The 142,639-nt window shown below is 40.2% G+C and overlaps 8 protein-coding genes across 18 annotated transcripts in view; 3 read left to right on the top strand and 5 right to left on the bottom strand.

Moving 5' to 3' along the window:
* Positions 1-3,924, top strand: part of LOC120737891 — a 6,421-nt gene extending 2,497 nt beyond the window's left edge. The window contains exons 8-17 of the mRNA XM_040038802.1: positions 263-385; positions 933-1,039; positions 1,201-1,259; positions 1,393-1,547; positions 2,542-2,670; positions 2,766-2,808; positions 2,901-2,938; positions 3,113-3,200; positions 3,383-3,662; positions 3,765-3,924. Coding sequence (XP_039894736.1) covers positions 263-385; positions 933-1,039; positions 1,201-1,259; positions 1,393-1,547; positions 2,542-2,670; positions 2,766-2,808; positions 2,901-2,938; positions 3,113-3,200; positions 3,383-3,662; positions 3,765-3,884 — 1,142 coding nt within the window. The 3' untranslated portion in view covers positions 3,885-3,924. The remainder of the gene's footprint in view (positions 1-262; positions 386-932; positions 1,040-1,200; positions 1,260-1,392; positions 1,548-2,541; positions 2,671-2,765; positions 2,809-2,900; positions 2,939-3,112; positions 3,201-3,382; positions 3,663-3,764) is intronic.
* A 28,602-nt stretch (positions 3,925-32,526) lies between these two features.
* LOC120738161 (low-density lipoprotein receptor-related protein 2-like) lies at positions 32,527-59,827 on the top strand. Its single transcript, XM_040039276.1, has 48 exons — positions 32,527-32,775; positions 33,025-33,168; positions 33,744-33,853; positions 34,194-34,371; positions 34,458-34,671; positions 35,468-35,704; positions 35,824-36,015; positions 36,126-36,598; positions 36,999-37,446; positions 37,538-37,703; positions 37,828-37,986; positions 38,080-38,369; positions 38,502-39,074; positions 39,374-39,499; positions 39,598-39,717; positions 39,913-40,044; positions 40,186-40,387; positions 40,491-40,786; positions 41,776-42,292; positions 42,617-42,772; positions 42,949-43,119; positions 43,253-43,476; positions 43,566-43,743; positions 43,834-44,030; positions 44,260-44,505; positions 44,961-45,089; positions 45,939-46,058; positions 46,203-46,319; positions 46,441-46,557; positions 47,966-48,103; positions 48,354-48,476; positions 50,910-51,038; positions 52,673-52,804; positions 52,912-53,037; positions 53,501-53,644; positions 53,888-54,053; positions 54,211-54,339; positions 54,872-55,092; positions 55,184-55,366; positions 55,714-55,833; positions 57,063-57,150; positions 57,310-57,374; positions 57,499-57,661; positions 58,311-58,374; positions 58,500-58,631; positions 58,952-59,041; positions 59,225-59,281; positions 59,418-59,827. Exons 1-48 carry the CDS (start codon positions 32,626-32,628, stop codon positions 59,760-59,762), a joined length of 8,997 nt encoding a protein of 2,998 aa, XP_039895210.1. The 5' UTR covers positions 32,527-32,625; the 3' UTR covers positions 59,763-59,827.
* A 2,692-nt stretch (positions 59,828-62,519) lies between these two features.
* LOC120737977 (MAGUK p55 subfamily member 3-like) lies at positions 62,520-89,368 on the top strand. 5 transcript variants are annotated; one of them, XM_040038949.1, is made up of 20 exons: positions 62,520-62,754; positions 76,635-76,796; positions 77,091-77,209; positions 78,077-78,154; positions 78,250-78,330; positions 78,773-78,910; positions 80,363-80,444; positions 80,869-80,954; positions 81,074-81,148; positions 81,881-82,077; positions 82,176-82,240; positions 82,724-82,741; positions 83,027-83,068; positions 84,828-84,893; positions 85,116-85,274; positions 86,303-86,383; positions 87,147-87,240; positions 87,370-87,478; positions 88,050-88,169; positions 88,689-89,368. In XM_040038949.1, exons 2-20 carry the CDS (start codon positions 76,760-76,762, stop codon positions 88,866-88,868), a joined length of 1,827 nt encoding a protein of 608 aa, XP_039894883.1. In that variant the 5' UTR covers positions 62,520-62,754; positions 76,635-76,759; the 3' UTR covers positions 88,869-89,368. The 5 variants fall into 5 exon arrangements, with proteins under 5 accessions (XP_039894883.1, XP_039894882.1, XP_039894887.1 ...); XM_040038948.1 differs by having other exon boundaries at positions 84,822-84,893; XM_040038953.1 differs by lacking the exon at positions 76,635-76,796 and having other exon boundaries at positions 84,822-84,893.
* On the bottom strand, positions 89,369-93,928 carry psmc5 (proteasome 26S subunit, ATPase 5). 4 transcript variants are annotated; one of them, XM_040038955.1, is made up of 12 exons: positions 93,831-93,928; positions 91,933-92,007; positions 91,770-91,839; positions 91,582-91,679; positions 91,439-91,495; positions 91,051-91,281; positions 90,691-90,817; positions 90,421-90,611; positions 89,982-90,080; positions 89,786-89,896; positions 89,615-89,701; positions 89,369-89,537 (listed from the first exon to the last, which is right to left on the bottom strand). In XM_040038955.1, the coding sequence occupies exons 1-12, from the start codon at positions 93,852-93,854 to the stop codon at positions 89,484-89,486; spliced, it is 1,224 nt and encodes a 407-aa protein (XP_039894889.1). In that variant the 5' UTR covers positions 93,855-93,928; the 3' UTR covers positions 89,369-89,483. The 4 variants fall into 4 exon arrangements, with proteins under 4 accessions (XP_039894889.1, XP_039894890.1, XP_039894891.1 ...); XM_040038956.1 differs by having other exon boundaries at positions 91,933-92,004; positions 93,831-93,876; XM_040038957.1 differs by lacking the exon at positions 93,831-93,928 and adding an exon at positions 93,599-93,732.
* Positions 93,929-95,306: 1,378 nt separating this feature from the next.
* On the bottom strand, positions 95,307-105,634 carry smarcd2 (SWI/SNF related, matrix associated, actin dependent regulator of chromatin, subfamily d, member 2). Its single transcript, XM_040038954.1, has 13 exons — positions 105,036-105,634; positions 102,478-102,677; positions 100,242-100,284; positions 100,035-100,157; positions 99,317-99,436; positions 98,546-98,641; positions 98,023-98,124; positions 97,763-97,924; positions 97,443-97,540; positions 97,092-97,227; positions 96,867-96,989; positions 96,217-96,318; positions 95,307-96,012 (listed from the first exon to the last, which is right to left on the bottom strand). Exons 1-13 carry the CDS (start codon positions 105,186-105,188, stop codon positions 95,959-95,961), a joined length of 1,512 nt encoding a protein of 503 aa, XP_039894888.1. The 5' UTR covers positions 105,189-105,634; the 3' UTR covers positions 95,307-95,958.
* A 2,166-nt stretch (positions 105,635-107,800) lies between these two features.
* atxn7l3b (ataxin 7 like 3b) lies at positions 107,801-115,954 on the bottom strand. 4 transcript variants are annotated; one of them, XR_005696904.1, is made up of 10 exons: positions 115,825-115,954; positions 115,154-115,202; positions 114,945-115,068; positions 114,676-114,808; positions 114,369-114,540; positions 112,687-112,787; positions 112,561-112,583; positions 112,387-112,432; positions 110,286-110,440; positions 107,801-108,725 (listed from the first exon to the last, which is right to left on the bottom strand). XR_005696904.1 is itself a non-coding variant. In XM_040039222.1 (9 exons), exons 3-9 carry the CDS (start codon positions 114,993-114,995, stop codon positions 108,646-108,648), a joined length of 606 nt encoding a protein of 201 aa, XP_039895156.1. In that variant the 5' UTR covers positions 114,996-115,068; positions 115,154-115,202; positions 115,825-115,953; the 3' UTR covers positions 107,801-108,645. The 4 variants fall into 4 exon arrangements, 1 of the variants encoding a protein (XP_039895156.1); XR_005696905.1 differs by lacking the exon at positions 115,825-115,954 and adding an exon at positions 115,350-115,787; XR_005696906.1 differs by lacking the exon at positions 115,825-115,954 and adding an exon at positions 115,378-115,787.
* A 1,023-nt stretch (positions 115,955-116,977) lies between these two features.
* On the bottom strand, positions 116,978-124,218 carry LOC120738119 (nucleolar transcription factor 1-like). Its single transcript, XM_040039180.1, has 15 exons — positions 123,982-124,218; positions 123,694-123,869; positions 123,434-123,511; positions 121,101-121,256; positions 120,944-121,008; positions 120,727-120,834; positions 120,091-120,229; positions 119,922-119,963; positions 119,764-119,832; positions 119,099-119,154; positions 118,807-118,996; positions 118,680-118,727; positions 118,531-118,602; positions 118,179-118,247; positions 116,978-118,082 (listed from the first exon to the last, which is right to left on the bottom strand). The coding sequence occupies exons 1-15, from the start codon at positions 124,013-124,015 to the stop codon at positions 118,032-118,034; spliced, it is 1,353 nt and encodes a 450-aa protein (XP_039895114.1). The 5' UTR covers positions 124,016-124,218; the 3' UTR covers positions 116,978-118,031.
* A 507-nt stretch (positions 124,219-124,725) lies between these two features.
* On the bottom strand, positions 124,726-138,524 carry slc4a1b (solute carrier family 4 member 1b (Diego blood group)). Its single transcript, XM_040039179.1, is given in 19 exon segments — positions 124,726-125,441; positions 125,534-125,707; positions 126,084-126,253; positions 126,375-126,616; positions 126,714-126,757; positions 126,759-126,881; positions 127,399-127,488; positions 127,624-127,872; positions 128,222-128,416; positions 128,546-128,694; positions 128,782-128,985; positions 129,130-129,334; positions 129,977-130,161; positions 130,957-130,999; positions 131,126-131,195; positions 132,021-132,156; positions 132,580-132,751; positions 136,476-136,522; positions 138,414-138,524. Coding segments are annotated over 17 exon segments (2,517 nt in total). The 5' UTR covers positions 132,737-132,751; positions 136,476-136,522; positions 138,414-138,524; the 3' UTR covers positions 124,726-125,360.
* Between the last annotated feature and the right edge of the window lie 4,115 nt (positions 138,525-142,639).

The raw sequence follows: 142,639 nt of genomic DNA, 5'->3' as shown, positions 1-142,639 counted from the left end.
CAGATGGGCTGATGGTGTTATATGGCAGCTTCACTTCTGTCACTCTGCCCCAGGGTAGCTGGGGTTACAACTGTATCTTGCCTCCACCAGTGTGTGAATGAATAGTGGAATAGTAAAGCGCTTTGAGGGTCTGTAAAAGCACTATATAAATGCAATCCCCATTATTAATAATGTTATTTCTAAGTCTCTGTGTGTGTGTGTGTGTGTGTGTGTGTGTGTGTGTGTGTGTGTACTCGCACTTGTTTTGTTTCTCACTTTGAAGATCCCTGCAACACAAATCCCTGTGGCACTGGAAGCACCTGTGAGGTCCGTTATAACGACACATATGTATGCTTGTGCCTCGCTGGTGATTCCTACAACAATGTTTCAAAGAGTTGTGAACGCTGTAAGTATTTGTTTGTGTGCCGCTATGAAGATTTTACTTTTTTTAACAGTGACATGAATGAAGATTATATAGCAGTATAAAACACTACGTGGGCTGGAGGAAGATTAGTAGATCACTGAAGGACAGGTCATTCAAAACAATATGTACCTCTTGAACTAGCTATCTCCCAATCAGTTTAGTCGGACATAAACAGTAAGTGAGTAATGTTGACTGTTAGCCTGGCTTAGCCAACTTAATGCAATCTGTGAAATACATTTTAATGTTAACATTTTAGATTTGGTTTACTTTATCCATGCAAAAATAAAGTGTAAGAATGACAAATTGGATTTTGTTTTTTTGTTTTTTTTCTGGGGTTTATGTCTGGGACTAACCCAGCTAGCCTCCTGTCTTAACCTTAGTTAAGTACCTGCTAGTTGTAGCTTGATATTTAACAGACAGACACTGTATGAGACTAGCATCAATCTCCCTCCTTTCAGCAAGAAAATGAGAGATATAAAATATCATTTTATTAGATTTTCGCTTTCTTCTGATATTTTCTTGTTTTCAGCCAAAGTCTTCCCTGGAAATCTTCAAGTGAAAAAACCATTTAAAGATGAAATGACAGACACCACATCAAAGGAATTTATAGAAACTGCTAATGAAATCATTGCTGAGGTAAGTAATTAGGTAGTATTCTCTATCAATAAATGTGTCTTTATGGACATTTTTTGAAAATGCACTTGACATTACAAGTTATACTAAAAACAATTTCATCAGTTATTTAATCAATCTTAATAGTCATACTGAGCAAAACATATTTTCTTTTGAAAACACAGCTGGATGAAGTTTATAACGAGAAGGACGGTTACTCCAGATCTATAGTGCTGAAACTCCTGTAAGTCTCAGACTGACAACAGCTTTTACTATAAAATCTTTCAGCCTGTTTCACATCAATGTACATTAACATGTTATTATACTGCACAAATAAATGATGCAATCATCACTAAATGTGATTTCTGTCTTTACAGTCCAAGAACCACTCGTGTGTCAAGGGCAAGCTCAGAGGTCATTGCATCAGTACAGATCATCTTCGAGGCCAGTTCTGAAATCACAGATGATCAAGTTGTACAAACATTATTAACAGAGTGTACGGACTGTAGCGTGATTGAGAAGACATTTGAGAGTAAGTTTGTTACCTGTACTCTAGCACTGTCACGGTTCTGGGTCATTTTGACCCAGCTTTTTCTGTTTCTTATATTTTGGTGTTTTTCTAGATTATGTTCATTATATTTATGTTCTGATTCTTGAGTTGTGCTGGTCTGATTGTGTATTATGGGTTATATTTTCTGTCAAGTCCGTGTCTTAGTAAAGTATTTCTTGTTTCCTGTTTTACTTTGAAGGATCATGTTCATGTCTGATGTCAGTGTGCTCAGTTTTACTTCTCCCCTGTCTCGTTAGCCTAATTTCTCCCAGCTGTGTCCCCCTCCTGTTTCCCATTCCCTGATTACTCCCCTGTGTATACAAGCCCTGTGTTTGCCTTTGCTCTCTCGCGTGTTGTACCCTCAACATGCTGTGTGTTTGTCATGGTCAGTCCTCTAGCGCCTCTGTTGTGAGTCTTGGTTTTGTTTTGCTTTTTTGAGTTTTACTTTATGAGGAAGTTTTGCCAGCAATAAAGCTGCATTTTGAGTTCCAGTCCCGTTTTGAGAGTCCTGCATTTTGGGTCCTTTCTCCTGCCTGCCTGCCACACAGCACAGCCATGACAAGCACATTGTTTTATGTCGATATGTATCTAGAATAAAACTCACAGTAGGAATAGATTTGTTTTTAGAAAGAATATAATTGACAAGATGTGTTTCAGTATCTTTTGTACTAAATCTACACTTCTGTCGAAATGAAACTATTTCCACCATCTGTCAAAGATAATTTAGTTGTAATAAAAATATAATGGATGTCACAATCAGGGCAGCTGCTGCCATTGCATGTATTGTAATCTTTATTTATAATTCAGTGATTTATGATGTTCTGATGATCATGATATTTTGAAGATGAAGTCATGCTGTTAATTTCAGTCCAGGGTTCATTTCATGGCATATTAGTGATTCATTTATTTTACTGTTGTACATGTTACGAAACATGTCCTTGAGTACTGAGGCTTTTTTTCTCTCCGTCATTTAAAGTTACAAACCTGTGTGATGACACTCCCTGTGATGAACACTCCACAAACTGCAAATCAGGCGATGGAGCTTTCAGCTGTATTTGTAACCAAGGCTACATGCAAACAGACTACAGTAACAGAATGTGCATTGGTAAGACAATTTCCTGAGCAAAGTAAGTGGCGTGTGTGTCTGTGTGTGTTTTATGTAAGCAAACGACAAACTGTCTCAATTTTTCTTTTTTACAGCTTGTCCCCTTGGGGAAAAATTGAAGGATAATGAGTGCGTGCCGTAAGTACTCCTTCCCCTCCTGTTTGTCCTCTGTTGATGTAAGGTTGCTTTTAAATAGAAATCCTAGAATCAACCTTCTTCTTGTCTTGCAGATGCTCATTTGGTTATTCTGGTTTTAACTGCTCAGAAAGTGAGTATACTGCATGTTTTTAAAGTGAAAGCAGAAGCATGGTTACTTAATGACAGCTATTTAAAGAAAAAACTCACAAGATAAAATATAACACATGATACAATAGGTAGAAAGGTTATTCAAAAGCTGGAAAATGCGATAAAAGTTTATGTCCTCTTCATTGTGTTTTATTAGAATGGCAGCTCATTCTGGTAATTGTGGGCTCTGTGCTTGGAGGACTGCTGCTCATAGCCCTCATCCTTCTACCAGTAGTAGCTACCCAGTAAGTTTCTTACCAATAACAATAACATCTTTCATTTGCCCCCATAAATGTGAGAAAGTGTTTTTCCTCATTTTGATTTAGGCTTTATTTTAGATGCAAATGCAATTAAAATCAAGAGAATTTGTTCATGTCTGACAGACACAATAGTGAATTCTAATATTATTTTACTGCTGTGATTTCAGAAAATTAAACATGAGCTTCAAGAAGAACAAAAGTGCAGAAATGGAAAAACCCTACACTAACCTGAGTTCTGCCGCACAACCAATGGCTAGCAACAAGTTTGGCCACAGCCAGGGAGTCTCATTTAACAGGTCAGGCAATGGCAATTCAGGTTTTCAGAATGGTGGGGTGCCTGTGTTCCCACGAGCTACCACCATCACCAACATCTGGGACAACAGGACCAACCTGGAGATGAAACCAAGCAATGGCCAACAAAACTTTAGACATATGAACAGTGGTTCGGTGAGTATGTCTCTGTGTGTATAGAGAACAAATACCCTCATCAGGCTTTTTGGTTTCTTAGTGTTTGGCATTAAATTCACTGTCTCTTTTTTTCCTCTGTATCGGTTATATGATGAATCATACGATCAGGCTCAATCTCAGAACAACTCTTGTGCCCAGAATAAACCTACAATGAACCCGTATACTCAGAACCAAGGCCACAGCGTACTACACACACGATGATGGAAGACGCTACTAGTAGTACAAAATCAGAAAGGCTCACTGTACAATGACAGGTTTATGTTTTTAAATGTATTTTATAATTACTGTATGTAATGAACCTTATTGAATCTTATGTACAGTGGGGCAAAAAAGTATTTAGTCAGCCACCGATTGTGCAAGTTCCCCCACCTAAAATGATGACAGAGGTCAGTAATTTGCACCAGAGGTACACTTCAACTGTGAGAGACAGAATGTGAAAAAAAAATCCATGAATCCACATGGTAGGATTTGTAAAGAATTTATTCGTAAATCAGGGTGGAAAATAAGTATTTGGTCAATAACAAAAATACAACTCAATACTTTGTAACATAACCTTTGTTGGCAATAACAGAGGTCAAACGTTTACTAAAGGTCTTTACCAGGTTTGCACACACAGTAGCTGGTATTTTGGCCCATTCCTCCATGCAGATCTTCTCGAGAGCAGTGATGTTTTGGGGCTGTCGCCGAGCAACACGGACTTTCAACTCCCGCCACAGATTTTCTATGGGGTTGAGGTCTGGAGACTGGCTAGGCCACTCCAGGACTTTCAAATGCTTCTTACGGAGCCACTCCTTTGTTGCCCGGGCGGTGTGTTTTGGATCATTGTCATGTTGGAAGACCCAGCCTCGTTTCATCTTCAAAGTTCTCACTGATGGAAGGAGGTTTTGGCTCAAAATCTCACGATACATGGCCCCATTCATTCTGTCCTTAACATGGATCAGTCGTCCTGTCCCCTTGGCAGAAAAACAGCCCCATAGCATGATGTTTCCACCCCCATGCTTCACAGTAGGTATGGTGTTCTTGGGATGCAACTCAGTATTCTTCTTCCTCCAAACACGACGAGTTGAGTTTATACCGAAGAGTTCTACTCTGGTTTCATCTGACCACATGACTTTCTCCCAATCCTCTGCTGTATCATCCATGTGCTCTCTGGCAAACTTCAGACGGGCCTGGACATGCACTGGCTTCAGCAGCGGAACACGTCTGGCACTGCGGGATTTGATTCCCTGCCGTTGTAGTGTGTTACTGATGGTGACCTTTGTTACTTTGGTCCCAGCTCTCTGCAGGTCATTCACCAGGTCCCCCCGTGTGGTTCTGGGATCTTTGCTCACCGTTCTCATGATCATTTTGACCCCACGGGATGAGATCTTGCGTGGAGCCCCAGATCGAGGGAGATTATCAGTGGTCTTGTATGTCTTCCATTTTCTGATGATTGCTCCCACAGTTGATTTTTTCACACCAAGCTGCTTGCCTATTGTAGATTCACTCTTCCCAGTCTGGTGCAGGTCTACCATACTTTTCCTGGTGTCCTTCGAAAGCTCTTTGGTCTTGGCCATGGCGGAGTTTGGAGTCTGACTGTTTGAGGCTGTGGACAGGTGTCTTTTATACAGATGATGAGTTCAAACAGGTGCCATTCATACAGGTAACGATTGGGGGACAGAAAAGCTTCTTATAGAAGACGTTACAGGTCTGTGAGAGCCAGAGATTTTCCTTGTTTGAGGTGACCAAATACTTATTTTCCACCCTAATTTACGAATAAATTCTTTACAAATCCTACCATGTGAATTCATGGATTTTCTTTTCACATTCTGTCTCTCACAGTTGAAGTGTACCTCTGGTGCAAATTACTGACCTCTGTCATCATTTTAAGTGTGGGAACTTGCACAATCGGTGGCTGACTAAATACTTTTTTGCCCCACTGTATCTGACTACAGTACAAACAGTCATAAACCAGTCATGTCTGATCGGGACTACTTTATATCAAGTTGGTGGCATGATTTTGAGGATTAGTCTCATTTTTTTTTTTATCTCTTTTGGTTCATTGAAGTATGAATTACTGAAGAGTTGTCTATTCAAACTGAATGAGAAACCTGGACATTCATGTCCAAATATAATGCGATAATGAGGAGCTGCTTAATATTGTTGTGTTATCCGATTAATGCTTCCTTCATGTATGAATTCACAATTTCTTTTTTGCATGTAAAAATTTTTTGTAATGAACTGAAATTTGATGTTTAATTCAGTTTTTGTGAATGACACGAGTTTCTTCTAATAAAATTATAAGAACCTGTTGCACATGTGTGTGCGTGTGTGTCAAAGATGTAGCCTTTTTGTCAAATCTGGTCACTTCCAATTACAACAAGGATATCGGTATCCAGTAAGGGTCAATCCTAGGAAGAGCAAAGATACTGCGAAGGGCCCTCAAGCTCTGAGCCTAAAGAATAGACTGTCCACAGTGTGAAAGGGGAATTTATTTAAATATTAAATTAAATATTTCTTTAAATATTTAATATTTATTAAAATTACATGCATACATGTACATTTCATACATACATACATATATATGCATATATATATATGTATGTGTATGTATATATATATATTATTAACAATAATATAAAATTATGCACAAAAGGAATTACTAATGTAAAAAAAGTGGTTTCCTTTATATATGTTTATATATAAATATATTTTATGCCCTCTTGAGACAAAGCACGTACAAACACCAAAAAACATTTCTAGCGTTAACTGAACTTCCAAAACAGAGCTACCTAGATCACTTAAATTACACAATTGAAAGCATATGTGTATTGTTTGTGTATTTATACACAAGCACTCATATATATTCAAATAATTTAAAAAAAAAAAAAAGTTCATTTACCTGTTACTACCACACATCAAATACGGTCGTTGGTACTTCCTGGCTTGTGTGCCACTAGGTAACAAAAGCTCAAACTGCGCCTAGCATCCTGGAGCACCATAAATATACTTTATTTATTCACTCCACATAAAATTGAATAAATAAATCATATAATTCAAAAACCATTTATTCACATTTCAACTTTTAACTATTAAAATTTTCAGCATTTTCCTTTTAAACAATTTTAAAGTGAAACAACACAAAACACTGCAAACCACAACACAATTAAATATAAATTACACAACCCGTTCTCACTCCCAAAGCGTAACATGTTACGCTAGGTGACAAATCGTCACCATATTACGTTTTCGGCTACCCACCACGTTCCTAAATGACAACCTCGGAAAAAAGAGGACATATGAGAACCCTGTGGACTGAATCTACACATGTTCGCTCTTTTTCTTCAAATCGCTTAGAAACACGCTATTTAACATCATTAAAGTCCTGGTTAAGGTCAGGAATAAGGTTATGGTCAGGGCTAGGGATAAGGTTAGGTTTAGGGCTGGAATACAGGGCTGGAACGTCTATTACCGCGGGAGCGTCATTGCACTGGAGTCCAGCCATAACCCGCCGCGTACCATAAGAACGCCGAAGGTCTCCTTTCGCGTTCCTCAGGTACGCCGCGGGACGTGACAAAACGTCGACATGTTACGCCTCGGGAGTGAGAACGCTCTGAAATTACAATATGAAAACAAAAAGAACATGCATATTCTCTGTCATATGGGAGACAGATATGTCATATGCCTGCATAAATAAAATTCTGAATCCTTTATCAACTGAAAATAGTTGTGGATGATCACTATACCTTTCTAATGTGACGTTGTTGTCCCGGCTCTCTTTCTCTCTCTCTCCCTCCCACTCTGTTTCTGTGCTACTGCGAGTGTAACTACCGCCCCTCCCCCCTCTTTCAGGTCCCCTCTTTAGGTCAAAGGGGCAGATCCAGCCAAAGCCCTTCATTCTTCAATGGAGGGAAGGCTAATCAACGCCGTAGCAAACAACCCGGAGCTGTACGACACCAGCTGCTTTCTGTACCGAGACAGGAATATAAAGGACCGAGCTTGGAGGAAGATATGTGAAGAGATCGGGCAACCTGGAAAGTTCATTCATTTCTCTTTTTACATTTTTGACTGACCGTAATAAATAAATCTGTAATAAACTCTCTTTTCCAAAGATGAGTGATTTCTCGATCAGATAGATTTATTTTTTTTATTATTTTGTTGTTTCAGCAACATTAAATTTAAAAACTGTACTTTTGAGTTAAAATATATATTTATAATTTTAATGAATGAAAAATTAAAAAGGCATGAACATTTTTTTGTATCGAAAAAATATCGAACCGTGACACCAAAGTATTGAACCGAACCGAACCGTGAATTTTATGTATCGTTGCACCCCTAGTGGTTATGTGGTGGTTATATCTTTTACTAGAGCAATGTTATTCTCTCAGTGTAATGGAACATTTTGTATTCCTTTACTTTGTACAGTTTTACAAAAAAGAAAGAGAGAGAGACTTTATTTTCATCATTAAATCCTGCCAAACACAACAAGCAGCCTGTTTCTTGGAGGATGAGGTGCTGTGAATAAAGAATGTTAAGCTAGCTGTATAGCTGAAATTACGTTGCCTGCAACAAACTTTAGTGAGAACAGCATATAGAGTAATTAACCATTTAGCTTTGACACCACACCCGTGCAGTCAATTGGCTTCCTAACAACATTCAATCAGCATAAAAAGACTCCAAGGAACAGGGCACTTGAACACATGAGAGGAACTACTATTACTCACTAGCGGTTATTGATAGGGCCACATGGGTGGTTGCCCAGGGCGACATCGTGGTGGGGGTGGCATCACAGGCATCTCCAAAAAACAAGTTGCTGGTACTCATACTGCCCCGACATCAGCGAGCGTTTTGGAGATGGCATAGGCACCGGTCGGTTTTCTGCCGCCCATTTGCTGGGAGTAAGGGCGCCCTCCATTTGCGAGGTGCGCCTGCTGCTTGTGGCACAGGGAGGAGAGGGTGGGGTGGCAGGGGATTCGCTGGCTGGAACAACATCTAATAACCAACTCGCAAAATAAAACAAAATAAAAACAAACAAACAAACACCAAAACAGCAGACATTATGATACAGATTTTTATGATACACGTGTTTTTTTCAAAATTCGATAAAGAGAGCACGAGAGCCCTCGGTACACCTGCTTGCTGCTGTGCTGAAGTCAAAGTAAACTTTATTGTCACCTCTGCTATGTACAGGCGAGGCCCAAGTTACAGCAGTGCAAGTAAACAAACAATAAATATAAGAAGAGTAAGAAAATAAATATATACTTTAGGACTAGGGGTAAAGGGATCAATAACAATTTAAAATTTATAATTTACAGCAGAGATGTGCAGTAACGCATTAACTTGTAATGTGTTAGTGTAATCCGATTACTTTTTTCAAGTAATGAGTAAAGTAAGGGATTACTATTGCAAAAACGGTAATCAGATTACCGTTACTTTCCCGCAGGAACGCTGCGTTACTGCGTTACTAAAACCGTGATTTTAGTAGAATGTCTCATGACAGTGACGTAAGCGAGTGCGACGTTCGTGACAACAGCTGTGTGCAGATCAACAATGGATAATATATCGAGTGCGGGAGAGAGTATGAGCGTGCAGCATTTAAAGCGTGGAAGTACTGACCTTACTTTGAGTTTGATTCCATAAAAAGTGATAAAAACATTAGTGTCCATTGTGCGTGGGAAGAAAACTTTTTTTTACAGTGAAAAAAAAACCCCTAAACTTCCAAGCAAGCACCGAGTGCGCTACCACGTAATGGGAAACTCACAGAGAAACTCGTGGATTCTTCCACTGACCGCTGCTGCACACCTGCACCAGGGTAAACCTCCGCCTACCGCAGTCCTGCTTTACAGATGATAATAGAGCAACAGGACTGCTAGTTTTTGATTTTATTTATTTTCTACTGTGTTTTACTTGCATCTATTTGAAAGAGTGAGTGTAAACAAAAAAAATCATTTTATGTGCTGGAATGTGCAGAAAATAGGTTTAAATATTAAACAAATTTCTTCCAGTCAGAGAATGTTGCATATAATTTAATTTTTGCTTGATGCATGAAGTTAAAAGATTAAAACTAATAAAACAAGTTTTAAAAAGAGACTTTTTCATTTGTTTACATTTTGTATGATGGATTATGCAGAAAAAGTAGAACTGGGCTGAAAGATCTATCGCTTTATCACCTATTCAGGTTGTAAATCGTGTTTTTAAAAAGTAACTAAGTAATTAATTACTTTTGAAAATAAGTAATCAGTAAAGTAATGGGATTACTTTTGGGGGGAAGTAATCAGTAATTAGTTACTGATTACTTTTTTCAAGTAACTTGACCAACACTGATTTACAGTTTGATGATTTAAAGTCTCACACACAACCTGTCGACAGGGGAGGGGGCCAGCTACTTCCAAATACAGCACATTTCATTCATAATGTTGTAAATCCAAGCCCATTATGTAGTCATGATTTGAATCCTGGGTTGTGTGAAATCCCAGAAATAAACCCTAGACAAAGCATATCTGTGAACTAAGGTGTAGGTCTATTAGGTTATGTTGTGGTGATCCTCGGGTTGGGGGATGGGTGTTCTGGAGTGCAAAATTAAAACCAATGGAAGATGGACAAGAAAAGTTCAAAGCCATCAGGTGCTCATTTTAGGAAAAAAAAAAGGAGGAGAATCAAGCAAAAGATACATTGGATAAAGTGTCATTGGATAATGGCAGGTCATGTATCCTGAAACAATCAGAATCATATTTAGAATACTTTATTAATCCCTAAGGAAATTATGTGGGTTACATTTGGTCCAAGAAGAAATTCTAAAAATAGTATCAGTAACAGACTAAACTCCAAACAATACATCATGTTACAGCTTTTACACATTTAGGAAATAGCACTAATACACACAGCTCACTCAATTATAAATATCAAGGATTAACAGAGGTGATTATAAATAAATATCAAGAAAATTGACAAGAATATTCCAGAGTAGAAAAGAGCGTGTAAAAAGGGTGTAACTATTGCAGTGTTTACAGTGTGTTAGATGGAGGAGTTGTACAGGTAGATGGCCATGGTCAGGAATTGTTAACTGTGTTGTTCAGTTAACAACTGAACAACACAACCAAGTAAAGACGTACTCTAAGAGATTGTTGTCAGCTGTGGGTCAGAAAGGGTAGATTATTGACTATTAATCGCCATGGGGCTAATAATTTTGGATGTCTCATTATTGCCCTTTCTTGTTTCAACTCGGTGTCTCAATAAAATATGCTAATTAAACTTAGTGGACATTGTTTTTTTGGAAACAGATACACTATACAAAACAAAGACTTGTTGTTAATGGTTATTTTCACACTGAATTCAGGAGTGTTGTCTAATTTCATAAGGGGGGGCTAATAATTTTGCCCTCAACTGTATATACATATATATATATATATATATATATATATATATATATATATATTAGGGGTGCAACGATACACAAAATTCACGGTTCGGTTCGGTTCGATACTTTGGTGTCACGGTTCGATATTTTTTCGATACAAAAAAAATGTTCATGCATTTTTAATTTGTCATTTATTAAAATTATAAATATATATTTTAACTCAAAAGTACAGTTTTTAAATTTAACCCTAACCCTTGTGCGTGTTTTTTATTTTGACAGCGAATGCGCACCTGCGGACCACTTATGTGCAGCCCTGGTTATTTAGCTCATCATATTGCAGCCACAGAAATTCTTTTGTCCATGAAACCATAAAGCTGCACTTTCTTTTTGCCTTATAGTCTGATTTGTCATAACTTCTCCGTTTTGTGGTAAGCTTTTCTTTGGCTGTCACTTCTTCACCCTGACCTGTCTTATTTGGCTCAGCAGAACTGAAATGCTTTTACACGCTCACTCACATAAGCTCAGCGATTCTCTGCGCGATCAACCTCTCACATGTTTAAGCTTGCTGCGGGAGATTTCACTTGTCATGTTTGCATAGTAAGCTAACGATTAATAAGACGATGTCAGAGGAATTGGTGCACAAATTATCATCACTCACAGATCAGTGCTGCCGCTCTCTATACACAGTTCGCACGATTGCAAAGTGAAAGCAAAAAAACAAGCGCAAATTCAAACGCGACTTCAATATGTCACATATTGACAGTGGCTCACCGATGCCAATGACATAATTACCCAGCTACATTTCTGAAAGAATGCAAAAGCATTGACATATATTTTTCCTACAATAGCCCGACGGGCAGGGCAGAGATAGATTTTGGTAGCCCGACTGAAAAAATCGCTAGCTCCGGGACGTCGGGCTAGCGATATTGCAAGCCCTGTATCTGATTGAGGAATCACTCATCTTTGGAAAAGAGAGTTTATTACAGAGAAATGGCTCTTTCCAAAATAAAAGCTATACTATCCGCTTCTTCTGGGCTATATTCTCAGCAGCATAAGGAGAATCATGTGCTAACAGCTGTCTAAATGACTCGGCTAAAGTTAGTAGCATGCTTGTTGTTTTTGTCTTTGCACTAGGATGATGTCGGTGTAAATGTGCAGTCATATTCGTTGTGTTCCCACTAGTGCTTTCAGGTTAATCTCGTTGAAATGACCTTAACGCCACAACACGGCAAATCTCCGTTAACGAGCTACCGCCGATCGCTCCGTGCATGGGGCTAGACGGCAAACACGTTAACGAGCTAACTGCGCTAACACACTAGTTCACACCAATGTAATTGAGCATTGCATGGCACATCCAACATACTGTTTTACTTTAGTCCATGACTCGCTTACCTTCAGGGTCATACGTCACATGAAAACCAAAATAATTCCAAACGCCAGATCTGAATGTTGCAAGTAGAGCTTAACTTCTGTCTCGCTAGCTTGCCCTGCGCTCTTCCTTCTGACTATGCTGTCTGTGTTGAGCGCTCAGTGGATCTGCGCTCGACAGTGCAGCCTAGGCGGAGTAGTCGAACACAGATTCACTGAGCGCTCAACACAGACAGCATCGTCAGAAGGAAAATTGATAAAATAAATTACAAATGTTGTATTGTTCGATACATATACGTACCGAACCGAAAGCACTGTATCGAACGGTTCAATATCGATACGAATATCGTTGCACCCCTAATATATATATATATATATATATATATATATATATATATATATATATATATATATATATAGGGAGAGAGAGAGAGAGAGAGAGAGAGAGAGAGAGAGAGAGAGAGAGAGAAATTTATGGTTTTTAGCGGTAATATTTTTTTATTGCTTTTATCGTTAACTCTGTTTCCCTGGGTCTTTTCCCGCATGTTATGAATAAATCTTCTTTTATTTTGGTACATGTACAGATTTAATTTTGTTGTATTTATACGCGACACCTTAAAATATTGGGGGTTCACTGGTATAAATATAAAGGTGTTTTGTTTTTTTTCAGTGATTTGGCTGAAAAGACACATCTGAATCCTTTTATAGGATGGATGCTTTAGGAAGAGTTTAATTATTTTAAGTCATATTTATCTAATTTACATACAGATAAAGCATAAGGGCACACACAATATTCCCACACAATTCATCATCAATCTGTGACAATTCTATTTGTAATTTGTGTTTGTTTTAACCACTGGAGGGCACCAGAGTTTTACTGACAAACATTTTTGAAGCATCCGTGCTACTCATGAAGTAAAGAAGTGTCATGCTTTGTGCATCCACGGGATGTCAGCTTTCCTTTCCAGGCATGTCGTCTGTAGATGATAATAATAACAAGAAGAAGCACTTGTTTCTTATATCCTGTAAACACTGGGGTGGTTAGGATTATCCATGTTAATTCTCTCAACCAGCTCCAAGCAGACCAAAGCAAAGTACACACCACTAACCTTACCTGACTGATAAAAATTCTCCATAATTTTTGCTGCACATACTAAGGAATCTCTGCTTCTTGTATTCCGGTCCACAACCCCCGGGCAAAAGTTTGCAAAAGTATTCGGCCCCCTTGAACTTTTCCACCTTTTGTCACATAACAGCCACAAACATGAACCAATTTAATTGGAATTCCACGTGAAAGACCAATACAAAGTGGTGTACACGTGGGAAGTGGAACGAAAATCATACATGATTCCAAACATTTTTTTTACAAATAAATAACTGAAAAGTGGGGTGTGCGTAATTATTCAGCCCCCTGAGTCAATACTTTGTAGAACCACCTTTTGCTGCAATTACAGCTGCCAGTCTTTTAGGCTATGTCTCTACCAGCTTTGCACATCTAGAGACTGAAATCCTTGCCCATTCTTCTTTGTAAAACAGCTCCAGCTCAGTCAGATTAGATGGACAGCATCTGTGAACAGCAGTTTTCAGATCTTGCCACAGATTCTCGATTGGATTTAGATCTGAGCTTTGACTGGGCCATTCTAACACATGGATGTGTTTTGTTTTAAACCATTCCATTGTTGCCCTGGCTTTATGTTTAGGGTCTTTGTGAACCTCCGCCCCAGTCTCGAGTCTTTTGCAGACTCCAAGAGGTTTTCTTCCAAGATTGCCCTGTATTTGGCTCCATCCATCTTCCCATCAACTCTGACCAGCTTCCCTGTCCCTGCTGAAGAGAAGCACCCCCAGAGCATGATGCTGCCACCACCATATTTGACAGTGGGGATGGTGTGTTCAGAGTGATGTGCAGTGTTATTTTTCCGCCACAGCGTTTTGCATTTTGGCCAAAAAGTTCCATTTTGGTCTCATCTGACCAGAGCACCTTCTTCCACATGTTTGCTGTGTCCCCCACATGGCTTGTGGCAAACTGCAAACGGGACTTCTTATGGTTTTCTATTAACAATGGCTTTCTTCTTGCCACTCTTCCATAAAGGCCAACTTTGTGCAGTGCACGACTAATAGTTGTCCTATGGACAGATTCCCCCACCTGAGCTGTAGATCTCTGCAGCTCGTCCAGAGTCACCATGGGCCTCTTGGCTGCATTTCTGATCAGCGCTCTCCTTGTTCGGCCTGTGAGTTTAGGTGGTGCCACAGTTGTGCCATACTCCTTCCATTTCTGAATGATCACTTGAACAGTGCTCCGTGGGATGTTCAAGGCTTGGGAAATCTTTTTGTAGCCTAAGCCTGCGTTAAATTTCTCAATAACTTTATCCGTGACCTGTCTGGTGTGTTCTTTGGACTTCATGGTGTTGTTGCTCCCAATATTCTCTTAGACAACCTCTGAGGCCGTCACAGAGCAGCTGTATTTGTACTGACATTAGATTGCACACAGGTGCACTCTATTTAATCATTAGCACTCATCAGGCAATGTCTATGGGCAACTGACTGCACTCAGACCAAAGGGGGCTGAATAATTACGCACAGCCCACTTTATAGTTATGTATTTGTAGAAAATGTTTCGAATCATGTATGATTTTCATTCCACTTCTCACGTGAACACCACTTTGTATTGGTCTTTCACGTGGAATTCCAACAAAACTGATTCATGTTTGCGGCTGTAATGTGACAAAATGTGGGAAAGTTCAAGGGGGCCGAATACTTTTGCAAGCCAGTGGCTACTAAGGAATCTCTGCTTCCTGTGGAAATTGAGCCTGTTCCCTGTCTTGGTATTCGAGTTCAGTCTGTTGTTGGTGTGGAAGCTCAGATACTTATATTTCTCTACCACATCAACATCTTCATCCAGCATGTACATGGGTCATGTCACCACTCTCTTCCTTCTGAAGATGATGTTTTTCACACTCAGAGGCTTTGGATGCCTCCCAGACCACTCCACAAAATCATCCACTAGTGATGTGGACTCCTCCTCCTGCCCATCACTAATACATCCAACCACTGTAGAATCAGAATTAGAGTATTTCTGCAGCTGTACTAAAAGTTAACAAAAACACTGTAATATAATTTATAACAGCAACGTACAACAACAGAAAAACAGTAGCTTTATGCACAGCAGATGTACCAATTGGAAAACCACATGATTTCCTCATTTGTCTTGAAATAATTCAGAACCTGATATTTCGAGCGCTGGTAAATTCAGTTGATTGGACATGATTTGGAAAGGTCCTGCATATGTACATATGGCATTGACAATGCAGATCAGAGCACAAACCAAGCAATTAGGTCCAAAGAAATGTCTGCAGACATCTGAGACAGAATTGTATTGAGGCACAGATTTGGGGAAGGGTACAGAAAAAACAAATTGCAGCACTGAAGGTCCCAATGAGCAGAGTTGCCTCCATCATGTGTAAATGGAAGTAGTTTGGAACCCCCAGGACTTTTCCTAGAGCTGGCTGCCCGGGCAATCTGAACATTCGGGGTAGAAGGGCATTAGTCAAGGATATGCCCAAGAACCACTGGGTTCTTGCTCCTATTTGTGTAACATTATAAACATTTGTGTTTATTTGTGTAACATTATATTTGTGTAACATTATAAAACCAAACAAGGTAAAGCAAGTCCTGAGAAGTCTGCTGAATGTGAAGAACAAAATCTGGGCAATCAGCACCCATGCCCTGCCGGTGTTCAGATACCCTGCTGGGATAATCAGCTGGTCAAAGAAGGCGATAGAAGCCACTGATATCAAGACAAGGAAGCTCCTTACCATGCACGGAGGGTTTCACCCTAAGAGTGTACATCAAGCAGAAGTGAAGCAGGTTGAGGACTAGAGTGTCAGAACTATGATCTATGAGTACATCATGAAGATCCCCACAACTGATGATGTGCTTAGTGAATACCTCCGTCAGCAGACCCGAGAAAAAACAGGAGCAAGAAGAGGAACCGTTATAGAAAGGTGTGTGTGTGTGTGTGTGTGTGTGTGTGTGTGTGGACAGAGAAAGAGTTAATTATAATTCCAAAATACTAAATTATGTCAATTTCTGTTATTTTTTCTTTTTAGGGGTAGGCTTCAATCTTAAATGTGGGATTGACATAATTTTAACAATTTCAGAGAGAAGCTTTTCTCACAGACCTCTCACTCATGCAGTATTTTTCACTAGGCTTAGTTTCATTTATTCTGGAAGAACATTGATCATTATATATTTCTCCTGCAAGGAGACATCCATTTGTGCTATAAAGCAATTGAGCAGAGTTGCTTTGACAAGGTCATACACTGTAGTAATAAAGTGCAATAAAGAAGTTGGCAGAAACTGTCAGAAAATGTGATGATGTTTCAGTGATGTGGCACCATTTGACACTAAGGCAGCATCTTTGACTTATTGTTGTTTGTGTGTGCTGGAAGGGAGGGGATTTAGGGACATGAAAGACCTGTGTGAAAAATTGTTAGCTTGTTTTGATTGTGCAAAAATTGCTGACAATATTTAATAGTGTATATTGTGCAAAAAATACAACTGTCAAAATGCAACAGCATTAACTATGATTAATACTGTTGTATGCTGTGTGATGTTGTATCTTGCATGATTAAATCTCATGCAAATCACAATTTTTTTATATACACTTAGACACTTTACTAATTAGATCTTGGTAGTACTAAGCTAAACCCCCCTTTTCCGTCATTCTTTGTGGCATACACTACTGGTCAAAAGTTTTAGAACACCCCAATTTTTCCAGCTATTCTTTCCAATTCAAGTTGTTCAAGTCCAGTGAATAGCTGGAAATGGTACAAAGGTAAGTGGTGAACTGCCAGAGGTAAGGTAAGGTTTCCCAAAACTGAAGAAACATGTACAAATCAGAATTTGTTATGTGAAGGCTGTATGCAGGCAGGAAAAGGACCTAAAGTGCAGACAGTCTGAGACAAAAGGTGAACTTAAATACAGCTTTAAGGCTGAACTCCAAAAAGTAACAAAACTGAGACTCTAAGGTAAACTTATGCAGACAGAGAAACACAGGGCTTAAATACACAGAGGGAACAATCAGGATTCCCTGATTGTTCCCTCTGTGTATTTAAGCCCTGTGTTTCAAAAGGGTAACAAGAGGGAAACACAGCTGGGGCAAATCAGGCCTAACGAGACAAAGGAAGCAAAACCAGACGCATTTACATGAGACATGGACTTTCAAAGTAAAACAGGAAACCTAACACAGAGACACGAACTTGACAAAGGGATACAGCTGACAGGGGAGACAGAGCAACTAGAGAACACAGAGACATAAACCATAAGATAGAACTCTAACAAAGAAACCAAAGACTAGAAAGGATAAATAATATAATAAACTCAAAACCCTGGGTCAACGACCCAGGCATCCTAACAGAATTATACAAAAAGGCCCTTTTCAGGGAACAGAAACCTATGAGTGCCACACATTAATAATCGATGCTTTAACTTAGTTAACCTTTTTTTTTTTTAATAATCTTACACAAATATGACAAGTTACTTTTTCTTGCTGACATAGACAACATTCCAACAATTAAAAGTTAATCTTAGATGAAGTTTATGTAAAATAGCTGGCCATAAAAAGCTGTATAACTCCATCTCAGATCACTCCTTCCTTGATTGGTCTGAGCCATACATCTACTATCTGAAGTCATTCTCTTTTGGGTTTGGGAGAGTGAGGGCACAGATTTAACATGAGCATACATACTTTGTCAAACTAACGGCAGACCTGAGGAAGACAAGATCACTCCAAAAGAAAATAGAGCTTTAAATTATGGACCTTAAAGGTCTTCATCTTCTAATTCTTTTGCTGCTGTTCCAGGGATTTAAACTTGTTCAAGGTAGGTGTGCACTCTTCATTTCAAGAAAGCATACTTTTAGGTAAGTAATACACTAGTAGTACAATAAAAAGGGGAAAACTGTGTCATACCAGTGATTTTTTTCACCAAAATGTGTAATTTCTGTAAGTGATTTGAGTTCTAAAATCTGAAAAAAGTTAATACTTTTAACCACTACCTAAAATAAATGCTATAATTTAATGTAAAAATCTCAGTTAACTGAACTTAAACAAAAAGTAAATTTTTAAAAATCTGAAAACATGTTGTGTACTTACAAAACTAAAATAATATTTTTTAAAAAACAAGAAACTACTGTATGTTTTTGGTTTTAATTTTTAGCAGTTTGGTTTAATCCAGTCTAATAACTTCAGTTCCTATTTATTTATAAATCACCAAATCACAACAACAGTTCCCTCAAGGTGCTTTATATCATGAGCTTAAGACCACATATTAATACAAAGAGGGAAAAAAAAAGAAAAGATGTGGCAAAATCATATCACCCTCTCATGAGCAAGAGGTTTGGTGTTGGTGGAAAAGAAAAACTCTCTTTTAACAGGAAGAAACCTCTGGGAGAACCAGGCTCAGGGAAGGATGGCCATCTACTGCAACCTGTTGGTGTGAGGGGAGAAAGAGAGCCACAGATTAATAATAACTAATAGTTAAATGCAGAGAGGTGTGTAAACACACAGTGAGTGAGAAAGGTGACTGAAGAAGAAACACACAATGCATCATGGGAAGCCCCGAGCAGCCTACACCTATTGCAGCACAACTAAGGGAGAATCACCTTATCCAGCTTTAACTATATGCTTTATCAAACAGGAAAGTTTTAACCGTAATCTTGAAAGTAGAGAGGGTGTCTGTCTGTCAAATCCAAACAGGAAGCTGGTTCCACAGAAGAGGGGCCTGAAAACTGAAGGCTCCGCTTCCCATTCTGCTTTTAAATACTCTGGGAACAACAAGTAAGCCTTCAGTCTAAGAGCGAAGTGATCCAGGGTGATCTAATAAATTTTAACATTTTTAAACAACAACAGAGCAAACCCATTCTTAACTAAAACCAAACTGCAATCAAAACTAAATGATTAACCACAAATTTCATTTAAAAAAACGAAGCAGAATTAAAATAGCTAGCTTTTCTACTAAGTACACGAATTCAGTTAACGTTGTGCTAAATTAAAGTTTGATAATGAGTTTAAAATGATGGTCTCATAATCTCCTGGGTCATAAGTTGGACTGCTGAGGTGTTAATTAGTCATGTTTAAAACGCCGACTCACATGTTTAAAGTTCAGAAGCTGCACACGGAGGAAGTAGCTCTCATAAACATAGTAACTCATTTGTGAAGAAAACTATAAAACATGTTCATCTTACTTAAGAAACGTGGACTTCAAGCAATTAAATATCAGCTAGCTGCCTGATTTCCACCTATTTTTTATATGTATATTTTGTAAACGATTTCTAACCAAATCTGTGCATGTGAAGCACACATGCTGGCCATTAAAAAAAGAAAGAAAGGTATTTTATCTCTCTACAGGAAGTTGTGGAAGTGATCAGTTTCAGTGCAACAATGGACAATGCATCAACATAGGCTGGAGGTGTGACGGAACGAAAGACTGCACAGATGATTCAGATGAGCTGAACTGTCGTAAGCATCGCAAACAATCACAGAAAAAAATCCCTTTAAGAAGTCAGACATATGTTGGTACATGTGCTCTTGCTAATGTAACAAAAATAAAACAAAGAGAAGAAACGTGAAGCCAAGCATAAACTGTATGACTTACATTTCTTTTGTATCCTAAACAACTGTTTTGCTCCTTTTGTTGCAGCACCTCCGTCGTGCACCTCACAGGAATTTAAATGTGTGACAAGCGGTGAATGCATCCCATCGGGATTTGTCTGCGATGGGGAGGAGGACTGCATCGACGGCTCAGATGAGCAAAGAACCTGCGGTATGCAGAATGAATGCTTGAACGTGGCGTCAAAGAACAGAGAAATGAACAAACACTTTTGTTTGTCCTGAAAACTGTCATAATCACAAGACAAAAAAAATGTGTACTTATAATGAAGTAATGAAGACTTAAACTAGGTGGCCTCTAAAGGTATTGTTCGTAATTTCAAAAGGAACAGAAACTATACAAAATTTTAAAAAAAGTTGATTCTTTAAATGATCTGTAAAAGAAGCTATCTGACCTCACTAAGCATTTCAAGTATCTAATGTTAAAACTTAGGTCTTCCAATATTCATGAATTTAAAGTTAACACTGTGCTTTATTCATTACACAAACCCGTTATAACAGACAATCTACATTATGAACCATTTCTTTTGTAAAGTCTGTGTTTGGCTTTCAGTGTGGCAAAGACTTATTGAACCAAGAAGTAATTCTATAATCACATTACGCTCCTTGTTAGAAGTCTAATTCTCCCACAAAGTGGATTTTTGAAACAAGCCTAGCTTCATATTTTTGGTTCAGGTGGACGGACCTGCAGCCCAAACCAGTTCACCTGTCGGGAGGGCCAGTGTATCCCCAGCAAGTACAGATGTGACCACGTAAAGGACTGCGTGGACAACTCTGATGAGAATAACTGCAGTAAGAGTTTTAGATCTAGATGTAACTGGCCATGGTTACTTTACTAGATGATAGTATTCTAATTGTAATGGAGGAACTACTTGTTGTTTGCAGACTATCCACAATGCACTGAGAAAACCTGTGCCAACGGGGCCTGTTACAACAACTCACAGCACTGCAATGGACGAGAAGACTGCAGAGACGGCTCTGATGAATTCAACTGTAGTGAGTAGATAACGCTTCTACTCTTCTTGTTTTCAACTCCACCAAAGTAGGAAAAAAAAATGTTATTTATCTCAAAATTTCAAGTTATGTCTGAGCAAGTCAGACTTTCAACATACCGAACTCAAGATTTCCACCTACTATGTCAATCCAAACTTTGCGATATGTAACTTGAACTTTTGAGATTGACAACTTAAAATTCTGAGTTAGTGAGTCAGAATTTTAAGATACCAATCTGAAATTTGAACTCACCAACAGGAGAAAAACATTTTTCAGTTGTGGAAACTAGCTTCCATTGTCTTGTCTGCACCTTTAAAATTCAACACTTTTCTTACCTATCTTACCTTTACATGCCTTAAAGTGCCGAGCACAGCTAAGTCAAAATGTTGAGTTACATTTCTCAAAAGTTTGACTCAGTAAATATCTCAAAACTTCAGGTTAATTGTGAGCAAGTCAAACTTTTGTCATACTTGTCATACATTTTTGCCGTCCATGAGGCCCAACATCAGGTTGGTATCTCAAGTATCTTGAAATTCTGAGATACCAACCTGATGTTGGGCCTCATGGACGGCAAAAAAAATTCTTCAGTAGCAGAAATAGGCTTCTGTAGTCTCTTCTGCGTCTAATTTAACAAACATTCTAATAAATTTATGTATATTTATACTTTTTCTATTAATTATATTTTTAAAATATGCTATTACCTAAATTTTATTAGTGTTCTCCTGTTGTATAAACATAGCAAAAAGCCATTTCCAGACACCATATTTGTTTGGCCTCTAATGGTAGGTCCTGCATGGGGTGTTAAGATGATGCATGAAATGATGTTGTGCAGCAACATTGCAGAATGTTTTCATCCCAGTTGCTTAAAGAACATATTCACAAAATGGTTGCCGTGTTTTAAAGCAACTAAAAGTTTTTAAAGTTCATTTTTATTATTTTCATATTATATATTTTGATAGTTATGCTTAACTCCTAATTAGCCAGTTTTATTCTGCATAATGGCTATGAAGTATTTTAATTTTATTTGGTTTACAGGTAATGATAGCCCAGCTATGCATTATTATAGTTTAGCAGTCTATGGTTCCAGAGAGCAGTAAAGTCTCAACCTTTGTACCTCTGGATCTTTATCAGTCTGGACTCCTCGTGATTTTGATGAACCTAAATTGAGATGTGTTCACTTGTTACTTTAGTTTTTGTGAGTCATAACTCATTTTAATAATTAACATATTGCTGGACCTCCTGTAAATCCAGTCTCTGTTTTATTTTCAGCAACTCAGCATTGCCCCATCCACCAGTTCCAATGTGCAAATGGCTTCTGTATCCCGATGTCATTTGTGTGTGACCACTGGGATGACTGTGGGGATGACAGTGATGAGCAAAACTGTGGTAAGGGTGAATGAGACCGAACACACATGCTAGCTAATTATGAGCCTCTTTTACATTTTAAATTGTGTTCAATAAGCACAGGCTGCCATTTAACTTACTGGTTGTCTAGATTACCAGAGCTGCAGTGGCAACCAGTTCACTTGCGCCAGTGGCCGTTGCATTCCTCAGCAGTGGGTGTGTGACAAGTTCAACGACTGTGGGGACTACAGTGATGAGAGAGGATGTGGTGAGAAAACTTGACTGATTTACTAATATGTGACATTGTTTATGACTTTCAATAAAATAATTTTTAAAAAGTTCATGAAAATGTCAAGATTAGTTTAACTATTAGACGTATTAGAAGGTTCATTGAGTTTTGAAATCACTCTTCAAGAGTTAAAGCTCAAATTATACCATCATAACAAATCAAAAAAGATTTTTTCCTCACAACAACATGAAAGAATGTTTGCATATTTTTAACATAATTATACGTCTTTCAATGTTTTTCAGATAGTAACTCCCGAGACTGTTACCCCGGTGAGTGGGGATGCCCAGGCTCGACCATGTGCATACCAGTGGGAAACGTGTGTGATGACAAGCCTGACTGTCCTGGAGGCACAGATGAGACCAACACCACTGCACAGCAAACCTGCGGTAAGCCTGACGTGTACAAGTCCCGCACTAAGAATTCTACCATTTATGATAATATCATGTCACACCTGCCTTTAGTCTAAAAAAAAACAACAACAACAAATGAGATGAATCTGAAGGAATTGAAGTGATCGAGATCTTGCCGAGTGTAGAATGTCTCACGTTTTCAGAACCGCAATTTGATAAATCTGGGTGTAAGGGCTTTGGCTATAATGTCGAGTAATCACAAATGTTTACCAGATGTCAGCTGCTCAGATACTATAATCATAACTTTTGCATTCCTTATCACTGCTTTAACACACACTTGGTTTAATATTAACTTTTTGCAGGTCATTTTCAGGCCTATAAAGCTTATTACGATACCAATAACGTCCTGGAATCCAAGCTTCTTAGAATAGGATTAATTTTACACTTTTACTGTTGTTTACATTTGTCCATGATGTTCATTTGTGTGATGTTGACTCACAGGCCTGGAAAGGTGCTCAGCCTTGAGCTGTGAGTTCTACTGCCACCCATCTCCTCAGGGTGGTGCATGCTACTGCCCTGATGGCTTCATTGTAGCCAATGACAGTCGCTCGTGTGTAGGTGAGTTCTTTTATATGTATTTTTTCCCTAAAAACATCGTCTCTATGTGTGGCAGTGTTAAAAATTGAATCAGACATCGACAGCACACACAGTTTTAGCAACTTGTGTTTTGCGTCCTGGAAAAAGCACAGAGCTTTGAGGAAGCATAAACTGTGTAATTTCAGTGTGTTCTAGCTGCAAATCATTTGTGTAGACTCTTACTATAATGTCCCTCACATTATACATCCAAAACATGGCTGTTTGTTCTATTGCCCAGACTATAATGACTGTCAGATCTGGGGCATCTGTGACCAGCTGTGTGAGGATCGTCCTGGCACACACCACTGCAGCTGTGCTGATGGATACGTCTTGGAGCAAGGTCATGTTTGCAGAGCAAATGTGTCAGGTACAGAGAGTGCACACATGTCATGGTACCTGTGTTTAATTTTGCTGTTTAAAAGATGAGACTGAAATCATTAAATTAAAAAGACATTATTGTTTACAGTCCAGCTGAGTGACAACGATCTTCAAATATCATTCTTTTCCTCATATTTTGTTTGCAATTACATCAATGGTTACATTTTCTAGTGTCTGTTATTTGTGTTTTTCAGCTGGGCTGCCACAGCTAATTTTCACCAATGGGGGTGATGTGATGATAGCTGATCTGCACGGGCGCATTGTCAGGATTCTGGTGCCATCCCAGGGAAAAGGTTTAGCAGTGGCAGTCGCCTACAGCTGGCACAATGACAAAGTCTTCTGGAGTGATACTTATACCAAAAAAGTCAGTTTGAATTTAATGTCTGATGAAGTTCTTGATTATGTTTTATTGTTATTTTTTATACAACAAACATTAATCCAAAACTTTGAAATTCTTTTGCCAGGTTTATTCCGCCAACTATTACGGAGGCGACATTAAGGCAATTCTGAATAATTCGGTTCACAGCGTCCAGAATATTGCAGTTGATTGGATCAACCTCAAACTTTATGTACTGGAGGCCAGGGTGGAGCGCATTGATGTGTGTGACTTTGATGGAGGAAATCGAGTGACGCTGGTGGCTGAAAACCTGCGGACTCCTCATGGCCTCGCCCTGGACCCAACAGTAGGGTGAGTTTAAATAAATGACGTGGTTTTATAATCACAAAAAGATTGAAATATGACTTTAGGTTTGGGCATTAGTTTTTGAATTACTGGCAATTTTTTCATCTACAAATTCAGTGTCAGGAAAAAAGTTTGATAAACATCATAATTTTGTGAGTTAAAGATAATTTGAGTGTAAAAGATTGGATGTCCAAGAGTCTTTGAGTTCACCTGAGTTTTGCTCATATAACTCATATAACATCCTTTTACATTTTCTTTTGGTTTGTAGCTACATGTTCTTCACAGACATGGGTGGTAACAATGTGCAGTCTAAGCTCGAACGTGCCTTCATGGATGGCAGCAATCGTTTCGAGCTGGTAAAGAGCGGGCTCGGCACGCCAACAGGAATTACCCTTGATATCATCACCCAGAGGGTCTACTGGTCTGACAGCCACTTTGACACAGTGGAGACTGTCACATACAGCGGTTTGGACAGGTAAAGGTTACATTAGAAATAAATTGTTGACATCCTTCAGTTGTATCCTCCTTGATGTTCTTTCTAAGGCGTACTTGTTTCACATAGAAAATTAGTCCTCAACGGTGGAACACAGTCGCCACATCCTTTTGGAATTGCTTTATTTGAAAACCACGTATTCTTCACTGACTGGAGCAAGATGGGTGTGATCAGATCAAATCGCTTCAATGGCAGCAACCCAACCCTCCTCTATCGTGCCGCGAACCGGCCAGGCCATATTGTCGTCTCCCACCCTCTCATGCAGCCTCTGGGTAAGGAGATTCAGTCACATTCAGTCTGAAGAAAACAACTTTAAAATGTCTGCTTTCCCTTGAATATAATGTAACAAGATGCCTCTTAATTTATGGTAAAAAATACAATATTAAAAATGTATTTCTCCAGATATCGTGAACTGCTTACTCGACTAAAAAAAATATACCAACTGTGTTGTGAACAAATTTTTATCTTATCACAAAAAGAAAATTCTTTGTTATCTATAAGAGCTACATACTACACTGAGTGATGTCATAAAATGATGACATCTGTCTTGTAATGCAGTGAAGAACCCTTGTGGGAGAAACAATGGTGGCTGTGAGCAAATTTGTGTCTTAAGTCACCGCACTGACAATGATGGTTTGGGCTTCCGCTGTAAGTGTCGCCATGGCTATGACCTCCATTCGGACCTTCGGTCCTGCTTCAGTAAGTTTATCTAATTTGTAAAACGACCTTACCCTTCTCTTATACACGTGTTTATATACGTGTTTCTGTTCTGGGTTAAAAAAATAGTTAATGAAATGTATAATAATGTGCTGACAATTTAAAAAATTGCAATCCTTTCTGGTAAGCTAGATCTGGGAATTTTAAGGGTTTTTTTAATATATCATTTAAACAGCAAGTTTATATGATAATAAGCCCTGGCACTAATTTTTTGTGCAGAGGTGAAGGACTACTTGCTGGTGGCCTCCTCACTGGCGGTGCGGGGAATCCCACTGAATCTGTCCACGCAGGAGGACATCACTCTGCCCCTCACAGGCCTCGGGGCGTCTTTTTCTGGCTCTGCAATGGAGTTTGACGGCAATGAGGGGACTGTTTTCTACAACGACAGGTCCAAAGGCCTCATCTATAAGTCGAACCTCAATGGCAGTGGTGAGTTTTTGACTTGGGTAAAAAAAAAAAAAAGTGGCACTTAGGGTGCTGAGTTTTATAACCTAACCTTGATATAGTTACAGTGTTTAATCAAAGCGATCTCACCTATTATATTTATCCAATCTCAGTTCAGCAGATTTTGACAGGCTACAGAGTGGGGATAGTTGATGCCATGGCATATGACTGGACCTCAAAAGTTTTGTTTTGGACCACAAGCACCTACAGCTCAGTGGTAGCCTTCAGAGTCACGGACAAGTCCAGACGAGACATTGTGACGGGATTAGGGAACCCAAAGGGAATTGCAGTGCATCCTAGTGCTGGGTGAGTTATCAGATTTATCACAAATAACTCCTGAAAGATACTTTGCCTGAGCAGGTTTTAGTTTGTAGAGACAGGAAGGAAATTAAACACAATAAATGGTAATGAATATTTTTTATTCAGATTTTTCTGATCATAGAAAAATGCTGTCTATTCAAACCACTTTTACTATACTCACTACTCTACACTACTACTTCCTAAACCACAGCCATCACATGGGCCTCCACCCTTTATATTCAGGATAACAATTATCATTATTCACTGTAGTCTACTGCATTACTTCACCAAACATTTCCCCACAGCTACTTGTTCTGGTCTGACTGGTATCGTCCAGCAGTAATAATGAGAGGCTTCACTGATGGCAGCAATGCTGTCCCTCTTGTCAACACAACACTGGGATGGCCATTTGGGCTTGCTGTTGACTATATGTAAGTAGAGTGGTCAACTATGTCAGTTATGAGAATTCCTGCTTGGCTCCATTTAAGGAATAATAAACAGTATATTGTATGACTCAGCTACACTTATTCTTTGTGGATTTCTCTTTGACAGGAATGACAGGCTGTACTGGGTCGATACCCTTCTTGATCAGATTGGCCACATTGATATTGAAGGAAGTGACAGGCAGACATTTACCAACATCGGCCAGATCACTCAGCCCTACTCTTTGACAGTTTATACAGGTTAATTCAACTGTACACTCATTCAGAATACTGCACAAAACACAAACACACCATACTCACCATAAGCAAGCTCTTAAGGAAACCAAGGTTAGCCTTATTATTGTTATTTGATTACCTTCTGGCTTCTACAGTATGCATCTATTCGATATTCCCCAATTCCAAAAATGGAATTGGTAAATGGACTGGAACTTACATAGCACTTTTCTACTCAATTTAGTATTCAAAGTACTTTCTACTGCAAATCTCACTTACCCAAACAAATACACAATCAAGCAGTGCTTTTATCTATGCCCAAGTGCACATGCATTTACACTCCAATGGATGCATCGGGACAAATCAGGTTTCAGTTTCTTGCTCAAGAATACTTTGACACATAGCTGGAGGATACAGGGACTGATTGATCCACCGACCTTGTGATTGGTAGCTGACCCACTCTACCAGCTTGTAACAACCACTAAATCACATTTATAACATTTAATGTATTTTAGTTACATATGCAACTGCTTGTAACGCAGCAATATCTATCTTGTAGACTACCTGTATGTGTCTGATACAAGGACCAGTGCTATATTCGAGATGAGGAAGAGGGACGGTGGTGGGAACATTATGGTCAGACAAGGAATCACCGGCATCATGAATATCAAGGCCTATACAGCTGACCTCCACAGCAGTAAGTTTATCCAAAGAAAGACACTGGATTCTGGAAAGTGCTTAGAGGTGCATTTTAGTGCTGTAGGACCAGGACTTTGGAGTTTTGAGTGGCGGTAGGAAGTAAATGATCTCCTGGGTCAAGACAACACATGAGCAGTGATAAAGCAATCGAGGACCCTACTGACTTCTTCTCTGTGATCTTTCTGACAGCCTTCAATAGCCGATGTAACATGCTGCCAAATGGACACTGCAGCCACTTCTGTTTTCCAACTCCCAACTTTGGTCGAGTGTGTGGCTGTCCATATGGTATGAAACTTCAGTCAAATCAGAGGGACTGCATCAAGGACGATTCCGTTCCTCCACCTGACAACATCTGCGGGGACTACTCTTTCGAGTGTGACGAAGGACGTTGCCGACCTAACTCTGACCGCTGTGATGGGATTGTTGACTGCATAGATCAGACTGATGAGGCCAACTGCACAGATTCAGGTGAATGAAAAAGAAAAACGCACATGCTTAGGAGTTAGTGTAAGAAGATATTTTTAAGTAATCCAACTGATCGCCTCATTTATCTTTATCAGGAGCGACCTGCTCTCCGTACGCCTTCACCTGCAACAACAAGCATTGCATCTATGCCAGTTGGCGCTGTGATGGCATGGACGACTGCGGAGACGGCTCAGATGAGATTAACTGTCCCACTCATGTCCCTACCAGCTGTTCATCCGGCTACTTCACCTGCAACAACAACAGATGCATCTCTGCAAAATGGGTGTGCGACGGTGAAAATGACTGTGGGGATGGCTCTGATGAGCACAACTGCAGTAAGCACAGATTCCACAAGTCTTCTTGAATTGCTGCACATACAGCTATTATGTTATTACATATTAACATACATGTTTAAAAATAAATAAATAAATGAGCTCTGTTTGTGATTATCAGATTCAACCATCACCACATGCCCTCCAAACTACTTCTTGTGTCCCGATCATCGCTGCATCAGTAGCTTCTATGTTTGTGATGGAGACCAAGACTGCTTGGATGGCTCTGATGAGAAAGATTGTGGTACGTATCTGGAAAATCATCCATGTTTTAGTAATTTTTTTTAGATCTTTGGAGCAACATCGTATATTTAATGCAACTAGTTTGATGGCAGCAAAAAGCTGCAAGCCACTGATTGTAGTTGGCATATTGCACATATGTTTGTTGTTGTGCCATAAAAGTTTACTCGTCTTTTCTTTGTTTTCTGTTTCCTTTGTGCTTTAAGAGTTTTCCTGTTCCTCCTTTGAGTTTGCCTGTGCCAGTGGGGACCAGTGTGTCTATTCAAGTTATCGGTGTGATGGAGTGTTTGACTGCAGGGATCATTCTGATGAACAAGGCTGCCGTATGTTACCTGCACAGAATAATGTTTTGTATAATTATAGATTGGGAATTCCACTCTCTGCTCAAATTTATCAGAGAAAGTCAATGAAGTTTTAGTTATTTATTTATTTATTTTCTTTGACAACTCCAGCCACCCGAGGTCCAGGCCTCTGCCACGATGATGAGTTTCAGTGCCAGAGCGACGGTTTCTGCGTACCAGATGAGTGGGAGTGTGATGGTCACTCAGATTGCGAGGATGGGTCTGATGAACACAACTCCTGCCCACCTGTCACCTGTAGATCCAACTACTTCCAATGCGCCAACAAGATATGCATTCCAATGAGTTGGTTGTGTGATGGCGAAAATGACTGCCGGGACATGAGTGATGAACTGAACTGCCCCACCCCTCCGTTTACTTGCCCCTCCGGACAGTGGCTGTGTCCGATCAGTGAGGTGTGCATCGACCAGGACAAGGTGTGTGACGGCCAAAGGGACTGTCCCAATGGAGCAGATGAGTCACCTATCTGCAGTGAGTTAAATGCATTGTGTATAACATTTAAATCTCTAAATGGACATAAAAAGAAAAGAAATTAAGGATAGCTAAAATGCTTTATATTACTTAAAAACTGGTATAAGTAAGACAAAAAGACAAATGTACTAGAATTTAAGACACAAATGCATTATATTACTAATACATTATATTACTAACTCCTGTAGATGAAGATGACTGTTCACTCAGCAACGGGGGCTGCAGCGATGGTTGTATTCAAGGCCCATTTGGGGCTGAATGCACCTGTCCACCAGGATATCAGCTCCTCAATGACTCAAAGACCTGCGATGACATCAACGAGTGTCTGGTTCCTGGTTTCTGCAGCCAGCAGTGCTACAATGAAAGAGGAAGCTTCAGGTGCCACTGTTCTGATGGTTACCTCCTAGAGCCAGATGGACGGACCTGCAAAGCTACGAGTAAGCAACAAGCAACACAATACAGGAACTGTGTAACTTGTATAAAGATACTACAGGTCTTTCAGTGACCAACAAGCTCTTTTTCCATCTTTAGACCCAAGTGCAGCTGTGCTTTTGCTTGCCAAACGTAGCCAGATCATTGCCAACCGAGTCAACATAAGACCACCCCTGATGAGTCCAGTGATCACCGGTTTAAGCATTGTGACTGTAGACTTTGACAGTGTCACTTCCAAAATCTACTGGGCTGATACCAAAGAGAAAAAGATATGGAGTGCCTACCAGAACGGCACTGGCAAACAAGCGGTAAGGCTAACAACAGAGTTTCTTGCTTTATAATCTGAACATTTAAATGAACGGTTTAATTTTGTGAGTGCTCAATATGTCCCTGTTGTTTTAGGTGTTCTCGTCTGGTCTGATGGTAACAGAGAGTATTGCTGTCGACTGGGTTGGTCGGAATCTGTATTGGACAGACTCTGTCATGGAGAACATTGAGGTTTCCACTCTGGATGGTCGTTATCGCAAGGTCCTCATGAGTAAAAATATTACCAACCCCCGTGGATTGGTTTTGGACCCCCGTAACCAGTAAGTACACTCAAGTTACATGGATGTTATGCTAGTATTACATTATTTAATTTAATAGTTAAGCAAAAGGCCCTTTATAAATACATTTTCACCCTTTTTTACCATACTCAAGAAGTACATCATTGACCTCTCTGTCTTTCTCATTCATGCCAGTACCAACCTGATGTTCTGGTCAGACTGGGGCCAGAACCCCAGGATTGAGCAGGCCAGCATGGATGGAACCATGAGAAAAGTCATCGTCAGCACTAAGATCTACTGGCCCAATGGCTTGGCCCTGGACTACACCACACAAAGAGTCTACTTTGCAGACGCCTATCTCAGATATATTGACTACTGTGACTATAATGGAAACAACCGATATCAGGTTATGGCAAGCGATGTGGTAAGTTTAGTTTTTCCTGTTTTTCATTATAAGGAGGAAATATTTACTACTTGTTTAAAGTTTATACCCTTTTAATCATTTTTCAACACTGTTTAGAGAACTGAGACAATTTGGTGTCACTCCTTACCACATGCATTAAAGCCAGGGGTGTTATCATGTCTGTTATTGGAGGTTACTGGCATACACCATTCAAATACAATGAGTGTTACGTTTAAAATATAATCATTGTTCACAAAAAGTTTTTATCCTTTGTGTGTCTAACACCAGGTTCTCCAGCACCCATATGGTATGACCATCTTTGAAGACACCATATACTGGTCAGAACATTATACCAGCAAGGTGATGAGTACCAACAAGTTCCATGGTGGCAACATCACTACTCACATGAACAATGTCTACCAGCCCATGGGCATTGTGATGGCTCATCCCATCAAACAACCCACAGGTAGTTTTCAAATAAAAAACAAATCTTACTTGGATACTTGTAGCTTTAAGAAGTGTATTAAAATGTGTTGATGTCTATAATAACTGAGTACATGAGTTTCACACACACACTACAGTGATGCTCTACTGTAATAGTTAAACAAAGTTTAACTCTTCACAGAGAATGTTCTTTTTTCCTTTCTATTGTGAACCCACTATAAAAGTATAAATTTATATTGTAAATAGTGAATAAACAACAACTTTCTGTCATGTAAATGTTTATGTATTACTTGGTTACTTTGGGGTAGTATGAATGGACATGGAGGAGGTCCTTATCAGTTCTGGTCCCCTGGGGCACAATTTTGATACCCTAAAGAAAATAGGTGGATCAAATCATGCCAGCAAAATGCTCCCAGAGGCACCAGATCCCTTCACTGTGAGCGTGGAAGGCTCAGCTTGTTCCTTTCATTTGTCATCTGTTTGTTCACTAAATTCTTCTTTTAATGATACCAGTGTGATAGTTTAATGAATCCGATTTCAAGGCTGAAAGTGACTCTGTGCTTTTGTGTTTAGCCATCAACCCATGCAGCGAACACCTGTGCACTCAGCTGTGCCTGCTGTCAACACTGAGACCCAGGTACTACACCTGCCACTGCCAATCAGGTTGGAAGCTGGATGCTGACAAGCGCACCTGTGTTAAAGGTAATTTTGGTTTTACACCTTTCTCTGACTCACTGTTCGCAGAATTTAACAGTGCTGAATACAAATCAGTGTCAGTAATGAGTTTTCTGCTCGTGGTTAATGTTCATTTTGTAAATGTTTTGCTAAAAAAAAATCTCTCCTACAACTGTGCATCTCTTTGTTCTTCTCCATTCATTTCTAGATGAGACTCCCTTCTTAATGGTGGTTAGGGATACTGTGATTTTTGGCATTCCCCTGGATCCCACAGACCCTTCCAACAATGCAATGACCCCAGTGTCTGGCATCAGCCAGGGGCGGGACATTGACTTTGATGATCAGGAGCAGTTTGTCTATTGGGTGCAGAGCACTGTGAGTGGAGGTCTTAAACTGAAGAGGCGGAAAGAGTTTTATAACATGCAATAGATTTGAGTGTGAAACATGCATAGATTCTAAGATGTCTTATTACAATCAATTCATTATATTAGGAAGGAAATTGTATTTCATTTTAAATTTGAATAAGTTTAAAACAGAAGAAAAATGAGATCAGTGCACATCAATAGTACCTGCAGATTCTGAATAATTCTTTTAAATTAATTGACTCTTTTGTTCTCATGCTAGGATTCGATTTGGAGAGTGAAAACCGACGGAACAAACAAAACTCAGTTTGCTCCAGCTGCTTTCATGGGCTCACCGGCCGGTCTGGCTTTTGACTGGATAGGCCGAATAATGTATTACACCAATCCCACTGCCAAAACCATTGAAGTAAGCATTATAGTGAGACACAGAATTATCAATTACTGATAAGATGCTGTCATGCCTAGGCTCACTTGTACCTGCAAACAAGTAAACAACACTTGAATTAGAAGAGATCAGAAAACACCGTGGCAAAAAAGATTAAATACAGATGTCGTCATGATGTTGTGTTTAATTACCAAAAATACCCCAAATCAAATATACTCATTTCCTTTTTTTTCCTTTTTTGTTGGATATTATTGTGGTATATTACTATTTTATTTTATTTTTATTTTTATTATTTATTAAATTGATATATTTTCAAACTTTTGTTACTTGAAGAAGTTTAGTTTAGCAAATTATTACAACAACCTACAATTAAAAATGCTATGCATGGTTAACTCAGAGGTTTTGTATCTTTTTGATTGCAAATTCAATTTTTTATAAAGTGACTGCTGAACATTTGCTCAGTGCTAAAATTAACCTTTATTGTTTTAACCTGCAGGTTATGATTTGCCTTTTGTTCTTTTGCATTTATTATTTATTGGGGGATTTTTTTTTTTTTTTTTTTAGTAGACGTAAATAAAATACAATGTCGCACTTAGGTTATCCGTGTTGATGGAAGTGAGCATTACAGGAAGATCCTTATCACCTCTAACGGAAAACCAGAGGGCGTAGGAGAGCCCATTGGAATTGTGCTGGATCCAGCCCGAGGGTAAATCACATGTTCATAAAAATTAATAAATACATATAATTACCTTGATCAGCGCTATTTAGTTTGTATATATTATATGTAGATAGTACACAGCACCCTCATTACCATTAAGAAGACAATAGTTGGCTGGTGAATATGTTGGCAACATATTCCCCTCACTTTTAAAATCTAAGAAATCTCTGTTTTTTGGACTTTAACATCCTGTTACCTATCAGCATTAGTGTGGCACCAGCAGCAAATCTTGCGTTTAGGTGTGACGTTTGACTGAATGGGAGGAGAAGTTGGCGGTATGACTCGCTGAGATCACATCACTTGTCATGTTTAACCTTTCCATCCACAGAAAGTTATTTTGGTCAGACAAGGGGTCGGACAGTGGAGTTCCTCCAAAGGTCGCCAGCGCTGACATGGATGGCAGCAACCTTGTGAACCTCTACACAGGCAGCATGGCTAACATAGGGTTCATCACTGCTGACATCTCCACCATGAAACTGTACTGGGGCGTGGCTGGCACAGGGGTGGTGAGTACAAGTTACCTGTTTAATATGTAGACTTTAACTAGAAATGTGATCACTTTAATATTTTCAGTTCGTTCTTATTTTCCCAGATTGAGCGTGGCACTATGGACGGGGCAAGCCGTGTGACAGTGGTCAGCAGTCTGTCCCATCCATGGGGGCTGACTATTTACCAAAATTACCTCTACTACACTGACCTGGACTATGAGGTCATTGAGAGGGTGGAGAAGGACACTGGCGCCAATATGGTGGTGATGAGGAGCGGCATGTCTGGCCTCCATGGTCTCAAAGTGCATGCAAGAGACAGTATGTGAATCAAGTGTCTTTCAAATAACTACAGAAGTGCCCGTTCTTTGGGTTTTTGGTGTTCTCATGCAGACTGGTTAGATTATATAACAATTAATACCAGCCAGTGACTGAGGGAATGATATTTAGGGCTAATTTTATTTCGTTTTCTGAATCTAGCTTTTTGTGTTTTGCTCATAACATTTTCTTGTTTTTCACAAAAAGTAAATGATCTTTCATTTTGGGAGATTTCACTTGTGTGTGCATAGTAGAATATACAATACTGTCTATGTTTGTGGTTTTTTTTATTGAACATATCTGTACGTAGTACTATATTTTGGCCTTTTTTCTATTCTCTTACTCATTTTTTTTCACTTTTCACTTTTTCTAATATATCTCTAATTCACTTTTTGTTCCTGTTCTTTGTGCTGCTGGAACAAGTGAATTTCCCCACTGTGTAAATCAAGTCTACATCTATGTCTTTGTCTATGTTAAGATGCATTTAAGTCTAGGACTCCTGACAAAAAAGGGTGCGTCACCTCTGTGTTTGAGATAGATCGCAGAATACGAAGAAGACAAGTATGTGAGGATATTGGGAAGCAGGTTTAATTAAAAGAAAAAAAAGTCCATACTTAGTTTATATGATCAAAGATTTTCTCTTGCTGAAAGTCACAGATTCGGCACAACACAAAAATTACTTGTATAATATCAGTCAAACCCTTTTCATGTCAGGAGATCTGGTATAAATTCTTATTCTCCAGTCAAATATGAGCATCCAGTAACGCTGGCCTTCGCCACCCTGTCTTTTCCACCTCAGACTCAGCAGGAACCACTAATGCCTGCAGCTCCAACAACGGCGGCTGTCCGCACCTCTGTTTGCCCAAACCCGACAATAAGAAGACCTGTGCCTGCACTACGGGGTTTCACCCATCTCCAGATGGCTCCAGCTGCCAAGAGTATGAATCTTTCGCCGTTGTCTCCACTCGCTCATATATCCGTGGCTTCCACGTAAACAGCTCTGACCACTCTGAAGCTATGGTGCCTGTTGGCGGATGTATGTTGGCTTCTTATTGTCTTGAAATATGAAGTTCAAACCTGTTTTCATATTATATAGCATAGATTATAATCATCAACTTTCCGTTAACCCAAGTTCCTCTCTGATATTTTTCTCAGCATCATATGTCATTCATGATAAGGTCGATGCCCACATTAAATCTGGCTATGTGTACTGGACTGAGAACAGCACCTACTCCACATACAAGGGTATTTTCAAAGCCAGAACTGATGGAGGGCATTACACCAGAGTTCTCCCTTCAGGAGTTGGCGTAAGAGGCATTCAGGGTCTGGCTGTTGACTGGATTGCAAGTATGTGGCAACATCCACCAACAATTTTATCCATCCACCTCCACTAGCATTAATGTAAAATGTAAAGAATCTACAAAAATAATGTAGAATTTCTCTATTTACTTTTTCAGATAACTTGTATTTCACCAATGCTCATAAAACTGAAACCTACCTGGAGGTGATGGCCATCAACACGACCTTCCGAATGATTCTCATTAAGTCCTCTGAGGATCAGCCCCGGGATGTGGCTGTCAGCCCTAAACTTCGCTACCTCTTTTGGACTGATGCTGGTCAGACACCGAAGATTGAGCGGGCCTTGCTGGATGGCACAAACCGCACAGTGTTGGCATCAGAGAGCTTAGCGTCACCTCGTGGCCTAACAGTTGATTACAGTAATAACTTCCTCTACTGGACAGATGATGTTCTTGATATGATCTCACGCATGGCCATAGACGGCACAGAGAGGCAGATTATCCGGTATGGGAGCCGGTATCCATCTCCAATGGGACTAGCTATATTAGGAAACTACATGCTGTGGGTGGATAAAAGGCTTGGAAAGCTCTTCCAAGCCAGTAAGGACCCAGCCAATACCGACCAGCCAGAGGTGAACATTGAATTTGCCTAATTTAGCACACAGTTGTAGTTTTAGCTGTCATTCTCTCCAGTGATAGCTTACAATAATATAAAGTACAGGTAAACAGAAAATCCTCTTTTAAGAATCTGGAAATTAAATACATCTGATGTCAGTTTTTGGTTTACTTGCTTAATAGTTAAGCTATAATATAATATAATATAATAGTGCTCGTCAAATTTAGCTTGGGTACATAAGAACCGTTTTTCTGTCTGTAGTATTGTAAGAGAGAGTTTGAGCTAACAGCGAGCAAAAAATTGGTATACTTTTTGTGATAGCAGTTGGAATTAGTTGTGGGCATTTAACAATCATTCTTCACTTGTGCTATGCCTATGCTATCTGACAAAGAAATAACAACTTTTGGTGTTACCAGGTAATCCGAGACAATCTCGATGAGCTGATGGACGTCACCATCTTTGACGCACATGTCCAGCCTACATCTGCCAATCTGGTAGGATTTAACCCATGCCACGAAGACAACGGACGCTGCCAGCAGCTCTGCTTTGCCATTCCAGACAAGCAAGGACCTAAATGCGCTTGTGCCCACGGGACACTTCTTGGTAATGGAGTATCATGTGGTTATGAACCGGATGAGTTCTTAGTTTTCTCCACAAGCTACACGCTAAATAGCCAGAGGTTAGACCCAACGGATCATAGTCTACCCTATCCAACTGTGACCTTGGGCAATGGCGTAATGGGCCTGGATTATGACTTCCGAGAGAAACGAATTTTCTTCACGCAGTATGTCGGGATAGGTCGGAGCAGGATTGGCTACATCACCACAACATCTGTCACCAGCCCCCCTGTCACTATCATCTCAAGTGAGTTAAGCATTATCACTCTTCACATTCATCATTTCATTTTTCTCATTTGTGACTTTATTTAATTTCAAATCCTCTAAATGCTGCTTAGATTTGGACAATCCAGAGGGTTTGGCATTTGACTGGATAAACAAGCGTCTTTACTTCACCGACTACTTTAAATGTAATGTCCAGTCGATCGGAGTAGATGGAGGTAACCGGTCAATCATAGCCCCTGCAAACTGGCCCAAAGGCATCGTTGTTGATCCATGCTATGGGTAAAAGCAAACTAATATTCTCAAATGTCCAAAGATTGAAGATGACTTTCAGATATTAAACATGCTATGAAGTATAGCTTTGAGCTCCCTCTTATTACTCTGTCTGATGCTTCTCACTTTCCAGTTACTTATATTGGACTGACTGGGGATCTCCAGCTAAGATTGAGAGGGCAACACTGGGTGGAAGCTTCCGGACTGTCATCATCAGCACGGGTCTGACATCACCCACCGGACTGTCTATAGACTATGAGGAGAGGATGCTCTACTGGGTCGATGTTTCACAGTATGTCTAGTTATTCTCATATAAATTAAAAATTAGGAGAGAGACAGATTATGCAGCAGATTTTCTTTTCTTTTTTTAAATTTCTTTCTACAGAGACAAGATTGAGCGGTCGACCCTGACTGGTGAGAATCGAGAAGTGATCATGCAAGGGCTCAGCTATCCATTTGGTATGACTGTCTACAAGCAGGATATCTTCTGGACCGACTGGACTGAAAGAGGTGTCTTCAGGGCTAGTAAGAATGATGGCTCTGGCTTTACAGTGCTAGCCCAGAATCTGGAGTACCTACCAAAAGACATTCACGTTCATGCTGAATCAAAGCAGGAGATTTGCTCCAGCTTCTGTCAGCAGTTCAACGGTGGCTGCAGTCATGTCTGTGTTTCTGGTAAGAGCAGGCTTTTTGATGCACAAAAAGGCACCAAATCCCACCTTAAGTTGTGTAATAGACAACAGGAAAAAGACAGCAAATATACAAGGAATCTTACCTCAGGTATCTGTGTTACCTGTGGCTTTTCAGGTCCCGTCGGCCCTGAGTGCCAGTGTCCTCATGAGGGGAACTGGTATCTGGCAAACAATGGCAAAGACTGTATACAAGACACGGGGAAACGCTGTCAGGCAGATCAGTTTACCTGTCTCAATGGTAACTGTATCTTAGCACGCTGGAAGTGTGATGGCTACAATGACTGCCACGATAACAGTGATGAGCTCGAGAGAGTTTGTGGTGAGAAATCCGGACATTTTTTTTTTCAAAATGTCTTCTTTAAACAGACAAACTTAGCCAGCCAAGAAGCAAACAGCTATACCAACATCTGCAAAAGCCTTCATGTTTCTTTTAACCCTTCCCCAGCCTTCCACACCTGCTCAGCCACAGACTTCACCTGCGACAATGGGCGCTGCGTCCCACTCAGCTACACCTGTGACTACACAAATGACTGTGGTGACAACAGTGATGAACAGGGCTGCCCCTTCCCCACATGTAACCCTGCTACCGAGTTCACCTGCGCTAACGGACGCTGCATCAGCGCCAGCTTTGTCTGTGATGGCTACAACGACTGTCGGGACAACGCTACCTCTGACGAAATCAACTGCCGTGAGTAATGACGAGACTAATTGTTGGGCTTAATATTTGATTATGTTAGACAATGAGATGGTTACTGCAAACACAGAAAAAAATAAAAAAAGATGAGATTGAAGTCACTGTTTTCTCCATCCGTTCCTCCCCAGAAACTAAAGTTGGACAATTTCAAGTCAAATACTGTACTCACACCTAAAATGATTCTATATTGCTAAATAATAATGTTATAAATAATGTTACGTATGTAGTGTCAAAGGGCTGCCAGTGGCCTTGGGTGAATGATCCCATCTGGTGTCTTTCCAACATCTCTCCAGCTGATCGTACATGTCCCAATGGCCAGATCAAGTGTGACAACACCAACATCTGCATCTACCCTGGAAACCTATGTGACGGCTTTAACAACTGTGGAGACAACAGTGATGAGAATCCTCTCTTCTGTGGTGAGCTGAGTCAAAGAATGTATAAAGCTTCAGCTAATTTGAACTGCACATCAATAAAGATGTAAATCTATGCAAACTTGCGCTTATGTGTGTTACAGCGGGGCGTACATGTGCTCCCGATCAGTTCCGTTGTGATGTAGGAAAGTGTATCCCTCAGACTTGGGTATGTGACTCCATCAAAGACTGCACTGATGGGACAGATGAACCTCCCTCTTGTGGTGAGTGCTCAACATTAGTGCAGCTAACTTAAATTCAAAGACTTTTATACTTTAGGTTTGATGTGAGTTTCCATAGTGACTCGTGTTTTGCATAAGGAAGACACACTTGTATGAAGCAAGCCAGCCCTTTTTTTCTCTTTCAGTTCACACTTCCCATCGTCATTAAAATGTGATTCTGTGTTTTCTACTGTGCAGAAGATATAATCAGAACATGCAGTCCAAACCATTTCACTTGTACCAATGGAAACTGTGTCCCTGAGTCACTGGTGTGCGATGGCAACAATGACTGCTGGGATAACAGTGACGAGGCTCCTGAGCTGGAGTGTGGTGAGACACCAGTTAGATATGTCGTCATTATTTGTACAGCGTTAGGCTGCTCAATATTTTGATTCATTTATATAATCTCAGGTTAGCATTCTCATACACTTTCATCAATTTTGCTTTTTAATATCATATTGTCACCTGGAGGCCAACGAACCTGTAGTTCTGACCAGTTCACCTGTCCGACCTGGTACCCGGGCCATCCACGCTGTGTGCCTTTAAGCTTTGTGTGTGATGGGGAGAAAGACTGTGCCAATGCAGCTGATGAGCTCCAGAACTGTCCCAACCGGACCTGCCACATGAATGAGTTTGCCTGCGCCAACGGGCTTTGCATCCTCATCCCCTTCCAGTAAGTGTGGCACATGTGTGATTGAATAAAAGTAGAGATGTGTTTACTGGTCTCAAGACAAATTCTATTGTCAGGCAAGTAATTAATCACTACTCTTCTGTAGCTGTGATCGCGTGAATGACTGCGGAGACGGCAGCGATGAGTTGCGCTGTACATATGATACCTGCAGCAGCAACCAGTTCACCTGCAGTAACGGAGCCTGCATCTACTCTTTCTACATCTGCGACGGGCAGAACGACTGTTTGGATGGTTCGGACGAGGCGGACAGCTTGTGCCTCACGCCTCAGCCCACCTGCTCTCCTCAACAGTACATGTGCAAGTCGGGAGAGTGCATTGATTCCAATAAGGTGTGCAACGGACAGAAGGACTGTCAGGACGACAGTGATGAAAAAGGCTGCGGTAAGAGGCAAACAAATATGGAAAACTGTGGGACATTTTTGATAGAATTTATGAACTGTATTTCCTTGTCATACAGCATCTAAAAGAAACTTTGGTTGCACAAATCTTCACATGGTTAAAGTATATATAATGAAAAAAGATAAGGTGTCACAAAAAGTATATTTGTCAATCAGACCAAGCCTATGTGCTTTCATATTTTATGAAAATGTTTGCTTTTATAAATATATGTATATTTATACAGGTTTCTTTGTGCTACATATTATAAATACTGATGATTTATTCTGAAAAGATGGAGTATGTAATGAGACGTATTTGTCTGTGTCTGTTTGTTTGTTAGCAGTCCAACATCCACAGTTTTCAAGATACACATTTGCAGATTTTGTGACAGTAGACACAAAAAACAGCTCAGGATGATTTAATTTTGGTGAAAATCAGAGGTCACGTCAAATATGAATATCTGTGAAAATGTTTTATGGATTGTCCTTAAACTTGACAATAATATAGAGGGCCTTGGGGGACGTGAGTACCTGGGTTGGCTAAGCAGGCCAATCTTGACCTTCAATGTTTGCACCAAAAGTCAATTTAAATTTAATCGAATTTTTTTTACAGTTTATAGAAACCAAAGATTTCAGTCAATCACCTCCAATCACCTCCAATCATGTGGGCAAAGATAATAAAATACACAATTTTAGTACTTAAAAGTCATGAGTCAAAGGTCAGGGTGACACAAATGAGGAAAAAGGCTCATTTGAGATTCCATTGGTTAATCTCCACATTTTAAAGCAATATATTGTCAGTGGAAAACATAAGCACTGTCATTGTTTGAGCTCTTTTAAAACATTCTTGTCGAGTTTTAGTATAGCTCTTGCCCTTCATGGAGAGTTGTGCTCTTTGAGTGCTCTTGTTACCTGTATTTTTGCTGCAGGTCTTAAAACCTCATCCATATTCTGTCTTTGCTCAGCTTCTCACTTTTTCTTTATTCTCTTTAGGAATTAATGAGTGTCTCAACCCAGCAGTCCACAAGTGCGCCCAAATCTGCACTGACACCCTCACCGGTTATTACTGTTCCTGCAACCCAGGCTACCAGCTCATGCCAGATGGCAAAGCCTGCGAGGACCTCGACGAGTGTGTCAGCACACCCGCCGTCTGCAGCCAGATCTGCGAGAACAGTTTTGGCTCATACCACTGCAAATGCGCCTCAGGGTACATCCGCGAACCGGATGGACGTACCTGCCGTCAGAACAGCGGCATCAACCCATACCTCTTGTATACCAATCGCTACTACATCCGCAATTTGACCACTGACGGGTTACAGTTGAGCATAGTCCTGCAGGGCCTGACAAATGTGGTGGCATTAGAATTTGATCACTATGAGAAGAGGCTGTACTGGCTGGATGTAGGGGCAGGAAAGATTGAGAGGATGCGCTTCGATGGGAGCGACAGGGAGACGCTGGTGAGCAACGATATAGGAGGAGCTGAAGGCCTGGCGCTGGACTGGGTTGGCAGGTTTGTAAAACAGGAGAAACCTAATAGATAATAATCTGTTACATATAAGTATTTAGGTTATTAAGTAACAAGAAGTGATTCGCACAATTGGAAAACAATTGTTTGCACGTGTACTCCTATTTTATTTTTTATAACTAGCAAATCGCTCTCAGAGCACAAAATACATCCTGAGTAAACACACACACGCACACTTCCATATACAAAATAAAGAAAAAGAGAATATGAATGGGGTAATTTTTATTAACTTTGCATCTATGTGTTTCACAAACAACATCTTTTTAATTTATATATTTATTTAATTTTTCTCCTTCCTGTCTCCTGCAGGAAGTTGTACTGGGTGGACAGGTATTACAGCTCAGTTCATGTGATGGAGCTGGATGGGCGCTACCAGAAGAAACTGCTGTCGGGACACTTTACAGATAGAAATCACACCTACGTTATCACCAGACCTCGTGCTGTGGCTGTTAACCCTAAATATGGGTATTCACACACACACACACACAGACACACACACACACATACAGAGAAAATCTATGATTGACTCTAAAACCAAACGTGTGCAGTTGTTTCTGCCTCCCGGTTTTTAGTTGTTCCCATTCCTTTGCTTCGACTTTTCCTCATCCCTCATTCCTTCATTCCTGCCCTCTTTTGCCCAGATGGCTGTACTGGACCGACTGGGGTGACGCAGCATATATCGGCAGAGCTGGCATGGATGGAACAAATATCAGTGCAATTATCACAACCAAGCTGGAGTGGCCTAATGCTCTAACTATAGACTACACCAACAACAAGATCTTCTTTGCTGATTCCCACCTTAACTTTTTGGAGTGAGTTCATGAAGTATCCCACAGAACGTTTATTCTGTGTTGCACTGAATTATCTAAACATTGATTTCTCTTTATGTTTCTACATGTGAATTAATCACATTGTGTATAAACCTCCCTATTCTGTGCATTTTAGCTTTGCAGACATGGACGGCCAGAATCGGCACCGGGCCATCGCTGGCTCGCTTCCCCATGTATTTGCTGTTTCTCTATTTGAGGACTGGGTCTACTGGACAGACTGGAACACGCATACTGTGGAAAAAGCTCATAAGTACACTGGCGAGGAGCGTACAGTTATGGGCAACAACACCCATCGCCCCTATGACATTCACGTCTACCATCCCTACAGGCAGCCTCGAAGTAAGTATATGACAGCTGTGTGCTATTATATTCCCGGCATCACAATGGACGGCAGAAGATAATTTATATTTAATCGTCTTATTCCCCAGGTGAGAACCCTTGCTCGTCCCATGACCTGACCTGCAGTCATCTGTGTCTGATCGCGCCTGGAGGGCAGCGAGCTACCTGCGAGTGTCCCGATCACTTCATTGGTGTGGCTGTTGGATTTAAGATCCAGTGTGTTGCTGACTGCTCCAGCACCCAGTTCCGCTGTGGGGACAATGAGAAGTTAGTGTGACAGAAAGTCATGATACTTTACTGTACTGCTTATTAACCATCATTAGGGGTAAAGCTTTTTGTACGTTTTCTTGTTCTTAGGTGCGTTCCGATATGGTGGAAGTGTGATGGTCAGTCGGACTGTGGTGATGGCTCAGATGAACCTCAGACCTGCCCACCTCGCTACTGTTCAGCTGGCCTGTTCCAGTGTCAAGATGGCAACTGCACCTACCCTGGCTTCCTCTGCGACGGCCACCAAAACTGCCCTGATGGCTCAGATGAGGATGCTGCTCTCTGCAGTATGAAAGTTTCCTGAATCCTGAATACGAACTCTAAATAACTCAATCAAATAAAAATTGAACAGAAAAAATTACTTTACGTTTACCAGATTCAAGTTTTTAACTATGATTCTCTTAGGCCTTTATTTTTTCCTTTTTCTCTTTTTTTTTCTTTCTTTCTTTCTGCTGAAAATGAAAGCCTGTTTTCAGGAAGAGGGTTCAATGTTAAACCTGTTTCCTGTCCTCACAGGCGATCACCGCTGCGCTGGAAACCAGTTCCAGTGTAAAAACAAAAGGTGCATTCCTGTGTCCTGGCACTGCGATGGAATAGTTGACTGTACAGATGGCAGCGATGAGGATGCGGAGACTTGCTCCCAGAAGACCTGCAAACCGGGAGAGTTCACGTGTGCAAACGGCCGCTGCGTGCCGTCAATGTATGTGTGCGATGCCCAGGACGACTGTGGTGATGGATCTGATGAGCCGTATGAAGTCTGCAGTGAGTGCTACTGTCACGCGAATTAAATATGTGCCAACCATGATTTCCTTTTCTTTTCCCCATGTCTGTCTGTGATGAGCACAAAAGGAGCAGCTTAATTGATAATAGCCGTGCACTTTGCAGAACCGCACGACCGTTTAATCAAGCATCGACTTATCTGTTTCAGAGATATACAATCGATTCAGACACAGCGCAGGTGTAACCTGGGTGAATTAATGAAGCTGCACGTAGTGTTGATTTTTCTAAATTTAAGTTGCACAGTCAATCCCTCCTCCCCCTCCTCCCCCTCTTCCTTCTGCTTCTAATTACTGTCTGTCTGGCTCTGTCTCAACTCATCCTCCCTCATTATTTCTCACCCTCTTGTCACCTTGCAGACTTTATTTTCGATCTTACTACTAATCTCACCACTTTCCTTCCATCCTTTGCCTGATGTCTCTGTCGCCTTGTCTCCACAGTGGGTCCAGACTACAAGTGCGATGAGGATACAGAGTTCTCCTGCAAGACAAACTACCGCTGTATTCCTCAGTGGGCCCGCTGCGACGGCTCAAACGACTGCATCGACAACAGCGACGAGGAAGGCTGCGGTCAGTGCTCATGTGTCAGCAGACGTGTCGGGGCTGTCAGACCAGCTGCATACTGCACATGTGTCAAAATCTTAAATTAGTTCCTAAAGATCTGATGATATTGTGGTGTACTTTAAAAGTTCAAGCTCTGCAATGCTTGTAGTTTCTAATCCAGAAAAAGAAATCTGAATACCTTTACAGATCATTTGCACCGCTCAATCATTAAATAACATATTTATTCGTTTCAGCCTTGGCTGTAGACGACTTTAAAGCTCCGGTTCCAAAGATTAAATAATAATGGGTGCAATGCAGAACAGTAAAAACAAATAGCAAAGATGCATCATCCTATATAGATAGAAATTACACTGTAAGAAGGTGGTCACACACAATTAGTATTTATTAGTGAAAATGTATCAAGCTGTGTTAAAAAGGCTAAAAACTCATGAAGTTAAAGCTACAGTGTATAAGATATCACCACCAGATGTCAGTAGAATGCAGACTGCAGTCTACTGACAATGTCAGGAATAAATAAGCGTCCTTTTATTTATATTTCCATGTCTTAGAGCCCTGACAGCAATGACATCTTGGCCACTATTTGCAAGATTGTGGGGCTTCCACAAACTGGCTTCTATGTATTTTTAATGGATTAATTCTAAGTTTATGAAAATGCATCAATCTGTTGGAAGCTGTAATAACACACTGATCAATTTATATTTATGAGTACAACCTTCTTTTATTCTATTAAGTAACCTAAAAATTGACACACTTTACCTTTTAAGTCTTTGGTTTCAGCAGGTTAAAAATCTTATTTCCCAAAATGTTCTCATGACCACATGTTCAAACACCTTTTGTGCTGCTGCTTTATAACAGAGGAAGTGACCTGTGACCCTCTGGGAGATTTCCGTTGTGACAATCACCGCTGCATTCCCATCCGCTGGCAGTGCGATGGCTCCAATGACTGTGGCGACAGCTCAGACGAGAGAAACTGCCGTAAGTTTTTCAGTGCAATCTGTTTCAAAAATGTCTTCTTATTAAAAATGTTTCTTCTGACTGCTTTTTACTCATGTAGTTTGAAGCCTTATATCACAGCGGCCACACATCTCATATTGAACACGTGTGTGTGTGTGTCTCTAGAGCCAAGGCCTTGCTCTGAAAGTGAGTTTCGATGTGACAACGAGCAGTGCATTCCTGGAAGCTGGACGTGTAACCATGTCAACGACTGTGGGGACAACTCGGACGAGCGAGACTGCGGTGAGCAGACGCCTCCTCCTCCTGCTAACTCCTCGGCCTCCTTAAAATTACATCCAGCCGTAAACAAAACACACACGGGCGCAAACACACACATCAACATAACATCTTGGCTCTCTTCCAGAGTTGCAGACATGTCGTCCAGGTTTTTTCCAATGTGACTCGGGTCACTGTATCCCCGCTATTCTGCAGTGCGACAACCGACCCGACTGTCTGGATCTGTCAGATGAGACCAGCTGTCGTAAGTTTACAGCGTGAAAATTAATGGCACTCTGGGCCCCCGCAGTTTTATTTATTTATTTTTTCTGTTTATATGTGTGTGAGGTAATTATTCAGGCTTTATGGCTTCAAAAGAATGAAAATGTGGCACAACAGTCTAACAGCAGACAGGGATATACAGTTTTTGCTTAAAGCTTAAATGAGGTGAGAAACACAATAAGATGGTTTAAAACTGCATATTAGTTAACCCCAGTAATTAAACCACAGAGTAGCTATACAAGATTTATCCTTTTTTCACATTTGAACACACATTGAATAATTTGGTGTGGTTGAACTTTGCACCTGTAGGGCTCTGGTCATCCAGGAAGTGAGATCAAACCATCAACTGCAGTCATTTCCCTGCATTCTTTCCTTTTCTCTCCAGTCATTTTGTTAACTATTATCCAATAAAGCCATAACATGCTTCCAAATTGATTGTAGACTGAAAACCAGTCTTTGTTATGTGCGTCCTGTAAATGCCAAATTTCCCAGATATTAAGATTAAATCCAGAATACCTTTTGATAAATTGTAACTGTTATTTGAATATATGAAAGCTGGACAATTATACAAGCACTCCATCCATTAATCCGTTAAGGTATTCTTTCAGCTAACAGTTTAAAGTCAGAGATATGTCTGTTGATATGTTCCTCCAAGGTAATGTAACCAGGGTGGCTTCATTTGCTGTTGATGAAAGCTGCAAGCCATCCGTGTCTTCACTTTCCACACTTGGATTTATTCCTGTTTGCCCAAAGCGCCTCTGAAATGGTAACAGTGGGAATTCAGAGTAATTGCTGTATCCTTGTCTCTGTAAAATATGTAACCATACACTGAAAGAAAAAAAAAAGTCCCCTCAGCTCTTCTCGCATCCAGCAATCTCAGATTGTCTGTGATGATTGAAGAAAACTCTCTGCCGCTTGGACCCATCTGTTTTTGCCTCATCACTTGGTTCCCCTATGCTTTCTCTGCATATCGTCCTTTGATTTCTGGGAACATGTCAGTTTTTGTTCTTCTGGTTGCCATGCTGTAGCAGCAGCAGCAGCAGCAGGGCTGTGGAAGGAAAGTGGTAATAACATATTTGTAGAAAATAGAAAAATCTACCAACCAGCATGTCCAAAGACGGCACAAATCAGAGAAAAGTTACCAGCGATAATTCAAATAACTGTGGCATTAAAAAGAAAGTTAAAAGAAGTGGACCAACTTTGAAAAGAGGCACCTTTAAGAGAAACCGTGACCAGAATGGTGTGCAGTGATGGTTGGTTTTATTTCTCCACTGATATATCTCTTTAAGAAAGACAGTTTAAAACATGACCTTGGTAAAGACAGGGAAAAAAATCAACTGATTTTAGTAACAATGTGCAAACTATCTCCCTTATTTTCCCGATCTTTCCAGCTACTCGATACCCTGGAGGACGTTACTGCCCTGAGCACCAGTTCCAGTGTGCGAACCACATCTGTGTGAACCGAGGCTGGGTGTGTGATGGCATTGATGACTGTGGGGACAGATCTGATGAGCAACTCAACTTATGCTGTGAGAAGCTTGTTATTAATTTTTATGTATATCTAGATAGATAGATAGATAGATAGATAGATAGATAGATAGATAGATAGGGGTGTGTGTGTGTGTGTGTGTATATATATATATATATATATATATATATATATATATATATATATATATATATATATATATATATATATATATATACATATATACATATATATATAGACACACAGACATAGACATTGGGCTCAAGTCGCATTTGCTTGTGTTTAACCAGTGAACATCACCTGTGAGATGCCGTCCCGGTTCCGCTGTGACAACGGCTACTGTGTCTATGCTGGAGTGCTGTGTAATAAGAAGGACGACTGTGGAGATGGCAGTGATGAGAAAGAAGACCTCTGTATGACTCCCACTCACACATTCCTGCAATCTGCATATTTTAGCATGACTAAAAATATACATTTAAATGCACAAATCTGATCAGTTATTGGACGTAATTGGACGTAGAGTAATGGAATAGGACAGCTGAACATTTGGCAATATAGAGGGATAAACATTGATGTTTTGTAGTTGCCCTCTGCATAAACTATGTTTAGTGTACTGTGTAAATATATGGTGCCGTGAAAAAGTATATGTCCCCTTCTCAGTTTTGTGTTTTTGCATATTTTTCACATTTACATCTTACAGACAATCAAATTCATTTTAACGTTAGACCAACCAGAGGAAATACAGAATGCACTTTATACTACCCTGTCCTTTGTCCTATCTTCCTCCCCAACCCCAGCTGATTATGGCAGATGGTCGCCTCTTCCTGAGCCTGGTTCAGCTGGAGGTTTCTTCTTGTTAAAAGGGAGTTTTTCCGTCCCACTGTACCACAGTGCTTGCTCATAGGGTCACATGATTGTTGGGGTTTTCTCTGTTTTCTTTGTGTTATTTTAGGGTCTTTAGCTTGCAATATGAAGTATCTTCAGACAACTATTATTGTGATTTGGCACGATATAAATAAAACTGAATTGAACTGAAACTCAAGAGTACTGGGGTTATGTAAACACTCCAGCATAAAGAACAAACAACAACAAAAGAAGAACGTTTTGGAGTGACCCAGTCAAAGTCCAGACTTAAATCTAAAGAAGCAACTTGAAAAACATATTGCCGCTTATCAGAATTTATCTCTCACTGCCAAGGGAATAATCACTTATTAGGTTTAAAAGAAGGGACAGAGGGTCATTTTTTCCCTTAACCATCATTTGAAAATAGCATTTTGTATTTATTGTGTAGTGTTAACATTTTTTTGTGATCTGAAACATGTAAGTGTGACAAATATGCAAAAAAACCAACAAAATAAATCAGAAAGGGGGGAAATACTATGTGTGTGTGTGTGTGTGTGTGAATATATATATATTTATTCACACACACACACACACACATACATATATATATATATATATATATATATATATATATATATATATATACTGAAAGACAGCACAGAGGCACTAATCATGGCAGCACAAGAACAAGCTCTGAGTACAAGATCCATAGAGGCTGGGGTCTATCACACCAGGCAAGACCCCAGGTGCAGGCTGTGTAAAGATGCCCCAGAGACAATCCAGCACATAACAGCAGGGTGCAAGATACTAGCAGGCAAGGCATACATGGAACGCCATAACCAAGTGGCCGGCATAGTGTACAGGAACATCTGTGCCGAGTATAACCTGGAAGTCCCGAGGTCAAAATGGGAGATGCCCCCAAGGGTGGTGGAGAATGACCGAGCTAAGATCCTGTGGGACTTCCAGATACAGACGAACAAAATGGTGGTGGCTAACCAACCGGACATAGTGGTGGTAGACAAACAGAAGAAGACGGCGTAGTGATCGATTAGCGGTTCCGAATGACAGCAATATCAGGAAGAAGGAACACGAGAAGCTGGAGAAATACCAAGGGCTCAGAGAAGAGCTCGAGAGGATGTGGAGGGTGAAGGTAACAGTGGTCCCCGTGGTAATCGGAGCACTAGGTGCGGTGACTCCCAAGCTAGGCGAGTGGCTCCAGCAGATCCCGGGAATAACATCGGAGATCTCTGTCCAGAAGAGCGCAGTCCTGGGAACAGCTAAGATACTGCGCAGGACCCTCAAGCTCCCAGGCCTCTGGTAGAGGACCCGAGCTTGAAGGATAAACCGCCCGCAGGGGCGTGCTGGGTGGTTTTTTTTTTTTTATATATATATATTATTTTTTCCTTTTTGTATGTGAACATAATCAGATTGCATATTAGTTTCAGCAAATGCACCTCTTATCATCAGTTACTGGGATTGTCAAGCATTAGTCCAAACAACAATGCTAATCCTGAACTTTCCTCTTTAAAGCCAGTCAAATGGGAAATCCCAAAATGACATCAGTGCCTGCACAGGACACAAAGCTGAAACATAACAAGGATAAGGAAAAAGTCTGTTGTATGGAATTGTTACACAATCAGCTTAAACATCAATCAGAGCAAATTATTTTGAGAGGAGATTAAATAGTTTGGTTCAGAGCAGAGGTGGACATTGGCTTGCTCATCTAAATCCACTTGTTTGTTGGCAGGAGACAGTAAAGATGTGCAATTCTGTGATACACAAGCATGAGTGAAAGGCGTATATGTGCATCACGAAAGCATGTTTACGCTTTAATCTAGTGGGAGGAGTTGTGTTTGAAAATTTAGAAGTAAAGAGCTTCTAGAAAAAGCTCTGAATTTAATCTTAGATAAGTGGAGGTGACGCTTTCAGAGGTGGGCTGTATACCCACTCAACCATTTCTGAATACTTGTGCTGATGATTCATCTCGACTGTGTCCTTCACAGGCCGCGAGCCCACACTGGCCCCCTGCACACTGGAGGAGTTTAAATGCACCAACGGACACTGCGTGCCCCTGCAATACGTGTGTGACCACAATGACAACTGTGGAGACCGCACAGACGAAATGGGCTGCAGTAAGTGCCACAACAAAAGACTTATTCAGCTTCCTGGCAGGAGGACAGCATCGTCTTTTCACTTTAACTCAATGGCTGGAATTAAATGTTCCTGGGAAAAAACAGCATGAATCCTTTAGGACGAGTGATGATGGTGTTTTCACGGAGCTTTAATAAAAGATTTACGGTGTTTTGGTTCAGGCAGAAAAACGAATCCAAGCATTATATTGACCAAAACAAAAACAAATGTATTGTGCAATCAGTAGGAAATATGGCATGGATCTATGTATAATATTACATAATTGAGATTATGTGCTCTTCTACAGAAAGAGGAGATATATTCTCATAATCAGAGGGAATTATAGGATAACAGTATTATAACTGTTGTCAAATTAATGAGATTTTTGCACAGCACAAATATAGATAATTACTTCAATATTCTAATGAAGTTTGCCACCCAGGACATAATAAAAATCATCTGGTCTTTACTGGGTCCTAAAATAACTTAAACATAACCAGACATGAACATCAACATGACATGGTGTCATTATTTATTTAGCAAAGGTTAAGCCAAAGAAGCAGTAAGAACTAAAGGCCATCATTTAACAGCTTTTAGACCCACTTTTATCAGCAATAAGTAATCATTTTCTGTATGAGTTTATTAGTCTTTCACGCCACTGTGGAATTTTGTCCCACTCTTCGTTACAACATTGCTTCCCTTCATTGAGGTTTGTGGGCATTTGTTGATGCACAGCTATCTTAAGGTCCCACCACAGGATGTCAAACTGGCTGGACTTTGGAGTCTTTTCTTTTTCAGCCATTCTGTTGTAGATTTGCTTCATATCATTGTCCTGTTACATAACCCAATTTCAGCCACGCTTTATCTGTCAGACAGAGGAGTTTGTGGCTCAATGACTGCAACATGCCCAGGTTGTGTGGCTGCAAAATGAGCCCAGATCATGACCTCTCCACCACTGTGTTTAACAGCTGATATGCTGTGTTTGTTTTTGCACCAAATGTGACACTGTCCATGGAAAAACATCTCGTATGTCAAAAGGACATTGTTCCTGAAATCTTGTAGTTTATTCAGTTGTAACTTTGCAAACTTGCAATGTTCTTTTTGTAGAGGAGACTGTTTTTCGGGCACTTCCATAGAAGACATACTTGTTCAGTCTGTTTCTAATTGTGCTGTCATGAACTTTAACATTTAACGTGTTAACTGAGGCCTGGAAAGTCTGAGAGGAACCTCTTGGGTTCTTTTGTAGTTTCTCTGAGCACTGCAAAGTCTGACCTTGGGGTGAATTTCCTGGGATGTCACCCTCTTAAAACACTGGCAACTGTTTTGAATCTTACTTACTGTAGGATGATGACTTCAGATTATTTGGAGTGGGCTCTTTTAGTGCTTTTTTTAGATTGACGGGCAGCAGCAGTTCCTACTCTGAGCTGATGTCTTTCTTCCTAGCAGTGCTCCCAGCCAGTAAACTGTAAAAACATTTGCTTCTATCGAGGTGCTTACACATATGTTCAGTGATGGTGAATACATTTAACCAGATTACTGGGTTATATCTGAATTAATCTGCCTGTGTAAACTAAGCCTATAAGTAGCTCTTGCGTGTGGCTCAAAAGCTGTTTTTTGCATGTTGTCTGTCCTCCAGATTTTGGCCTCGATCGCAACTGTGACGAGAATCTGTGCCAGCATGAGTGCACGAACCTTAATGGCACAGGCTTCATCTGCTCCTGCAGGCCCGGATACACAGTGGACCCAGACAGCACCTACACCTGCCTGGGTACACACACTCATACATACATGTTTATGATAAATATACATGTCTAGTTAAATATCTGTTGGGTAAAACCCACACTCCTTCTGATCCTGGCTGGTGATTTTTTTCAGACATCAATGAGTGCGAGGTGTACAGCACCTGTCCTCAGGTCTGTAAGAACACCAAAGGCAGCTACGACTGTGAGTGTGCCCCCGGCTACAGGAAAGTGGGCAATGGCAAAATGTGCGAGGCTGTGGGTAAGAAACCGCTGGGTTTTCTATGGAGCTGAGAAGACTTCACAGCTACTGAAATATATTTTTGGCCTCATTACAGTCTTCTTTCTCATCTAAGTGTGAAAAACAGATTCATCAATGATTTAATGGTGGGTCTAGTTAGCAGGCATGCCTTTTCTCTTGCTAGATTTGAAACAGCAAGAATGCTGTTGTAAGTAATAACTGTTGTTTCTATTGCTGTTAAAAACTACCTACATCAGTTATACATTTCATATATTTTACAATGTATATTTTATAAAAAGACAAGTAGATGCAGGCCATACTGATCATTTTATTGGTGGAGAGACTCTTAGAAACTCTTAAAGACCTCAGAGACCAGCCTGTGCACCTTAATGAAATGTCTTTAAACAATAAGAATGCACTTTTGATTGTTTTTTATATTTTTCAGTGACAAAAACATGTAAACATGTATGTGTGTGTCCAACAGGAGCAGCTCCCATGCTGCTTCTACCGGAGAACATTCGTATCCGGAGGTTCAACCTGCAGACAGAGGGCTACCATGACTTCATCGAAGAACAGGAGCACATCATGGCTCTGGACTACGACTGGGACCACAACAACACAGGATTCAGTAAGATATCCATTGATTAACATCAGTGCTGTGTGATACTATCGATCTGATACCAAGTAAATAAAGTGCCAGTATTGATGATATCAATACTTTTGACCTATAAAGACAACTTGTGTAGGTATTCAGGTCAGTATTGGCATTGGTATCGATAGTTTGACCAATAATTAAGACTACCTACTATAAAAACCACATAGTACACCTAGGTGCACACAAATTACACCAACAACAAATGTGTTTTGTCAGGTATGGTGTATTTCACTGTTGCTGGTAAAGACGCTATGCCAGGCGCCATAAAGAGAGCATACATACCATCAGTGGACGATGGCAGTAATAACATCGGTGCTGCTGTTGATCTCGGCGTCAAATACATCACCAGCCCAGACGGCATCGCTGTGGATTGGGTCGCCAGGTGAGTTTACCTGATTACAGTAGTTCAGTGCTCTAATGCCTTAATCCTAATCCTAATTTATTAAAATATATTTTATTTACATTAAAGTTTTAGGGGGTTTGCCCATAAAGCACCAGAATGTTTTTCAGCTCTCTGATAATTTTGTTCCTTTTTTAAGAAACCTTTACTGGGCAGACTCCACGCTGCAGAGGTTAGAAGTGGCCTTCTTGGATGGACGCTACAGGAAGCACCTTGTCAAGACTGATCTGGGTCACCCATCTGCTGTGGCTGTGAACCCACGACTGGGGTAAGATTGCACCTGTGTTTAGATTTTCTAAACACAGGCACAGTCTGTTAATTTATATATCAAGCACAAAAACATAAGAGAGGAGCTCCCAGAAACACACATGAGTCAGTGCATATACAACAGGGTCACATAAAATCACAGAGTTCTCACCTCTTACACGCTAAATAATGACAGTATCTTTTATGCCAGAACCCAGTTTGCACTGGCCCATATTAGATGTTATTAGCGATTCAATGATATACCTTCAAGAGCAACATATGAAGACTGTACAAATATGAAACATCACAGGACTTCTGTGTTTGCCAAGATGACTGTGATCTTGTATTTGTGGACATAAGCGGAGATATCAGCTGAACATGCCGAGGTGGAGGGTCAACTTAGCATAGGGGGACTGGTTAGAAACCCTGCATCAGTATCAGTGTTGGCCAAGATTTTCAAAATACTTGTAGTTTCAGAATTTGTAGCTGTCCTGGGAAATCTCAATGAAACCGTCTTAATGAGCTGTTATTTCATGTCCGTCATGTTGCTGCAGGATGCTGTACTGGGCAGATCGTGGGACCACAGCCAAAATTGAGTGTTCCTGGCTTGATGGTCAGGAGAGAAAAGTTCTCGTGTCTGATGGTCTTGGGTGGCCCACTGGCTTGTCAGTCGACTTCACCAACAATGACAGAATCTACTGGTCAGACTCCAAGGAGAGCCGCATAGAGTCTATTCTGCCATCAGGAGAGCAGCGTAAAACGGCCGTGTACATAGGTGATCCTAATTTCCTAATCCATCGTTCATATTCCAAACGGTTGCTGTTACTGGAGCTGAGTAAAACTATTCATTTCTGCATCTCTCCCAGATGTAAGGAACCCCTTCAGTGTGAGTGTATTCGAAGACCATGTTTACTGGAGCACTCAGGAGAAAGGCGAGGTGTTTCGACAGGACAAGTTTGGCCAGGGTGACAAGATCAAGCTGCTGACTGCTGGGCCCTGGCTCACCCAGGTCTCTGTGTACCAGCAGCAGAGATACAACACCATAGCCAGTAAGCTGCACACTCTCTCACATGTCCACAAAGTGTGCATGCAGGGTTTGTTTGTTTACAGTGTGCAAAGCCTCTTCATTTGTATCCATTTTATTTCTGTGTGATATTACGTTAATAGTCCATTAAACATCGTGAACATTGAGTGCTTTGACCCACAAGAGCTATTTTATGTTTTTTTGTGTGTTCAGCATTAGCAGTAATGTGCAGGAAAGTGGAAGAAGTCAACCATGAATAACAGAGGAACACATTATTATTCTATTAGCCACAACTGTAAAGAGAGGAGATTGCCTGGACAATGATGATGATGATGATGAAACATGAAATATGTTATTTATTTGTATTTGCAGTGAAGAATCCATGCAAGGGAACCTGCAGCCACCTGTGTTTGCTCCGACCAGGAGGGTACAGCTGTGCCTGCCCCGAGGGCACCAGCTTCATCCCAGGCAGTAAAACTGAATGTGATGCAGGTGAGAAGAGGAGTTTTTTTTTTTTTTAATTTCCTCTGTCCTTTTTAATAAAATAGTAGGCATCATGTCTTAGCTGGGAGTGCCAGCAGCTCAAGAGACAGATCATCTGTCAGTCGGAAGGTTGGCGGTAAGATTCCTGCCTTTTTTTGTCGAAGTATCGTAGGGCAAGGCACTGAGTCCTGAGTTAAAAGTTCTTAGGCATAAGAAAAAGAACTTGTGTGATTGGATGACTGAGTTCTTAGACTGCTCAAATTAAGTAGAAAAGGATTAGAAGTATTAATGCATCAATTCATCATAAGTTTTTTTTTTTTTTATTCTGTGATCTTTCCTGCAGCAATATTGACAACCTTTTATCACTTTCCCTGTTATCTACACAGCATGAAATTAACACAGAGTTCAGTGAAGCTGGTGGGACTAAATAGAATAGATTAAATAGATTTAGTAAACATGTGTAGTGTCATAAAATCAAGGGCGGTGTTAACTCAGGCAGGCTGTGAAGTCGAGCTCAACCTCATTCGCAGCAGATCAGCCAATTTCTGCTGGGGTTCACATCAGCTGGTAGCTAATAGTGAGGATAATATTATTTCACCATATTAATGTGACATTTTTACTGTAAATGTATTCAGACTTTTATTTTGTGACATTACTGTAACACGTCCTTCCACAGCATGTCTTTTGTCCTGTCTTCCTTCTCTCTTCCTGTTAAAAGGGAGTTTTTCCTTCCCACCGTTGCCAAAGTGCTTGCTCATAGGGGGTCGTATCCTTGTTGGGTTTTCTTTGTATGTATTATTGTAGAGTCCACCTTACAATATAAAGAGCCTTGATGTGAGTGTTGTTGTGATTCAGCACTGTATAAATAAATTTGATTTGAATTGAATTTTTATATTAGTGTTACGTGAACTGAAATTTTGAGCAGGCGTGAGAGACCAACAGTAAATGGGAGAAAGGATAAAGGCCACTGTTCTGCCTGGTTCTGCTTGTAGTTTCTTCCCACTGTCACCAAGTGTTTGCTTAGAAGGGATTGTGGCTTGGGGCTTCTTTCTAATATTGTAGTCTTTACCTTACAATATAAAGCACCTTGAAGGGCCTGTTTTTTGAATTAGTGTTACATAAATAACTAAATAAAGTGACTAAATTAAGCTACACCGTATCATCAGTACTGATGTCTCAGTAATGATTGTTTTCCTGCCATAGCACAGTAAAAACCTCTCAATGTTATGATTGTTCAGGGTTTGATCCACCACCCACCATGCCGCCTCCCTGCCAGTGTCAAAACGGAGGCACCTGCTACTTTGATGACAACAAGGCTCTCTGCATGTAAGATTGTCTTTCCTTTTTTTTCCCCTGCCAGCTGTCAAAATAAAACATTGGATTAAATTGCTGTGTTAATGCTGGTGTTAATGTAATGTCAGTGAGATAAAGTTAAACCATTGGCAGTGTTGGAACTGTTATGTTTGTGGTTTGCTTTTTGTACAGATGTCCTTCAGAATGGAAAGGAGATTTCTGCGAGATAAGCGTGTTCCATGTGATTGCATCGTCAGGTATGTTTGATTTTAATTAAAGAAAAATAATATAATAACAAAATAAAAATGTCCTTCTAATTCTAACGAGCTTCTTCATACGTCACTTCTTGCCTGCTTGCCTGCCTCTGTCCCTCCCTGGCAGTTGGAATAGCCATCGGGGTAACGGTGGCGGTTGTGGCTCTGCTGGTTGCTCTGGTCTATGCTGCCAAGAAGAAGTCGAATCTGGCCGAGAGTTTGCGGAACAACTTACCAAGCATGCCCAAAATGCCCAGTATGCCATCAATGGCTAATTTTCCAAACTTCAGGTAAGATCGGAAAAGTCAGAAATTAACGAAGTGTAACATTCAACCACTAAAACTGATTTTCTGTTCAGGAATGAAAGTAAAAAAAAAACTCTAATCTGACATCTTAATCAAAAATATGGTTTATAATTTTTTTCTGCTTTTTGGGGGGGGAGAAACAATACAATTGAAAATTCACAGATAAAAACAAAACCTATTTTGGTATCATTTTAATCAGAACTTGTGCATACTGGTGGATTAACTGTTACATAAACATTAAAAAATATATATTTGGTAATTACCGGTACTGTTAATTTTGAGCACCAGTTCCACAAACCTTACACTGCGTGGTGGTCTAACAATGAGATTTAATAATGAAGAAATTCATAAGTAAACTTAAAATCAAATGGGAAAGTAAATAAACAGTAAAATCACAACAATGATAAATACGCACTTTTTTTTTTACAAAATTTTATTACAAATATTAAAATAATAAGAATAAGAATTCATATTTCATTTTGATATAATTTAACCTTTTTATTCAATATTCAATAGCACTCTGAATAAAAATGAATATAAAAGCAGATCCATTCATTGTATTTAAAGGTTGTTGACAGAGCATTATCAGAACATGCTAGTATGATATTTACATCCAAATAATAATACTTTGCAGGAATGGTTCAACCCAAAATGGCATGAAAAGAGAAGACAATGAAGGCCTGCAGAATGGAGAGGCGGTCAGTAGCAAAACAAAATATATTCATTAACTGTTTAAAAATGCTTTGTGAGATTTAATACAGATTATACTTTCTTATCCTGTCTATGGTGATCCATAACGCTAATGTGTGCTGTGTGATGTCAGGTCCCCTGTACGTCCGTATTCACGGTGGAGACATCAGGGAAGAATTTTGAGAACCCAGCGTATGAAGGTGGAGAACCGCTACCCTCCAACAACTTGCCTAAAGCCACCTCCGCTCTTATGGCAACAAATGAGGTGAGTAAACAACAACACTGCTCTCCTGTGGACTTTGATTCCTCTCTATTCCTTTTTATTTCATGTCTGCGTCTAACAATTCCCCTATGAATTATGCTCTTGTGCTCAGACTTTGTGTATAAATTACATTTCAAGGCTTTAATATAAACGTAGTGCAAATCTTGTATGTGCTGTTTATTGTGTTACGTAACTGCATGAAAAAAAGTAAAGTACCTTTCCTCAGCATCATATTCTTGTATTAAAACGCTGCTCTGTGTTCTGGTGGGTTTTATATTTTGATGAGCTCTGTCTCATGACCCTATTTTTTTTTCCTCCCTCAGGAGTTTGTTGAGAATCCCTTATATGGGAAAGAGGCTCAAGCTGTGATTGAACGCATAGGAAGTGATTCCAAGCCTGAAGTTTCCATTGAGGTTGCCATCACATTCATCACAAATCTTCGCAGATTAGTTTCATTTGAGCGAGTCGTAACACATTGAACCCTTAAAAAAATTGCTTTCAAATCTCGCTCTGATAGTCTTATTTGTTTTATTGTGTGGTGATCATTTATTTGTTTATTTAATTCTCTAAACTTCTTCTACTTCTTGCATTTTTAGGAGGATTTTGGGATCCCAGCATATGGCTCTGATGTACCAGCTGTTTCGAGCACGCAGGTATCCACAAAGACAGATGTCAGAATAGTATTCAAGCATTAGAAGCTGAAAGCAAATAATGATGGGATCTGAATCTGCAATCATCTGCATACACATGGGCCTGCTTTAAAAAAAAATTCCTTTGCATATGTTTCAGCCAAATGGAGATGAGAGTTCTGCATCTTTCCAAAACCCTGCATACACGGTGAGCACAGGATGCACAAAGGGTGAATGTGGGCATTTTAGCTTTTCTTTGATGGGACAGTTGAGAGAGATTAGACAGGATAGCACACAAACCCAGGACACTGCATCACCTTTAGTACTTAGTGGGAGCTATAATACTGTAATGGAAAACCAGTCGATCCAAGTCAACTTGATCCGAGTAGGTACTAATGGTAAACGGGCTTTAGTGAGCTGTATGTTTATGCTTCAAGTAAAAAGCTGCAGTCTAAATGACAGACATTACGTTTTTTTTTTTTGTTGCTGTTGTTTCTGTGATTAAAAATTGTGATTAAAAATCTGGGTACTTGAAATGTAATTTCTCCATTTAAAATAATCATTTTGATCTTCCAGGAGGACCCGTAACACATTACCGATTCTGAGACTAGACTGGACCTTGTTTCAGGACTAAAACCCTCACTTGCTTCTGTAAAACAGCGGCACCGTTTCAACAAACTCAACAAATCAGAGAAAGTCAAAAACTAACCGGCTTTAAATTCATGGTAGCTATTTGTGTAAATAAATAAATAAATAAAAAAGCACTATTATAAACATGATTTAATATAACTGATAAGAAACTTGTTCAATGATTTTTAAGAAACTCAGTAAAAACTTATATTATATTAATAATTAAAAGTTTGTATTTCTTTTTGTAAATTGTGAGAAAGTTATGTAATAAAACTGCCATTATCATCAGTGTGTGTTTTCAGTACTCGCTCCATTCTGGATGCACAGTATGCTTTTCTCTGGCAATTATATCACAGGAGGATCCCGCTGGTGTTATCCGCTCCCTCATCTCCAACAGAACTCCGTTTCCCAGCTACTGTATCTGGCCCAGTGAACCAGGATGAAACGCTTTGTCATCTCTTTAATCAAAGAGACAGTTTTGAGAGTGATGACAGAGCAACTGTGATAACTCTGCTCGTCTTCTGCCCCACTGTCATGAGTGTCTGAACACATCAAGGTCTATGAGCTTGCAACAACTAGGCCGGCCACATGAGCACTGGGACAAAAGAAAAGTGAAAGAGAGGGGAAAACAAGTGGGCAGAGAGAGTGGAGAACAGAGAAAGCACAATGGGGAGGTACGAACAGAGAGCTGTGACCAGTGTGTTTGTGATGATTCACAATCCCTGTTTTCATAATACTGATTCCCCACAAGGCATCTGCCAGAGTCAGCCAAAGTGTGTAGTCTGTACTGCTCAGTGAGAGACGGAGGCACAGAGGGAGGGGATGAATAGCTATGGATGGAGGGGCAAACCAAAGGGGCATGCAGCTAACAGCATGTGTGCAAACAGTGCTGCCTTCATGGGCTGTCAGAAATAATAAACCCACTTGTGGTAAATAGCAAGAAAGAAGTTGGTGTGTAAAATTGAAACAAAAACCATTTAAAAGGGAGTTTGTTGATTTTGTCTGTTTTTCCTGTTGGACTGGGGTGAAAATGGAAATGTTAAGTTAATTTTATATACATATATGTATGTATATATATATATATATATATAGGTGTTCTCACTATTTTCTACTACAGTCAATACCTAAACTGATGACAGACATTCCAGAACAACATCAATTCACTTCATGATTCAATGATTGTGTTTATATGACTCTACAGGTGACATGGAAACACCAACTTTTGCTTTTTTTTAATGATTATTTTAATAATTTAAGCTACGAGCCTGAAGGTCAATATTTGGTGTGAACACCTTTATTCTTCAACACAGGCTGAACTCTCTTAGTCATGCTTTTTTTGGTATTTCTTTAAGTAGTATTCAGGAATAGCTTTCCAGGCTTCTTGAAGGACATTTGAAGCTTTCCTTTGGATGTTGGCTGCCCCTCTATCAACATGATCCCACACTGCTTCAATAATGCTGAGATCGAGCCTCTGGGGAGGCCAATCCATGACTGATAGTGCTCCACTGTGTGATTCTTTTTACTGTCCAGGTAGGGTTTTACTACACTCTTAGTGTGTTTGGGATCATTGTAATGCTGAAAAATGAAGCCACTGCCAATGAGACACTTTCCAGATGGCATTGCATGGTGGAGCAGAACCTGGTACTTTTCTACTTTCATAATTCCTTCAAATTTGGCAGGATCCCCAACACCACTGGCCGAAATGTAGCTCCAAACCATGAAAGAGCCTCCACCTTGTTTTACAAATAGCTGTAGAGACTCTCTTGTTGAAACTCTTTCCTGACCTCCTCCATACATATTGATGATGAATGAAAATGTTCACATTTGGATTCATTACTTCATAAGACCTGGGAAAACTGTTGCCACTGTTCTTCAGTCCAGTTCTTGTGTAATTTGGATGTAACTTTCAAATACTCTTCATGTGCTGTAGATAGTTTGTAGATAGGCCTGCCATATCTTGTTTTATCCTCCACCTGTCCAGATTCCTCAGTGTTTTTTAAGGACACACTGCACATCAAGCCAAAATATGTCCAGTTTATACCTGATAGCGTTTTGGCAGTATTTGGCATTTCTCATTGATTCAACAAAAGAAATAGAAACAAATGATGCAGTTTTGCGATAATTCACAAGTAACAAAGTGCCTGAAGATGAAGTTTAAAACTGTTTTTTTGCCAAGTTGTCTATTAGGCATAAAAACAGCATGGTTCACTGAGTTAGGTGGCTTTTTTACACTGGCATGATTCATAGTTCTGTGTTAAGTGTCTTAACAAATAACAAAAATATCCCTCTGAGAATGGTCGGGTACAAGAACTAGACTGAAAATTAGTGAAAAAAGCAATTAATGTCAAAAGAAAACCTTTGAAAAAATATTTGAAAAGCCTGGAGAACTAATACTCAAGACCACTTTAAAAACACACACACACACACAATAAAGTATGGCTACAGTAATGATCACAGACCTCAGATTTATTGATCAGAGTGGCTTAGGGCGCGTACAGGTGGGTGAATCCCCTCATAGACACGTCAAATTAGTAGCTCAGCGTTTGAGTCTTTGCGAATAGCGGTGGAGTTTAGCGTTTACCAGGATCACCTGAAGGCAGCAGAGAGAGAGAGAGAAGAAGAGAGGGCTGATGAGAGCAAACTGACTGACAGAGGGGGAAGGGGAGGCTCACTGAGCGATATATTGGGTGTAGCAGAGAAATAAAAGCAAATGTGTGCCAGTCAGCTGGAGACGGAGTGAGCAGAGAGAAATACAGAGAGAGGGAGGAAGAGGGAAACAGGAAAGCGGGGCAGGCTGGTATTATAAGCGCTGTCGAGATACAAGGAGGGGAGCTGTGCACGCTGAGGCTGTGAGAAGCCTCAAGCAGGTAAGAATGTTTTCTAATGTGGACTGACTTACCTCTGCGCGCGTGTGGAGCGACACAGACATCTGTAGCTCCAGGGATGGTTTATACAACTCTCTGCGTTAACCATCATTAAAACCTTAGCGCGTTTAGTGCCAAAAGCTCAGTGAAACTCGTGTTTGTTTGGGTTTCTTTCTTTGTTTTTGTTTTTTTTTTTGTTTAAAAAAAAAGAGATTTAGGTTTGCAAGCACATGTCTGAGTAACACCATGTGGATTGCCTGGCTGTACCGCATGTTAATGAGGGGTGTGTATCACCTGTCATTGATTGACAGCTCCGCTTTTAGAGGAAAGTGGCCTGAAGTGCTTCCAGTCTCTCTTCAGACTAAATCACCTCCCAGATTTATTTATTTATTAGTTTATTTTTCTCAAATTTGATTTAATTAAAAACGGGAAGCGACGGCTCGGTGTGATTGGTGACCTCAGCCTTTATACGTGGTCTGGTCACGCTTTGCTGCAGGGCAGGACAGAATCTATTGCGTGCCTTTGTTGGCTTTCGGGACAAGCCGAAGCACCAGGAGACTTAATGAAGGTCGGAGTCATAGATGGTGGTTTTGGTAAACAAGGACTGAAGGGGGGAAACTGCGCATCAGTTTATGAAATCCATGTAGGGGCTTAAAGGATTTCTTTTTCTGTTTACAGCGATGTTGCCATTCCTTCAGGTAAAAAAAAAAAAAAACAATCATTTTTTAATATGAAAGACCTGAATTTATTGGTAAGGCTACCTTTTTTAAAAAAAAATAAATAAATAAAATAAAAATGTTGTAGGCGTACATGCTGCACTTGGTGTCCCCATGGAAGGATTACTGAACAGGATGATCCCTTGGGTCCCTTAAGCCTGAGCTGTTTGAAGTGAATGACTACACAAGACTACAAAGTGACACAATGTTATGCAAAAAGGCCACAAAATGAACAAAAATGAGCGAAACTTACACAAATCGAGGCCAAAGAGGTGTGACGTGCCCAAACCTTTTCCGCATATGCAACGACCACAGAAAGGGGGAAAAGATGAACACAGTGACGGGCTGTAAAATTACCACAATACAAAAAGGAGACCCAAAGGGATCACAAACGGGCAACGTTGGTGCCTTTTCAGGTGGTGTGTAGGTGGTGGTGGCTGTTATGGAGGGCTTTTTGCATGTTTGTGCCCAGAGGCCTATTGTCTTATAATCCGCCCGTGCATGTCCCCTTTCACAGCCTTCTATTCCACTGCATTTACACAAATCATTATGCTTCAGTCATCAGTCGCAACTCTCTGACTTTTTGGCTCCCCACCAAATAACCACATCATCGGGGTCCTGTGCTGCTCCCAGCACCCACTCGGCTGTTGAAACTGCTAAAGTGTCAAGTGTTGGGCTTCCCTGCCCGGGCGAGGAGCCAGATTTGCTCTCCTGTTGCTGCGAGGGCAGGACAGCCTGATCCTTGATCCTGCTGCGTCTCAGAGTGGGCGTGTTGAAGGTGTTTTGAGGTGATGTTCTTCTCATAAGCCTCTTAAGAGCCGTCTGGCCGCTGACCTTCTCTGCACTACGTTTTATTTTGTTTCCAGCATCTTCACTTTTTTTTTCCTGTACCAGCACAAGTAAAATCTAAACTAGATTTCGAGGTTAGTTGTGTAGTTAGGAAGGGAATAAGGAATCCCAGACTGCATTTACATTCTACAAATCGATATGGGGCAAAAAAAAGCATTTTTATAGTGTGAATTAGCCTTTTTAGGAATGCAGAACTATAATACTGTTTATCCGCTTTAAAGCAACCATTAGAGACGGTTTAGTTGTTGCTGTTGGGAGTTATGAGATTTTTTTTCAAAATGTACAGCGGGGAACTTGTTTTCCTCAAATGGATATTGGAATGAAATCTGTCAAATCCAGACATGTCAGGTCAGCTGTGTGTGTGTGTGTGTGTGTGTGTGTGTGTGTGTGTGTGTGTGTGTGTGTGTGTGTGTGTGTGTGTGTTTGGTGTTGTAGGTGGTGGATGGGCTGCCCACACACAGAGGGGTGGGCAGATGGCATCAGCAGTGTACTGGTGACCTCACCCCCCCCCACCAGCTCTCTCGAGACCCATCCAATGGCAAATGATTCTGGCAAGCAGGTGGCATGCATACATGTTTGTGTGTGAGTGGAGAGGACAGAGACATGAGGTTAAGCTCTCCCAGCACAATGCCAGCATAATGAAGTAACTCCACTACTCAGCTGGAGGTTTGGAGGTTGTTCTGGTGTTTTAGTTCAGTAGCAGCGTGAACCATCCATGTAAATACAAATCAGATGAGCAAGGACTCAACTGGTGTGGTTGGACAAAACTCACAAGCTAAACATTGACATTTTGGAAAACATTTGTATTCAATGTTTGATAGTTTAGTATCTGCTACAGTCGGGGTAAACAATGATTTGTTCTGACTCTGTGCAATGAACTTCCAATCTCACTCTCTTTCAAATGGTGTGTTAGAAAATGGAAATCAGGTCTGCGACCGCTCCCAGTCAGGAGGTGTTTTCAAAACAACTTTAGGGAGATAAAATGGCAATAAGATGTAGTTACTATTACATCAATCTGTGATTGAATGTGTCAACTTGGAAATTACATGCAATTTGTTTGTGATAAATCTGTGGAAATCTGTTGTCATCTGCTGCAAATGTCTTGCCATCTACATACACAGAACTTCATATTATCTGTGTACGCTTATTCCAACCAGATTTTGTTAGATTTGAAGCAGAAATTCCAACATAAATAGTGACATAGTTGGTGCAGAATGGTGACTTAACTGCAAAATGACACAGGTGCTCGGCAACCTTTTAAGTTTTTAAATGAAAGTAAAACCAGGGTTCAAGCAGTTTGCAACTAGTTAAGTCATCTGCTGCAAAAACAGGATTTCAATTTAGCTAAGATTGATTGCAGAGTGTTTGGAAGCCCCGTTTAGTCTGAAATTATTTGCAAACTTTCAGAAACCCATATGAGAGTGATTGCGTCAGTGTGAGTTGGACTGTGATTGTTTGGAGACTGGTTGCTGCCTACTGAGCAGGTGTGCAGTTGAAAGTCAGGGGGTTGAGTTAAGTTGAGGGTTTGCATGCTCAGTTTCTGGACAGTCTGTTGTTTGCTGCAACTACTTACAATTCTGTCTCTGAAAGAATTCAGCGCAGTCACCTGTCTTTACTCAACTGTTACTGAGCAGGATGATTGGAAGACAGGAAAACTGCTCACCCGGCTTAGTCTAAAGGCACTGATTACCAACAGTGCATGTATAGAGCCTTGAAGTGACTGTTGTTGTGATGTGGTGCTGTATAAATATAATGGAATTGAATTGTATCATGTCTTGGTAGTTTATTGGTTTGAAGTTTGTGTTCAGCAAAGATGGCTGTTTATGTTAAGTTTCCAGGCTGCCAGGTGTTGATTCATATTGTTGCTGATCATCTTAAACCCCACTAAATAAATGTAGATATCAAAAATCTAACATAAAAAGGGCTTTTTGAGGCTTTTTCCCATTTATAACTTGACAGTTTCAAACTTTTATTATAAATTTAGCTAAAATTGACTTATGGCGAGGGGGTGGCCTAAAAAACAGAAACGCACCATCCTCAGCTCTGCTCCTCGGCCTGAAGGCTATTTGAATTAGCTCCTCTGGGTTTCACTTTTGTAAAGATAATTTTTGGGGCATTTTTCTTTTATTGGACACTGTAGCTGTGAAGATTAGACAGGAAGGAGGAGAAACCGAGCCAGAGACCCCAAGCCTCTGTATTTCAACCATGTGGCATATAGTCACCTGCTCAAAGGCATTTTTGTTTTAAACCTAATTTAATTTAAATCACAGAATTTGTTTCAGCAGCTTTTTGTTTGAAGTGTCAGAAAATAAGTGCAAATACATAGCATGTTGCTTCCAAGGGACTATTTTGAATAAAGAAGCCAAAGCTCTGTATGGAGAGACATAAAATGGAGTAAAACAGCTTTAGAAACTAGAACCCATCAAAATACTGTTAATTAATTTAGGTTAATAAGAATAATTAAGAAGTAGATTTTGAACAATGAACGTTTTACTTCTACCTTCTACCAGCACACCTCAGATATAGCTGTTTGTTTTGGGTTTTTTTTCCCTGAAACATCCCTGCTGCTGTTGAATTTTTCTTTTCAGTGCTTCATTGTATTCACCAAAATCCTCTGCGATGCACACAGCTGTCAGCACTGCCAACTTCAATCAAAGAGGCTAGATTATACCACCATATGGCCAGTGGGAACCCTTCGTATTTAGAAGACAGTCAGTGAATGAAAGGCACAGAAAGATGTCGGCTTTAAGCTCTCGCCAGCCTTTCATAACTGAAGAGAGAGAGAGAGTTCAGTGGAGCATAGGCCTGAAGAAAAGCAGGAAACCCCAGAGGAAGTGAGGTGATGTATTAAGGTTAATTATTAAGTTGGTCATCAAATTGAGCAGGACACTGTGTTTTGAACCATCAAACGACAGATGCATAGGACAGAGTTGGGCTGTGCAGGCATGTGAGTGTTCTGCAGTTTATTGATCCACAAAATGAACAGTTGTACATGAGCTGTGTCAGAGTACAGTGGTACAAAAACACTTAACCACAGTACAGGCGTATGGATGTTAACCTGGGAGGGAAGAAAGCTGCTGGTGGCACTCCTCAGTCCGGCAAACTAATCCGACGTTGTGTCCGTGCAGTTTGATGCACGGTGAGTGCCATTTAAAATGCAATTCTTGTTTTTGAAGAAAGTTTCAAATGCCTCTTAAACACGGTCTACATTTTGTGCAGATAATGTTTCCCTTGTTCATTGTTTTTTTTTTCTTCCTTTTTTTTTTTTTTAAATCCCATCTAATTGATTTGGAAATTCCCATGTCAAGTTTCATTACGGGGAAAACAAACAGTGACGGCCGATTAGGGTATCTGCCCAACTGCTCCAGTCTGCTGCCAACCTGCTATGGCTCAACCCTGAATGGGGGGCAATCATAGGAGCGATCTAGGGGCATGTCAGGCTTGAGCAGTGCTTCAGCTTAGGTGCTGTGTATTTGCACTCTTCTGGATACTTGGAGATTTACTCAGATAGGGAGCGATATCACATCTCTTGTAAATGGGCTGGTACTTTAATATCTTTCTATTTGAGAACTTGGATCACTTTCTACTTTTACTAGGATTAAAAAAAAAACCAAATCCAGTTATCAGCAGTTCTCTGGGTGAAAATGTATCGTTGATGCTAGAGGACGGGGAAGAATGGGCAGACTGCTTTGAGCTGATGGCAACAGTAATTCAAATACTCACTTGTTAAAACCATGGTATGCAGAAGAGCATCTCTAAACACGTCAAACCTTGAAGCAGACAAATTACTGCAGCAGAAGACCACACCAGGGCCATCAAAGCTCGTCAAAATTAGGCAATGGTGATTGGACAACACTGCCTGGTCTGACAATGATTTCTGCTGCAACACTGAATTGGTCGGGGTCAGAATTTGGCATAAACATGAAAGCATGGATCCAGCCTGCCTTGGAGCAACAGTTAAGCACCCGCACATCATTTAAACATTGCTGACCATGCCATCTATTTGGGACCACAGTGTACGCGTCTTCTGATGGCTTCTGGATCATGAAATTGAGTTCACTGCACTCAAATGGCCTCCACAGTCACCAAATCTGAACCAACAGATGTAGTAGAAGCGGTGATTCACGTCATAGATGTGTGTCCAACAAATTTGCAGCAGCTGTGTGATGTTATCTTGTCAATTTGGATCAGAATCTCAGAGGAATGTTTCCAGCACCTATGAGGATTTCTGAAAGTGAAGGGGTTTCAGCCCAGTAATAGTAAGGTGTAACAAACCAAGTCTCCAGTGCGTTTATTTTTAGCCAGAGCTAGACCACCTCTCTCATATGAGCAATAACGACTTACTGTGGCCTATGTGGCAGATTAAAATATCCTTTTTTTTTTTTTTTTATTTGTTTTGAGACATTAAACCTAAAGTTACTCCCAAACACAGGTGACCATTGTGTGATTGAGTGTGTTACTGTGGTAGAAAATGCACCGTGGTTACCATTAGTAATGCCGTTCATTTTCAGCTGATCACGGCAAAATAAGAGGCTCACTTTACAATATTTACTAACGCTTTTCAAAGCAGATTGTTTTCAACAACACTCAGCAGTCCAATTAAATCTTACATCTTAAACACTTCAAATATAGCCCCAGCCTGGCTGCCTTGGGCACTTGTCACCAGCCAAATGAAGGATTGTTTGTGCCGTGGCGGTTCATTCTAATTGCCACTCTGGCGTAGCGCCATCCTGTCTTCAATCAACATTTTCCAAAAAAGACATTTCCTTGGCAGCGAGTATGTTTTCATCAGCCTATCAGGGGGAAATGTGACAAAGAATTGACAGAACGTGACAAATAATGAACCCAAGACTATTGTTAATTTGTCAGAATATGAGACACAAGATGACAAAAAACAATTGGTTATTGTTTTTAAAAACTCTACCAGAAGTAGAAATGATCCCCCAATAGCTGTAAGTGATTTGTGTAATTATAATCGGCAGTAACGAGGCAAATTCACGAGCGTGATAGATCTCAGTTCTGCATCTTAACCGTAATGAAATTGGAGGAGAGCTTGATGGCTTGCTTCACTGTCATTGTGCTGATCAGGCGGTTCTGTCTTTTGTTGTCGAACGTCAGGGGTGTGTTTGTCGATGTAAGGCGGGTTGATTTGTCAGCCTTCAAAACCACAAGAAACTGCTGCAGGATTACTTTGTCATTTCCAACTCGAAGGAAATGTTGCTGCTGAAAGGAAAAATAGAATAGAATAGAATTCAACTTTAGTGTCATTGCACATGTCACAAGTACAAGGCAACGGAATGCATTTTGCATCCATCCAGAAAGTGCTTTAGCAATAATATAGATATATTACAAAATATATATTTAAAAAATGGGTCTATTATAGGTATGAGGGTACAAAATATGGGTCTATGATGGGTATGTTACAATGTAAACGGTATGAAGTTATGTTATGAATATGCTATAATTATAAGTATGTACAGGCTGTAGTGAGTGTACAAATTATGAACAGGATAGAAATATGAAACTATACAAGTTATAAACAGTTGTAGAACTATAATTATTATTTTACAGAATGATTGTCTGTACAGAATTTACAGTAGTGCAGTTTAGATCAGTGAGATATGTGACTAATTTCTACATAGGTTATATAAAGTGCTAGCGGTTGTGAGTGGTGGTTCAGTCTCTTATTGTCTGTATGATGGTACAGTTGGCCGTGTGTGTGTGTGTGTGTGTGTGTGTGTGTGTGTGTGTGTGTGTGTGTGTGTGTGTTCAGTTATGGGTGGGTGTGTGTGTGTGTGTGTGTGTGTGTTCAGTTGTGGGTGTGTGTGTGTGTGTGTGTGTGTGTGTGTGTGTGTGTGTTCAGTCCATGAGTTTAATGTGGGTCAGATGTCAGGAGGCAGAGTTCAGGAGTCTGACAGCTGTGGGGAAGAAGCTGTTCCGGTACCTGGTGGTCTTAGTCCGGAGGCTCCTGTAGCGCCTCCCAGAGGGCAGGAGGTTGAAGAGGCCATGTGATGGGTGACTGGGGTCTTTGATGATTTTCCGAGCTCTTTTCAGACACCGCTTCCTGTAGATGTCATTTATGGCAGGATGTGGTGCTCCGGCAATGCGCTGGGCGGTTTTCACGACCCTCTGCAACGCCTTCCGGTCCGAGGCAGAGCAGTTCCCGTACCAGACTGTTATACAGTTGGTCAGGATGCTCTCGATGGTGCAGCGGTAGAAGTTCACCAGGATGTCTGAGGACAGGTGGTTCTTCCTCAGAGTCCTCAAGAAGAAGAGGCGCTGGTGAGCCTTCTTGACCAGCTTTGAGCAGTTGGTCGTCCAGGTGAGATCCTCGGAGATGTGGACTCCCAGGAACTTGAAGCTGCTCACACGCTCCACAGCCGTCCCCTTAATGTAGATGGGTGAATGTGGGTCAGCATTCCTCCTGTAGTCCACCATGAGCTCCTTGGTCTTCTCAGTGTTGAGCAGCAGGTTGTTGGTGTCGCACCACTCAGCCAGACGACCCACTTCCTCCCTGTAGGCGGCCTCATCGTTATCACTGATGAGGCCAATCACTGTGGTGTCATCTGCAAACTTAATGATTGTGTTGGAACCATCAGCAGGTCTGCAGTCGTGGGTGAAGAGCGAGTAGAGGAAAGAGCTCATCACACAGCCTTGTGGTACAAAGGTGTTCATTGTGATTGTAGATGAGCAGTGGTTATCCAGCCGGACATGTTGGGGCCGGCTGGTCAGGAAGTCCAGTAACTATTTACACATCAGTTCCCACTGATGCCTAGGTTTGTCAGTTTCCTGATGAGTTGTGAGGGGAGGATTGTATTGAACGGTGAACTGAAGTCTATAGACAGTATCCTGGCGCAAGTGTTTTTATTGTCCAGATGTGAGAGGACAGAGTGCAGTGCGATGGAGACTGCATCCCCTGTGCTCCTGTTCTGATGGTATGCAAATTGGTGGGGGTCCAGGGTGAGGGGGAGACAGGATTTGAAGTGTGCTAGGACCAGCCGATTTAAGCACTTTGTAGTGATGGGGGTGAGGGCTACTGGGTGGTAGTCATCGAGGCTTGATGGTTTGGAGTTTTTGGGTATTGGGACGGAGGTGGAGGTAGATTTGAAACAGGCCGGTACTACAGTGTGGACCAAGGACAGGTTGAATATATCTGTCAGCGCTCCTGCAAGCTCCCCAGAACACGCTCTGAGAACACGCCTGGGGATGCCATCAGGACCTGCAGCATTGTGGACATCAATCCTGCTCAGCACCGCTCCTACATCGGTGGGGGAGAGAGTCAGTGGTTGGTGGTCCGGAGTCCCCTCTGCTTTAGTTGCAGTTGTTGGATTCCCTTGCGCAAAACGAGCATAAAAGTTGAGCTCGTTGAGGAAGGAGACATCAGAGGGTGTGGGGAAGGGTTTGATGGTCCTGTAGTCTGTAATGGTCTGGAGTCCTTGCCACATACGTTGGGGATTGAAGTGTTCTTCTACCTTAAAAAGAATGATTCTTTTTGTTTTAAATGTGGCCCAATAGACTTCTGATGATGTTTTTCTAATGTTGCACAAAGTCATCTACTTGTTTTTCAGCTTCTGGAATAAGTAGTGGAATAGAAGTGAAGTAGAGCATAAATTTTAGACTTAACTGTATTTTCTAAAGTTGTACAGCTTTTCCTTCATTCATACTGCATCAAAGTAACAGGAAAGCAAATAAATAACAGAAACTATGCTGCTTTTTCTTATATTAAGATAAGTGTGGCGTTAGGCTTCTTTATATTAGCAGAAAAGACAGTTTTTTTGTGCTGGCTGTCATAAAGAAAGCAAGTTGAGCTTTGAGTTAGCTTACTTTTCAGACCTGGGCCGCATGCCACAAAGCACATTCGACATAGCCAGGGTATCTTTCCATTATCTGGATTCACTTATACCAATGTAAGTATAAATGGTCACACAAAGCTGCTTATCCACATGCTAAATTAAGGCAGGGTTTCTCATTCTAGCTATGAGCAGGTTCATGTGAAAGGGAAGACATTGGCAGCAGTTAACCAATCACAGTGGCTGATTTTTACACAAGAAGAAACGCATAACGCAGATTGAAAGCAACACAGATGCTCCAGAGAAACAGTGTGTGTGAAAGGAAAAGGTACTGAACATTAGTTTAGAATCAAATCTCTGTATGAATGCTCGACCTTTAAGTGCTTTGGTCAGTAAGACTGGAAAAGACCTGCTGTATTACAGAATTTTAGTCTATTTGAAGCCTGCAAGCAAAGCCAGATAAGAGGCTAACTGTGAAAGTAACAGGCGTATCAGAATCACAGCTGAATCATTAAGGGAAATCTGATGATAATAGAGTATTTTATTAAGATAATTGGTGTTTAACAGTCTGAGAGCAAGCAATGAGTATATTTTTTTTTAAAGCAGAATTTAAATACAGGCTTGGTCTACATGTGAATTTAATTGAAGATCAGCAAGTAGAAACAGGTGCACTGTTTTTCAGATCCTGTATTAATCCTGTTGTGAAATTGTTTTTAGCAGTTCTGCTGTTGATTTCTAACATGACGGCTGCACATCAGAGCTCTGAAACTAAACTGGATCTATTTAGACATTTAATGTTATATTAAATGTTATAGATAAGGTAGGTGCAGGATCATATATTAATGTTTATATAATAATGCAGTGTTTGTTTGTTTGTTTGTTTGTTTGTTTTACTGGTGACAGGAGGGGGGGGGGGGGGTTAAGGAATAAAGTTGCATCCAAGAATCTGTCCTATCCTGCTCATCAGGATAACATGAAGACTTTAGACACTACTGGAAAATTCCCTCCTATCCTCCTACTCGCCCTACAGAGGTCTCAGGAATCTTCTCAAGATGGTCACGCTGTTTCTGGAGAATCGATTGGTCAGTAGGCAGTGATTTCACACCTCTGATCTCTAATCTGAAACATAACCTGCTGCAGGGCAGGTTGAGTTCAGTGCATGAGTTACCATGGTGATTTACCATGGTAAGAAGTGAACCACCTTTGTAGTACAGAAAACCCAGAGTTAGATTTAGACTTATCCAAAGGTTGACTTTGAAGTACGGGCTCTGTCTCTTGTACAGTCTGTGGTGTAAAGTGATGCGGAGAGGTGAAAGTTTGTGTCGTGCTTGGTTGACATTTTTCTAAACACTGCTTTGGGTGACTGGAATAAATTTTAGTCCAGTGTAGATGGGAAAATATGCATTTTACAACAAAGAAATGTCTTTTATACATGTGGAGAGCTGGCAGAGATTCTTTCAAGCTGTGAAGAAAATGTGCAGAGATTTAAAAAAAGACAGCCCTTTGTTTAACTAACATCCTTATTCATCTCCATAGAGATGCTGGTTTACTCATATACGTTTATGTGATGGGAACGAGTTGATTGTAACACAATCGGCTGCATGGCCTCTCAGCACTGTCGGTAATGAAGGAATGTGTGTAGGATGAGACTGTGAAGACTCTGCATACACACTGTGCGCTCTGCTCACCTGGTATTTTATGAGTCTCTCCCACAGCTGTGAGCTAAGCTCAGAGGGGAGATTTAGCCTCCCACCTACATAGCCAGCAATTCCAGGAGCAGTTATGAGGGTGAGCAGGTATGTAGCAGCTGGTCTGTGGGAATAGCTGCTCCACCTGCTGCACTAATATAGGGACTGTTAATTAAAATAAATAACAGATGCCAACAGCTCTAGAGGAAAAGGCATAGTCCAGTATTAAGAGACATACAGTTTTCTTCTTGTATTAAAGGTTTTACCAGCATGGTCGTGGTTGACCATCATTAGGTTTATATCGACAGTTTTTGCCCTTGTGACAAGAATGCGAGGGTTCGTGATTGGATGTGAGTCAGGCGAGATTGATTTTTAGATTAAGGGAGAGTTTTCTGGGTATCAAAGGCTGGTTTTCTAAAATAATCGATTTTTTATTTTTCCTTTTAAGGAAAACTAGAACATGACAGTGGTAATGAAAACTGCTTTCATTGTCAGAATTAATGACTGGACTTCCCCCAGGACTCTCTGCCGCAAACTCCTGGAAAACATCAAAAACAAAAAGGTCAGGATGCGTGTTGAAAAATGAATAAAGTGGAAAAACAAAAAAGGAATGGTTGTTTCGCAGAACTATTGTTTTTTTTTTTGTTTTTTTTCTTAAGTCTCTCAAAAGGATTACCTGTCAAGTCTGTAACCTCATCTGACTCAGCAGGATTCATCCCCCTGACGGTCAAGCTAAAGGCAGAATGTGCTCACAGCAAGCAGCATTAGGGATTGCATGGCCACTCTCTGGTCATTCATTATCAGTATTTATAACAGCCAGTAATTTAAAAGCAAAGAGAAACACCCTTCAGTCATGTCATCAGTGCCATTGCACAGTTTGTCCACCAGAGGGCACTATGCAACCTCCTTATTGGCAACAACCAGCTGATCTGAGCAGGCTTGGGCAGAGTAAATGATGAAACACAACAAATTTTAGAGAAATCTGTTTTTGTGTGTCAGAAAGAGGAAAAAACACATCTGCCAACATGTCTGTGTATTAATTTTGATCTTAAAAATCTGTTTTTATTACCTAGTGAACATTATGATTTACCTGGCCTGTGAAGTAACTGTCAAACTTAACTTGGGCGTCTTATTGGAAACAAACAGCCAGTTTGATCAGACTTGGTTAGAGTTTTTTCTCGGAATAAAACAATAAAAAATAACAACTCTGGGCCTATATCTTAAGTTCATCCTCTCCTACAGAGTCCTGTGATAAATTGGTCTGTCCAGGGTGCACCCTGCCTCTCACACTATGACAGCCTGGATAGGTTCTAGCACCCCACAATCCTGAACTGGATAAATGTGAGAAAAGAGGGATGCATTACAACTGAGATCTGGCACTTGAATGTCACATCTGCAATGCTATTTCAAATTGAATGCCCATAGCTTGCAGTTTCTCAGCTGTGTTGGTAACTGTCCTGTTGGAGGATGAACATTGGGCCAAATCTAAGCTCCTGGGCTCTCTAAAACAAGATTCATTAATGACATCGTAACTTGTCTTAACTCGTCTTAACTCTTTACTTGCACTTCAAAATCAGTCAATGAGGACCAATCTAAACATTTAAACATAAGGCTTCATCCATTTCCTTCCACTTTATCCAGGACAGCAGGTGGCGTGGTTAGCACCATCACCTCACAACTAGAGGGTCCTGGGTTCGAATCCATCCATGTTCTGCCAGCGTTTGAGTGAGTTCTCTTGAGGTGCTTTAGCTTCATCCCCCATTCCAAAGACATGCATGTTAGATTATTCCACACTGGCTGTAGATGTGAATATGAGTGCGGCTGGTTGATAGATTGGCAGCCTCCAGAGTGTGTTCTTTCTTGGCCTGTGACAGCCAGGATATTCAGCCCAAGGACAATTTTCTGAATGCCCTGCAAATAAAGTAGAAGCGCTCCATCTAAACACGTATTCTGTTTAGTCTGCAACCTTGATCAGGATTATCCAAAAATAGCTGGTTTTGCAGGTGAAGCTTGCACCACTTCAGCCACATGTGTTCATTGGCAGTTAATGAGGAGTGTGGTTAAAAATGTATCTGGCAGTGAGAAGGGAAGCCATGTATGATGATTGCACATGAATGATTGTGACAAAAGTATTCTAATATACAAAAGACCTGAATGCAACATTATTAAAGACTTTCATTACTCAATGTGAAACGGCTCTGTTTAACTGCAAAAAGCTTATCAGTCACTGATACTATAGTGTTGTCATGGTGACAAGGTAAAGAATCCTATTGGACAAAAGTGCCTGGTATCATTATCTGACCTTGCTTCTCTTCAAATGAGCAGTCGCACAGTTTGAAATGAAATTAATGCTTTATGCCTCGGTAATGAGAGCAAATATTAATTATACTGGAACTTGAGTGCAGTAATGGGTCCATTCATCACTGTCAAAGCAGGACTGCCCTTTGAAAAATGTATTCAGATTTGGGTATTGGTTTTAAATGACCAATTATGTGCTGCGTGGAGTTCGCTGTCCTCTCTGTAAGCATCACAATCAATCAGACGTTTGTTGCCAGGGACTTTTTTTAAAAGAAGCATACCTGTTTTTTTTTTTTCTCTTGTTTAATCTTACAGTGAGTTAAAAATAATGACATTCTGATAATAACACAGCAAAAGATCCAGAACCAGTGCGTTTAGTCACATGCACATGACTGCCAAATATCAGGTGCTGGATGCAGAAATAGTACATGAAGTTGCAGTGCACAGAGACAAATCTCACAATGAGTCCTGGGTTTCTTTATGGCGCTCTGAGGCGTCCTCACTGATATGGCCGTATGTTGTGTTCTTTGTTTTCATCCCAGGTTGTTCTCTGTGATTCTGTCTCGGCCTCATGTGAGGAACAAAACAAAACAGAAGAGGGAATTATTTGAGAGAACTGTTTCCTCTCTCCCCCTCCAACCTCTCCGCAGCCTCCTGCCGCCTCTGAATGATTGAAGCCATGCCCATCGTATCTGCAAGCACAGGTATATGTGCTCAGGCTCGTTCATGGTCTGAAGCTTTTTATGTAGTTATGAATAAATTATGTGCTGGAATAAAGCATTATTACATTAATGTGGATAAACTGTTGGAATTTGAAAGGGGGGTGATATGGAAAAGCATATTATTATAAACATCGGTGAGCTAAAGAGAGAATCCATACAGTCTCTTTGTTGATGAAGGTGGTTATTATGTATGATGCATTTCTAGATAGAAATTGTTCTTTGACTCAGTCATAAATATACAGCATGATTTCTTTTTCTTTTTTTTAAATACTCAAGGGCTGCATGAGATCCTGGCTCTGCTCACGTCTCAGCTTCACCCTGATGCCAACCACAAAGAAGACCTGGTCTTCCTCAAAGATGTCTTCAGCGAGAAAAGCATTGGATACCTCATGAAGGTATAGTGGATACATCAGAGTAGAAGTGACTACTGTATTTGTGATTCAGACATTTTATTTTTTTTATTTTTTTTCACACATGCTGGATTACTGTACATGCACATTAAGTTTAATTGCTACGGTGTAGATGACATCTACTCATGGGTCACCGCTGAACCACGAGTTGTTCCAAAACCGTCCATCTACAATTGGATGTTGGACACAAAGCACAGAAAAAACTCTGAAAGTGTGTGAATAGGTGAATCAGACATGTTGTGTAAAGCACTTTGAGTGCTCAAGTATAGTCAAAAGAGAGCTATATAAAAACCGAACCATTAAATGAGTGGTTGTGTGACTTACTTTTTCCTTCCTGTCAGCTTGAAGCAGTTTGATTCTTCTCCTCTGACATCAACAAGTCATTTTCACCCAGTGAATTGCCTCTCAGTGGATATTTTCTCTTTTTCTGACTATTCCCTGTAAACCCTAGAGATGGTTGTGTGGGAAAATCCCGGTAGATCAGTAGAAATACTCAGACCAGCCTGTCTGACACAAACAATCATGCCCTGTTCAAAGTCACTTAAATCGCATTTCCTTCTCGATGTGATGCTCAGTTTGGACCTAAGCGGGTTGTCTTGACCTTGTCTACATGTCTGCATTGAGCTGCTGCTATGTGATTGGCTGATTGGATATTTGTGTTAACAAACAGTTGAACAACTTTACCTAACATAGTGGCTGGTTATAAAACGGTACACATCATATATGATGTTGGGTTTGGTTTTTTTTTTTGGGTTTTTTTGGTTTTTTGGGGTTTTTTGTTGTTGTTGTTGTTTTTCATTAAAAATTAATGATCTGCATTTGTGGTTTTGTTGCTTCTTGCTTTACATCCAGATCCATGAAAAACTGAAGCAGTATGAGAAACACAGCCCCACTCCAGTCCTGCACAGTGCCTCCTGTTTGGCAGAGGATGTAAGTGCAATTAGAAGTGAATATATATTTTCTCTGGTGACTAGAAGAATACTTTGAAATACTTAAAGCAGTAATTTTCTGATTTCAATCACCAGCTAGCAGAAGAGCTTCAGAATGGGCCACTGGAGGATGATGAGCAAGAACTGCTGCTCCTCTTGAGCACTCCTCATCTCAAGGTGTACACGCACACACACACTCAGCCTTTTTCAGCCTGCATAAAGAAGCTGTTAAATGCTAGACCATACCTCTCCCTTGCTCTCTTTCCTTCTGAGGTTTGATCTCTTTAATAATGCTGCTTCACAGTATTTTTGCCCTGCACACCTGATTTTTCCACATTTATTACGTAACACCACCGTCAGAGCTGTCTGCACCCCTTCCCCATCCCCTAGACACACACAAGACTGCCTAATTACTCTGATCAAGTGATTATGCTCAGGTTATTGGCTGTCTGGGAAGCATTCTGGGAATTGATGATAGCTGTGGAATCAGAACGTTCATTTTATTCCCTCAGTTTTCTTTTCCCCAGAAATCGGGTATGTTTCCTACGTGCTGTAACCTTCTTTTCTGGATCCTTTTATCTCTGTTGATCGAGCTCCTAAATCTTGGCTTGTGATTCAGGCAGTGCTATCGGCTCATGACACAGTGGCTCAAAAAAAATTTGACCCTGTGCTGCCACCACTCCCAGACGATCTGGACGATGACCTGGAGGAAGAGTCTGTGAAGATCGTTCGGCTGGTGAAGAACAAGGAGCCACTGGTAAGTGTCTAAGGGTGCAGTTTGGCTTTTCATTAAACTAGTACCTGCTTTTTGAAAACGACTGCTAATGAAATAAAAGAGAAATGAAACAGATTCAGTAAATCAGATTATAAGAAATGCGCACAAAAAAGCAAAGAAATATTCCTACTGAGTATCAAATATTTGCTGATGATTGATATTAGATTTTCCTATGAAGGTGAAATCAACATCTTTATTTGAACCTGTTCAATTGGAATTTGAAACAACTTTATGAAGGGCATCGATAAAGAGGAGCAGTCATACTCATATGTGGAAAAGATCAACCCCAACCTGCCGGCACCCACTGCTTCATTCACAAGTTAGAACCTGTGTACAGGAGGCTGTAGAAGACATTACAGAGCCGGATCATTTTCAGATATTTATTGACTCTTAAACTGGTTGCCTCCTTCTCCGTCCAGAGGTTTTCAAACGTTGGTAAAAGAGGGCGATGTGCTGCAAATGACGCTCTGCAGTATAGCAGAAAAAAAATCATCAAAGCAGACTATTTTTTAAGGAAGTTGTTGTAGTGGGGTAGCTGTCTCTTATATAAGTTGTATAACTTACTAATACTTTGATTTGTCGGTAAGAAGAACAAAGTGCTACGTAAATGCAAGAATGTTACACTGTACAACTGGAAATCCTCATCCTGTCCTCAAGAATTTTACTTTAATGAACTTCAATGAACAGTCTTGGATAAATCTGAAGTATGAATGAGTGTCTACAAAATCCACAGAAAAAATATTTACGGCTAATGCGATCCTACTTTTATATCAACAAGCAGCTAGCTGTAGATTAGACTTTGGCTGAGTTTCATTGTTGACACAAAATATAACCTTCAGAAGTTTTGTCAAAGCCTCACAGACCACTTGGTCCATGGGGGGGAACTGTTAGCTTGGCTGTTTCCAGATTTAAGACTGTTAAGCTAAGCTAACTGTCTGCTGACTGCACCTTCATGCTGTGAGTACACAGACATGACATTAGTGTTTATCTCTTCATCCAGCTCTCAGTAGGAAAGGAAATAAGTACATCACATTTTCTAAAGTGTCAAACTAACACATGATTTACTTAAAGCTAAAAATGTAGCTGTAACCCAGAGTAGCAAACAGTGATTGAAGCTAAAGTGGGCTGCAAATTTTTTTTGCTTGATGCAGCAATTAGAAAACCTGTAATTACAGCATTTAAATGTCATTAAATTGCATGAACTTTAAGTAGAAGCACAAACAAGTAGGCAATATTGATGATGGGGTATCAGACTCTTCATTCACGTACCATTTTGACATTTAGCTTCAGTCAGTTATTGATCTTTCCAATTACAACTAGCTGCAAATTGGGAGCCTTTTCCTCCAGTCGGAGGATTAGGCCAGTTTAGTGACTTTGGGATGAGATTTGCTATGAATACATCTTATTTATTAATGTGCGTGCTTGTATAAACAGGGAGCGACTATTCGGAGAGATGAAGCAACAGGAGCTGTAATTGTGGCCCGAATCATGAGGGGAGGCGCAGCTGACCGGAGTGGTGAGACTGAGTTTGCAAAACATTTCTACTGAACTTTAAATGCCAGATATTTTTTTTATGTGGAAAATCAAATGCGTAATGGAACAGCACTATTGTATTATAATATCTCTATTACTGTGGATGCTAACGCTACCCAGTGGGACTTTCTTAGCACTACTGATATACTGAGAGAGAGGTCAGTAGATTACATTGCGTAACCCTGTGAACTGTAACAGAAATCAAATCCATGAGATTAGTGCCACGAGATTGCATATTTGGGGAATATAAACTAGGTTTGCGTCTGGATGTTGCCATAGTAATGTTATCGACATAGTGGCAACACAAAAACGTCTTTTGTTCACATTTCAGGTTTATATTCTAAGAATCTGTGTATTGGGCATTTCTTTAGTTGTATTCCCCCTGGGTGCTGCGCTTGTGTTTCCAGGTCTGGTGCATGTAGGGGATGAGCTTCGAGAGGTCAACGGAAACCTGATAACTCACAAAAGGCCAGATGAAATTAGTCAGATACTGGTAATAAATGTGGAATCGGACTAGTTCAGATACTATGATTCTTGTAGCTGGCAGCCGATCATTGTGGTGCTCTGTTGTTGTGTTTTGTTTTTTTTTTTGTTTTGTTTTTTTTTTTTTAGTCCCAATCACAAGGCTCCATCACACTGAAAATCATCCCAGCTGTTGCAGATGACGATAAAATGAAAGAAAGCAAGGTTAGGAATGCTTGCTGCGTGAGTATGCAGGCTTTTCTTATGGAAGGTCACAACCACTCAGCCCTTCATCAAGGTTTATTCACATGTATCCACTTTACTTTTCTTTACCTTGCCCTTTAGTGTTGCGTATGAGCAAATGTTTGATTGTGCAACTTGCAGAATTACAGAACTGTGGAAAAAAAAAAAAAAAAAAAAAAAAATGTCATGATCCACCCCTCATTTAAAAAAATAAAATAAATACCCCAAACCATGACAGAGCCTCACTCACTGTTGTATCTCTCCTGATCTCTTTTGTGCAAATTAATAACGATTGGAATCAAAAATGTAATTAGGGTTCATTACTCCATAAGACCTGTTGCCACAGATTTTTTTTTTTTATTTATTTTTTTTTTTTTTCTCCAGTCCATTTTCAGCTTTCTTTCCTTGGAATAAAAGCCTGATGAGGCTTCAGCGACCAGTTGTTGCTTCAGCCTGTGTCAGATCTCTGCTGGATCTTGGATCTGTGTCAGGCTGATAGTAACAAAGTGTCTAAAGATACAGTTTAAAATTGTTATTGGCTTAGTCGTCTGTTATGTGTAGACACACTGGCGAGTGGCTCAGGACTTTTGCACAGCGCTATATGTGTATTCACCAAAGTATCTTACACTTTTTTTTTTTGTATATAATGAATAAAGTTAAATAAATACAGAGATGATAAAGTTTTTAACAGAATATTCCTCCTTCTTTTTAAAGGTCTACATCCGGGCTTTATTTGATTACACACCTTTTGAGGACAAAGCAACCCCGTGCCAAGAGGCAGGACTTCCCTTTAAACGGGGTGACGTTCTTCAGGTTGTTAGCCAGGAGGACCCCACCTGGTGGCAGGCCAAGAGGGTGGGCGACTGTAACCTGCGCGCTGCCCTCATCCCTTCGGTGCAGTTTCAGGAGAGGTAGCTTGCATCAACAGTCTGTGTATCAGATGTTAAAAAGCTGCCTTTTTTTTTTTTATCAGTAATACATTTTTGAAAATGTTTGTTTTTCTTCCCAGGCGACTGAGATACAGGATGAAAATGGGTTCCGTATCTGCTCCCATTTCCCCAAAAGCTCCCACATGTAAGCATTACTTACTATATACAAGCGCAAATGTTTTAGACTCTTAGATCTCAACACACATCTTCTGTTGTGGGTCTAATCTATCCAAGGAGGTCCTAAAAGAGAGATTATAAAGAGAAGGAGGGGATCAAAGCTTAATCTCTGAGGGGGGGGAATGCATAATCCATCACTTTAATTTCCTAAATCCAATTTAAAAGATGAAATGATGCAAGTCCTTTTCTTGCATCTACAAAAAGATGCAGTAGTAAAATGGTTTCTCTCCTTTAAAAATCTGATTATCCAGTTATTCTTAATTTAAAAAAAAATTAAAGTCTTTCCAGTAGAGAAAGAAGATGGTTGAGGATCTCCAAGCATGGATACAGTGACAGTTATGAGACTGCATTGTGAATTTGAGAGAGCTGAATGTACACTAGGGGTCGCCGAATAGTCTATGTCACACTCTACAGTGATACTGTGTATTATTCCTTGCTTTGCTAACTTCAGATGAACGGGCCGATAGAGGTACGTAGAAAACCCCTCATTTTAGCAACCATCTCTCATCCCCAGTTTGGACTGGCTCCATGTTTTTCTTGCCTGAATTTCTGTATGAAATTCTCATCGACCCATCTGAAACACAAATTTTGGTCACTTTCCTCCTCCCCATCCACACTGTGCCATGTTTTGCCTTTACAGTTTCTTTAATTGCCACAAATCCTCTCCTAACCTGCTGTGTTCTCACGTTAAAGTACCCCCAACACCTCCTCCCTCCTCTTACCCTGTCTTCTCTTCCCGATTGCCATCCAACAGAAGACTGTGACAATAAGAGTGCTGTGAATGGAAAGGACATAGGTGAGCAAGCACAATCAGTGAGTTTATGTTAATCACTGCAACATCACATCTTTCGCTCAGTCTGTGTGCTAAGCTTTTTCTTTTCTAGTGTGCATATTATTCCTCAGATTGTGTGAGACTGGATTGCTTTGGTTGCTTCATTGATTATTGAGGGTTAGGCCAGATAACCGTCAAACAGAAAACAGTCCACGTGTGTGACCACTACACAAGAAATTCTCACCAGTAGGTTGGCCAGGCTTCCAGGATGTGACTGTGCTTCAGTGGGTGTTTGTTCACACCATTTTGACATTCTTTTTTTTTTTTTTTTTTTTTTTTCCTTCCTCCCCTAAACCATGTCCACACCCATCTGTCCGCTAGAGCTGAAATATCTCTACAGCTGCCTTAATGTAGTGTGATTTCATTTAGACATTCCTGTAGTGGCAACTAGGGTGACCAGTTTCCAACAAACTAAACATGGGGCAAAAGGGTATGTTTGTATGAGATAATATGGGATACTAATGCTGAGAGGTAGTGTAAAATGTTCATGTATCAAACTCATTGCAGTCATTGAGTCGACCATAAACTCCTCCGTGTGTATTCCAGAGTCAAATGTGAGGCTGTCTGTCCAGCAGCGAAAGCTTGGCACAAATTTGGTCACACAACAGGACAATGAAGTCATCAGCAAAACTACAGCAGAATGGCTGAAAAAGAAGAGTCGATGTACGGAGTTATGGGGTGTATTTAGTTTTTTCACAGATTGCATTGAGTCCTATTAAAAACTTTGTTTCACCATAAAGAATATCGTTTTTATGGTCCAATAATGGAGTCTTAAAGTTGTTTATTCCACTTTTCTAATTGATCCTTTTTAGTTCACCTAATGAACTAAAACTACCAAATTTTTCTTTGATTATCAGCAGGGATCAGCATTTTTTGAGCCAAACATTTCTACTGATTCTCACTTGTACTGTGGTACTTAACATCATATTCTTGTCTGTGCAGAACTGAACAGTAACCAGAAACTGCATAAAAGCTCAGTGTTTCAGTCTCTCATATCACTGTAGTGTAATTGTAGTTGTAGTTACGCAGTTTTTGGTTTTTTTGTTGTTGTTGTTTTTTTGTTTGTTTTTTTCCTGTGGTCTTTTCCATCATATTGTGCCAATAACTGAAGTGAGTTTCTCATTGAGTGTGGCATTGATGGTAATACAGTGACATGTGAAACTGCACTTGGGCAGTGTTGACTTTTGGAAATTGGAGCCAGAGAAGAAAATGATTGATGAGCAGTAACACGTGAATGGGGAAACCTGGTCACCTAGTACTATAACCATTTTTTGTGGTTTTTAAATGAAACACCTCAGCAACTTCCTGATGGATTGCCATCGGGTTTACTGCACATCCCCATGTTCCTCTTAGGATAGGATGTAACAACTTTAGGAACTCAACTTTCTTTAGTGCCACCATGAGCTTAGATTTTTTTTTTTTTTACCTCTGTAAAAACAAACAAATTTTAATATAAATATAGCCTGTTAGGGTATGATTAGACTGGCAGGCTTTTTGCCCTGTGTGCTACAGCCATCGAGCTTCTCAGTGTTCGTGTGGCGCCTCATGCCATCTCAATGTGCTGCAAATGGCCCGTCATCATGCGTCATGCTGACAGTGATTACCCTGTGCTTTAAGAAGTTAGTCACAGCATGCATGGCTTCTGATCGTTTTATTCTGTTTCAAAAGAAATAATAAAATAAAACTTAAGTTGCTTTACTCAATGGTCTAATATAAGTTGTAGTTTCTCCCAAGAGTAAGGCAGCCCCTGCCTTCTGTGGCCATGCTTTCTCATGGGATTTTTACTCAGGTACTCTTACTGATATCTAATGGTGTTGTCCACTGTGTGTGTCTTGTGTGATACTGTTTTGACATGCGATTTTTCAGCTACCTCAAACCTGTTTCTTAATATCAAAGTGGCAGAGCGATCTGCAATACATGGGCAGGATTTTGGTGTATTTATTGGATTTGTATAAGTGTGGATCAGTGCAGTAGCATATGTACCCTAAGGCTACCTTCATGTCTTTAACAGCTAGCCTACGCAGAAGTTTCCGCTACAGGAAAGATCGCCAGGGTTCTCCTGGTGAAGCGCACACTCCTGACGCCAATCACACAGAGTTCCTGATTTACGAGGAAGTCGCACAATATTTTCCACGTCCTGGAGAGAGACCTCGCCTTATAACACTCATAGGTTCGTCAATTGGAGTGAATTTTAACAGCAATGAAACTACAGTTGTGATGAGAAATTCAGATACAGGCATCACGGGTTATGAATGTCATGGTACTTTTGGGATTTTAATTTAACTGTTCTTTATGTGCATAAACTCAAATCTGTGTTTACAATGTTAAAATAGTATTTTAACTTGACACGGTGAAGTCATCCTCAAAATTCTTTAGGATGTTCAGGAACCACCAGTAGTCAAACCTGTCATGAAGTGGAAACTGCTGGAATAGCAGCGTCACAGTGAAGTGAGTTTTACATCACTATGAACTGAGAGCGCCGACCAAGGACGAAGCCTCTGTTCCAAAATCGACTTCATCAAACTCTTTATGGACTTTATGGATAAAGCAAATGCCTTATGGACAAGAGTTTCATGGTTAGATGATATGTTGGTATGTTTGGACAAGTAATGCTGAGGTTTTCAAACCTGAGAACACTGGTGGAGGTAGCATCATGCTCTGGGGCTGTTTGTTTGTAATGTTGGTACGTTACACAAAGTGTATGGAATCGTGGAGGAAGACTACCTTCGAATTAGAGTCAGATAAACAGCTAGACAACTGAAACTTGCGCACAACTGGATGTTTTGGAATGGATAAAGCAGGCTAATATGATTGTGAACCGGCCGTCGAAAAAAACACGACCTTAACCCCATTGAAAGTACGCTCAAAACCAGCCAATTTAAATCAACTTTAGCCTTTCAAATTTAAAAATCCAAATATTAGTGTGTATATCAATGTATAAATTTGGCCCTGTGAGAAAATCCAAAAAGATTCAAACTTGTGCACAAACTTCTTGGGATTTTCTTTAAGAGATTACAGATGTATGCTGTACAATCATTTCATCCTGGAAAAAGAACAGTTCAAAGAAATCATTAAAAACTCCAAACTACCATGTTATTCATGCCCACAGTGAGTGAACTTTTGCCCAGTTCTATAAACACACGTTCCAAGTTCATGATCATCTTATATAAACTAGCTATGCTGTTTGTATGGTCATAGGTTCACTTGGAGCACGGATCGCTGAGCTCAAACAGAAGGTGATTGCTGAGAATCTGCGGCGGTACGGTTTGGCTGTGCCTCGTAAGTGTTGTTTATCTTTTCTAATTGACTGTAAGTGTTTGCACTGAATTCATAAAAGTGAAGTAAAAGAGCTTTCGAGTGAGTATAAGGCACTTTGTTCTTTGGCACTTCGTACCTGCAAACGCACTCAACCTTTACATTTCTCTCAGGAAACTCCCATAATTTGCGTGACCCTCAAAATATTACACGAGTTTCCAGATTATTAAACAAACAATCCACACACCACATACCATTCCAATTCAGTTTTGTTAGTTATGACGCCATTTCACAACAGCTGTTCCTTCAATGCTTCCAAACCCATCTGTCGCACCAACCTAGCAACCCACTGCCTAATTCAAGGGAGGTGTGTGCATCTAATCTCTGCACAGGCAGACTGTGAGACGGTGAATCATTTAACATCACCATCATAGCTGCTGTTTTCCCCAGTTTAACTACTGTGACGATTCAGTACGAGAGACTTTAAAACACGCCAAAATAAACGAGTCATACATGGAGCTTGTTGATGTCTGTGACAGGGAGTTGCAGACTTTGGTGTAGTTGGAAAGATGTTCACCTTTTAATAACTCACTGGCAAAACATAAAAAAATAGGATTGGTACAGACTGAGACAAGTATCTCTTTGCAAGTTGATTTTACAGTAAACGCACTGCTTTTTAATGTAATCAGTATCGAGCTTAATGAGATATCCAGAAACATACAAGCATCCAGTATCTTGTGTCTTATTTTCCAACTTGCTCTTTCTGCTGACCAACGGCGCCCTGAAGACACCACTCGAGCCAGGAAGAGTCATGAGAGAGGAGGAGTGGAGTACCACTTCATCAGTAAAGCTGCTTTTGAGGCAGACATCCAGAATGGCAAGTGAGTGCTGGGAACAATGTTTTCTGATGAAGTGCAAAAAAATTATAGAACACAAAAGGGTTAATTGAAGCGTTTCAGCATTTTAGTTAATTTAATTAACTTGTTAGTGGTGATGATGTGTTTCTGCAGGTTTATTGAGTACGGCGAGTATAAAGAGAATCTCTATGGCACCAGTTTGGACTCGATTCACAGAGTTTTGGATCAGAACAAGGTCTGTCTGGTGGATGTGCAGCCAGAGGTAAGTGTTTTTAAAAATATGGTAGGCGGCGCTGCCAACCAAATACACTTCTCATTTAAATCGAATTTCCTCTGTGTCAATGTAAAAGTGCCTTCTTCTTTAAAAGAAGTAAAGACAGCAGGTTGCATATTGGCCACATCATGCCATATACATGTGTAATATGTGCAATATTGGAATACATTTCATATTATGGTATTTTCAAATGAAATTGGATTGATCTGTTGCCTGCGTCCAGACCTGTGAAGCTTTCCGGAGCCTATACACGAGATAGAAATGCATGATATCAGGCAAACTGACTTTTCACCTTATTTTGTGCAAATGTCTGCCAACATAAAACCAATAATAAATCATCAAAAATATGTTTATTTTAACATTTTTAGTGGCTCACAGGCTGTTTGTTTGCTTCAAAAAGAATATCCTCTCTGATAATTGTGCAGTCTTTTATACTTAGACATTGATTTGACTTTATATGGTCTTCTGTTTGTGCAGTATATCTTCTCAGCATAGAAAAAGCTCTGTGGGATTTTTATATGGGAGTTTGTAAATGGCTGATTGGTCTTATCACATTCAGGCATTGAAGACTCTCCGCACCGCTGAGTTCAAACCATATGTCATCTTTGTAAGGCCTCGCATCGGTGATGGTCAGGGAAAGCAGTTTGGCTCCTCTTCCTCACTCAGCGTAGCGGTCACGGTGAGTGATCCCACATCAAACCTGCCAGACGTGCAGTACACTTTCTGGGCTTATTAATTGATGGTGGAATATAAATGAAGCTTAAAAAGGCTTAGTTCAGGTTAAGGTAATCTTGCATTGTTTGTTTTGTTGAGAAAGGAACCATATCAAAAGGCTGAAGCTCAGTAAATAAAGCTTTTCTTCACATGGCATGCATTTAAACTCAGTGTGTGAGTATTATGTTTAATATAAACTGCTTAAAAAGTTAAAGTTACTTAGTTGTACAAACACACAGCCAAATATGTTGGTGTCTGTGAAGGTCATTTGAATACAGTGAAGTGAATGAGCTGTGTCATAGTATGGTATGCTGGTACCAAAAATCGTGCCACGTTCAAAAAGTCACATTTTGACAATATCTGCATGTCAGCTCTGAAGGGTACTGAGTAAGAATAGAGAAATTCCATATGGTCATTAGTTTAACTTCGGCTGTTCTCTAGCAGAGTGTATTAGCAGCTAAACACTTGTCTCTCTTCCTCTCAGGACGATGACTTGCAGGAAATGAAGCAGTCGGCAGAGCAAATGGACGAATGCTACGGCCACTGGGTCGACTACGTGTTGGTAAAGGAAGATCCAGCTAGTGCCTTAGCAGAACTCCAGGTTGTATTGGAAAAAGTACAGATGGAGCCACAGTGGGTGCCTGCGTCCTGGGTGAGGCGCTAGCCAGCTGACCTTCCAAATAGAAAAAGAGGACAGAACTGTGGTGTGCCTCTGAAGGTGCTGAGCATTTGGACTGATCCAGTGTTTTACTGCCGTGTAACCATTCCACAAATGAGTATGTGAGTCACTGTAAAAGAACATCCAACAGGCCTGTTGCAGAGTGGTCAGCATAGAATGACCACAGTAGTCAGATAGTGCTGGTGTACATACCGTATATCCTGATAGTGCAGTGGCTTTATATGAGAAAGGTATGTAGTACAAGCATGCAGGACAAAGTTCCTACAGCAACTTATTGTCAAAAACATCTGCACTCAGTGTGGTCAGCTATGTAAGCCCCCTATTATAACAGCAGCTATAATGTGAAGTGCCATATTGAATATGTTAACTGTAAAGCAGAAATCTGAAGACCATATGACTGATTTTGCTTTGACAAAAGTTTGAGTTTAGTGAAGTGGGTTGAATTTGTCTACATTTGCTTGAGAAATAAAACAAGACCAACTCTGTTTATTGGGGAAACTATTTTACTGACTGATCACACTCATGAAACAATTATAAACCATAAACAAAAGGGAAATATACATATGTGGTTGCATTGTGTGCAAGAATACACAAGGCCTTTTACTTCCAAAGCTTCTTGATGGACATGTTCTTCTCACTGTCTTTCTGCATGACCTGATAAGATTAAACTGTGTTAGTATAGTGCAAGACGTGAACACTGCATTCAAAAATTAGCTTTAGGTTATACTGACCTTTGCCACCGCCATCTCAAAGTCCTCCTGAGTGACGTGCACTCTCCGTTCTCTCAGAGCATACATCCCTGCCTCTGTGCAGACGCCCTATAATACACAAATGCAGTAGGGGAAATTTAATGATGTAGTTCCTCATTTAACGCAGCTTCCATTTAGCAGGTTAATTCTTACCTTAACCTCAGCACCAGAAGCTCCGGGCATCAACTCTGCAATCTTCCTCAGGTTAATGCCGCGAGTCAGATTCATCTTCCTGGAGTGGATCTTCAGGATATCCAGACGGGCCTGTGGGCGCATAATTAAGTGTGCTTAGATACAAAAAACTCAGCATATTTGAGTAAACATGCTAAAGGGTATAACGATTAACTACCTCTTCATTGGGAGGCGGAAACTCAATCTTCCTGTCAATCCTGCCTGGCCGGAGCAGAGCTGAGTCCAAGATGTCAATACGGTTAGTGGCCATGATGACCTGCAGAGATGGACGACATACTATTAAGTATATTTGAATAATTGGGGTTATTTAATACTTTAACTCCCATGTTTGGCACTCATGAACATTTAACAAATGCAGCATTACTTGTTTCAAAATATTATAAAGGTCTTCTGTAGTCATCAGCAACTTTAGGTGATGCTGGTATATAAATAAATACCAGTTGTACCACAAAATGTCATTTATGCATAAAGAACCTATACAGCAAGCCGAAATGTCATCAGTGACGCATGTATTATGAGGCTGTCCTGTGCACATAACACTACACCTCAGTGTTCATAGTAAGGATATGAGACTACACAGTGATCCTCTGCAGTACCTTGATGTTCTTGGTTGCCTCGAAGCCATCCAGCTGATTGAGCAGCTCCAGCATCGTCCTCTGCACCTCACTGTCCCCGCCTGAGCCTCCCTCCAGCCGAGATGAGCCGATGGAGTCGATCTCATCCATGAAGATGATGGACGGAGCATGCTCTCTCGCCATGACAAAGAGTTCTCGCACCATACGGGCACCTGCGGATCAACCAAAACCAGTTATTAAAAACATGGGGATCAATTCGATCCCAGTGTACAGGAAAGAAAAGGCACGCACCCTCTCCGATAAATTTCTGGACCAGCTCTGATCCAGACACCCTGATGAAGGTGCAGTCAGTGTGATGGGCCACAGCTCTGGCAAGGAGGGTCTTCCCTGTACCTGGGGGGCCATAGAGCAGCACACCCTGCAAGCACAAAGGAAAATCTGAACCACCTACACAGATGCGACAAGTGTAGCTTTAGTTAACCGATTTAATCAAATTATCTTTTTCCCCCCCTCTCTTTGCTTTTCATGTTTTAGTACTGAAGTGAATGATGGGCAGGCAACAAGACGAGAAAATGTGTCAAAGATATAAATATAAAACCCTAAGAGAAACTTCTGAAATTCGTACCATCGGCTCTCTTGTCAAATACCCACCTTGGGCTGGGCAATGCCTAAAGCCTCGAACAGCTCAGGGTGTTTGACGGGCAGCTCAATCACTTCTTTGATTTCCTTGATCTGCTTATCCAGGCCGCCGATCATTTCATAGGTGGAGTCCGGCACCTTCTCCACCATCATGAGGGACACCAGAGGGTCCACCTTGTTAGGAAGGATCTTGTGCAAGGTGTAGCTGTCGTTACGCAGAGCTACACGACAGTTTGGAGTCACCTAGTGGCAATTTGACAGAAATAATAACAGAACAGTTTAGGTTTCCTGATTCCTAGTACTTATTTTAATGAGTAAAATGCATTTTTTTTTTTCTCGTTTAGCTTCATAATACTTTACAGTAAATATTACAAATGGACTCAGGTTTTATAATACTCACATCATTGATGTCAATGTTTTTGTCCACATCCACCACAAACTTTCCCTCTGGATGCACCTGAAAATGATGAACAGACATAAATTTAAACTGTCCACGACTGATTCAAAAAGAAGGATGCTGCAAGGTGAATGTACACAGCATACCTTAACTAGCACTTTCTTTTTGTCCATGACCCTCACCACCTCTCCCACGTAGGATCCCTGTTCCTGTAGTAGCTGCAGCTCCTCACGAAGGAGACGCACTGAGACCAAAGGAACAAAGGAAATGTCTGACTGTGTACATCAGAATGACACAATTCCCAGTAATGTGGCAGGAAGATAAAGCACCATACCTTTGGCATTGAGCTCATTTCTCTGTGCCTGCAGACGTCTGAGATTCTGACTCTTCTCGTTCACAGTCAACTATGAAGAAAAAAAAAAAAAAGCAGGTCAGGCATGATGGGCGAGCATGCGTTAAAAAGCAACAAAAACAAAAATGATTTTTCATTTCCTCACCTGCAACTCTTCTATCTTAGATAAGTAGTACTGCCGCAGACCTGATCCACCTTTACTCTCCCCCATCTCCATCTGCTAAAGAAACACATTGCAACATGGTGCAACTTCTTCACAGTGAGCTCTTGAACATTTAAATATGGCATATTTAACCTCCTAGGACCTGGCATCCACATATGTGGACATCACATTTTGGGTTATTTAGACCAAAATACTCAATTTTGCTCCACAAGGGCCTGATATCCACTTACGAGGACATTATACTGCTACTGTTCTATTGAAATTTTAAAGGAATATCCTCATATGTGGCTCTCATTTTTCTTAGAAACAAAAATTAGGTTAAAAAAAAAAAAAAAAATCTGGTAATTCTTTATTTTTACATTCATCGGGTCCCAATCAGCCCAAATATCAAAGAGAAATTAAAAATGCATGCCGTGGAAGAGTTCGGGTCTTAGGAAGTTAAATATGCATCAATCAATGACTGCGTTCATAAGCCATCAATTTTGTTTCATTCTTGTTTTAAGCTAAGAAAGTATGTTGGCCAGTTGATTGCTATGCTGCCTGCCAATTTGTGTTAGTGATGACGATTTTGACAGAGCCCACAGCAAACTGGGTCAAATGAATTCTCACTAATGAGTCCTTTAGTTCCCATTTGCAACTTAAAAGTCGTCCATCAAGTGTGGTATGGTGGTTAACAAGGTTCTGGGTTTGAATCCAGTCCAAGGTGGTGTAAGATTAATTGGTGACGGTGTGAATGTGAGCACGAATAGTTGTATATATGAATTAGCCCTGCAAAAGACTGGCGACCTGTCCATGATGTACCCTGCCACTGGCCCTATGACAGCTGGAATAGGCTCCAGCCAAAACGCAATGCTAAATTGGAGCAGAGACGTCACTGTGTACTCTGTATACCCTCAATATGAAGCAGCCTCTATGCATACAGTTTTAGTTAGGCAGATATCTCCTGAAGGATGCAAACTACGTCTCTTTTTCCTACTATAGCATTTACGCCACTACATTTAAAGTTAAAGATTAAGATACCAATTATATAGCAGCCTACAGACTTATGCTGTAAAAATACACTGAGGAACTGTAAAATTTTCCCGCGAACATTATTTTAGATTAACCCAGCAGCATATAAATCATCTACATTAGCTTTTTGTGGTCCCGAAAAGTCCAACATACATGCCCGATGAGAGGATCTTATGTTGGACAATGCAAAGTACACAACATTTATCAGTAAATAGTGTACGCCGAGCTTGACATTATCTAATATTATAGAAGAAGAATAGAAATGCACATTTGTCCAATTTTTATTGATTAAATTGGTGGACTGAACTGGTTGAAATTGACCACTGTTTATATTAGCCATTAGGCCTAACCAGTAGCACCAACACAGGAAATATCTTTTAGACAAGGAATTAAAAAAAACCCAAAACAACCTATGTAACAATAAGCGTTAAAGTGTGTGACGCTAACTTTCTCCCAACAATTACAGTTCATTAGCAAACTAACATCAGTTAGCTTACGTACAGACGTGCACGTATATTAATAAAGTAACGCTTGGTGTTTCCCATATAATAAACTCAGATATATATATCTCATAATATGCTGAAATAAGCACCCCTGTGTGGTCAAAAAAGCTAAGAATAGAATAAACTGTCCGCACCTCGCTGCCAGTCATCGTGAGAAGCTAGCTGGGTTAGCTACAATGAGACAGCAAACCGGCACAATCGCTGTTTTCAATGAAGTGACGTTTCCGTTTTTACACTGAAGTCCCGCATCCTTCCCTCAAACAACCGATTTTGAATAATCTATTAGACCCACAGCAAAACAGAAACGTTTCCTTCGCATGGCAGTTATAAAAGCAACAAAGCGGCAGGGAAAAAAAATACACCTACATGATCAATTCCGTCCACCTCCATCTTGAAATTTCTACATCCGGTTAAAGCCACTGCAGACCAGGCGCTATTTCCGGTACAGCGTCTTCGTGGTATTTCTTTGATGTATAATATATACAAATGCAGACACCGCCACCTACAGTCCATTTTAAAAAACTACACCTTTAAAAAAAAATTCCAGGACGTGTGAGGACAGCGAGACGGTGGTGAGGTGCGCAGTAGGAGTGGCAGATGGGTTCAAGGTGGGGGTGGGATTACATCAGGAATCTGCTCTGAGACCCTTAATGCTTGCAGTGGTGATGGAAAGATTAACAGATGAGTTCACTCAGGCGAATCCATGGACTATCATGTTCACAGATGACAGTGTAATCTATAGTGAGAGCAGGGAGGAGGTAGAAGACTGGGGAGGAAAGGAATGAAGATGGTAGAAGCGAGGCGAAGAATACGTCTGTGAATAAAGGGCAGGCTGGTGTGACAGTAAAGATGTGAGGTAGTGAAGGTAGAGGCATTTAAATGCCTGGGATCAAACATCCAAAGCAAACTGCATAGGAGAGGTAAAAGAGACGGTGCAGGCAAGGTGTAGTGGGTGGAGAAAAAAATCCAATATTCTCTTTAACTTTAAAAATAATTTCTATGTAACCAATATGAATTCTTGGAATACTAAGGAATTGTGTCTGTTAATATTGGGTCTACCTTACGATATAAAGCACCTTCAGCTGGCCCTTGTTGTGATTTGGTGCTAGATAAATAAAATGTAATTAAATTGAAAATAAGAGACCATATTCAAAGCATAATTAAGTCAGTAAATACATGCAAAAATGATCAAAGAATCTAATTCAGTTTTAAACGTTAGGCTGGCCTTTTCTTTGAACCAGTGTCACATTACAAGCTGAGACAGAGCTCTGTTAGTGAAGGGTGTTTTAGGGTTGGCTGTTATTTGAGGAGTGGTAAACAGAAGCTGTTTGAGTAAGACCAGACATACCTGTTGAAACGGCTGCTCTCAGAGGCACCTAAGCTTTGCAACCAGCCCCAACATGCACCTCACGGCATATCTGCAGCTCTCTAAGCATGCAATCGAGGGTGTGTGGTAGACGACATTATTACAACGGACAATATTCTATATAAATTCTTACCCCTCTGTAACAGGCTGAATGTTGTTAAAGAACACACAGTACGTGAACATTTGTAAGTATATTTATTGTAAAAAATACTCCAAATGTATAAAAGATAAAGGCTTTTGATTGATACACAACATGCAAACATTTAACAAAGAGAAGCTGTACAAAAATAACATTTGTACACAACGTTTTTACCTCATCTTAAATTCTATGTGCCTTCTTCACTAAAGACATTTTGGCACAATGATATCTGTCAAAAAGTAATGTTTCAAGAACTTTAAGACTGATGTACAAAAAGTCAACAAAACAGCAAAGCTTTAACTCATGAAACTATAAACTGTACACAATATTTTGGCGCTTTTTTTTTTCCTTTTTTAGCTGACATACTGCAGTTACATTCCTATCAAATTATTAATAGCAGTTAACTTTCTTTGAAGGTATGGATCCGTCCAATCTAAAGAGCCTCAGCTCCTCTTCCCCTCGAATCACCCCACTAACAAATAAAAACGGCATGTAAACATTCACAAAATCAGAATGTTTCATTTCAACTTTCAAAAATGCTGCAAAAGCATTAAACGTATTATACACACTGGAATGAAATGCTTAATTCTACCATGCCTCCAGGAAGATCAGGCATTACTCTTATCTAAAAATTATGGCTTTTCAATGTAAGGGTAAACACATACCTCTTTCAAAACAGCACTCAAAGTGACAGTGAAAACACCCAAACAGCACCAGTGCTTAAACAGCATTTTGTACCAGAGACAAAACATATTGCAAAAATAAAAAAAGGATAAAGGTTATTTAAACAGGCTCAATATATCAGATACTACAAGGCAAAGATATTATTAAAGGTCATATAAGCATCACTTTGGTCCCCGAACTTTGCGTCAGTGACGATGGCTTTCTGAACATTTAAAGGTGAAAGAATTCTTTCCAGTTTCAGCTGAGTGGAACATTAACAACTCATGAGTAAACCTAAGGTGGCTGTGCCTCCTTTAGAATTGTACTTAGGTGAGTCGGATACCCAACACCTGCTCCAGCTCTTGCCTTCTCTGCTGCACCTATAGCAAAGAAGAGGTTAGACTCAATGGCAAAACCACAAACTGTATAGAAAAAATGGACGCTGTGACATCACACATTGGTTTTGAAATTTCGAATTATCTTTCTAATTTTATTTTGTTGTAATGTTTTGACTTACCACATCTTGACATGTATAAGCTAACACTAGTTAGCACTAAAAAGTGTATTATTCACTGTCTACTTACTTTGGAGTAAACATATCTGCCCACTGCCTCTGGCACCCAGGGCTCATGGTAGAACTCGGTCCTCCTCTCCTCTTCTGGGTTTCCAGTCACATCTGTCATCAACTGAAAGAACAGAAATGCATCGCTGAACACAGGGAACCAAAACTGAATGATTAAAGAAAAGGGGTTTCTATTCCCACATGCTAAGACGGTACTGTAAAGACTGATTCATGCACTGCCAAGTGACTGTAGTAGTACTGAGAGTCTGATGGATCAATGATTCACTGAGTCTGGTTCCTAAAGGCCTACATCTTAATCCAGGTGCTAACGTCTCTCCAGATGAGGAATGCAGCACAAACAGCTAACTGGTGTTTTGCTTTCAACTGAATACCAATGCTATGTTTGGACACAGTCCTGTGAACCAATGGTGCCTTTGTGTGCCCAGCAGTTAATTGTCTATGAAAGCTGGAAACATACTACCACTGCTCACAAAATAACTGCAGCTTTTTTTATTAAATAGAGGGAAAGCTTTGCAGGCAACTGTACAAATATGAGAAAAGCTCAAAGTGAGTGAAGATGATACAAATATCGTGTTACTAAACTATAACATGTTTTGCTGTTGTGTAGACAAGCACGTATGAGCATTTTAGAAGCTGGAGCATAGCGTCTACCTTCAGATCCCTGGACTGAGACTTCAGCCAATCCTTGATGAACTCCTGTGGATTATTGCTGAAGCTCAGCATGAAATCTCTTTCGGTCTTCAGCTGGTTAATGTACTCAATGGTTTCATGAATCTGTAGCGAATACAAACACCAGCAGCACATTTTCAGAATTAAATGGAGTATGCAATTTTTTTCCCCCTCCACGACTCTGGTGAAGTGCAGATGAAGCCTTACCTTCATCTCGAGGGCAGCGATTTCTTGCTGGTTGGTTGTAGAAGACAGGAAGCTGTTCATTTGACCCTTAAGTGGGTCGTCCACTTCCACGTCAATGTCATAGCATGCGGTCTTCTTCTGATCGGTGGGATCCACGCTGCTCGGGGGAGACACAATGACAGTTTGGAGAGAAGGAGTGATGCTGACAGCACACTTGTATAAGCACACTAAGAAATAACAGGCCAAAACATAAAGCTAAGGAAACTATCGTTCAGTATGAGCCTCACACACAGGGCTTTCTAATATTCACTGAGAGGCTGATGTAGCTCTTTTTTCAGACAGAAAGAGGTAACATGATCCAGGCTCCCCTACCTAATGACGTGATTGATAATAATGGGGTCAGGGTGCTGCAGCAGGCCCGCCAGTTTCATGGGAATCTCAGAGAACCTCATGCGTGGACAGCCGAAGATCTGGACAGGATTTAGTTAAAGAACAGAGCAAGTTAGACAACATAAGGGGAAAAACTTTTTTTCCTATTTGAGGTCTTGCAAAGGGCTACAAAACAACACCTCACAAAAATCATAATTGCCTGAATGCAAATCATTTAGCTGTGAAATTAAATACATGCAAAATGATGTTTCAGTGCCAAAATATCAAAGCGCCACAAGCCATTTCTAGCCATTTGCCATTACCTGTCTGAAATAGCGGTTGCAGTTGATGTACTCTTTCTCATGACTGTCCTGCAGCTTGTTGTTCTTGATGTAAAGCCAGAGAGCTTGCATGATGCTGGCTCGTGTCTGTGTGTGTACACCCAGAAGGCGAGCCAACCGTGGATCCAGTTTGTACTGAGGGGGCTGATCAAAGAAAAGCATCGGGACAAAGCAAATGTTGGTGGAAAAAAAGAAATATCATCAGGAAAAAATTTAGTGACGGTTGAGAAAGTAAGTGGCACCTGGTGGTCGAGCATGAGCAGAAGGGTGCATTTAACATTCACGTCTCCTGGCCTTTTGACCTGGAAACCATCCGTCTCCTGAGTGGTGGGCATTCTGTGCCACTGGAAGATGAAGACGTGATTTTTTTAAAGCAGATAAGCAGATTTTATTAACATGAACTTTACGAAACTACTTTACAACAATAATGACTCAGTGCCAGGTTAAATAAACCGTTCCATCGGCAGATCCCTAAGACTGGAAATTCTCACTTTCACCACTGTTAACCACAATTTTTCAGTTTAAAAAAGAAGAAGAGAGAATCTGGTTTATGTGTGGGATGAGTTCACACACAATAAGCCCGCCTACAGTCAAAAAAAAGAAAGAAGGATTGGCTCCAAACTTCTAGTGTTTCAATCTGAGCTCAGCTTCTTGACCACAGCTAAACAAGGTCGGTGCTGGCGAACTAGTATCACTCTCTGAACTTCTGGTGTCAATGTGCCTACAATGTTCTGAATGGAACTGCAACCAAGGTTTATGTCATACCTCTACTAAGTGGTTATCAGGCCCGTAGAGCTCCTTATCAAGCTCAATCACCAGGCTTTTGAAGAAAGATGAAAACTTCCTCTTCTGCTTGCCAGCCTGGGAAGACAGAAAGCACGAAACAAAAGTGTCAGAAGGACGGAGCAGCAAGAAAGCAGTGTATTCTTATTGTGCTGTGTCAGTGTGCAGCTGCATTGTTTAGCTCTGACCGCATTGGGGGTGGTGGTGAAGCGCAAAACTGTAGACTAGAAAAAGCTGTCTTCACCCCCCCCCTTGTCTGCCCGCTCCCCAGCCCTGTCAGAGTCTGTTTGCTCAACACGACCCCTTCACTCCTTTCCCTCACATCCCTTTTTCTGTTGCTCCATGCAATACTCCTCCACATGCCTAAACCCATGAGACTGAGGAGAAATTTTAACAGACAAAAAAAAAAGGAAAAAAAAGACCTCCTTCTCCTTCATGTGGCCCCAGATGACACAATGAGTCGAGCTAGAATTGATGTCGGGAGGGGAGGCTAGTCAGCTCATGGTATGCAACGGCCAGTGGTTTCAATTCCGTATTTCAAATGAGATCCTGAGTGTGTGTGTGTGTCAGCAGTTGTGGGGTGGAATGAGAAAAGCTGTAAACACACATCTGGCTGCGTAGTCTGAGCCAAGAACACTGGCCAACTCAAGTTTGAAGAAACACAATGAGAGAGACTGAAATACTTGCAGTCAGACCACACCGGGACAATAGCGAGAACACTCGAATGCGTTTTTTTTTTTTTTTTAAACTTACTTCCTCCAGGAGTTTGCCCTCGACTCTCAGCTCCCAGGAGGACACCTTCTCCGCCTCCTCACCCTCGGGTTTGCTGGGAGTGTACGTGTTGGAAATGTAGATCCTGAGCTTGCGCTTTTGCTGTGTAATTTCAGAGGGACAAGCAGATGTATCAGGAATTCTGGCAACAATTGAGCCTCTCAAGCTCACTTGCCAAATGCACTCTCCAACAAAGACAAACGCTTCATTTCAGGCTATTAAGGGTGTTTACAATAACTTCATCCTTATGTATAAGTTCACATTATTAAGACCGGAAAACACTGCTACCTAACGAGGGATTCACAGGAAAAAGTTGTGACCGTTTTAACTTCACACCAGTCACACCGTTTGCTCTTCTCTGTGGCCGTGTCACAGTTGGATTAATTTACTGCTAATGCAGATTTTCCTGCTGCTAGAGTTGTTGTTGTTGTGACACATCTCAGCAGACCGAGTGTTTCTGCCACTAAGGTTAACGTTAACAGTTAAAATTGTAGCAAGAAAACACAAAGGTCAGATTTCAGTGTGGGAACCAACTGTCCTGCTGTTCTGTGGAAACTGCTTACACTGTGCTCCGCAGGAACTCGGATTACAGCTGAGATCATGTTTTACTGACTTCTCATTTGTTTCAGTGGACAAAGCCTAAAAATAATCTTCTCATGGTATACTTTTAACTGCATGACAATGGATCAAGAACACATACCATAATGGGCTTTTTGATGGCTTCCTGAATCTCCATACGCTTTCGAGCGATGGTCTGGTCCAGCTTCCTCTCAAAGGCCAGGAGGTCCATGTAGGCCTGGGACTCCGGGACCAGATCTCGGATCTAGAAGACAGTAGCAGGTGAAGATTGAGGAAATACAGCCAACTGGGACAACAGTGTTATTCAAGGGGTTCGAGGTTTTCCTACCCTCTGTGGCAGAACCTTGTCAGCCATCTTGCGCCTTTTTGCTCTGAATCATAGAGAAAAAACAAGGAAAATTATTCAGTTTGGAAAGAAGACCGCTTTAACAGTCTCTACGATGTGAAGGAGCGGATTTCTAAGAATATCTCAAACTGAGCTGTTGTTTTCCAGTGTGTGTGCCATCATTTTGCTTTCGGCCTCATAAGTATGACTTCAGTCAACCAATTTCACAGAAACTGGCCACACACCAACACATGATATAGGATCAAATAAAAGATCCCTTTCATTTAACCCGATTACCGGTAATTGGAAGACTTCACAGTGCGATAATATAATCTTGGCCAATGCGATATGTTAATCAAGTCCCCTGAAAGAGTGCTTCAGGTTTTTACTTACCGACTTCATTAAATTGATTTCGTTTCCTTAATTATACACTTCACCTTGGCAATGACTGAATTTAATTTCCATGTGATTAAATGAGAATTTAGGATGGTGGCACCATGACTCACTAATCTTCCTAGACTGAGATTATGCTAAGATACTGACTTTTTTTTATGAAATTAACCTTAAAAACACAACAGAATCATTGTGGACGAAGCATTACGGATGGCCGCATTTATGAGCGTGGCGTCACGGAGCAGTCTGAAGTCAAAAATACCCACTTGTGTCTGCTGCTTTGAAAGCAAAGGCCAGTCATGAGACGCTGGTATCCTCGTGTCTGTGTGATCTGAGCCGTGCTTTTAACAGTACAGCCACTTTACAAACAGACGGGAGAACAAATCATGAATGAAACGTTCTGTTGAGACAATGTAAATAAACCACAAAAGGGGAAAAAGTAAAAAAGATTTACCGCATTTTTATAGCTGGATGACTCCACCCATTTTGTCAGAGAAAATATTAATGGAAAACTCCCTAGAGTGACCGTGTTTTCCTGTACACTCAGATTCATATCAGTACTCTTATTTTCACACAAAAATTACTTTATTCTAGTGAACTCTTTCCTGGAGTCATTAAGTCACAAATAATCCTAAAACGAATGTTAATGTTGGACTTGGCAGTGGGGTTGAACCTGGCTTTTGAAAACCTGTATTTACCTTTTTTTCTCTCTATGATGTCAGCAAGAGCAGATACCTTTATTATAGTCATCTCAGCCACACAGCTCTGGCTATGAGCCACTTCTGTTACGAGGGGCAGCCAATTATCAGAAAGTTGGCTTTGAGAGAGGTGTTAGAAACAGACTAGTGTTTATACAGATCTTTCAGTTTCCAGCTGAAGGACTAAAGCAAAGTATAAGATGAGGTACTTTTTGGATGCTCTTTAAGGGGTGGATGGATCTGCGTGTTTGCTTTGGCACAGATGCCGTTCCTGACACAGCCCTCACATCTATCCAGTGTTGGGCCAGGAACTAGGAATGCACAAGTTTGTGACCCCCTGAGGGTGCATTTGTGCATCTCCTCCCCATCTAGAAGCAGGAATCTTGTAAGGGGAATGTGTAAACCACTACACCCATGGAGCCAGTATGCACAGTATAAGATGAGTAAGATTAAACTGTAAATCATCCAGAGCTACTCTAGAAAAGTACAAGACCAACAATATGGAGCTGGAAATAAGCACGAAAGTTTCTCAATAAAAAAGGGGGACATGTGACAAGCAGTCAAGTGCTAAAAAGAAAAATGGTTGTTGTTGCTTGATATTAAAATTAGGCTTGGCAAAAACTTTAGAGCTGAACCTATTTTATATCATTTATAAGTTACTGGGGAAAAAAATACCTGGTAACAGTTTTAATTCTTTGAACAAGTGATTTAACTCTTTCTCCTATAAAGGCGACATCTGATGACCTCCCCAGCACCCTTAATCACAAACCTCAGTATTTATCAATAAAGATGTGCTTTGACAACCATTAGAACAGTTTCTGGGTTTTTCTAAGGGTCGCTACATAGGCAGAGACCACCCTCACTAACACTCCATCACTTGTGTAGCAAACCCAGTGATTTTCATCTATAAGCAGCAGTTCTGAAAAGAATTTCAGCAGGTCACTACTAGCAGCTTTCAAGTGGTAAAGAGTTAATGATAAGAGGAAAAAAAGAAAACATTTTTGGATTTCATTTACTTAATGAATAATCAATAATAGATTTAATTGTTTAAAAGTCATGAAGGAGTAATAGCTAGTTATTTTAGATGGCAGTGAGGTCCAAACACTGGCAGTACCATCCCCTACATTTTGTCCCGTCTCCTCTCTTACCCTCGTCTGAGGCCTCCCAGCGCCTCTTGTTGCTGTTGGTGGTGCTGGTGATGAAGAAACCGTTTCCTAGAGGCGTCCATGCTTGGGGGTCCCATGCCTGCCCGCATGGGAATGCTACTGCTACCATAAGAGGGACCAGGCAGCTGACCCCCCATTGACCCCATGGGGCCCCCCACTCTGCTGGATGGCATCCCAGGGCGCTAGAGAAAAGGAGGGAAACTGATTTCACAGAACAATTTCTCCATATCTACACAAAAAAATAATATTTCATCTAGGACTAAAGGAAATCAAGGATCTGATTTATTAAAGAGATACAAAAAAGTACCTATTTAAAATAATAATAATGAAAACCAATGATGTGTGAAGCTGTTTGCAAATAAATTTAATATAGTATGATCAACTTATATCAAATTCTAGCTTTTTGGATCGGGTGGGTAAAAAGAATGCTCAGTGACATACAGTACTGTCACTTACACTGTTTGCTTTTGGTTGTACCACAAATATTATGAGTCATAATATCCCCATTAAAAACATGCCAAAAACATAACCCCACCTGCAGAAACAGTGCATTTATGTTTTTAAGCTCTGAGGTTTAATTATGAAGTTGTGCATATAAAGACTGTTATGGTACTGCAGTGTTTATCTCCATCTACACAAAGCACAACCTCTTTCAACTTTAAGGTTTCACATATCAGGATATAATGAAAAGAAATCAGGTGCTTAGTAAGCTTTATAATTTGCTAAATATAACCTCAGATGAAATACAACACATGACATATTACACTGTGGTTTTATTTATTGTTAAACAAAAATAATAAATAGAAATGCAGAAGCAGTAAAGTAACAGCCAGATGCTGCTAATCAAATGCATTTCATCAATTTATTAGTTTCAGGAAGTGTGAACACTTCTGTAACAGCAGAGGTTTTGACAGTTTGCTGGTTTGGAGGATTCAGGTGTGTTAACACAAAGACATCAATGATAATCCTTGAGAAGCAACTGCTGCCCATCAATTACAAACAATATGAATCCATCTGTCTACAGTGAGAACTATTATCTACAAATGGAAAGCATTCAAGACAGTTGCCAATCTTCCCAGGAGTGAACGTCCCAGCAAATTCACTCCAAGTTCAAGCATTGCAAGAGCTACTTCTCAGGCCTCAGTTAGCATGCTAAATGTTAAAGTTCATGGCAGCACAATTAGGAAAAAAATAAACAAGTACGGCTTGTTTGGAACGGCTTTCAGAAGAAAGGCTCTCACATTTGAACAAACCACAAAACCTCTGGCGCAATGTTCTTTGGACAAGTGAGACCAAACTGGGGATATTTGGCCATAATGCTCAGCACTACATTTTGTGAAAACTAAACACAGCATAACAGCACAAACACCTCATACCAGCTGTCAAGCACGGTGATGAAGTCAAATGCAAGGCCATATACTTGACAGCTAAAGCTTGAGTGCAATGATCACAAGCACACAAACAAATCTACAACAAAATAGCTGAAGAAGACAAGAATCAACGCGGTGTAATCACACAAAGTCCTCAACGCATAAAATGCTTTGGCAGGATCTTAAGAGAGCTGAGCATAAACAAATGCCTGCAAATGCCGATGAACTGAAGCAATGTTGTAAAGAAGAGTGCACCAAAATTCCTCCTGATGTGAAGGGCTGATAAAGTCATACAGAAAAGGATTACTTCACACTGTTGCTGCTAAAAGCGGTTGAACAAGCTCCTGAATCTTGAGGCGTGCTTAGTTTTTCACACACTGCTTCTGCATTTCGGCTCAGTTTTTGTTATATAAATAATAACACAGTGTAATATGTCGTATTTTGTTACACATCTGAGGGTGTACTTATTTTAAGACCTGTTACTGACTAGATTTTTTTTCTTTTTAATTAGGTCTTTATATGTAACACATCAGTACTGTAAATAATGTATCAACAAATTGTGAGAATTCTCACACTTTGTTCAGTTTGTAAACATAAAAACAAAGTCTAAACCCAAATGGCTCCAACTGTCAAAACGGGGGTAACTGCGATGGTGTCTGTTAACTACAGGGGAAGCTGCAGATGGTGACAATACTGGCACGATATATGCAGGCTTGCCTCTGGGCAGATGGTGCTGATAAACTTTTGCTTTCACGCTAACTGACAGGAGGCGAAGCGGGCAACCACGTGATTTTATTTTTCACACGCGCACAAAACGCTAAACGATATCAAATTGAATTAAACGTCCCACTACTTTTATGAACCACTTTAAATGCCATAAAAGAAAAAAAAAGGTTACACTTAATTATTGCGGTAATTAATAAATAATTACACCCACTTCGAAGGCGGAAGTAGTGTCCACGCGGTGATATATAATGAGCTTTATGTTTGTTTGTTTTTATTTCCATGTCTCTCTGGCGACTATTTCAATTAGCTACTTTTATTCAAACACGAATTTAAAAAAAAGTAACGAAAAGCTTAAACAGACATGGGGGTGATCGGACAAATACCGTCACCCTCACCTTTCACTCAGTTTCTTTATTCGACACGGAGAAATCAAGCAGAACCTACCTGGGGGTATTGGGGAACGCTGCTCATGCTTCTGGGATATCCCCCCGGAGGCTGGGGCATTCCTTGCATCCTCATGCCCGCGGCAAGCCCAACGTTCATGGGGCTCATACTCGGGTTCATCGGAGGACCCGTGAAGCTTCCCCTCGATGCCATCTTCTAGAGCCACAAGTGGTTAAAAGTGACGGGAACTTCAAACCAAATTCGGCCCAAATAAAAGTGCGGCAGGCTGAAGTCTCCAAGTAGGTAGCTAACTAACTCCGGGTACTTCTGCTTAGGTCGGTTTCTGGTTTGACAGCAAGCACACTGTCAACAAAAAGCTAGCTAACGTTAGCTCACTTCCTACCGTTTCAAGTTCCGGGATTTGCTTCTACCTAGTGACTGCTCGTTTTGTGAACACACCAAGTGGGAGCTGTTGTCATCTCCCACTCGCGCCTTTACGACTGAACGACGCCACATAAACGATAACTAACAGCTATTACACCGTGAGGCGAATGAAAAACATGATAACGTCGTACTAAAGACAAACTGAGTATCTTGAGCAGATAGCTTGTCTGCACTCTAAAGCAAAACCAAGTACTCTCAACTACATGCTGCGTTCACAAACATCGGAAATTATGAAGTTCCAAATTTCAGCGCGCAATAATCTCGATTTTTTTCTTTTCGAACACCTTTAAACACATGCTAGTCCGAAGTCTTTATTTCTTTTGTATTTTGTAAAAGTATATATTTTCAATTATGTTTTATTTTCAATGCTTGATTTCAAATGTGACTTACAGAAACTTGCGCTTGGTTTTGTAATAGTGTAATTTTGTTTCTTGATCAGAAGCTCGAGACTTTTCTCAGTAGTGCCAAACTATAACCTGGAGTAATACTCTGCCTCCTGAACACTAATTTTTGGTAAACAGTAATGTGCTGAATCTAGAAGTCTTATGCCACCCATCCTTATATTTTCCTGGGGGAAATGACGGAGTAAGGCAAGGCAAGTTTATTTATATAGCACAATTCAACAGCAAGGTGATTCAAAGTGCTTTACAGAGACATTAAAAAACAAAAACAACTAAAAAGCATGATTTAAAATGGGAAAAAAAATAAAGGAACAGTAGATAAAATCAGTAGTTAAAATGTACGTTTTGAAATTTACGCTTAAAAGTAAAACATTGCGAATTTGGTGCTTTATTCAAATGCAGCTGAGAACAGGTGAGTCTTCAACCTGGATTTAAATAAACTGAGTGTTTCAGCTTATCTGAGGCTTTCTGGGAGTTTGTTCCAGATATATGGAACATAAAAGCTGAATGCAGCTTCTCCATGTCTGGTTCTGACTCTGGGAACTGATAAAAAGCTGGATCCAGATGACCTGAGGGATCTGGAAGGTTCATACTGGGAGTAGGCAATTTACTGAGACATATAGGGAAATGCAGGATAAAAGAAAAGGGGAAAAAAACAGAGGCTGTACAATTCTAGCGAGCTTGAAAGCCAACATGGTATGGCTACATTTATTCATCAGCACAGCATGAACTCTCTTAAGCAACTTAAATGCTCTTCAGGAATAGTTCTCTTAGCTATATGTCCCTCCAGTCTTCTTGAGGGACATTCAAAGCTCTTCTTTGTTTGGGATTACCTTCCTGCTAAAAAATGATGTCACTGCCAGTCAGACACTTCTCAGATTGCATTGCATGGTGGATCTAAATATGATGGTACTGGTACTTTTCCATTAATTTTAAAGAGATCCCCAACACCATTTGCTGAAACACAGCCCCAAACCTCAAGAGAGCCTCCACCATGTTATACAGATGACTGTAGACACCCACTGTTCTACCACTCCCCTAACCTCCTCTGTACAGTCCAATTCTTGTGAAGTTTTGCATACCTCAGCCATTTCTCTCCATTTCCCTTCCTTAAGAATGGCTTGTTGATGGCCAACCTTCCACTGAGGTTACTTCTGATGAGCCTTCAGTAAACAGTACATAGATCCTCTGTCAGTTTTTCTGGATTTTTTCTGTTTACTGTTCATCTGTTGTAGATATTTGTTTTAGGCTTGGCACTCCCCCCCCTCTATTTGTCCAGTTTCTCCAAGTTCTTGCACACAATACCAAATTATGCCAAGTCTTCAGCTAGTAGCTCTTTAGAAATCAGCTTGTTGCTGTAACATACTCAAACTGTGTTATCTTTGGAATTATTTGTGTCTAAAAAAGTGCCACTTTAAAACTGGTCCTGTGCTAAGTTATCTGGTATATGCAGACATAAAACTGGTTCCTCCCGTGAGTTAAATGCCCCCTTTTATGCTTGAATTTAAAGAGAAAAGAAAAACATTCTCCCAAAGATGGTCAGGTACAAGGACTGAATATGAATATGAGTGACAAAGCAGCCCACATTCAAAGAAAAACTTTGAAAGACTTTCAGAAAGCCTTGAGAACTATTGCTCATCAAAATCTTTTAACCTATGGGCTACATTAATGCCTGTACTGCAGAGTTTAGGAAGGCTACACAAAAACAACATTATCAGCTCCCCCTTGGCACAATGAACTCTGAATAAGAAGCTTGAACTGTATGAACATGGCTGTGTTTACAACATGACAGTTTTCTGAGAATATGACCTACAACCACACTAACCAGGATAATATTTAGCCCCACATCTAGCAACAGAAGCATGTGTACATCATCTGATCAACAGCACCCCCTGTTGATCAGTTAGACATTAATTCCATGTACTTGGTTGCCGTTTTATACATTTTATACTTTTGTTAAAATGAATGTGAAAACACAGGACAGATAACAAATCATTTATTTTGCTAGACAGATGAAACAAACTGAGCCATGATAGCAGCAATTCAACTATTAGAATATTTACACTATCACATCACACCAAGGACACATGTAACCCTTTACAATGTAAACACATGATACAAAGACATATTTCAATGCTAGAAAACAAGCAACTCTATCCCACCAAAAAAGAAAAAAAAATGAAAAATGAAGAAACCTGCTTTCTGCACCAAATACCTGCTTCTACACTTAAGGAGTTCGTGTCCTGAACATTGTGAAACAAGTTTCCACAGGTGAACGACAGAGATGCTTGTCTTTAAATTCTGTTTGAGAAATTCAGACAGTGAAAGGTGAAAATAAGACAAACCATTAGCAAGGATTGTCTTTGACATTATTGTTTTTTTTCTTCAAAGAATGAGATTGTAAAATGTGAGGTAATATAAGGACATCCACTGTGTAATCATTTCTGTATTTTATGAAAAGAAAAGAAAATACTGTAAGCGTACACCGTCTCTGAATGAATTACACTGCAGTTTACATCTGTGCAGTGAAATCATATTTGGTGACAAGTATCAGTCGAAAATGATAACTACATAAAATTATTAAAAAAAACAAAACAAGTGTTGGTACAATGATTTTCTGAATAAAAATAAATTTGTCAAGTATAAGGTTGGGAGTTCTGAACTGCTTCTGCAGAGCAGCAAACACCACAAACGTTGCCTTTAACCATCAACGTCCATTCATTTCACAACATAAAGAACCAAAGGTGAAGTGTTGTTGGTCGTCCTGTGAGCGTGTCTCTGTGTGCATCTCCGCGCACATGATGGTGAGAGAATGTGTGTTTGTGTTATTGAGAGAATGCCTCGTCTTTCATCAGCATGCGCGGGCTCTCCTGGTTGTCCATGCGACGTCTGGGACCCATCATGCCTAGAGGAACACGCGCACCATTTATTTATTCAATCCAGACACATAATTGATTTCAACTGGTGTTTAGTGTCTCAATCACTACACTATTACTGGTTCTAAATTATATGTGCACCAGACAATTTATTAGGTACAGCTGTTCAACTGCTCATTAAGGCAGATATCTAACCAGCCAATCACATGGCAGCATCTCAGTGCATTTAGATATGTAGAGATGCTCAAGACAGCCTGCTGAAATTAAAATTGAGCCTCAGAATAGGAAAAAAAAGATGCTTTAAGTGTGGTTTAAAGAAAACAGAAAATATCCAATGAGCAGCAGTCCTATGGGTGAAAGTGCCTCATTGATGCCAGACATCTGGAGTATGGTAATAACCACAATACAGTTAAGGTACACAGAAGAGCATCTCTGAACGCACATGTTTAGCCTCGAAGCAGAAGACCACAGCGGATGCCCTTCCTGTCAGCTAAGAACAGGAACCTAAGACACATTTCCTGACCAAATTTGGACAATAGAAGGTTGGAAAAACATTGCCTGGTATGGTGAGGCTTAGTTTTTGCTGCAACATGCGTAAAAAACAAAACAAAACAAGAAACCATTGATCCATTCTACCTTGTCTCAACTGTTCAGACTTCTGGTGGCAGTGTAAGAGTGTGGGGAAATATCTTCTTGGCACAATTTGGCCATTATCAATGTGGACCAGAATCTCTGAGGAATGTTTCCAGCACTGCGTTGACCCTGTGCCATGAAACATGAGGGCAGTTCTGTGCACAAATGGGGTTCCAACCCAGCACAAGAAAGATGTATTTAATAAAGTGGCCAGTGAGTGTATTTTGAATTATTTTTATAATATGCTAGCTAGCAGAAATTGTTAAGTTTTTTTTAAATATTTCTTTTTAGTTGTACACTTGGTTTATACCAGTAGGTGCCTGGGGGTAGCTGTAGCTCAGGTGGTAGAGCAGGTCAGCTACTAACTGGAAGGTTGGATCCCAGTCTGCTCTAGTCTGCATGCCAAATATCCTTGGGCAAGATACTAACCCAACATTAATAAAACATGGCATCACACGTCCATCAGAGTGTGAATGTGTATGAATGTTAGATAGGGAGCAATTAACAACTTAGAAAGTGCTTGGGTGTGATTGGGTAAATGTACAAGTTGTATAAAGAGCTTTGAATGCTCAGAGTAGAAAAGCGCTATATAAGAACCTCATGTTGCTACACTGTGAAGTTTCTTTATTCTACAGAACCAAACGTTCTACCGCATCATACTTTGGTGTGGTAGAAATCTTATGAAGTCAGGGATGTGACAGATATAGAGAAAGCAAAACAGGATATCTTTATAGCCACCATAGTCTGAAGCCAAACACCTTTAACACTTCATTATGTGACCAAATATATGGTCATAGTTTCCTGTTGAATTACACTCATTAATAGTGGCTAATAAAATCAGCTAACGTTACCACGTAGTTGACATTTGGGACAATAAAATTCACCACTTCACGTCATTCTATTAGACATAGATTATTAGGGAATTCTTGTGTAATTTTGCCCTTGAAATCACTTACGTGAGGATAGACTGGTAGAAGCAGCAGCTACTTTTGGCTGCTCCCTTATTTTTAAAGGGTCGCCAAGCGGGTAGCTCTGCATGCTTGGCTTGGCAGATTTCTTTTTTCTTTTTGATGCAACCTCAAAGGGATTTGTGTCTCCTCCTGCGATCGGGCTGAGGAGTTTTCATTTGTTAGGCGAATGTGTAAACCACTACAGTATGGACTGTACTGACAGATAGGCGTAACCTGGAAACATAATACCTCCAGCCAGACCAAGATAAGGACAGAACAAAACATGTTTCATATACAGTGGGGCAAAAAAGTATTTAGTCAGCCACCGATTGTCATCATTTTAAGTGGGGGAACTTGCACAGAGGTCAGTAATTTGCACCAGAGGTACACTTCAACTGTGAGAGACAGAATGTGAAAAAAAAAAATCCATGAATTCACATGGTAGGATTTGTAAAGAATTTATTTGTAAATTAGGGTGGAAAATAAGTATTTGGTCACCTCAAACAAGGAAAATCTCTGGCTCTCACAGACCTGTAACGTCTTCTGTAAGAAGCTTTTCTGTCCCCCACTCGTTACCTGTATGAATGGCACCTGTTTGAACTCATCATCTGTATAAAAGACACCTGTCCACAGCCTCAAACAGTCAGACTCCAAACTCTGCCATGGCCAAGACCAAAGAGCTTTCGAAGGACACCAGGAAAAGTATTGTAGACCTGCACCAGACTGGGAAGAGTGAATCTACAATAGGCAAGCAGCTTGGTGTGAAAAAATCAACTGTGGAAGCAATCATCAGAAAATGGAAGACATACAAGACCACTGATAATCTCCCTCGATCTGGGGCTCCACGCAAGATCTCATCCCGTGGGGTCAAAATGATCATGAGAACGGTGAGCAAAGATCCCAGAACCACACGGGGGGACCTGGTGAATGACCTGCAGAGAGCTGGGACCAAAGTAACAAAGGTCACCATCAGTAACACACTACAACGGCAGGGAATCAAATCCCGCAGTGCCAGACGTGTTCCGCTGCTGAAGCCAGTGCATGTCCAGGCCCGTCTGAAGTTTGCCAGAGAGCACATGGATGATACAGCAGAGGATTGGGAGAATGTCATGTGGTCAGATGAAACCAAAGTAGAACTTTTTGGTATAAACTCAACTCGTCGTGTTTGGAGGAAGAAGAATACTGAGTTGCATCCCAAGAACACCATACCTACTGTGAAGCATGGGGGTGGAAACATCATGCTATGGGGCTGTTTTTCTGCCAAGGGGACAGGACGACTGATCCGTGTTAAGGACAGAATGAATGGGGCCATGTATCGTGAGATTTTGAGCCAAAACCTCCTTCCATCAGTGAGAACTTTGAAGATGAAACGAGGCTGGGTCTTCCAACATGACAATGATCCAAAACACACCGCCCGGGCAACAAAGGAGTGGCTCCGTAAGAAGCATTTGAAAGTCCTGGAGTGGCCTAGCCAGTCTCCAGACCTCAACCCCATAGAAAATCTGTGGCGGGAGTTGAAAGTCCGTGTTGCTCGGCGACAGCCCCAAAACATCACTGCTCTCGAGAAGATCTGCATGGAGGAATGGGCCAAAATACCAGCTACTGTGTGTGCAAACCTGGTAAAGACCTATAGTAAACGTTTGACCTCTGTTATTGCCAACAAAGGTTATGTTACAAAGTATTGAGTTGTATTTTTGTTATTGACCAAATACTTATTTTCCACCCTGATTTACGAATAAATTCTTTACAAATCCTACCATGTGGATTCATGGATTTTTTTTTTTTTTTTTTTTTTCACATTCTGTCTCTCACAGTTGAAGTGTACCTCTGGTGCAAATTACTGACCTCTGTCATCATTTTAGGTGGGGGAACTTGCACAATCGGTGGCTGACTAAATACTTTTTTGCCCCACTGTACTCTAATGTGAAAATGATTCTATATGCTGACTCTGCTATGCTTCACTCTGGTATCCACTGTTATAAAGTGATCTGTGGGTAATTTAACTAATAGTATACATATGACAGCATATAGCAAAGCTGCACTGTTTTAAGATCTGATTACATACAGACAAGCTCCAGCAGGAAGTTAAAATCTTGTTTTCACTTACTGTTCTTATGCTTGAATGATTTGGATCTTCTTGGTGAGTTTGGATTCTGAGGTGGAAAGACAAAATCTTTTATTTTTGAGTTTTTACATGCAGACGAATGCTGGGGGTATTAAAGCAGCGATGCCCAACATGTTTGTTTAGTTAAAGTATAAGGTTTGATGAAAAGAAAAGTACCTTATCAGATTTCCTTTTCTTGGCTGTAAAAGAAAGATTTGTTTTAGAGATTTAACTCAAGAGTTAACAAATATTAGTCACATTTAAATTTCACGCATGCGCAGCCCAAGACTACGAGAGCGTCACCTTTCTTTTCTGCCCCATAAGACCAGTCGTTATCATTGACGTCATCATTATCCTCTTGGTCACTCTCTGACTTGTTGTTGGTGTTGTTACCAGTGACTATTCTGTAAAAGAGGAACAAGCAAGGTATTGCGCGCGCGCGCACACACACACACACACACACACACACACACACACACACACAGTGAGTCAGCATTATTCACTGCAAATAACAGTTTGATTATGAAACAAACTGACTTCAGGCTGAAACTGATTTTTTTTGTTTTCTTGTTTCTGGAGTTCATAAGATTATCATTATTCACTATGCTGCAGGCAGCATAACGCCTGCAGCATATTTAGCTTATATAGAATACTGTGCAAAAGTCTTGAGCTCCCCCTTTCCATTTATGTTTATTTTGCTAGGAAGATGAGGGATAGGTGCGGTGATTTAATGAAACATGGAAACAGAGTATATAAGGTATATATAGAGAATATGGGCAATTCTAATGAGTTTCAAAGTTTATGATATGCCTTTTTGTTCTGTTCTCTCTCAAGATGATCGCACACTGCCTCGACATTGAGGTCCTGGCTCTGGGAAGGCCAATCCATGACTTATGGTGTTCCGTTGTGTGTTTTTATATCCGGGTATGCTTTACCTGCACTAGCAGTGTGATTGGGATCAGTGGCTTGCTGTTGTCAATTATTTTCCAGATATTATTGCATGATGAATCAATATCTGTTTTGTTTTTTTCCACAGTGGTGACAGGGCCTCCAATGTGTTTCACAGATGGCTGTAGAAACTCACTGCTGTGCCTCTTTCCTGACCTCCACAGCGCATACTCACAATTTCACTTATGTATATATTACTCCATCAGACATGTCTCAGTGGATTTTCAGTCCAGTTCTTGTGTAATTTTGCATGTCTCAGCCTTTCCTCTCTGTTTCCCTTCATTAAGAATGTCTTCTTGACAGACAGCCTTCCACTGAGTTCATTTCTGAAGAGGCTTGGATGAACAGGTCCTGTTTCATCTCTTTGGTGTACATAGTTTTTTTTTTAAAGGTCTGCCACTACTTCTTTTGTCCTCCATTTGTCCAGTTTCTTTGACACAATGCACATCACCCCAAGATATCCCAAGTTTTTGGATAATAGCGCTGTGGGAATCACTGTGTTTGTGCAAAAAAATAAATAAATTTTCGTTTGTCAAACTGTGTTTTCTTTGGTGTTTTTGTAGATTCAGAAAGTAAAACTGGAACAAACTGTAAATTGTTGTTACAGGTTGCCGGTTGCAAAAAGTAAGAAATTAAAATTAGTTCATTGCCAAGTTGTCTTTTATGTGTAGACACAACACTGGTTCTGTCCTTGAGTTCGGCACCTTTTATATGCTTGAATGATTCACAGGTCAGTGTTAAGTAACTTAGCAAACAAAACTAACATTCCTTTAAAAATGGTCTAGTTAAAGCAGCCAATGTACAAAGAAAACCTCTGAAAGACCTTCAGAAAGCCTGGAGTTTCAAATATATGAACCATCTCTCAAAACCACTTAAAAAAAAAAAGCCAAGAACATGTGGCTCCTTGGAAGCCATAGTCAAACACCTTGGTTTTCAGATTCATAAGACAACACGGTGAAAACATTTGAGATTACCACAGCCTCTACTCACACAGAGTCTCAAATCAGCTGTGTTGGCTGCTTTTTTAATGCCCATACCTGCGGTTGGCTATACGGCTGCTGTTACGTCCCATCCCCAGACATTTCTCCAGGTGTGGAGCAAAGCGTGAGGCAGCAATACTCCGGCTACAGTTGGGACATACACACTCCTTGTTTTTCCACTGGTTGTACACTTGGCCAAACACATCCAGTCCTGGCTGGTCCACAATTTCTGGAAGTCGAAATAAAGTCATTTGATTTATACGTTAATTATTCTCTGGTGTACGCAGGCTGGTATTGAAGAAACAACTCAGCTTTACTTGGCTGAAGAAGAAAAGAAAGAAAAAAGAAAAAAGTCTGTGCTCACCGAAGTCCCTCATACTTTCTTGGTCCGTGTCATCCAGGAAAAAATAGCCCTGCTTTACTGCCCGGTGGACCTCAAAGCAAAGTCCCAGGCAAGCATCCTCCACTAGGTCAGACAGGATGTCCTGAGCTAGGGCCTGGCAGGGAAGAGAAAGACACACAGTGTTGCCTGATTGCTTTATTGTGTTTTTGTTCTGAAGCAATTCAGCCACACGTGTCTGCAGATACAATGTGCATTTCCAAGTCTACCAGAAGGCTTCCACGCCATTGTACCTCCAGCTTGCTGTTGTCCAGGCTGGACACTGAAACCTCCTCCATTTTCATTTGCCAGAACTACCAGATGAGCAGACACTGCTGTGGTCATGCTGTAGCTCAGCAAGCATTGGCCAAAACAGGGCTGCAGCGGGAGTGATACACAAGTAAGCAACACGGTGGCAAACAATGAATGCAAATCAGTCTGTGGGTGAGATGCGTGGACTTACAACTGCACGTTGAACACTGCCAGGGAGTCACTTCCCAACGTTTTAAAACCTGGAAAAAAATGACAATAACTTGGCGTTGGTGGGTGTTTTTCCCCTTTTAAGCACTGCAACAACTCAAAAAAAAACCAAACAAACAAACAACAACAACAGACGAAAGAAGGAAAACGTGACGCTACAGCGGTGCTCCGAGTATTACCGTGTAATGAAAGTAGCTTAGCCCTAACCTTGGAGAAGAAAACAAAGAGCTTGGCTGTGAATGGGCTGCTTGCGAGATGAATTGAAAATGCCAAGAGGTTAAAGGAGAGGCGGTATCGTACTCACGACCCCCCTCAACAGCACAACTACACAACACGCACAGCTACTAGCCAAACATGCTAATCCTGTCACATTAATTAGAAGCTATGCAACACATTTAGTTGTGACTGGCTGTGTTATTTTATTATGTTGCTGTTTTTTTCTTCGACGCTGGAGAAACAGAGTAACAACGAGGCTCTTCCCCGAACCCCGACACCGCTGCTGCACTGCGGCTGTGCGCCTTTCAACTCCCCGTACAAACACCCAGCAAGGGTGGGAGTGAAGGGACAAAGCGACGCCCCAAACCTCACATAAAGCTCACCGACGGATAATAAAGCAGCCTCAACCCAAATCCCCTATTAATTGTGTTTATTTACCTGTTTCGACAGGCACCCATCTTTACATCAGAGATCAGGCAGGAGCAATCGATCGCTACACGAGTTCCCACCAGCGATTGCTTCCTCTGCTCTTCTAAACCAACTCCAATCGAGTAGTGATGGGATTTCCGACTCTTTTTAGAGAACCGGCTCTTTCGCCTAAACTCACTAAAAAGAGCCGGTTCTTCAGGTTGATTTGTTGCTTTAATTAATTTATTATTAACAATAATATAAAATTATGCACAAAATGAATTACTAATGTAAAAAAAAGTGGTTTATTTATATATGTTTATATAAAAATATATGCAGTGGCCTCTAGAGACAAAGCAGTACAAATTCCAAAGCAGGTACAAATTCCAAAACACATTTCTAGCATTAACTGAACTTCCAAGACAGAGCTACCATACATCACTTAAATTACACAATTGAAAGCATATGTGTATTCGTGTATTTATACACAAACACTCATATATATTCAAATAATTAAAAAAAAAAAATGATTGTTTACCTGAAGCGGAAAAAAGTGTGAGAGAGAGGGTCAGAGAAAGAAAGAAAAAAAAAACAACCCACGGCTCGCGTCGTTCACGTCAAAGACCCGGCTCTAAGAGCCATTTCGTTCGCGACACATCACTACAACCGAGTGTTTACCTCCCCAGGGCAGCATGTGACTGTGTTTCCCCCACGCCGCTTACCAAAGAGCTACACTGTGCCTTTATTTCACTTTTTTCCCACCACCCTTCCTAGTTTTTGCCCGGTTATTTTAATTTTACAGCCAAGATTAAACAAATCTTTGGGCAGACTTACAGCATTTATCGCAAAAACACGTGGGACGTAATAAAAAAAGGCCATCAAAAATCCAGTAAATCACACTATTTTATCTCAAATAGGTGTCTACTGATAATAAACCTCCCAGTCATGTTTGATAACAAGATGAACCTTCTTAACTGGGACGTCCCCCCCCCCTTTTTTCTTTACTAAGAAATACCTTTTGTTGCTAGTTATTTTTCCCCATTTCATGCCAACCTACGGATCCATCCCGACTGAAATCCAAAGATTGTTACCAGACAGTATAATTGCTGGATTAACAGGATACAGGCAAATACAGACTATCAAAAACATACTACTACTACTACTACTACTACTAAACTTCAGCTTCCATTTATTCTTATTTTATTAACTTTGCAAATATAATTGTCTGTTTTGGTCCCACATTTCTTTTGTAGGGATCTAGCCACCCTAATTCACAATGGCTTCTCTATGAAACCACATGACACACACACGTATCATCACATTACAAAAATAGCTAAATATAGGTGCTGTCAGTATATTTATCTTTCTTTCAGCACCACCTCTGTGTGCAGCATAAACAGCATTCAAATGGACTAAAACAGACCAGAAATTACAGGAGACACAGATTTGGGACTCTGAATCCTGAATTCAAACCTGCAGGAAAAATCAGTATGTAACTGCAAAAAAGGTGGAAGTAGTACCAGAACTTCCACGGGTGAAGAAAAAAAAAAGCTAGTGAAACGATTTAAGCTGTTTTTAATCAGACTATACATTTAGAGACACAAGGCAGCTCAGCGGCCCAGTGGTTGGCACAGTACATCACAACACGAATGTTTGGGCTCGACTCCTCCGTGGTCAGCAAGAATCACCTCCAGATTTCTCCCACAGTCCAAAGACACACATGGTAGGCGAACTAGTGATTTTAAACTGGCAGTCGGCGTGAATACATCTGTATTAGCCCCATCACAGACAGGCAACATTCCCAAATGAAATTTATGGATCGACGATATGCATGGTGTTTTTACTCCCCAGTGTTCACTGAGAGTAAAGTTAAATAACTGGACACGTAAGTGCCAGGAGGCGTTGCCAAGAAGGCTGCAAACTGGCAAAACTTCCTTCTGTAAGGAATCTGAAAACACCCCAGTGTGTTTTGTGTGTTTCATCATTTGAATGCATTAACTTGCAAAAAATGATCCACAACACAACAGACAGATTAAAATTCCAAGCATCGCTGCAGCGTCCATGTGAATATAAACCATCTTGCTTCAGTGTGGAAGTCAGAACAAACCCTTAGACGGTGAAGAATGTGAGGTTGTGAGGTTTTTGTCACCCACTCGAGGGCTTTTCCCTCTCTTCAAATTCAGAACAGCATCTGAATTTTCTGCATTTGGTTTTTCAGCTGTCCATCTCATCACCAATTAATACATGTCAAACATTATATCATCTTCTTCCTCCTCGTCGTCATCATCCTGCAGATTAACGGGGGAGATTTCATATTTAGATGGACTGAATCATTTTTAAAAACAAGGAACATGAAGGAAAAAAGGGTCTAATATTTCACAAACCTCATCAAAGTCCAGTATGTTGTCGTCTTCATCATCACTGCTGCTCTCGATGATTTCGTCTTCTGAGTCCTGCGTGACATACAAAAAAATTAGAAGAGTGCAGTTTAAAGAACATTTTCTTCATCATACAAATTATACTATTCCCATTATCACTTATTCTCATTCCCCCTGAATATACATTGCTATATTACATTGACTTCTCCGACATTTACCTGAAGCTCTTCAAGCATGATGTAAAAATGTGAGTCATAAGTAAACCCTGTGAATAACTTGACTGCATTCATATCACGAGCATGAACTTGAACATGTGGGTGTATTACTTGGCGCTTGCTGTATAAATATTCAGACTTACTGATGGCTGCTTCAAAAATAGTTCGTCCTTGTCAGAATATTTCGGTAAGGTGTCCTCAAGATATTTTAATTTCTGCAATAATGGATAGGAATGTTATTATATTAGAAAACAAAAGACAAAAACAGGAGACTGAATTTTGAGGTACTCACACGAGGGTTCTGTTTTTGATACTCATTCTGCTCATCTGGAGTCAGTGTCTTTAAAACAAAAGTGTGAAAATTTAAATACTAATTAAAACTTAAAAAAAATGAAAATTATAAATAAATACTTTCCTACCTTAAACCACTCCTGCAGCTCGATGGAGTATTTCCTCAGCTTTTCATTTACTTTTAATTGGTACCGGGACTTGTCCTTTATGGAGAGTTCATGCCATTTTTTGTTGGCCGCAGCAAAGCGGTCTTTTGCATTTGGGATTTTTTCTTTTAGAATTTTCATCTGATCCTGGCAGAAAGCCACGTTGACAGACCTATAAAAATAAATAAAATTAAAAACCTTTTGTCTTTCAGGATTTCATTTGTCGAGTTAAAATTAATCCTTGAAGGTGAGTGAGTTTGACGACTATGCTCACGTGGATGGCATCTTGGGCTCGCCGGGTATTTTCTCCTTGGTTTTCCTTTTGAAAATCTGCAGATTTATAACAAACGTGTTGATTTCAATGCCCCGCAGTTAATACTTACATGAATGAAAAGAGAGCTCAGAAAACAGAAAGCTCTTAGAGGCAATTGCCAACAGATAGCTGAAAAGGTGACAAATTCCAAATTCCCCAAAAGTATCAAAGAAAAATGTTTGTTCTGTTAAATGAAAGTGGCAAAGTGTTGGCACCTTAACAGGACAATGTGTCATTCCTTCACTCTGGTAGTGGATTTGAACCACGAATATTCTTGCATCAGTGCTGAACACAGGACCACGCCATACTCAGCTAGCTCTCTTGAGCAGCTAGCTCTATCTGAGAGGCAAGAAATTTCACGAATTGGAAACACCTGAATTAAAAGAGGTAAGGCCTTTGTGTAACGCTCTGGTTTGTATTGTCTATCTTTATAGTTTTTTTAAAGGCATTTTTATTTAAGAGTTAACTTTGGTCTTTTGCTTTTTCTTCCCAGTGGAAAGGAACCAACACTTTTGCACATGTCTGTACATTTGTTATTATTTATAATAAAGAGCAAAGCATGAGGTCCAAACGCCCTTCCAGATTAAACTAATTTTCCATTTACTTGCAATGAACAGTCCTCTCACCTTACGCTTTGTAGGCAAACTGATCTTTGTTTTGCGGAGGACCTTGTTCCGCTTCTCCTCATCTAAACTCTGAAGATGAGAATACAAAATAAAGTCAGCATTCACACAAAGCCCGTGAGATTTGTTAGCAATGCTGCACCTATGATCTTAGAACTTACCATTAGATACGTATACATCTCACTTTCATACCGCATCTTCAGCTGAAATGAATGAACTACATGTTCAACTCTGCTTCAAGACATTATTAACATAACCCAACAAGATCATCTTGATTTCAAAACTTTGTTTTGCATCACAAAATAAAAAATGTAATTTATGCTGCTATACCTCTTTGGAGCGTGTGTTGTAGGCTTTTCTTTCCTTTTCACTTAAATTTCGCCACCTCTGGGACCACTCTTTTATGTAGGCTCTTGTTGGGACACCCATACTACCAATCAGCTCTTTGCAGAATAAATTGTAGCCACTTCTACAGATATACACACAGAAAACAAACAAACATGCTCAGTAGCCTCTTCACAGAAGACTAGATGTGATTTTAAACTACATTAAATCAAAGTTAGCATTAAACACAGGCCGCACAATCACACAGGCAGTCAGAAATGCAGTTTTCAAGCATGTTTGTTCAAGAAACTCAACACTTAGAACACCAACAACAAAATATTGTCTTAAACTAATGCACCATTACTGTGCCCATGTATAATCTTTATTCTTAATACACTAAACATACGCACTGAACACAAACATAACATTTGAATAGAAAACCAGAGCTATGCAATACACCAATTTCTGGTATCAATACCAAGTAAATAAAGGGCCAGTGTTGCAGAAACAAATACACATATCAAAACTTTTAACCTATAAAAGACAGCTTATGTAATGGAGAGAACTGATTAAATGTGCCATAGGCTATAAATAAAATGAACCTGACAGTTGATAAGCCAAGTGTGTGTATGTATGGCTTACATAGGTGGCTTGACAGGCAGACCCTCAAAGTCCTCCTCTGACTCACTGGTGCTTTCAGGGACCACCTTCTTCCTTTTGCTCTTCTGAAGTGATTTGGAATATTTTTCCCTGAAAGACAAAAACATTTGTTTGGCTTTTCCCCCCCTTCTTCTTGTACAGGCAGCCTACTGGGCCAATCCCACACATACACAGCTGGGAACGTATGTTTGTCTTTTACCTCAACTCCACCCTCTTATTAGTGAATTCTTTATATGCGTTCCTGTATTTCTCCAGATAAAATGCCTGAAAAAGTAAATAATTCATGACTTAAAATGTGAGCTTTTCTGACGATGGGAACAGGCAGTGTTGTAGTGACAGCTCCTGATATACTTTACCTTCTTTTTGTCGGGGAGCAGACTGAATTCTTTGCTTGCGATTTTCATCAAACCTGCACAGCTTATCCCTGGATTCTTCTTCTTAATCTTGGAAAAGACTTCCTTGTAATACCAGGTATTTACGGGCATGGGTCTCTTCGGGTACTCTGGATGGAGCTAATGTTTCAGAAATGTGAATACTCAGTAGAGGGCAAGTACAAGCAACAAAGGAATACGTACACATTTAACGCTATGCACCTGACCAGCAGTGTGTAATCCATGTGGCCAAGGAGATACTGCCCAGAGCCATGGCATGTTCCAATGCTATAACAGTCAGCTGTTGTTCTGCAGTACACATACATGGCTTGCTGTGTAAACATTTCAAGCATAATCTTTTACTAGGTAAAAAATTAAATGGTACAAACGGTCTATTTGGCTGAAACAGTCTTTTTGGAACAGGAAGGGGACGTCCCCAAACTGTTCTTATAAAGCTGGGACCATGAAATTGTGCAAATTGCTTTGGTATGCTAAAGCACTAAACTTTTCTGTCACTGAGATTAAGGGCCAGAGAACAACCCCACACTGAACGCCTAACCCAGACTCATCCATCAGATTGTCACACAGAGAAAAATGATTGCACTTGGTGGTGTGAGGCTTGGATGCAGCTGCTAAGTGATGGAAATGCACTCTTCAAAGCTCTCTACCCCCTTTTTTTGATCTAATCTGAATAAGAAGTTTGGAGATGTCTAGAGAGTGACTCTGCAAAAAAAAAAAATAATAATAGCGACAAAATTTCACAACTGCACTTGTTGCATGGGTGGCATCCTATCACAGAACCACACTGGAATTCACTGAGAGCTTTAAAGCAACCCATTACTTTTGGATTTTGGTCCTGCGTAAGACTGAGGAGGCGCTTTTGATGCATTTATTTATTTATTTTTTGTAAATAAAGCGATTCACATGACATTTAAAAGGTAACTTTCCACAGGCCATTTTTATTCACAAACTGGAGGTATAGAAATTGTTATGATTCTGTACCTACTAGAGGTCCGATACTGACGTAAATTACTGGATCGGATATTGGAGAGAAATAAAAAATGTAATCCGATCCATTAAATATCAAAAAAGCACCTCACAAAACTTGCGACACGGCGTAACTCGGCTCATAACCGTATCACGTCGGAGCAGTGTGCTCACGTGATAGAGCGGCTGTGTGTATTTGTAGCCTCAACCAAAACGGCATTTCATCTCCGAGGAAGTTATCCCAGAGAAAAGAAAAGCAACTGTGTAAGTTCATCTCTGAATGTTTGTAAAGCATTCCCACGTTAAGCTTAACAACCGATATATGGAGCGACTTCCTCTTCTCTCTCCTGCTGCTATTAATCATGAAACTGATTAATGATCAGCTGATCGGCTTTTCTGTCGCGAGTCTGTCTCTCTTGTTTGTTTTTGGCCCACTTCCCGCCAGAACAACAGCAGCATGTTTAACCTTGATAAGCTGCTGTTAGAATTTATTTAATATTACTTTCTACACCAGGATCCTTTTCTACATAGCTGACGGCTGGTAACTGTGCAGGGGCGGATCTAGCAAAGTTTAGCCAGGGGGGCCGATAAGGCATTAACAGGGAAAATGGGGGCACAAAGACATACTTTTCTTTCTTATTCTCATTTAAAATGTCTAGCTTTTAATAAATAATTATCTGAATCTTACACCCAAAGTTTTAATCTGATGTAAAATATATAGAAGTCCATTACTGTATATAGTAACTGTTAAGTCTAATATACCCTAGTAAGCTATACTACTTTTTCCTTTGGGAAGGTACCATCTGTGCAGTCTGCAGTTCTGTTGAAGAAAGATGTTGAATCTATTTAATTATTCTTGAAAAATAATTTATTTCTGTGCATTTTTTCCCACACTGCATCAAATTAAAGTTGATTACGTCGATTAAGCATCATGAGGTGGAGGGTGGGGGGTGGTTCCCTATTTTTTTTCGCTGGGAGTTTGCAACCCTATTAGTTAGGTTGCTTAATATTTCTACTAAGTACTCTTTAAAATACCAGAATAGGAAGGATAGAGTAGGTTTAAGGTCATTAGATTGATCAGTATTGCTGAACTATGAAATATTTTGGGTACAGTGTATTTTTTACATACAGGTATAACAGAATAGTATTACTGTTGTTGTTTATTTAAACTTGAGTATGAACTTATACAAAATGCAGCAAGATATTTAAAAAAAACAGTTTTATTGATTAAAAAACACACTATATCGGATTCATATCGGTATCGGCAGATATCCAAATTTATGATATCGGTATCGGACTTAAAGTGGTATCGTGCCATCTCTAGTACCTACCTTTGCGTTATTGAGGGGATCAGAAAGGACACTTTCAGCTTCCACAATGAGCTCTGTGAGGTTGCGAACCTTCCGCATCTGAGAAACAACAAGGATATGTACAGTGTAAATCATATATTTGCTCAAGTCTGGCTCTTAGCAGTGAAACAGGCAATGCTGAAGTGAAACTGAAGATTTGAACATCTGCTAAAGAATAGTTAGGGATACTGAACTAGTAAATGCAAGCTAAGTTACTAAGTTAAAGTTAGAATTTGACCCACCTTCTGAATAACCTCTTTCCACTTTTGTTTGCATTCCTCCGGAGAAAAAGGAGGGAAGGCCACTTTCTCCCAGTCTAGAGTTCTCTCTCCGTGGGTATAACTGAGCTCTTTCTTGTCATCCAGGATGTTGGCTTTCATTGCAGCGAGAAGTTTCTGGAGGTTTTTCTTGCACCATCCTGCACACGTACAGAAAGCACAGTCAACCACGACAAAGGATCCAACGGCCATTAACGAGATGTGAGCTTGCAAAGGCACTCTCATGCTGGGAAGAAAACTGCATATACCCACCAGACTCTTCTGCATTCTTTCCAGCGAGGCTCATGTTTCAAACAGAGCTTGTTTCATTCACACAAGTCCTTGGATGTACCGGCTGCACACAAACTACCCAGACATTTAAACTAAACCACGTTATTCTGCGTGGCAAGGTTAGCTAGTTCGCTACGAAACAAGGCGTAAAACACACGGTGCTCTGTTGGGCAGGAAGTAAACGCGTGTCAACTAGCCAATGAAAAGTGACATTCTTCTTCTTCTACGGGTTTCCCCGCCCTTCTTCTTCGTCGTCTTCACGAATAATTGCACAAATTGGCGCAACACTGCCTTTAACTGGTGGATTGTTGATCAGACGGTAGATTAATGGGAACTCTTTTTTGTCATTTTATACGATCACAAAAAATTAGTTACCCTAAACCATTTTGTAGCTTATAAATCAAATAAACTACAAAATGTTCTTTCAGCTGTTTCTTCTTAGTACCACTAATAAGAGTTGCAAATCACTGCATTCTGTTTTTCCAGTTACATTTTACACAATTTTCAGATTTTCTTGAATTGGGGTTGTGTCTCCTTCCGCTACAGCTAAAACACAAACATCCCAAACTTGAGCCGCTAACACTAATGTAAATAAATATTAATACACAGCAGTACTTGGAGAATTGGCGACGCCTCCTTTTCTGGTGTCTCGGACAAAGATTCAGAGAATCTAAAGAGAACTGTCTCCAGCAAAAGTTAATAACACTTAGTAAAAATGAAAGCGGAGAGTTTTTTTTTTTTTTTTACAGAAGATAGTTTTTTAATTACAGAGATATGAAAAGAAGAAAGCCGAACACACAATATAATTACTTTATACACAATATTATATCTCTCCTCGTATTGCCACACACTCCTTTTTTCTTTCCAGCATGAGCTCTTCTATCATTCCAGCAACAGTGTATACACATCATTTATCATCATATATTACACAATATTCATACAGATTTTAGCTCTTAGATAATAACTTAAGCGTCCATTTATTACACTCAGTGTGAAGTTGCTTGGAAAAAAAAAACTTTTATGGCTTTTATACCTACAATTTTACACTCAGCTTTTGAGCTCTCTGCTTCTGGACAAAAGGCACATGTAGAATTGCTTCTCTGACATCTTGCACATCCTTTGTTTTTCTCTTTTTTTGTAAAAACATGTAAATGAGAATATTTCCAGGTTCAGTTATGCAAATGATTTACCTGAGTGGCAGTTTACAACAGCTAAATTTACAGTTTAGCAGTTGGCTTTAACAGTTTTACAGGTATGTGGAAAACCCCCAACATTTTAAGTATTTTTGCGCTAAGAGAAAAAAATTAAGCCACTTATAAAATAAATATCCATTCATTAAAAAAGTCTGTCATGAAAAACATCTACAATGGCATCTGAGATTCACAGTACACGTCCTTCCCAGGCTCCTCCTCAAATGTCACTTTGGCATCATCAGCATCCAACTGAAACACAAGCACAGAAAGAACCATTTTAAACACATTGCAACACACAAACCATCTAAAAAGGTCTGAACTTTCCACAGCGTTCAGCTTACGCATTTCATTTCCAGTTCGGTGAAGAGATGCCCGGTCATGAGCATGCGCAGAGGAATGGTGAGGATGAGAATGAAGGGAAGCGCCAGAGACATCTGACTGGACTTCACAAGCCACAAAACTCCTAGACACACAATCTGGATGGCCGTGTACAGGTGCATTCGTCCTGTGCTCACCTGTAACCAAGACAGACAGACGTCAGCCAAACACAAGTAACTGACGATTTTAAGTAGCTTTGGAAACCTGCCAACACATGCCTAGTTCAAGGACAAATTAAAAGCATAATAAAACTGAAATCATAGAAATAGCCTTAGGTATATAAATGTGCATCTGGCAAATACCTCCCAGCAGTTTTACACAGAACATGATTTTATCACTACAGTCTCAAGCTGGGTAAAAATTAATAAATATAATAGGTAACACAGTAACATCTCATTGTGTTTAGTCTTGCAAAACCACAACTTCATTATTTTCCCCATGAGAAACCTTCTGTTTGCCCCGCTTATGCTAGCGCCATGGACCTCATGTATCATGCAGTGATGAGATGCTTACTCTGGTAGCATAGGGTTCATTAGGATGGTATTTCTTTGGGATGAGAAGAAGCTGCACACGATCCCACAGCTGAATGCCATTTAACGACGTGATTCCCATGTAGAGGAAGATCCCAAACAAGGCTGCCATGGGAATCATCTTTAGGATGGGCTCCATGAGAACTGACAGACCTTGATACAAGCATACATTCAGATAAATGATAAAGGATCGTACACACACATCAGTTTGAATGCAAAGTATAAGTCTAGCAATGCTTTTGTAGACAGGACTGGGTGATTAGACAGCACCTACCAACAAGCAAGGCCACCACAATGCCGCTTATTCTCTGCTCCATCACTTTCTCTATCACTGGTTTTGGTCCTTTGCTCATGACAGTGAGAGCGTTGGCATGTGTGACAGACCGCACTGTGGCAGCGCTGAGCCACGGCACACCGAATATCGCGCTGAGGCCTCCCATGCCAACTAAAACCAGCAAGTCAAAGTGAAACCCGGAGCCTTTGACCATCTTCCTCTCAGGTTTACTCACTATCAGACTGTTTAGAGCCATAAAGAAGGGAGACGCTCATTAAAGTCATGAATTGTCACTTTTTCTACGGTTCGTGTCAGCTAATAAGACCTATGATGACTCACGTTGTGATCTGAGACTCCAGAAAGATGAGAATAAACACAAGCACAGGCTGGGATGCAGGAAGCAAACATCAGCCACACAGGGAAAGGTTTGTGCTCTCCGAAAGGATTGATGAGCCAGCCTCTTTTTTCAGGATTGGACACCGTCAGACCTCTGGGAACGATTAGTTTCTATAAAGAAAAAAACAACAACATTTTCAATCCAAAGTGTTAAAGAATAGAAATTTGTCTTCAAGCAACATTCAGATACCCAAACTCTAAGAAGTATGTCTTCATGCAATTCTTCTTTTTTACACTGGCCATTGATCTCTTTGGAAGTGATGAGAGACACGATGATGTTTTTTTAGGATGCTCCATTTAGTGTAGAAATGGCAATGTGTATGCAGTTAAAATTAAATATGTTACACTGCAACATGTATAAAAAAGTTAATAGTTCGAGCTGCTTCCTAAATCCACTTTAAATTTTCCATGTAATTTTGTTACAATGTAAACATTAAATTTAATGGAATCTGGTCAAATTAAATTTAGTTAATTGGTAAACATTGAGTTTATACCAAGCTTCTTTTCCGTAAAGATGAATCATTTGAACAAATAAACCTTTGATTTTCATATATTTCGATGCATTTTACTTTAAATTATTGCTTCATGTTTATGAGTGTGCCTTTGTAATTTGGAGTCACACGCTAACCTGAGTGTACGTATCCTGAACGTTGTAGTCCACAAGCGTCATGAGGACAATGGCAATAGGAACACCAAAGTCACCGATCAAACGCCTGATCTGTTAAACACACATCACCGACATCAAGTCTACTATTTGAATTTCATTTCATTTCATTTGGTTTCTTTTAATCCTATTATTTTAAAGTAAAGGTGACCTCATAAATGGAGTGAAACCTTCTGGGCATGAGCTCACCTTTCCAGGAAGGAATGTCCCGTTCTTGAACTGACGCAGGAAGTAAGCAATAAAGAAACAGCCCATCATGAGGCACATAGAGAGCAGGGCTGTGTTGGGGTAAGATGGCTTGATGGTGTTGACAATTAGAGTTTTGTTGCCGGTAGAATTGTCATACATGAAAATCTCTTCGACCTTTGGGTGCCAGGGATACTCGGCACTTGCATTCACGTGTTCGTAATTTAGAATTAGTGGATGCGCCTTGAAGATCTAAAGAAAAGTTAAAGAGCATAGGTGAAAATGACGGCTTATGTTCAACAAATAAATCGCAGATGAGAAATGTTTCAGATTTTATTACAACATGTGACACACACTTTTTAGCCACAATAAATAAAACCACTGAAAGATCAGTTGAACAGCACTACACCCAGTGCCAGACACCACAGGGTCCCCAGAGGTCTTGTTTTCTTTGCCCCGGTAAGCTATTTTTGTGGAATGAGAGTAACTTGCGCAATATTTGGCTTGAAGTTTTAAAAATGTGGCTGATTGGTGTGTGTGTGTGTGTGTGTGTGTGTGTGTGTGTGTGTGTGTGTGTGTGTAATGAATAAAGATTGTTTACCCTCCCGAGTTTGGCAAAAGTTTCATAGATGAAAATGAGGGAGATGAGGATGGAGAAGATTTCCTGGGTGAATCGTGAAATGAAGCGAACCAGGAAGCTGCCCTCAAGGGCCACAATGATCACCACAATGACGACCAGCCACGCTCCCACCCAAACTCTCCCAACAATATACTCAATGCCCTGGGACTTGCAGAACTGAATGATGGAAATGAATGATGATTTGAATTTAGTATTTATGAATGAAAAAATATTAATTGAATTAAAAAAAGACAATAATGGAGTTGTAATGTTTGTTAGGATTAATAAAAAGGCTTTTTAACTCACTGCATAGAAGGCCTCCTCAAATACCAACAGTGGACCAGAAAACCCAATAACCAGGACGGGCTGCGCGGCAACAAAGCAGAATATAATTCCCTGAATGCTGGTGGAAATGAGGAGCTCTGGCACACCCATCATGTTGTCCACCTTATAAGCTACAGGCAAAGATAAAAAAACAATTTATAGGATCTCCAAAAATACAAAAAACAGAAGAAAAAAAATGGTACCACAGTCATACACACCCAGGAGGCCTCCAAATGTGATGGCAGGAGACAGGGCAGCAAAGTAGATGAAAATGATGGCAGCAAGGACCTGTGCGTTTAGAGCATCGGTGATGTCACTCTTGTAGTACTGGTAGCGCCTTTTTATGTCTCGAATCATTCCCCCAAACGGTCGACCAGTACGAGAAAGGGGATCTTCAATAGGAGGTCTGGAAACGATTGAATCTGGGGAAAATGTGAAATCTGAGCTTAAGCCACTATCAGATCCCAAATAGTTATCCAAATAAGAAACTAAAAGCTGGCAAACAAATAATCTGTTTATCTTATTAGTTAAAATGTCAGCCAACATGGTAAATGCGTATGACTCACCACTGCAAACTTTGGCGTTGTTGACGAGGTCATAGCTTTGCAGTTTGTCCTGTAGCAGTTTCTTCTGAAAGTTGATGACTGAGCTGAGCATCGCCTCACTCTTGATCTCGGTGGGTGGGATCACGATGCTGCAGTCCATGAACTTGGACACAGCATTGATCAGCTCTCGAGCACTTTTTGCCTGAAGCGCTGTCTGATTAAACACCTAGCAGAGATTGAGCAGAGACAGATATGAAATCTGAAGATTGCAGGATTCTTTCTTAAAAATGAATTTTCCAATAGAAACTGTTAATCAAATATTATTTTATGGGATGATCAATAAATAGAAAAAATATTAAAACCTTTGTTCAATTAACTTTATTTAGTGTTGGCTCATTTAAATTGCATTTTGAACTTGGACTTGCAACCTGCAATAACTCATTTTGCCACTTGGGGGCAGTGGAAACAATCTAAAACAAGATAAAGCCATCCATAGGCAATTGCCTCTGGATGTGCCTCGGTATAATTAAAGAAAAAAAAGATAATTGTCGATGTCCTTTGATGTGACGGAGTAATACATTTCCTGAAAAATGATACCACTGGTAATTGCCTGTTACAGTTGCAACAAAAAAACCTAGATTGGAATGAAATTGCTTTAGAGCACAAATGTGAGTTAAAAAAAAAGTCACAAAAGAGGAAAAATATTTCTTAAGCTTTCTGCTTTCTTCTCAGTAATGTCACCGTTAAGCCACCTTAACCCTTGCTACTTTCTCTTTTGCTGAAAGAGCCTGAACAGAGAGCGAAGACTTGAATGTTGTTTTTGCAATGAGTAGTATTTCTTGTCTTTTAAAAGCCTCAGTCAACTCACTTTATTAGCCATTAGTGCTGCCATAGCACGCCCAGTCTCATAGTAGTCCATGTCACTGCTGCTGGGGCCAATCAGAAGAAAGACAAAGCGTACAGGCTCTGGGGCTTCCAACGCTGAGTCCAGTGCTACTGCTTCCTTCAGACGCACAAAGACAGCTGTGGGCTTCTCCAGAAAATCCAGGGTTCCTGGTCAAAAGAGGACCCTGCATTAGTTAACTTGCGTTTAACTGCATATTAATCACAGATTTTTTTTTCCATCTGTTCTAAATGTACCTTAACAGGACATTTTTCATATTTCTTATATTCTTATGGACAAATCCATTTTCTTTATTCACATTTATGTTTATACTAAGGCCCAGAATATTGTCCAGAAGAACCTCAGAGATGCTGCATGGTCATAAAATACACCAAAAGTGTACTTAACCATGTACTCCCACACAATCTAACTGCCTGCAAGCTAAAGCCACCCATGTACTTATTCACTGTTGAAAGTTTTTTTTTTTTCATTTTAGATTCTCAGCTGAAAGCTAGTAACTTAGTTCAGATCAACTCAAATAACCTTGGTCCTATCAAGGAAACCATCTGGAAAAGCTTTAAAGCTGAACCTGCCATTCAGAATACCATTTCTTTATCCATTTGTTTACCATCCACAATGTCACTGCCAGGGATACTGAACTATGGGGGCGGGCCAAAGGTCACAGTCTATGCATGTGTGCATTAACTGCTTGGTTGTGCTGGAGGTTCCTCCCTCTTAAAAGAGAGTTCTTCCTTCTCACTCTTGCCGGGTGCTTGCTCATAGGTGTTTGTCTGATTTTTGTGGATTTCTCCCTAATATTGTTGTGTCTTTACCTTACAGTATAAAGCGCCTTGAGGTTGCTGTTGTTGTAATTTGACACTTTTTGCATTAGGTACACGTGTGCAGCAATCAGAATGTAAACACCAACACTGTACTCCACATCGAACATGAAAAAAGCAGCTTACCCACTAGCACCATGGAGGCCTCAACATGCTCAGATTCATCAGTCTAAGGTAAGGCAGAAAGGAAAAAAGACTTTTCTATTCAAGACTTTGTGCATCAGAACCAACTTTTAAACATGCTGCTATTGTCAGTTATGCTTAAACAAATGATAATACCAGTGGGACAACTTACTCTCTCCTTGACAGAAAACTTTTGCAGGTCAGTCCTAGTCAACATTTGGCTTTCTGGGTCAGTTGTTTGGCTGAAATGAGAGCAGCACGTCACTGTCATTGTCTCTGTGACCCATAACTGAAACTACAGCGGCAAACTACAAACAGTAAACTATTCATTGGTAGTTCTCTGTTCAGTGAACAGTTTACAAAAAAAAGAAAAGAAAACAAGATTGAAAAGTGGTAAAAATGTCATATTTGATTGAAACTTTTTTTGTAATATTGTTAAGTTTATTTAGAAAAAACAGGAGTTTTCAAATGCACAAAATGACCTATTCAATATTTGAAAAACTTTAAGAGAAATTGCTAGAAATGTAATAAATGAGTCCTTAAGTTGAAATTTTGACATAATAACCTAACTGTGTTGACTTATGGATATCAAGAATGTTTTTTTCACATTGTATTTTGTTTATTCTGCACAAAAAATATCAAAGTATAAAAACAACAATCCATAGCTTTAAATGAATAAAGCTATGGTCCAGACCTATTTTGAGGTTGGGACCACAAGCTTTCTGACTTGTTACCCAGTGGGTGTTCTCACAATCAGAGGGTTTGTTATGCTTATTTTGTTATCTTTGTGATTTAACTCTCAGACTGCACAGAACAAAACAGTTATGACAGTGTCCATTGTCTGTGTATAATAAAGGATTCAACAGGCAGACAAAAGGGTTTGATGGTCAGGGATGATGATTCATAATTATAGTTTGGATTCCACAACAGCTACAATAGTGTCAACCACTCTGAGCAAGCTAATGCAGTCTTTTCCTTTTGGAGTCTTGGATAATAGCCGGCTGAATGCCTGAGTGTATTTCATTTGTATTTGTGTTTGTATTTGTGGATGGTGTCTCAGACGATACCTGCGGTTTTGCAGCAGAGAGTTCAGCACTCCTTCCCGATCTCCTGACCTGATTTCCTTCTTGTTAACCATCTCACTGACCATCTTCTCTGTGATGGTATCCAGGGTCTTCTCCTCACAGTCTAAAATGGTCACACCTTGGCAAACACAATTTAGAAACATATGTAGTCATGTTCAATAAAAGGGAAAGAACTGCTGCTGTGGTTTAAGAAGGGACTTTAGAAGTAAAAGCCACTAAAGAAGCACTAGAACTAAAGCTATATGTGTCAGGTTGGCTAAGACTGAATTTTACAGATGCTAATCTAAAATAGCTTTTTTGATAATGATATTTTGTAACAACAATCTAAATCAGCAAAGCATTTAGTAAACTGGAATATAAGTATAGACTGCAGCACAGTTTTCCTTTGATCACACTGTAACAGGGAGGAGTGTGACACAGCATGGATTTACATAAAATATCAGTACCTTTAAATCCTATAAAAGTAAAGCACTTCAGAAAATTGAAAATAATTATAAATAGTGTAAAAAAACCTGTAAATGCTCATGTTTTGCTCACTGACCTGGGCTCATGGTGCGTCTGAGCTGGATAAGGCTCCTGAAGGTAAGGCAAGAGATGGGAGTGGGCACCCACACCTGCGCTTGAGGGTCAAAGCTCTCCTCGTAACCCACCCATCGGCCCTTCTCCTGCCAGTAGCCCTGCTGCTCCTGCTCCTTCATTTGTTCCTTCAGCTTCTTGTAGACAGAGAGAAACATAAGCACAGGACAAAGGTGCAAGGATAATTTGTGTTTGTGAAGCAACAAGTGAATTTTAGACAGGGCAGGTGGATGATATAGAGCAGCTCACCACCCCCACTCCCTCACCCCCACCCCCCTCCTTGCAGTGCAACATGTGAGCATGAGGTGTAGGCCTACAACTGCACAACTGTGGTTTCAGTAATCTCTTACATTTAAAGTCGTCTACAAATTTAGGACATGTCTTTTTGTAGCAAATAGTAATAGTAAAAAAATAAATAAATAAAAGATGGTTTATCTGAGGTGATTGTTTCCAGCTACTATGACTTGTTACTGCTTGCCTTTTTTAATTCCAGGTTTTAAAATCTTACCTCATTCATTTTTTGAATTTACATACAGTTCCAAAAATGATTTTAAACAAACCAAAATGAATAAATAATAAAAAACCTTTATCTGAAAATTTTACTTCAAGGTTAAGAAAACAATATTTTTCATGCCATATGATTCCCAAGTGTGCTTTACTCTCTTCAGGCAGAATCAGATAAATCCTGGTCATGCTTCATTACAAAACAAAAACATTAAAGACATTATGAGTGTTGTTTTCCAGTGACTGCCACTGTAAGAAGGCTAATTTCAACATCATCATCATTATTTATTTAAATTTGGTTGAGTTAATGTTTTACTTACTGTTACTGCATCAATGAATAGTGTAGTTAAAAGAGCAATATAGCAGTAAGCAAAGGTCTAACTAAGGTCATTGCACATACATGGGCGTAGGTTCAGAAGGCTTAGGAGCAATGTTCCCTCTAAACTGCACGCGTGCGCAATTGCGCACTACTGGCACGGTCTCTGCGCACAGAAAATCTGTGTTGCGCACAAAAAAAAAAAAAATCTAACCTGAATTGAAATTAAAATTAAAACTTTAACAATTCTGTTTTGCAGTGTTAGTCAGGAAGTGACTGGCTGCTCCCCTATGGGATTAGGATGCCACCTTATCCCATAGTCCAGCCAATAATGCGATTCACATTCGTATATACGCAGCTAATCAACGTCGCTGACAGGCTATGACAGCGTCCTTATGTGCCGACACTGGTGCTTTAGCTAGCAAAGCAGCGTGGCTGATGTGGAGTGAAGCCACGTTAATGACGTGTACAACCATTGGAGATGTGAGCAGGACAGACGGAACAATTGACAGAAAAAGTGTGGACTTTATATAAGTTTTTAAATTGTGTTGATAGGCCACTTAAAACCAGAGTTATGATAAAAATATATGCAATGTTTGGTTTTCTTCCTGAATACTATCGTTGTTTATATTTACTGAGGGAAGAAACGGTAAAAACTGCGGTTTTTTAAGGAAAATGCTCGAAAGCACTCTCCGCTTGTGAGCAAAAACAAAACCAAAAAACCCCCACCCTTTCCTATTGGTCGAAAAAAGTACCATGTCGACCAATCAAAAAAATATGGCAACATGGCATTTAGATGTTTAGGAAGGGGGGAAGTTTTAGGAGTGACGGTGGTGTTTTGAGATGTGAAAGATTTGCAAAGTTTAGCGCAAATCTTGTGTAGTTAGTGTGTAGTGTAGTCAATAGTTTTGTTGTGTGTGTCAGAACAATGAGGCGACTGCTGACTGTTACAGCTGTTACAGGAGTGATACATCTGCTGCTGTCAGGCCTGCAGGTATCAGGCTTGTGATGTTCTCCTTTATCTCATAGTGGACAGAAATTATTTTTTGGAGTGGCACAAATAATTTGTGTGGCATCAGATTTGATGCAGAACAGCTGATTGTTCTGTAAATAGTTTGAAATGTTTATTAAAAAAAACGCCTTGGCTGCATTTTTAGGTAAACGGCTGCAAAAAACGTTGCTGTTTGCATAACTCAGTAACTTTTTTGAAGAAGTAACTATATAATTAATTGCCCAACATTGGTCATTATATACTGTATTTTGCAGTACAGTTACAGGACTCTCTCCCAGACCACAGACTCATACTCATAATACAAGTCAGAGCTTTATAAAAAAAATACTACACAGGTCATGAACAAGATTTTTTTTAATTTTCATTGTAAGCGGGCTAAAGCAGTTCATTAAAAGTAGTCTAACATAAATGTAAATGCTGTAATTTGATTATTTTAATAAACCATATAACTTGGATGGATTCGATGCTGGCGTGACCACAGTGCTCACGTCTGCTGTTGCTCACAGTGGTCCAAGTGTCTGCTCAGGGAGTTTGTGTGTTCGCTCAGACACATGAAAAATTAGAGGGAACATTGCTTAGGAGTTATGTTGTGTATCGCAACATTTCAAATCTAGCAAGAGCTGCTATTCTTAGGAAGATTCTGGCTAACTGATCGAAAACAAAGAAACAATCCACTGTAAACATATCAGTGTCTTAAAATGATGCGGAACTAGATTATTTTAAGAAGAACAACCCTAACATTTTCACAGAACAAGTTTATTCTTGCAAACATAGTCTAGAATTCTTACACGTTTACTAGAAAAAGACCCAACGGCCCAGATCTGTACTCAAGCTTTGAATGTTGACCATAACCACGCAACCAAATTTTGATTTACCTTAAGGTCACAAAAGCGAAGATCAACAGGCTTGTATTATATCAAATAGAGTCAATGATGTTGGTTTCTACTGTGAAATCCCCTTTGCAGGGTTTTTCTGTGTTGTGCTCTTTGGCCTACATTCACAAAGTTTTGTTCTGGACTTTGTATTGGTATTAAATGCATAAAATAAAAAAATATGTGATATGTATTTTGGAAGGCAGCACGGTGGCACGGTGGTTAGCACTGTTGCCGCACAGCAAGAAGGCCCTGAGTTCAATTCCATCATCAGGCGGGGGTCTTTCTGTGTGGAGTTTGCATGTTCTCCCCGTGTTTGCGTGGGTTCACTCCGGGTACTCTGGCTTCCTCCTACTGTCCAAAGACATGCAACTTGTGGGGATAGGTTAATTGAATAATCCAAATTGCCACTAGGTTTGAATGTGTGAGTGAATGTGAGTGCGAATGGTTGTCTGTCCTTGTGTGTTGACCCTGTGACAGACTGGCGACCTGTCCAGGGTGTACCCCGCCTCTCGCCTTATGACAGCTGGGATAGGCTCCAGCACTCCCCGCGACCCTGAACAGGATAAGCGGAAGCGAATGGATGGATGTATTTTGGACATACATGCTCTTAAAATAAAGCTACAGCATGCTTTTGGATGGTGCAGCTCTGACTGTGTGTCTTTTGGCTGATGAGATTTACTTAGTGCAATAAATTCAGTCAAGTCCCGCAACCACCTGCGCTCTGTGGTATTGAAGTTTACTGCAGTATTCTTTAATCAAACACAGAAGTTCTACTAATCCTAAATAGAACAACACCTTGTTTTGTCTTGATAAATCACACTGTTACTCAGCTGAGTAAAGACATAAAGGCTTTACAGCTTTTTGCCCGATTTTTATTTTTTTATTTTAATATTGCGAGGGAAGTGGACACGGATCATGAAAATGTGGGAAGGTGATGTCCAGCTGACACTTTCATGTCTAAAAGGTAAACACGGTTTTCTCGCCTCAACAACCGCCAGGCTCCAGACCTCTGAGTCAAAATGAGTTTCCGGTGTGTACACGACTGGACACCCATGTTTCGAGTGTCAATACATGTCGAGCATCTAGAGTGGGTATACAGTGTGTGTGTGTGTGTGTGTGTGTGTGTGTGGGGGGGGGGGGGGGGTGACCCTTACCTGACACTTTGCAATGAGGTTACTGTCGATGTTTCAGTTCTAGGCAGCTGGAACAGACGGAAAATACATTATTTACAAAACAGAACTGAGCAAAAGGGCAGAATTCAGCTTAGCCTGACTAGACAGTGTTTAAAGTGCATGGGTGTGTACTTATAAAACAAAATATGTGGTGTGCTAAATAAGTAACATTGTGCATCCTCTCTTTTCTTTTGAGGACAAAATGCTAGTCACCAGAATGTAAATCAATGCATTTAACAGTGAAGACAGTCAAGTTTAAGGTCTGGCTGTAACAGTAGGGTTACAGAGGCAGAGGTAGCAGTTAAGATAAGTATGAGGCTGAATCAAAGTGTAGGTATCACCTGTTCAACCTTGTGTGTATGTGTGTGCATATATGTGAATCATTAAGTGTTTATGTGCAGATTCTTTATATGTACAAGGAGCAAATGTTATATGGGTAGCTGTAGGCGCAGTGTGCATAACAGGTGCATTTTTCTGCAAATATACAGTATTCTGTGAAAGTCATGAGTCACTCCTCTTTTTTTTTTTAAATTTTGCTTCCAAGTTGCCAGACTTTCTTATAAATTTTTGAAATTGGTCTTGAGCGACTCATGGAATGAACCCGTGTTGTGTCTACACATAACAGAAAACTTAGCAAAGAACCAATATGAAATTGTGTCTTTAGGCGTTTTGTTACTGGTGGCCTGTCGCAAAAACATGAAATTTCCTCCAATTTCCTAAATCTACAAAAAAAAAATTATAAAATAAAAAAATCTAAAGATAATGCAGTCTGACAGAACTAAAATTGTATTTTGGCACCAAAACGGTTATTCCTATATCTTGGCATGGTGTACAGTGTGCCCTTAAAGAAACTGGACACACGGAAGACAAAAAAAAAAGACAAAAAAAAACCTACAGCAGGTGAACAGTATTGAAAAGTCATGCCCTATCTATGCAATGATGAATATTCTTTTGTTCAAATCATTTTAAGGATGTACAGAGAAGTTCAGGAGCTAGATAAAGCAGTGAGTGTCCACAGCATCTGCAAAACACAGTGGAGCCTCTGTCATGGTTTGCTGCTACATTTCAGCCAGTGGTGTTGAGCTCTTGTCAAAATTGATGAAATTATAAAAGCAGAAATGTCAGCTTTTGTTCCATTTTGATTGGAAGCAGCTTCATGTTTTTAGCATGACAATGACACAAACACACTGCCTGCCAATGTATTAAAAGCATACCTAGATAGAAAACACACATAGTGGTACACTACCAGTCATGGATTGGCCTCCCAAGAGTCTGAAGCTAAAGATGAAGCAGTGTGGGATCATCTTGAATAAAGACATCTAAAGAAGAGCCTTAAATGTCCATTATAAACCTGGAGAACTATTCCTGGAGACTACTCAAAGAAATGACAAGAACGCTTCTCTAAGAGTGTTCAGGCTGTGCTGACGAATAAATATGGTCATACCAATTATACACTCTCAAGCTCTGGAATCATATATTTCTGTTTTGGCTTTATATATAGTATCTCCATTTATTTTGACACTTTTATATAAATTGCTGCACCATTTTTTTGCAAAAAAAAATCTACATCTTTGCAAGTGTCTCAAAGATCATTAAAATTGCAGATGAGAAAAGCATTCTTATCTTATTGTTTGTGCATTCTTAATCATCTGGGCATGTATTCAATAAAAAGTGACTTGTTGTTTTACACAACATGACTGATATTGCCACATTCTGTTTTGCAATGACTGTTAAATTTCTTCAATTAACCAATAAAGATTATTCCACTGCAGCAGTGACTCTAACACACATCACAACAACATTAAGTGTGCAACTTCAATGAAGTGCTCCATTCCCATATTTTCATGCTTCAAAGCAACAGCTTAACTTAATTTTTGGACAAATACCATTCATAGCTGTAGCAGAAAAGCTGACACTTACCTCCTGCAGTCACTGCTTAAACTGACAGCAGTGGCAAGTGACTGACCCCAGAATGGCAAAAAAATTGTGACTTCATACGCACCACCTATTTAAAGCTTCTTCGGTGCCGATGTGTGTGTGCATGCTTCTCGATAATGGGTGGGACTAATACATGCATGCACACACACATGGACACGTGCACTCTAATTCTCTCGAAGCGCAAATCCAGCAGAGCAATGTGTTCCGGTCTCACCCATAATATTGATAGTGAATACAGTGGCTTGGTATGGAAGAAAACTAGTCAAACTGTGTCATTATCCAGCCCGCATCTTATCATATTTAATGTCTGTGTTTAGAGGACAGCAAGGGCTTAGACTTCTCTGCTGGGCCTGGTCACCTTCAGTCTTACTGGAGTAAAACATTTGCTTAAAGCTGGCTTTCATCTGCTTTTCTTCCTCCCACCTTAAGACGATCAGCATAAAACTGAGGTGTATTAATCACATTTATGATTGCATATATAGCGGAAACTGCTGCCCGACTGTCATTTTGGGCTGACTTTTCTTCTGAACTAGACACACAAACAACAAATTCAAAACAATTCCACTCATTAACTGCAAACATTAGGTGACATTTAACTCTTCTAGTCATTAGAGGGTGATTTTAAGAAGTCATTAGAGACTAATTCTTATTCCCCAAATTGTTTTAATCTTTAAAAAAGTGTGATATTACATTTCCTGTAATGCAACTTTCTGCTTTTTGAAAGATTTATGTTTCTTGAGCTCACTTTAATGACTCGGCTGGATTATGTAAAAAAATGAGTGGTTCTGCACAGGGCAATTCCTGGAAGCTTATGCTTGTTAGTTTTTTAATAACATAATAATCAAGTTGTAAAGCATATCATAACAGAGGTGTGCTGTGTTTAATAAACTTTAATGTAAAGAAAAGAAATATTTGCATACCTTCTGTTGACGGTAAATGTTATCATCCTGCATCTTGTTTCTGTCACTGTACCTCATTATGTAACTGTCTGGAATCCATCGAGACTATTTTTTTCTTGACACTGGGTTGTCAGTCACCAACATGAGTGACGAAATACGAGAAGTCCTCTTCCTATATGCAAATCTGAAAGCATTGTTTCTCTGCACACTGATATATTTAATAGTGTCTGCATGTGTTTGTCCTGAACAGAAGCTCAGAGGCCTCTGCATCCCAAATCCTCTGATGTATCTCCCATTACAAGTATAAAGAATCTATCAACTATAAGCAAAATAATTTTTTAATGTATGTTTTACTATCTTTTCTGTTTCATGCATCAAGCAAAACTGACATTCACTAAAGTGTAATTCTGCAACAGCAGCAATCTCCTAATGTAATTCTAAAAACCAATATGGATGTAAATCTATCAAATTACTCTTTGCAAAAGCAAGAAAACTAGGAATTAGCAATGTATACTACTATATAGCATTATTGGATTATTATTGTTATTATGGTTGCATTTATGTGCTGTTAAGCAGTTTCATCTGCACAAATGTGTCATACTTTGTATGAAAGTGTAAATGCAACCTGGCTGATATCCTTCATTATATCCGTTAACATAACATTTCATTCCTCCAAGAAATGTTTAGCAGTGACATCAGTCTCCAAGAAAGACATCGGTGTGAATACTTGATAGACATTAATACATGTATACACTATACATAACAGTTGATGCAAGCACAGGCTTTTGAGTTTTCATGCAATATTAAATTACAAAGCAGAGACTGCTTTTTTTGAGCCTTTTCTGTAGTGTTGTGGTTAACACATTTGCCTTATAGGTGGAAAACACCCAGTTCAAGACCAGAAGGAGACACAAGCCCAGCCTCAGAGGTCATAATTTTCATTGCTGGTCCCAAGCCTGGATAAATGGAACGGTTGTGTCAGGAAGGGCATTTGGGGAAAAAAAAATCAACATGTGGTATCATGTGCCATTGAAACCCCTGAGAAATAAGGGAGTAGCTGAAAGTAGTTGTCGGTTGTGAAGGACACACAAAGGGAGTTTTTTACCCTCATGTAAATATCTCGTTTATGAATGAAAGGTGGCCAACTAATGCAGCTAGTGTTCAATCAGTACAGTTTAATTAAATTTTATTTATATAGTACCAATTCATAACAGAACAAGCTTCGATTAGAAAGAAACTCAGCAATCACACAATCTCTTATGAGCAAGCACTTGGCAACAGTAGGAAGGAAAAACTCCCTTTTAACAGGAAGAAACCTTTGTCAGAACTAGGCTCAGGGAAGGAGCAATCTGCCGCAACCGGCCTGATAGAGGGTGAATAATGTGAAAAGTATTGTTCCCACCATGGAACCCTGTGGAACTCCATGACAAACCTTTGTGTGTGAGAAAGATTCACCATTTACATACAAAAATTGGAATTCATAAGATTGATATGATTCAAGCAAGTGGAGCACAGTGCTACCACAGTACAGTCAACATCTGGCTCTCAAGTAATTGAAATAAATTACAATTCAATAGTATTTCAACAATGTTTATTATTCATTTTCAGTTAGTAAGAAAATAATTTTTAAAAATTATTTATTTTCTCATTTCAAGTAAAATAAGGCTTCGATTTTAGATTTGCTTAATTTTAATAAAGGTGTTGTTTGAATCACCCCATTTCTGTAAACCATCTCAACTTTGAATATTATTTTCTCCCTATGTGTTTCCCCCATGAGTTTTCTGTTTTCACACACGCCCTGAATAAAGCATTTGATTTGCTAAGTAATGTTATGTGGGATGAGTTACAAAGCATGTGACTCGTTCTGTGTGTTGCCTTTGTATATACATTGACCACCAAAGACAAAGGAAAAGGCTGCACAGATTAAAATAACCTTACCGTAAATACAAGAAATGCTGTGCAGAGTAAATTAGAAACAGTCCATCAAAATCTAGTAATAGATCTGTCAGAATGGAGAAACATCTAGATGCAGATCCAGCCCGCACTCTGTCTATTGGTGACCTAGGGTTTAGATGAAGACATTAACTCAGAGAGGCTGATCGAAGTGAAGGGGTCCAAGTAAACATCAATCAAATATCAGTTATTAAAGTTGCTGTACTTTAAGACACATCTGTGGGATAGCTGTAAATAATTTTTTCTGTAATTATTACAGTTTCATCTGTGAAGAAATTCCTAAAGTCATTGCTAGTTAAGGTTAACAGAATACTTGGCTCATTAAAAATTGGACTTTTTCTCAGCCTGGCTACAGTGCTGAAGTTAATTTATCACGAATAGTAAGATGTCCTAGCTTTACTTTTGTAGAATAACAAACTATTTTTTTAGGCCAAAAGTGTAACACCAATTCTTCTTCAGCCTATCCATTATCTACTTCAAGGTGGAAGTTTGTGAGTTACCAGGGAGTCAAGCAATCAAGCATCTGTAATGTACTGCCTTCTTTTTCAGAGAAAACACAGAATCCAGGGTCATACGCAGTGCAGATGCTACAATATTAATAAGATATAATCGATTTCCGTGGGATAAAAAAATGCAGAGAAACATATAAGATTGCAACTGGTCCCAAGTCTGGATAGTCACGTTTTGGGGTGTTTAATAAATTCAGCCAGATTTCAGGAAAAAAGAGAGCTTCTCTATCTAACATCTCCTATACAAGACCAGGTTTCCCCAAAAAGTTTCCTAGTTAAGGTTAGTGGAGTACTGGAGGTCACCCAATGCAGCCTGATCTCCTGGCTGCTCGGGAGGACCAGCCAAGGGAGCGCTAACTGGGGCTAAGCTACTTTGGCCCACACTGACTACCAGTTGGGCTGGTTATAGGACTGTGGAGGCTCTCAGGCCATCGTACTCTAAGGAGCTTGGAAAGAAAAGCATCTGGACTTTTTAAAGTTTCTTGAAGACTTTTCATCTCTCATCCGAGAAGTTTCTTCAATTCTAAGAGCAGTTGGTGGAGTCCCAGATGGTCTTCTACTCTTTCCGTCCTATTTGAGGTTTGTAAAACAATGACCAAACAATGCACTTTGACGTGCAAATAGATACAGAAATGGTGCAAAAATGCTGGTAGCAAAATCCCATTTAAAAATTCAACAAATCAGCAATTCAATACCAGCAGAAGTGATTCCAGCCCAGTTGCTACAGCTGGCACTAATATGCTTGGTATGTGTGCAGGGCAACTGAGACTATGCTAAACAAACTCAGGGAGGGAAATCCTTACTGTGTGTTTGGCAGCATGCCAGCATCCAGATCATGGTACAGCTG

Source organism: Simochromis diagramma, unplaced genomic scaffold (genome assembly GCF_900408965.1).
Source record: "Simochromis diagramma unplaced genomic scaffold, fSimDia1.1 OVJJ01000402.1, whole genome shotgun sequence".
Lineage (NCBI taxonomy): Eukaryota > Metazoa > Chordata > Actinopteri > Cichliformes > Cichlidae > Simochromis > Simochromis diagramma.
Note: the sequence above shows the minus strand (reverse complement) of the source record. Positions and strands in the feature narration are given on the sequence as shown.

Excerpts from the sequence above, each read along its gene's own strand:
- LOC120737977 (XM_040038948.1), top strand. The coding sequence starts at position 76,760 with ATGATTGAAGCCATGCCCATCGTATCTGCAAGCACAG. Across the intron at positions 83,069-84,821 it reads TGTGAATGGAAAGGACATAG|TTGTAGTTTCTCCCAAGAGT; the intron begins GTGAGCAAGCAC and ends GTCTAATATAAG. Across the intron at positions 87,241-87,369 it reads GCAGACATCCAGAATGGCAA|GTTTATTGAGTACGGCGAGT; the intron begins GTGAGTGCTGGG and ends GTGTTTCTGCAG.
- LOC120738161 (XM_040039276.1), top strand. The coding sequence starts at position 32,626 with ATGGTGGTTAGGGATACTGTGATTTTTGGCATTCCCCTGGATCCCACA. Across the intron at positions 58,375-58,499 it reads GCCTGCAGAATGGAGAGGCG|GTCCCCTGTACGTCCGTATT; the intron begins GTCAGTAGCAAA and ends GTGTGATGTCAG. Across the intron at positions 58,632-58,951 it reads CTCTTATGGCAACAAATGAG|GAGTTTGTTGAGAATCCCTT; the intron begins GTGAGTAAACAA and ends TTCCTCCCTCAG.
- LOC120738119 (XM_040039180.1), bottom strand. The coding sequence starts at position 124,015 with ATGAGCCTCGCTGGAAAGAATGCAGAAGAGTCTG. Across the intron at positions 123,870-123,981 it reads AAAGAATGCAGAAGAGTCTG|GATGGTGCAAGAAAAACCTC; the intron begins GTGGGTATATGC and ends GTACGTGTGCAG. Across the intron at positions 118,603-118,679 it reads ATCAAAAACAGAACCCTCGT|AAATTAAAATATCTTGAGGA; the intron begins GTGAGTACCTCA and ends CCATTATTGCAG.
- atxn7l3b (XM_040039222.1), bottom strand. The coding sequence starts at position 114,995 with ATGAAAATGGAGGAGGTTTCAGTGTCCAGCCTGGACAACAGCAAGCTG. Across the intron at positions 114,809-114,944 it reads TGGACAACAGCAAGCTGGAG|GCCCTAGCTCAGGACATCCT; the intron begins GTACAATGGCGT and ends CTTCCCTGCCAG. Across the intron at positions 112,788-114,368 it reads AGCCGTATAGCCAACCGCAG|AATAGTCACTGGTAACAACA; the intron begins GTATGGGCATTA and ends CCTCTTTTACAG.
- psmc5 (XM_040038955.1), bottom strand. The coding sequence starts at position 93,854 with ATGGAGGTGGACGGAATTGATCAT. Across the intron at positions 92,008-93,830 it reads AGGTGGACGGAATTGATCAT|CAGATGGAGATGGGGGAGAG; the intron begins GTAGGTGTATTT and ends GTGTTTCTTTAG. Across the intron at positions 89,538-89,614 it reads TTGAGATGGCGGTGGCAAAG|GTCATGCAGAAAGACAGTGA; the intron begins GTCAGTATAACC and ends TAATCTTATCAG.
- smarcd2 (XM_040038954.1), bottom strand. The coding sequence starts at position 105,188 with ATGGCATCGAGGGGAAGCTTCACGGGTCCTCCGATGAACCCGAGTATG. Across the intron at positions 100,285-102,477 it reads CTGGGAGGCCTCAGACGAGG|AGCAAAAAGGCGCAAGATGG; the intron begins GTAAGAGAGGAG and ends TCTATGATTCAG. Across the intron at positions 97,228-97,442 it reads ATTATCAATCACGTCATTAG|CGTGGATCCCACCGATCAGA; the intron begins GTAGGGGAGCCT and ends TCCCCCGAGCAG.